The sequence below is a fragment of the Canis lupus genome, chromosome 5, assembly GCF_011100685.1.
Source record: "Canis lupus familiaris isolate Mischka breed German Shepherd chromosome 5, alternate assembly UU_Cfam_GSD_1.0, whole genome shotgun sequence".
Classification (NCBI taxonomy): domain Eukaryota; kingdom Metazoa; phylum Chordata; class Mammalia; order Carnivora; family Canidae; genus Canis; species Canis lupus.
This window is the reverse complement of record NC_049226.1, coordinates 85,949,456-86,093,634: the sequence shown is the minus strand read 5'-3', so window position 1 is coordinate 86,093,634 and position 144,179 is coordinate 85,949,456.

Below are 144,179 nucleotides of genomic sequence, written 5' to 3'. Positions count from 1 at the left end.
TGTTCCCCAAACTTATCTGTAGATTCAAGACAGTTCCAATTAAAAGAATAGAAGGATTTTGTTGGTTTGTTGGTAGAAGCTGAAAAGATTATTCTCAGCTTTATATAGAAATGCAAACATTCTGAGATCAGCCAAGACAGCCTTGAAGGGAAACAAATTCAAGGGCTTAAGTTATCGGATCCTAACATCTTCTGCAAAGGCACAGTTATTAAAGGAATATGGGCGGCGGTAGTGATACCAGCGCTGCACACCGGGCTGCTTTCCCCTCCATGGTGGCTTTTGGCTCCCTGGATCAGCTTAGCTCCGGGGCACCCGCCCTCCAGAAAGTGCCCCTGCTGCGGGCCTGCCTGGAGCCCACCCCTTCCCAAGGCCCACCTGCCCTGGGCCCCACCTCCGTGACCCCCCGCCTCAACCCCTTCAAAAAACTATCTCACTGGTTTAGGAACACATTCAAACAGTCCCTTGATTTCCAACACAATCTGTCAGAGGAACACAAAGCACAAAGGAGAATATTTCAAATAAATGGTACTAAAACATGACTGAGTGTATAAGTAAGTGTGGAGTTTCTGGGTCATCCCATAAGCTTAGCTTTGTAAGTGACTGCCCAAGAGTGGTACAGAGGGCCTCTATCAGAAATGTTAACGCCCCTCGTTGTTACCAGTATTTAGTTCAGCACACAGCCTTTCTGGGGGTGGACGGGGCTATCACATTTTGGGTTTGATACGCATCTCCTTGATGACTGACGGAGTTGATAACCTTCCCTAAGCTCCTTAGCCCTTTGAATCTCCATGTGTGTGAAATGCGTCCTAGAGTGCCGTTCCTACCTTACAATCAGATCATGTTTTCTCCTGATTGGTTGGTAAATGTTCTTTTATATATCCTGAATATAGGATCTGTAATGTGATTATCTTCCCTCCTTCTATTCGGTTGTTTGGTCACTCTCTTACAGGATCCTTTGCATAACTCAAGTTGTCAATTTTAATATAACCTATTACGCACATTTTTACTTCTTTAATGTTTAGCACTTTGACGCTCCTGTTTTTTTTTTTTTTTAAAGACGTTTTAAAATGTATTCATTTAAAAGAAAGAGAAGATGAACAATGGGGAGGGGCAGAAGGAGAGGGAGAAGTAGACACCTCTAGGCAGGGAGCCCAATGCAGGGCACAATCACAGGACCCTGGGATCTTGACCAGAGCCGAAGGCAGATGCTTAAGGAACTGACCTACCCAGGACCCCAGTGATGGTCCTGTTAGGGTGTTTTGTTTTGTTTTGTTTTGTTTTGTTTTGTTTTGTTTGTTTTTTTGTTTTTTTTTGTTTTGTTTTGATTGCCTGCTTCAAAGAAATAATGGTATTCTCTTATGTTTTCTCTAAAAGATTCATTATTCTCCCTTTCATATTGAGTTCTACAATATGTATGGAATTCATATTTGTTTATAATGTGAGGCTGAGGGTTCTCAATCTGCTCACCCCCCCTCAGCCCCAATATGGAGGTCAAAGGGAGACTGAAAAAAGAAAAAAGCAGATCTCCCCCGGTTGGCAGGTAGACGGTTTAGTAAGCAAAGGAACTTACATAGGAAGGAGGCTTGTTCTGAGTGACCACAGGCTAGAAGATCTCCTCATCTGCAGGCTGGAATCTTAAGAATTTGTACAAAGGCCCTAATAAGGTTTGGGTTACATATTCAGTCCAGATGACTTCAAGACTATGTCCTTGAAGCAGCTCTTTCTATGGAAATAGTTGTTGGAATATATATTCCAAGGACAGGGGAGAGGGTAAGGAGCCTCCTATGCCCCAGGCCTGCGCCCAAGTCTAGTGATGACACACACCAACGGATGAAGATTTTTCTTGCTCATGTAATTGTCCATTGGCCTGGCACCATTTCTGAAAAGGCCTTCCCACTGAACTTCAGTGTTATATTTAGAGAATGGTATAAGCAATCAGAAGAGAAGGGTTTTATCTGGATTTTCTCTGATTTTATCTGGATTTTCTCTGATTTTATCTGGATAGTTGATAAACATATGACTTTATCAGAAGAGTTTAAAGCTTCATTAAGCCATGATCTAAATGTCAGTGCGCTTTGATGCCTGTAAGTCATGCCTCGGCGCTACAGTAATGGTGTATGCGTGTTGGCAAAGCTGCTTTCAGTTAACGGTACATGTCTTTCAATTCTCTCAGGTTGTATGAGGATAAACAAGGTTTCTGTAGGTTGATGAAAAAGAAAGTTAATAACTTGATAAGGCTTAGTGCGACTTTTTTGATGCAGTTCCCAGACATTAAGGAAGATAAAGACTCCACTGACCAGGAAATAAAGTTGTTTCCAAGTCAAATGGTTTTCAGTACTCTTCTTTGACAAAATCATGGGTGACATAATGGAGGTTCCACTGACAGATCACTGAAAACGTATCGATGGTGGAAAATTATGAATTTTTTTAATCACAGCTTGGAAGGGTTTACAACACTGATTGATTTTACATGGAAAAATTCTTTTTATTCCCTTCTACTTGTCTATGTACATGGAGTACTCAGAAGTTATCTTTGTTTAAAAAAAAAAAGATGTAACTGGTGTTGGTCTCTTTCTCACTCTACCAATAAGAAATATTATTCTGTGAATAAATGCTCTAATTGTAAAAAAGCCCCTTTCATGTGATTAAGAATCCAATTCAGCAAATACATATATTATAAATTCATTGTAAATTATACTAATATTAATTACACTAATATTAATACTAATCCAAATATGTGTAAAAAGAGACTATCAGCTACCAGATGCTATAAAATATATCTTTATGCATAATAAATAAATATTTTTAAAATGAATTTTATTTTTTTAGATATATAGATTTTTTATTGAAGCTTGATTTGCCAATATATAGCATAACACCCAGTGCTCATCCCATCAAGTGCCCCCCTCATTGCCTGTCACCCAATCACTCCATCCTACCAACTACCTCCCCTTCTGCAACCCTTTGTTTGTTTCCCAGAGTTACGGATATCTCATGGTTTGCGTCCCTCCCTAATTTTCCCCACTCAGTTCCCCTCCTATCCCTTATAATTTCTTTCACTATTTTTTATATTCCCTGTATGAGCGATACCATAAATAGTTTGTCCTTCTCCGATTGAATTATTTCACTCAGCATAATACCCTCCAGTTCCATCCAGGTTGAAGCAAATGGTGGGTATCTGTCGTTTCTAATGGCTGAGGAATATTCCACTGTATACATAGACCACATCTTCTTTATCCATCATTTGTTGATGGACACCGAGGCTCCTTCCACAGTGTGGCTATTGTGGACATTGTTGCTAGAAACATCGGGGTGCAGGTGTCCTGGCATTTCCCTGCATCTGTATCTTTGGGGTAAATCCCCAGCAGTGCAATTGCTGGGTCATAGGGCAGCTCTATTTTTAACTCTTTGAGGAACCTCCACACAGTTTTCCAGAGTGGCTGCACCAGGTCACATTCCCACCAACAATGCAAGAGGGTTCCCTTTTCTCCACATCCTCTCCAAAATTTTTGGTTTCTTTTTCTGTTAATGTTCCCCATTCTCACTGGTGTAAGGTGGGATCTCACTGTGGTTTTGATTTGTATTTCCCCGATGGCCGGTGATGTCTTCCTCTGTGAGATTTCTCTTCATGTCTTTTGCCCATTTCATGACTGGATTGTTTGTTTCTTTGCTGTTGAGTTTGGTAAGTTCTTTATATAGATCTTGGATATGAGCCTTTTATCTGATAGGTCATTTGCAGATATCTTCTCCCATTCTGTAGGTTGTCTTTGAGTTTTGTTGACTGTTTCCTTTGCTGTGCAGAAGGTTTTTGTCCTGATTAAGTCCCAACTGTTTATTTTTGCTTTGTTTCCCTTGTCTTCATAAATGTGTTTTGCAAGAAGGTGCTGTGGCCAAGTTCAAAAAGGGTGTTGCCTGTGTTCTCCTCTAGGATTTTGATGGGTTCTTGTCTCACATTTAGATCTTTCATCCATTTGAGTTTATCTTTGTGTCTGGTGTAAGAGAGTGGTCCAGTTTCATTCTTCTGCATGTGGATGTCCAATTTTCCCAGCACCATTTATTGAAGAGACTGTCGTTTTTCCAGGGGATAGTCTTTCCTTCTTTGTCGAATATTAGTTGACCATAGAGTTGAGGGCCCATGTCTGGGTTCTCTATTCTGTTCCATTGATCTATGTGTCTGTTTTTGTGCCAGGATCGCACTGCATTGACGATCAGAACTTTGTAGTAGAGCTTGAAATCCGGCATTGTGATGCCCTGACTCTAGTTTTCTTTCTCAACATTCCCCTGGCTATTTGGGTTCTTTTCGGATTCCACACAATTCTTAAGATTATTTGTTCCAACTCATGAAGAAAGTCCATGGTATTTTGATAGGGATTGCATTAAATGTGTAAATCCCCCTGGACTGCATAGACATTTTCACAATATTAATTCTTCCAATCCATGAGCATGGAATATTTTTTCCATCTCTTTGTGTCTTCTTCATTTCTTTCAGAAGTGTTCTGTAGTTTTTAGGGTATAGATCCTTTACCTCTTTGGTTAGGTTTATTCCTAGGTATCTTATGCTTTTGGGTGCAATTGTAAATGGGATTGACTCCTTCATTTCTCTTTTTTCAGTCTCATTGTTAGTGTATAGAAATGCCACTGACTTCTGGGCACTGATTTTGTATCCTGCCACACTGCCAAATTGCTGTATGAGTTCTAGCAATCTTGGGGTAGAGTCTTTTGGGTTTTCTATGTACAGTAGCATGTCATCTGCAAAGAGGGAGAGTTTTACTTCTTCTTTTCCAATTTGAAAGTCTTTTATTTCTTTTAGTTGCCTGATTGCTGAGGCTAGGACTTCTAGCACTATGTTAAATAGCAGTGCTCAGAGTGGACATCCCTGTCGTGTTCCTGATCTTAGGGGAAAGGCTCCCAGTGTTTCCCCATTGGGAATGATATTGGCTGTGGGCTTTTCATAGATGGCTTTTAGGATACTGAGGAATGTTCCCTGTGTCCCTACTCTCTGAAGAGTTTTGGTCAGAATGGATGCTGTATTTTGTCAAATGCTTTCTCTGCATCTATTGAGGAAATCATATGGTTCTTGCTTTTTCTCTTGTTGATATGATCTATCACATTGACTGCTTTATGAGTGTTGAACCAGCCTTGCATCCCGGGGATACATCCCAGTTGGTCATGGTGAATAATCTTCTTAAAGTACTGTTGGATCCTATTGGCTAGTATCTTGTTGAGAATTCTTGCATCTGTGTTCATCAGGGATATTGGTCTATAATTCTCCTTTTTTGGGGTCTTTGGTTTTGGAATTAAGGTGATGCTGGCCTCATAGAACGAGTTTCAAAGTATTCCATCCCTTTCTATCAATCAGAACAATGTTACTAGAATAGGTATTTTTTCTTCTTTAAATGTTTGATAGAATTCCCCTGAGAAGCCATCTGGCCCTGGACTTTTGTGTCTTGGGAACTGTTTCATGACTGCTTCAGTTCCCTCCCTGGTTATTGGCCAGTTCAGGTTCTCTATTTCTTCCTGTTCCAGTTTTGATAGTTTGTGGTTTTTCAGAAATGCATCCATTTCTTCTAGATTGCCTAATTTATTGGCGTATAGCTGCTCATAATATGTTTTTAAAGTCGTTTGTATTTCCTTGGTATTGGTTGTGATCTCTCCTTTTTGATTCATGATTTTATTAATTTGAGTATTTTCACTTTTGTTTTTAATAAGGTTGACTAATGGTTAATCTATCTTATTAATTCTTTCAAAGAATCAACTCTTGGTTTTGTTGATCTGTTCTACAATTCTGGTCTCGATTTCATTGATTGTACTCAAATCTTTATTATCTCTCTTCTTCTGCTTGCTGTAGGTTTTACCTGCTGTTCTTTCTCTAGTTCCTTTAGGTGCGAGGTTAGCTTGTACATTCTTTTTCCAATTTTTCGAAGGAAACTTATATTGGGATGTATTTCCCTCGTGGGACCTGTTTTGCTGTATCCCCAAGATTTTAAGTGGTTGTATCTTCATTTTCATTAGTTTCCATGAATATTTTTAATTCTTCTCTAATTTCCTGGTTGACCGATTCATCTTTTAGCAGGATGCTCTTTAACCCCCACATGTTTGATTTTCTTTTCTTTTTCTTTTTTTTTTTTTCTTTTTTTTTTTTTTTGTGATTGAGTTTTAGTTTCAAAGCCTTGTGGTCTGAAAATACACAGGGGACAATCCCAATCTTTTGGTATCCATTGAGACCTGATTTGTGACCTAGTATGTGATCTATTCTGGAGAAAGTTCTATGTACTCTTGAGAAGAACATGTATTCAGTTGTGTTGAATGCAAAGTTCTGTATATATCTGTGAAATCTATTTGGCCCGGGGTATTATTCAAGGCCCTAGTTTCTTTGGTGTTGTTGTGCTGAGAATACCTGTCATTTGCAGAAAGTGCTGTGTTGAGCTCTCCTACTATTAGTGTATTATTATCTAAGTATGTCTTTACTTTGGTTATTAGTAGATTGATGTATTTGGCAGCTCCCACATTAGTGGCATAAATATTCATGATTGTTAGGTCCTCTTGTTGGATAGATCCTTAAAGTATGATATAGTGTCCCTCTTCATCTGTTACTACAGTCTTTGGGATAAACTTTAATTTATCTGATATGAGGATTGCTACCCCAGCTTTCTTTTGAGGACCATTTGAATGGTAAATGGTTCTCCAACCTTTCATTTTCAGGCTGGAGGTGTCCTGAGGTCTCAAATGAGTCTCTTGTAGACAGCAAATAAATGGGTCTTGCTTTTTTATCCAGTCTGAAACCCTGCGTCTTTTGATGGGATCATTAAGCCCATTCACGTTCAGAGTTATTATTGAAAGATATGAATTTAGCGTCATCATAATACCTGTTCAGTCTCTGTTTTTGTGGATTATTTCTTTCAGCATCCCCTTTCTTTTACAGTTCCCCTTAATATTTCTTGCAGAGCTGGTTTGGTGGTCTCATATTCTTTCAGTTTCTGCCTATTTTAGAAGCTCTTTATCTCTCCTTCTATTCTGAATGAGAGCCTTGCTGGATAGAGTATTCTTGGCTGCATGTTCTTCTCATTTAGGACCCTGAATATATCCTGCCAGCCCTTTTTGGCCTGCCAGGTCTCTGTGGAGACGTCTGCTGCTAATCTGATATTTCTCCCCATATAAGTTAAGAATTTCTTGTCTCTCACTGCTTTAAGGGTTTTCTCTTTATCTTTGGAATTTGCAAGTCTCACTATTAAATGTCGAGGTGTTGAATGTTTTTTATTGATTTTTTTTTTTGAGGGGGGCCTCTATCTCCTGGATATGAATGCCTGTTTCCCTTCCCAAATTGGGGAAGTTCTCAGCTATGATTTGTTCAAATATGCTTTCTGGCTCTTTGTCCCTCTCAGCCTCTTCTGGAACCCCAATTATACATAGATTCTTCCTTCTTAAACTATTGTTTATTTCCCTTAACCTTTCCTCATGGGCTCTTGTTTTTCTCTTTTGTCCTCAGTTTCCTTCCTTGCCATCAACTTGTCTTCTGTGTCGCTCCCTCTCTCTTCCACCTCCTTAACCCTAGCAATTAGGACATCCAGTGTGGATTGTATCTCATTTAGTTGACTTTAAATTTTGGCCTGATTAGATCTAAATTCTGCACTCACGAAGTCTCTTGAATCCTCTATGCTTTTTTCCAGAGCCACCAGCAGCTTTATAATTGTGCTTCTGAATTGGCTTTCTGACATCAAATTGTAATCCATATTCTGTAATTCAGTGGCAGAGAGTATTGTTTCTATTTTTTTTTTTTTTGTGGTAAGTTCTTCCTTCTAGTCATTTTGCTCAGTGCAGAGTGGCTATATGAGTGGGCTAAGTCAAGAATATCAACCACGACCTAAGTAAATTCCACCCTAGATGATTCTGATGAGGTAGGAGACCAGAAGTTGAAAACAAAGATCAGAAGGAACTAAAACACCCTTTTTGAACTCGGCCACAGTAACTTCTTGCAAGATACATCCACGAAGGCAAAAGAAACAAAAGCAAAAATGAACTATTGGGACTTCATCATGATAAGAAGCTTTTGCACAGCAAAGGATACAGTCAACAAAACTCAAAGACAACCTACAGAATGGGAGAAGATATTTGCAAATGACCTATCAGATAAAGGGCTAGTTTCCAAGATCTATAAAGAACTTATTAAACTCAACAGCAGAGATCCCTGGGTGGCGCAGCAGTTTGGCACCTGCCTTTGGCCCAGGGAGCAATCCTGGAGACCCGGGATTGAATCCCACATCAGGCTCCCAGTGCATGGAGCCTGCTTCTCCCTCTGCCTGTGTCTCTGCCTCTCTCTCTCTCTCTCTCTCTCTCTCTCTGTGACTATCATAAATAAATAAAAAAATAAAAAAATTAAACTCAACAGCAAAGAAACAAACAATCCAATCATGAAATGGGCAAAAGACATGAAGAGAAATCTCACAGAGGAAGACATAGACATGGCCATCACGCACATGAGAAAATGCTCCACAACACTGGCCATCAGGGAAATACAAATCAAAACCACAATGAGATCCCACCTCATACCAGTGAGAATGGGGAAAATTAACAAGGCAGGAAACCACAAATGTTGGAGAGGATGCGGAGAAAAGGGAACCCTTTTACACTGTTGGTGGGAATGTGACCTGGTGCAGCCACTCTGGAAACTGTGGGGAGGTTCCTCAAAGAGTTAAAAATAGAGCTGCCCTACGACCCAGCAATTGTACTGCTGAGGATTTACCCCAAAGATACAGATGCAATGAAACACCAGGACACCTGCACCCTGATGTTTCTAGCAGCAATGTCCTCAATAGCCAAACTGTGGAAGGAGCCTCGGTGTCCATCGAAAGATGAATGAATAAAGAAGCTGTGGTCTATGTACACAGTGGAATATTCCTCAGTCATTAGAGATGACAAGTACCCACCATTTGCTTCGACGTGGATGGAACTGGAGGGTATTATGCTGGGTGAAATAAGTCAATCAGAGAAGGACAAACATTATATGGTCTCATTCATTTGGGGAATATAAATAATAGTGAAAGGGAATAGAGGCGAAGGGAGAAGAAATGGGTAGGAAATATCGGAGAGGGAAACAGAACATGAAGACTCCTAACTCTGGGAAACGAACTAGGGGTGGTGGAAGGGGAAGAGGGCGGGAGGTGGGGGTGAATGGGTGACAGGCACTGAAGGGGGCACTTGGCGGGATGAGCACTGGGTGATATGCTGTATGTTGGCAAATTGAACACCAGTAAAAATAAATTTATTATTAAAAAAAAAAAACAGACTGAACTAAAACAAAAGGGCCATTAAAGTGAAAGAGAAATTTTAAAACAAAGTAGTAAAAAATAAAAGGCCAAGAATCCCCCGTCCTCTACCCTCTGCCCCTCCTCTCTCACCCACCCCTCCCCTCCCCGCCCTCCCCCCACCATCCACGGGGAGCCCCTTCCCTCTGGGGTCCTGCTGTTCTCTCCTGACACCTCAGGCGGGATTGGAGGTGCTCAGGGTGTTGTGAAAGACCATAAAGGAGGGATCCCTGGGTGGCTCAGCAGGTGTGCGTCAGCCTTTGGCCCAGGGCGTGGTCCTGGAGACCCAGAATTGAGTCCCAGTCGGGCTCCCTGCATGGAGCCTGCTTCTCCCTTTGTCTGGGTCTCTGCCTCTCTTTTTCTCTGTGTCTCTCATGAAGAGATAAATAAAATCTTTTTTTAAAAAAAAGAGAGAGAGGGATGACTGTATACGACTTTTGTCCCCATTTCTGACAGAGAGCCCCGAGGCACTTGGGAGCCCCTAAGTGTGGACAGTAATAGGGCCTCTTGTTAGTTCATGAGGTGGCTCGTGGCCCTTCCTCCCTGAAGGATGAATCTTGGCCTGGGGCAAACAACCCTGCGATTAGAGGGTTGGAACATTCGGCCCCATGGTGCCTCTTCCTTTCCAGTGATTTCACCAACCTTGCCTACGTACAGAAGCCTTCATAAAATTCCAAAAGGACAGACTGGGAAGTTCCAGGTTGGTCAACGCCTGGATGTGGGAAGAGCGGTGGCAGTGGAGAGGGAATAAAAGCTTCAAACCCTTTCCCCAGACCTTGCCTTGCACACCTCTTCCATCTGGTCTTCCTGACCTATATCCTTTGATAATAAGCCAGTAATGTAGTAGGAAAAATGTTTCTCTGAGTTCTGTGACCAACTGTAGCAGATTAATGGAACCTGAGGAGAGGGGTGGTGGGAGCCTCTGATCTGTAGCCAGTAGCAAAGAAACACAGGTGACACTATGTTTGCAACTGGCATCCAGAGTGAGGTGGGAGGTGGGTAGAGTGGTGGGCGGGTTGCGTGAGACTAGGCCCTTTACCTGTGGGACCTGACGCTATGTCCTGGTCGGTATGGTCAGAATTGAGTTGAATTTTAGGACACCCAGCTGCTGTCTGAGAATGGCTTGTTGGGAGTGTGGGAAACCCTCCTCCATACATTGGAACTGGGCCCATGAATCCAAAAGAGAAGCTCTCAGCTTGCTCTAAGACTTGCATTTCCTTTGAATATAAGAATGACCCATGTGTCCTGTTCTCAAATGTTGTCCATTTAAAATATGCCACGAATTAGAATATTTCCAACTATCTACACTTGGCGTTAAATGTCATACGCTTATTTAAATATTTGAGAGAGTTGAGGTTTGAAATAGTCCTTTTGGGAACTCATGAACAAAATAGTCTGGAGAGTGCTGGCCAAGCATATGGGCGCAGTGGCAGAGAAACTGTCAGCGCTTGAGGGCTCGGAACCCCTGCTTGCAGCCACAGTCCTCCCAGGGTTCTTCTGTTATTTCCAGGGTGAAGTTAATCCAAGGACGAGATATGCGTGGTAAGACCTACCTTGCTTCTGTAGCCTCATTTCCTCCATGGTATTTTCCACACTCGTGTAGATTGATCCATGAAAACAGAAAGGTTTGGCACTTTTCTACAAGGGCTCTGCAAATTTCCCAGAGGCCTTATTATTTCTGCCTCCACTCCAGATGGACAGGCAGAAATTCCTCCTTGAAACTTACCTCATCAAGGGGTGGTAGAAAGGGAGGTGGGTGGGGAGTGGGGGTGACTGGGTGATGGGCACTGAGGGGGGCACTTGATGGGATGAGCACTGGGTGTTTTTCTATATGTTCGCAAATTGAACACCAATAAAAAATTTAAAAAATAAAAAAAAAAAAAAGAAACTCACTTCAGTATCATCCCATTCTCTGGAAACATCCATGGGCGATCACATAAGACTGTGTTTTTGTCAGTGTTAGAGCCCTTATTGTTTGTTTTCACTGATGTCAAAGTCCATGGATTCCTTCAAAGCATGGTGTTTGCTTGTTTGTTGTTTGTTTTGTCTTTAAACTTTGGAACACCGCCTGTTATACAGTAAACCAGTGATTGGGAGAATGAGTGGATTTAAGAATGAACATTGAATCTGCTGTTCTTTTTCAATAGAGGCAAACTGACTCATTGGAAATAACCGAGGAAGATATATCTGGATTACCTGAAATCCCTAACTCTATAATACCTGAAGGGTAAATCTCTACTTTATTTTTAAAATGTTGAAATTATCTACAAAGTACTACGTACATGGAACACCTGAGAGACGTGTTAATTCTAACATTAAAATATGACAGTTCTGCAACTGCTGCTTCCTTACACGGATGTCGGCACAACGTCGGCAAACCAGCTGACTCTGTTCACATATTGCAGGACGCTGTCCCTTCTGAGTATCAGGAGTTGCAACATTGTGAGGTCTTAAATATCCTGTCTAGTTAGAGAACCTATAGTGGAATAATTCAGGGTGCTCCTGATGATTCAAAATATTGAGAGAGTAAGCAGTAATCCAGAGCAATTCTAAAGGCCAGGCAAAGCTAAAAAACTGGAAAATACTGCTCTGCAGCTACATTTGAGGACCGACCGGCTGGCCGAATGAAAGGCTGGTAGATGGGTGAAAGATTTGGATGCCCGGCTTCCAAGCTGGAAGGCCAGGCTTACTGACTTGCTCAATCACTCCCTGGCTCAGAGGTCCACTGGCTGGTTGACTAGCTGCCTGGCCGACTGACTAGTTACCTTGCAGGCTGGCTGGTTGACTACCTACGTGACGGCCAGCGGACCAGCTAAGGGTCTGATTACAGGGATGACCAGCCGCATGGGTGCCTGATATGCAGGCTCAGAGGCCGGTTGGCTGACACTCTGACTGACAGCGTGCCTGGCTATATTAATAACTGGTGCACAAGAAAGCACATATTCTGGAGGTGTTTTCGGCTGCACACTCACACTCACGCAGACTACAAGACGATGCAGCAATCCTGACCGTATTTGTGTTGTCCGGGACTGCATAAAATTCACAGTTCAGAGGACGTATTGCACCTGAGATATTGAAAGTTCGGATGTTTAATATTCTATGAGAGACCATTAGGGAAGACTTAGGGATCTGGTCTATGGATAATTTTATGTGCTGGAGTGAAAATAAAAATCATATCTAGGGTGTTTGCTGCAGTCTGGAGGAGCCCGGCCTTAGGTGATGGGGGTGCAGATGATCACCAGTTAGCTGTTTCCCCAGGTTCAGTAGTTTCTCTTTCTGGTCTCATGTTAGTGAACTGGATAATTCATTTCCTGTGATGATGTGGGCTTATATAATCAGAGCTCACTATGTCTCTCAGATAGTGAATCTTGTAAAAAATAAATAAGAAATAAATAAATAAGGGATTAAAGACAATCCAACAAGCTGCATCGTTCCCTTAGGAAACTGCGTCTTGCTATCCCATGTCTGATAGGACTATATCTTATTCCACCTCGCCCGCTTACCACCTGATGCCTCTGGTCCAAACTGTTTCTAAAGAGTTAGAAGATGGATTTAACAAGATACACTATACCATGTTCTTACTGGGGAATTCCTCAGCTCTACAGACCAGGTTGATGTTCTTTCTGAAGGCCCTCTTTTTTGCCCTAGAAACCCGTCTGATAGAATATAGAGACAGTAAAAATAGAGAAGAGCTGAGAGAGAAAGAGAGGAGAGAGGAAATGAGTAGAGAAGAGAGGAGAGAAAGAAAGAAGGAACGCTCAGTGATTCAACTGCAAATCTATTCAGACATAATCAAATCTATCATTTGACTTCCAATAGGTGATTCAATTTGCAATAAATATCTCTGTACCCTGGGCTACTTTTCTTAGTTTTGTAACTTGTAATCAAAAGAGTTGTGACTAATATAGAAATCCAGTCTCATTAAATTAATGTTGAGGCGGGATCCCTGGGTGGCGCAGCGGTTTGGCGCCTGCCTTTGGCCCAGGGCGCGATCCTGGAGACCCGGGATCGAATCCCACGTCAGGCTCCCAGTGCATGGAGCCTGCTTCTCCCTCTGCCTGTGTCTCTGCCTCTCTCTCTCTCTCTGTGACTATCATAAATAAATAAAAATAAAAATTAAAAAAAAAAAATTAATGTTGAGGCATTGATTCATTGTTTTAATAAATATTAAACGCCCACAAAAACAAATAAACACCTACAGAATACAGATAATACAATGGCGTATACATTGTTTTAATGGAAGGCTATATAAAGAAAAGATAAATATGACTATTATGAAGTGGAATTACAAATTCATAACAATTTATGAAAAGAAAATCACTATCATAAAACTAAATATCACTTAATAGACCCTATCAGAAATACAAGTGATATGCTCAAGGGCCTTGACAAGTTTGCACAAGTGGTAAATAAAAAAGTTTGTACTGAAAATCTTTTCAAAAAGACAATTTCTCTTTATTTTTTTGTCTATGTCAACAAAGTCACATTTCTCCTTGGAATAAATTAAATATCTAAAGATTAATCAATAGGAGCACCTGGGTGGTTTAGTGATTGAGTGTCTGTCTTTGGCTCAGGCAATGATCCTGGGTTCCTGGGATCGAGTCCCACATCAGGATCCCTGCGTGGAGCCTGCTTCTCCCTCTGCCTATGTCTCTGCTTCTCTCTCTCTGTGTCTCTCATGAATAAACAAATAAAATCTTAAAAAAAATAAAGGTTGGCAACATAACCAAAAGAGTCACTGATTTTGCATGGATACTTCTACTGCCTGCTCTTTTCTCTTAGAATATCTTTCTCCACATGTATTTCAGGTTATTGTATCTCCTTTATCAGTGTTTCTGGATCCTTTACTTATTTATATCTTTTAGAATTTATCACAATTTGCCACAATAATTGTTGGGTATTTGTTTCTGTGTGTGTCCCATTAATTATGAGATCCTCTTGGATGAAAGAGATGCATTTTGCATCTTGCATTTCTCATATATTAGTCCAAAATTCAATTTATATCTCATGGTCTTTAACTGACAATTATATCTTAATTAAATAAGATGTATTAGTTCAGATGCCAGACATGAGCCCCACTCCTTCAATAACCTCTTTCTTTCATGATTATGGACAAAAACAAATTTAGCTAATCATAAATACCTATGTAATTCATAATGGACATAGTCCTTTTGCTTTTCTTAATCTCTTATTTTACTTGTTTGTTAATAATTTAAAAACTCTCTAAGAATCAACTTTAAAAGCTTTTATCTTTCTTTCTGTGTGGACAACTAACATTCCATAAATATTTAATTATCAAATGATCTTCTATAGTCCTTAAATTATTCAAACTCATGGAAGATGTAGAAAATCATGTAGATTCATATTTTGTGATGATTCCAAAAGAAATCATCAGCATTAATTTTAACAAAGTTATAACTAAGTCATTTATAACATGAAGAGTGAACTGGCCAACTCTTTGACTATCTATATTTCAGTTTTCCAGCACTTTTTAAAAAGTTTTATTTATTTATTACTGAGAGATACAGAGAGAGGCAGAGACACAGGCAGAGGGAGAAGCAAGCTCCCTGTGGGGACCCCAAAGCGGGACTCGATCCCGGGACCCCAGCATCACCACCTGAGCCAAAGACAGATGCTCAACCACTGGAGCCACACAGGTGCTCCAGTTTTCCAGCACATGAAATGAGGATGGACTACATGCAGCTTTAGGTCCTCGCGGCTATGACTTACTGTTGCCTAAAACTACCATGGCACATACATTCTGCCCACCATGCACAGATATTTCCTTCATGTTAAATATTAGTTTGCAAATAATTTCTAGAATCTATTCCACAAAGAATTCCGAGACTGCCCATCCATCAAAGGTAGCAGTAAACCTAGTTCTTCCTTTTGGTTTTCTTTGTTTTGTCTCTCTTATCATTCCTTAACAGAGTTGAATAGTTCTAGCCTAAGCCATCATGATGGAGCATTCAAGAGGATGGATTCTGACCTTGATGCCTAGATTTGGATCCTAGACCTATTAGTTGTGAGATAGATAGGTGCAAACATATTATATAGCCTCTCTGAGATTCAGTTTTCTAATTTATAAAATTGGCATAATAAACAGAATCCATAGGTTTATGGTAGGAGAGATAAAATAGGTGCACATATTTAGGTATGGATAAAGCACTTGAAACAACTCCTAGTACTGGTAACTACTGTATAATTGTTTGCTGTAGAATTATAATTATAGTTACTCTTATTTTATCTTTAATGACTAGAAACTGGAGCTGGAGGAAAGGTACTACATTTCAGGGAGGTAGAAATAAAGGAAAATAATAAAGCAGATAAATAATAAATAAAAGGAGGATCCAAGGTATAAAGGGGAAGCCCTTTTGAGAGGCTGCATTTAAACATTGTTTTAGAACAGTTGCTCCATATTGAGGAAAGAAAAAATATTTGAGCTGGCTTCATCTCTCATTATTCAAAAATAAATCCATGTGTCACTAACTCTTTTGTACTTCTGAGTTTATTTATTTGGACACCAAAGGAGTCCTATACTCAGCATCATAATGCAGTCCTGGGACAGGAAGAAAGTGGTGTGGTACCCATACAAAAAAGTAAAATACTATGTTACTTGTACAAAGAAAGAAAGAAAGAAAGAAAGAAAGAAAGAAAGAAAGAAAGAGATAATTAGAATATTCAAAGAAGAAGAGAGAAAAGACCAAATAAATATTTGATGTAATAAAGACTGAGAGCTTCCCCCAAATTAACCAGTCACCAAATCACAGCTCCAGGAAGCCCAGAGATTAGAAATCAGAATAAACAATCACAACTTATCATAGGGCATATCATATTGAAAATGCAGAAAAACAAAGACAATTAGAAAATCTTGAATGAAGCCAGAACACTAGTCAGAAGACCTCCTACCTCTAAAGAAGCAAGGGAAAGAATTATAGTAGATTTCTCATTTAAAAGCATATGAGCAAGAAGAGAATTTAATGAAGTATTAGAAGTATTGACAGAAATAAGAAGAATAACTTGGAATTTTATAACCAGTGAAGTCCTTTAAAAGTTACAGAAAGATAAATCCTATCTCAGATCAAGCAGGCAGAAAATCAACAAGGACAGAGTTGACCTGAACGTTACTATCAATCAACTTTATCTAACTGACATTTGTAGAAGAATTCATCAAACAAAAGCAGAAAAAAAAATTTCTCAAGTGTACATGAAACATTCAATCAAGATAGTACATATTGTGAGCCATAAAATTGAATTTATTAAATTTAAAATAATAGAAATTATACAAAGTATCTTCTTGGACTACAATTGAATTAAATCATAAATCAATAACAGAAAACTAAGTGAGACCATGTAAATATCTGTAAATCAACAACACACTTATAACAATGCATGATGCATATAATGATAATATTTATAAATAATACATGAATCAAAGAAGGAGTCTCATGAGAAATGTAAAGCTATTTTGAATTAGATGTTAATACAAGTCATCAAAATTTGTGGGATACAGGGAAAGCAATGCTAGAGGAAAATTAATATGCAGGATTTATACATTGGGAAAAATATATAGGTTTTTATATACAAAACTGATACATAAAAAAGTTATGTATTAGAAATTTTAAAAATATAAAAACCAACAATCTATCTGTCTACCATATGAAACCTAAAGAAGAAATATTCTTCTGAAACAAACAATAATATGAATTTGAAAAAAAACTTAATTTTTTTTTCTTTTTATGATTTTATTTATTTATTAATGAGAGACACGAGAGAGAGAGAGAGAGAGAGAGAGGCAGAGACACAGGCAGAGGGAGAAGCAAGCTCCACACAGGGAGCCCAACGTGGGACTCAATCTGGGGTCTCCAGGGTCACGCCCTGGGCTGAAGGCAGGAGCTTAACCAGTAAGCCACACAGGCATCCCAGAAAAAAACTTAAAAATTTATAAAAAGCAAACTATAGAAAAAGTCAACAAAACTCTAGATTAGTTATTTGAAAATACTGTTAAAATTCAGAAACCTCTAGCCAGGCTAAGTAAGAAAAAAGAGAGGAGACACAAATGATCAGTATCAGAATTTTAAGAGATGTCATCATTACTGATCCTATAGAAATTAAAAAGTTAATAATGAAAAAAAATAAAAATTTAAAAAATTAAAAGTTAATAAAGAGCTCCTTGTCTAGAAATTTGCAATTAAAAAGAAATAGACCAAATTCTTGAGAGATGCAAACTATCAAAACCCACACAAATGCAAATAGTTTTTAAATCTGTCTATTAATAAAGATTCTTTAATAACTAATAAAACTTTTTTTTTTCTTTTTTTTTAAGAGAGAATGCATGAACTGGAGGGGGAGGGGCAAATGGAAAAGGGAGAGAATCTTAAGGAGGCTCCATGCCCAGTGCAATATAGGTCTCCAAGTCAGGATCCTGAGATCATGACTTGAGCTGAGATAAAAAATCAGATGCTTAACCAACTGAGCCACCCAGATGCCCAATTACTAGTAAATTTTTAAAAGAGAAATCATTACACCCACATTGTTTCACAGGTGAATCCTACCATGCTTTCAAATAAGATGGTACCAATTCTCTACAATCTCTTCCAGAAACAAAGCAAAAGCAAACTTCCATAGTCATTCTATGGTTTAGCTAATATAATTTAAGTAGATACCCTGTTCATAAGATATAGGATATAATTCTCCTTTCCTTAAGTGTGGCTATGTATACTACTTTCCCCCCAAAGAATATAACATAGAAAGGGAGAAACAACTTGCTAGATACTTCCTTAAGCCAAAAGACCCAGATTAGCATGAACAATGATGAGTCATATTGATTGTATGTACCCTTTCTATGTGCTAATGAAAATGGCATTTTCTCCTGTCTGTGAACTTTTCTCCCACAAATCTGTACCCCCTACAGAACCTGTACTCCAGTCCAATCATGAGAAAACCATCAGACGAAAGAGCCAATTGAAAGAGATTCTAGAAATATCTCTCCAGTAATCTTCAAAATTCTCATGGTCTTGAAAAATGAGAAAAACATGAGAAACTATCAAAACCAAGACAAACCTACAAGATATGATTACTAAATGTCATGTGGCACCCTGGAAGAGATTTTGAAAATAGAAAAAAAACATCAAGGAAGACTGCAGAAATCTAAATAAAGCATAGACTTAAAGCTAACAACAATATCAACATCCCCTTGTTAATTATAATAAATATACCATAATAAGGTAAGGTTTTAAAAACTGGGTGCGGGTTATTGAGGAATTCTCAGTACTATTATTCCAATAGCTTTGTAGATCTTACACTGTTGTAATTGTGTATCTACCTACCTATCTACCTACTGTCTAGAGGAAGAGTTACTAAGGTGAATGTGTGAGGTGAGGTTTAGGGGGATGGGGTTGGACATTGCAAGAAATGTGTTTGGAAGCACTTTAAAGCAAATGTCTTAGGAACTGGGGGTGGGGGTGGAAATGGTAAGCCTTGTGAGGGAAGCCAAAGAAGAAAGTATGTGGCCAATGCTGAGTCTGGTGGTGCAGGCAAAGGTCATTTAATTAAGAGTCTTATAAACTATTTAAGGGGCTTGGACTTTATCCTTATAGAGTAATGGAAAATCTTTGATGAGTTGAAGAAGATAAGCAACTTGATCAGATTTTTATGCTGGAAGGATGATGCTGGCTATCAAACTTGAAGCAGGCAAGACCAGGGTGTAATATAGTTGAAGCTAAATATGATGGAGTCCAAGATAGGTCTAATGGCGGTGGGGACTCAAAAGAATGGATATGGAAGGAAATTATATGTGGTATTGATAAAATATTGAATATGAAAAATGAGAGACTTGTAATATCAAGACTGGTATCCTCCCCTCCTAAGCAACCAGATTTAAACCAAGCTTTTAGATTTCAAAGCCACTGTTCTGTTGGTCCTTCTGCTACGCCACCTATGATGAATATATTAATCCATGTTGCATCTTATAACCATTGCAAGGTAAGGTTTAAATATATGCTGGAGTAGGTGCTGAGGAGCAAGAGGCTATTTCTAATTCCCAGAATACAATATTTCTCTGTTCCATAGTACCAAGGAGACTTGAGGGCTATTTGGCTCATACACACAAATTTTCCAAAAGGAACTCTGCCACATTTAAGGAATACATTCTGAGTGCCAGGAGAGACATTTTATTTTTTAATTTTTTAAAATATTTTATTTATTTATTCATGAGAGACAGAGAGAGAGAGAGAGAGAGAGAGAGAGAGGCAGAGACACAGGCAGAGGGAGAAGCAGGCTCCATGCTGGGAGCCGGACGTGGGACTCGATCCCGGGTCTCCAGGATCAGGCCCTGGGCTGACAGCAGCACTAAACCACTGAGCCACCTGGGCTGCCCGAAAGACATTTTAAAGCATGCTCCCATTTAATATCCCTGGTAAACTCATTATGTGTGTGTGTGTGTGTGTGTGAGTGTGTACACACATACGGTGTATGCTCATATATGTGGGGATACGTGTGTGCATATATATGTGCACATCTACACACATTCTCATTTTTAGACAAAGAAAACAAGGGTGTGACATAGGATAAATAAATTTGCGAGGAACTGCAGTTATTCATTGTCATAGAGTTTTTATTTAAGATTATTTTTGCCTAACCTTGAATCTTGTTCTTTTACAAAACATCACATTGCCTTCCAGTAATAAAAGCACTTGCTGTTATTTTAAGAACAGTAAATTCAAAGGAAAAGGATTGACCCGTAGAAAAAAATACCTTTGAAATTTCCAATGATATATATTTATGAGGAGACTTGAATAAGGCCTAGTGAATAAAGTCTTTTTCCCTTGTCTTAAATGATAGTTGCCCAAGACTGGTTCCTTCAAAGGGCTTGAGCCATTTCTATCTGAGTGGTTCTTGGCGGAAGGAATGAAAGAACTTTATGATGACATGGTTCAAGAGTCACTGCATAAATGAGGCAGCGTGGATGATCCCATTATCTGGTCATGGATCCCTGGCTGCAAGGAGTTTTTGCTAAAGGTGAATCCGCAATGCATCCGCACAGGGAGGACCTTCTAAAAGTCAAGGCCTGATTCTAATATAAGATGATGGGGTGTGTGCGGTGACACAGGACGGATTGGAGTGCTCTGTGGTAGGAATTTATCACTTCGGATATGGCTTCTCTTTGCTCTCATACAAAGGTGACAAAGGAATGCCATAAAGCAGACAGGAGAGAGACGTCCAAGTAATATTAGGAAGAATACGGAGATATTCAAGGGGCAAGAAACATCCCAGGCCAGGTCTCTGGGCTCAGGGCAGCAAAGCAGAACACCACATGGCTAAAGTAAGCCTCGGGATTCACAGTCCATTCTCCAAAATGTCTTGTGCCAGACGTAGACCACAGATTTAATTATTCTCCTGATGCAAATATATTCGTATTTAGGATAAATTTATTTATTTTTATCACTAATATGTGGTTTATACCATTTGACATGTCTCATATTTTTTGGATGAATTCAGTAAGGTCTGGCGTGAGAAATATTGACCCCGAAATAAAATAATAAAAATTATGAAATAAATGATAAAGCTAATAAAAATAGTAGCTAAACTTTGATCGGGACACATGATGATGATCCGCGTATTATGCTAAATGTTTCGTGTGAGTTATATTGCTCAAACATTATAAGTCCCTGGGCTGCCTGGGTGGCTCAGTTGGTTAAGTATCACAGCTCAATCAGTCTCATTCCAGAGTCAATAATTAAAGTAAAAAAAAAAATTTAAAAGTAACTAATATCCATTGATAGCCTTCTATATGCCAAGGGCTATGTCTTATGTCTTCTACTTAGGTGGTCTATAATACTCCACTAATTCTTATACATTTGGATCATTGTCCTTTGTTTACAGAGTAGCAAAAACATGCTTTTGAGGAATAATTTTAAAATTATATAACACATAAGCAGTAAGTGGGAAAAAATTTCTATAAAATTATTTCAAAGTCTATGACCTTTTCACTATGTCAGAATAAGTAAGAAAGTGATTGGTCCTCCAGATGCCTGATGAAAATATGTTTATGCTACTTTTTTTTGTCCAATTTGCTTGTATTTTCAAATGGAAAAAAGACCTATCTTTCTTTAATATCATATTTGTACCCATAAAAATAGGTACAATGTCTTGCATATTATAGACAATTAAATGAGTGAATGGGCATGTAACAGAGAGATGGACATAAGTCAGTGATTCAGAAGGTTCCACGTACTATGCAGAATCATGATCTTGTTTCACGATAAGCAACTAGAGAGGGTCAGATTAATTTTAACCCTCCTGCTGCTTCGGTGTTGCTAAGCTTCAGAAGGTGAAAGTCCTAGAATCGGTGGCAAACACCTGCGAGAACTCATATTAGTTGTTCAAATGAGAGACCTACTTTGTTTGTGGCATTTGTTGTTCTTTATTATATGTATTTCTCGGTCATGATAAAAAATGCTTCTGAATTTTTACGAAATAAAGTCATGAAGATATAGCCTGAGTTCAATTTGTGATTTAGTTTGCTGGAAGTCTATGGTTCTTCCGGGAACCTGCTATTTGGAAAACGTCTGTTTGTTGTTATTAGAATATTTTCAATTTAAAATTGTGTTACTGGGACGTCTGGGTGGCTCAGCGGTTGAGTGTCTGCCTTTGACTCAGGGTGTGATCCCAGGGTCTTGGGATCAAGTCCCACCCGCCTGGAGCCTGCTGCTCCCTCTGCCGGTGTCTCTGCCTCTCTCTCTCTCTCTGTGTCTCTCATGAATAAATAAAATCTTTAAAATAAATAAATAAATAAATAAATAAATAAATAAATAAATAATTGTGTTATGTTCTAATGTCCTTAAATAGGTATTTTTAATATAAATATAGATATATAAGCTTTAAAAAAGCATAATATCTGGGCACACAATTTGATTTCCTTTCTTAAGAAGTATTATTAGAGCTGTTAGGGGCTCAGACAGCACTGACAGAGCTTGATGGCTGAGGATGTGCCTTGCTATTGCTTTGCTTGGATTCAGATTTGACTTCGTCTATTCTAAACATCGTAGACATTGTCTATTGGGCGATTTATTTGTCTCACAAATTCCTTCTCTATATTCCTTTGTCTCACAGCTTCCTTCTCTAGAAAATGGATTTTATTGTAGCTTGTAACCCAAAGATTAAATTTGCTGCTACCTGTAAAGGACTTTAAAGAGCATCCTGTTCATAGTAAGTGCTCACTAAATGTTAGTTGTTTGTTACCCCTGTTAGAAATAGCCAACCCTCAAGTTTTGTTTGTTTGTTTATTTGTTTTTGGTGTTTGTTTTTTGCCACAGTAATTCACCAAATATGTATTCTACACTAGTTTAGATCTAACCGGAATTTAAATATTTAAACCTTGTACTAGCTTGGTTATTTTGTTTAAGTCCCTTTTGTTGGATTTGAGTTGCACAAGGCTGGATTAATCATATTTTCAGTCTATAGTAAACTATTACCGTCACACCATTATTAAGCATATCTTCCTATTTATTTTTCCCTTTCAAATCCAATCACCCTTCCTTTATATACCTCTAATAAAAAACTGCTTTCTGTAAATTTAAAATGTTTTATTTCAGAATATCTTAAAATTTACAGAAACATTACAAAAAATACTACAATTTAAAATGTTTTATTTCAGAATATCTTAAAATTTACAGAAACATTACAAAAAATACGACAGAGTTCATATATATCCTTCATCTAGTTTCTCCTATCATGAAAAATCTTAAATAGCCATATGACCACTATTAAAATTAAATAAATAAAATTGAGACACTACTGTTAAAGTAACTACAGACTTTGTACAGATTTTACCAGTTTTTCCATTAATGTCCCTTTTTTTCTGTTTTGAAAATCCAATCCAGGAGTCCAATATGTTCCTCTTATTAGAGAATGGTATTTAGAAACCAATATCTAAGCACCTGGTGTGTTATTGGTCCTGGGATGTCATTGATTCTAGACCTCCTCAGCCAAATGAGATGGGTCACGTATGCATGTGTAATCACATGCATTTACGTTCTCTGTAATCTATTTAGATACATGTGAAACTTGCAAAACAGTGTTTCTTTTTACATACATATACACACATTTTTCTATAAATATTTCTCATAGTTATCTTTCACTTAAAACTGGGTTGTCAATCAATGTATGTGGCTGTATGCAAGTAGAATGGATCAATTCTGTATTCAGATGCAATATATGTAAATATAACATATTTCAAAATACCAGTGCTTAGTATTTAATAAGATACACAAACAATTTATATATGAATTCTACTAATGATAGAATTCTTGATTGCTCCCAACTCCTACTCCATGCCTAAGTAGGAAAATGGTTTATAACAGAGATGGCATCACATAAGTTTTTATAGATATTTAGAAAGAACTGTCTCATGGTACAGAGAGATCTTTAAGTTGAAAGCCCACCGCATACGATTTATAGAAACAACTCCCCTGGAATATCCTCATATATGAATCCTTAGGATCATCCATGCTAATGTCTTGTAGGGATGGTACCTCCAGGATTGTGATTTTTTTAACCTAGAGAATATACATAATAATAATAATAATAATAATAATAATATAATAATAATAATAATAATGGCCATTGCTCGTTGAAATGGCTGCACTGGTTTACAATCCAAACAGCATCCAGAGGCCTTTTCATTCCCTCACTTTCTCAAGCATTATTCAGCTCTCTGTCCCACCAAAATGATAATGCAAGGTGATCTCCCTCTGTTCCCTAAGTTTTTCTTTTGTGGATTGTACTTTTTGTCACATATCTGTCATGCATTTGTATTCCCTACGTGACTTTGCCATTCATATAATGTACCCATTTTTCTCCATTTCCCATCACTTCCTTGTTTTGCAGCAAAACCTTGTAGAATGCAAGGTAGTATTCACTTTCAGTTTTAAATTTTGCAAGTATTTGTCACAACTTGACATATGTCTGTTATATTTGTCTATGTTTTCATGTTCTGAAAATAAATTTTTAAATCTGATGGGTCTCAACTTGGCAATTTTTCTTATAATTTGATTTCTAGGAACTGATATAATAAATCCTCCTTATCCCAATGAACACTGATAGTCTATATCTCCTATAGTATCTCTATAGTCACAAATTTCATATTTATGTAAATACGAGGAAGTTTAACAAAATTTTCATACTTATGTAAATATTTATGTAAATATGCTTACATATTTATGTAAGCCCTTTAAGGTGTATTTCTGCATTTTGTGAAGTAGTTACATTATTTTCCATATAATGATAGCTCTCTCAATGTATTCAGAAACTAATCAGTTCCTTCCTAGGCGAGTTTTGATGTCCTATATCCATTATGAGCTAAGTTCTCATACATGGAAGGTTCTTGGTTCTAGGTCCCATTTCATTTTTTGTCTCTTTCAGCAAAAGTAACTATTAATATCACTTTTAGATGATATTTTAAATCACATAGAGCAAACCTACGTTCTTTCAAAGCTTTAATGATTGTCTTTTAACTGTCATGAGTCTTTTTTCCCTACATAAATTTTCTAAAAAATACAATGAAAATTTTGTTAGATTTCCTCATATTTATAAATGTATTTGAGAGAGAATTGGCAACTTTGTAATCTATTCAATAATCTTCTTTATTAATATGCTATGTTGCTTTTTTTCATTAAGGTAGTTTTTTGCGGGTTGCCTGGTGGCTCAGTTTGTTGAACATCTGCCTTTGGCTCAGGTCATGATCCCAGGGTCCTGGAATTGAGCCCCGTACCAGGCTCCCTGCTCTCAGGAAGGCTGCTTTTCCCTCTCTTTCTCGCTTGTGCTCTCTCTTGCTATCTCTTTATCAAATATTTAAATAAAATATCAAAACTTTAAAAAAAAATTTGTGAATAGTTTTTTTTTTTTTGCTTTTGCCTGTTTTTTTATTCAATCCTTCCAGTTATCTCAATCTCACAAAGTTCTCAACAACACGATCATGACCTCTCTTAACTGTATTCCCTAAATAGTATATATCATAATCCCAAATTCATGAGCATTATGACCTAATCATAATTGGTTCAAAAAATAATATATTCATTCAGAAGACTAGAGTTCAAGTTATAATTCTTTCCTTAACTAGCTGTGACTTTAGAAAAGGCATCGTACATATCTATGTCTCAATTTTCTTTATACAATAAATTGAGACATTTGATGGTTTACTGCAATATTCTGATTAAAATATCTACATAAGCATATAGTAGAGTCTCACCAATGCTTAATAATAAATAATCATATTAATAATATGTAATAGTATTAGTGTCCTTAGTATCCAACCAGGCTAAGCTCTTCATCTACAAGAACATTGACATACATGGTATCAGACATATCATGTCATTTTGTGTCCATTGTGATATCAGTGTTATTTTTGATTATTTTAAATGGGTGCTCACGAGGTCTAAATGATGATATATTTATAATAGTGTTTTTAGGGAGTTCTTATATGCCAGATCCATGGCAAGTGCGTTACCTTAAAAATAGCAATCAAAATGAACATCCTATGTATTAAATGAAAATATTGCTGCTGTGTTATAGATGATTAAACTTTGCAACAGCAATTTTTCATTAAAGTTCCTGACTTCACAAAGCTTGATCTGAGATTTAAACTCAGCTCTGCCTAAATCCAGAGCTTCCATGCTTTGCAATACTAGCAGAACTATTAAACGAGCATTTTACTTCGGCTATAATTATTGTGGAATGAAAGGGCATTTACACAGAGTTTTTACCAATTAGTGGAAAAGAAGGGACAGGCAGCAGAACATTATAAAGAAAAATTTCTTACTGTCTGAGCGTTCCATTTAATTGAAGATTTTTCTCTTTTTCTTTGTTCTGGTTAAGACTCTCTCAGCTTGCCATTACCATTCTTTTCAGAAACTAAGGGGAAGCAGGCTCTAGAGTGGAATTTGTTTATGGAGAGGCCTTCTACAGTGCTGTCAGCACAGCCGCATGGATTGGAGAACTTACTGTGTGAGTGGGAATTTAACGCTGACACCTTGGGACCCATTGCCCAACCGTGGGTTTTGTCAGGAAAACATATGCAGCCGCTGGGAAAATGCATGTACTTTAGCAAGAACTTTTTAGAGTCATAGTTTGAAACTTTCACGGGTCTAAAAGTGTCTTATTGCCTTCGCCTATATTCCATGGACAGCAGTCATAATTCATTCATACTCACTGCAGAACTCATTCAAGATTTGTGTTACGTTTGGTCATAAACATTCTGACATGCTTTTTATTAGATCTAATATAAATTACTCACTGAAGATTACACTTGGGTTGCAAAATGGTAAGCATATTTTGGTCAAGATGCCCATTCATTTATCCTTTTGGTTTGCAGGCCCAGTATTTAGTACATAATTTTCTCCTGCCTGCTCAGAATAATTTGCCAATGAATTTTATATCATGTCACATGACTACATGTACCTTGAAGACAGAGACCAGGGCGGGTCATATGTGCAGAACGACCAGAGAGAGTTCACTGAAAGCTCAATGGAGAAGTGGAAAGCCAACGGATGCAGGTAGCCTAAGTTTAGTTTTGGCTCAGCAGTTATTAAATGTGTTATGACACAGAAGTCAACTTCTTCTCTCTGTACCTTAGTCATTTCCCCAGTGGTAGGTGGGTAGAGACACTAACTGAGGCCATACTTCCCTAACAAAATATCCAAAAAAAAAAAAAAAAAAAAAAAAGAAAAGAAAAGAAAATCCAGACCCTAACCCAGTACCTCTTATCCTCTCACCAAGATGTGTGTTCCCAACAGTGTTGTGTTTTCCTGGTTAGGGTGGCCTCTTATTTCCTAATTCTACTGACTTAACAGTTTTGTGTCTTGAGGCTCTCCGTTATCCCCACTTTAGTATGGATATAAATGTAGAACTCATACCCTTTCCATGAGTTCCACAATAAAACAGCAAGAGAAATATTAACCACAAAGAAAATGTCAAGAAAGGAAACAAACACAAACATAACTTTTGCACTGCTCAGCTGTAAAGCTTTTGGAGAAGATATCAAAATCACATCCTCAAAACCCAGTAACACCCAATTAAAATTAGAATAAGGTATTTTCCTAATAATATTTTAGTATTAGCATATTAAATCATATTTCTGTTTTTAGAAATCTGTAGAAAACATATGGTACCAATTATCAAGAAATTCATCTACTTAATTTCCATTTCTCCTCTAATCTCTCTACCCACTTCAATCATTTCCCTGCATTTCCTTGTCCATCCCTCACGTGTATATCTTTATGTTGTTCTGTTCCTCTCCTCCTTTCTTCCCTAATATGAATCACATCTAAGCAAGCACACATTTTATTCACTTATTTATCACTTATTCACTTATATTGTTTTTCTATCTATACCCACATTTCTAGTACAATATAAACCAAAAGAATTTGCTTCCTGTCTTTACTTTTCACTGATGGATACCAACACCTGCAATAGTTCCTTACTTAGAATAATCACTTTGTTCAGTGAATGAAGAATCCCGCCCACTGTTGGGAAATCGTTAATTCTTTTATGGCAAGCAACTCAGGACACATCATCACACTCTACTAAGTGTGGTGGATTGAAACAACTCCTTTTTTTTTTTCCTCTTTCCTCTCTTTTAATTAATTAATCATTAATTAATTAATTAATTTTGGGGTTTTCTTTTTTCTTAAACAAAAGTCACCATTCTTGAAATACTGTTTGGTCTTAGATAATTTTATTTACCTGATATCTTTCAGTTTTTTGAAATTTTTGGTTATTACATGTGTGTCTACCTTGGTCTGTGATTTCCTTTTCAGCATACAGACACTAATGGTATATGTGAATGGTTTTTATTTACACATGAGCACAGTTTCTGCCAAAGCCCTTACCTTACATGAGTGGCCAACTTCTAACCAACACACTGGTTGAGAGTTGGTTTTGCTAGTCTTGCCTTGTGTTGTTTCTTTGGTCTCCATGAGGTGATAGAACTCTTAAAAGGTAACAGCAGATGTTTCTGAGTCATAATATGAAGTAAAAGTCACATGTATTTCTCACCTGTGCTGGAAGAGTGACTTTAGCAAGAAGGTCTATCCTGCACACCAGGTGTCCATCATGCTTCTGTTATACACTGGTGCATTTTCAAAAACTATTCTCTCTCACCTTCTTACATCTTTGAATTATTTTTTAATATAATGTGTCCATACATACGTTGGCATTAATAGATATGTTGTCTGGCATTTTTATAATATCTAGTTCCAAGGATTCTGCAGTATAGTGCTTCAGAGCATCAGTTTTAAAATTATAGAAAACTATGTTCAAATTATATTTCTGAAAACTTACTTTCAATTTTGTGTCAAAACCAGTGTGAATTGGGGCTGTGACTTACCTGTTTACCAGTTCCCTTGCACATAATATAGGGTGAATGATGCTGCCTGTATCACAGGAGCTTCTTGAGAAGTTTGAGTGAGATGACGCACAGAGTTCCTAGCAAATCACCTACCAGCTAAATCTCATTAAGTAGAAGCTATCATTTTTATAAACATGAAGTGTCCCTTTGCATACTTATTTGCATACCAAAGTATAAACTTCCATTGAATTTTATCAGTCATCTCAAATAGGGAGTTTACCTCTTTGCAGCATACATGTGTGTGCACGCACATATATACCTGACATGAATAGCATCAAATGACCTAGTGACTTATTCTTAACTCCCAATATGGAGAAACCAGAAACTTAAAAACCTATGCATAAACTTTTGCAAATAAAAAGCATGAAAATGATTTTGCCAGTTTTTAATTTAATTTAATTTAATTTAATTTAATTTAATTTAATTTAATTTTTATTTTTTTTTGCCGGTTCTTATGATGAAATCAATGACAGTGTGGTAAAGCACTAAAATTGAAGGACAGGATGGAGTGGACTATGATGAATGTTTCTAGTTCTTGGCAACGTAGAGATCTGAAGTTCCACCATAGTGGCATCACTCTGATGGATATGTGATTCTTACGGTATTTTCTTCTCTGGTTTAACTCCTATCCTTTTGTTGTCTTCTCTGTTCACAGGCTTTCCTCACTATTTCAGTCTATTTCAAACTCTCAATATACTGCAGTGATTAGTGGCACAAATTCTGACGCAGATGATCTAGGTTCTAATCCTTGATCAGCTATCTATTGTGTATACTAGGGTCCATTACTAATTTCTCTCTTTGCCTTAGTTTCTTTATTTATAAACTGAATAGATCATTTAGGATGTGTGCTAACGAAAAAAATGAGTGAACATACACGCAGACCTCTTAGAAGGGGACCAGCTATGCACAGAATGATGAATAATATAAACTATTAATATGGTATATTTTAATATCTGGCATGGCAAGCTTGACTTCACCAATATCATACTATTTAAAAAATATTGAGTATTCAATTTTGTTTCTTATTCCACAAAAAATGTAGACTATTTATTAAAGTGCTTCTAAATCTCATTAACCACACTATACTTTTAACTGGAATTATATTGAATCTATATATCAATTTGTGAAGAATCAAGTTTTTATTGGTATTAATTACCCCTGAATCTAGCAAGGAATATAGTATATCTTTCAATTTATTAAAATATTTTAATGTCCCTAAACAAATTTCACATATATTTTACATATCCTCTACATAATTCTTGTTATTTTTAATCTATATATTACTTTTTTCAGATGAAGTCTGCTATGATTTATTTTTTAATTTTTATTTATTTATTTATTTTTAGCGATTTTATTTATTTATTTCTGAGAGACACACAGAGAGAGGCAGAGACATAGGCAGAGGGAGAAGCAGGCTTCCTGCAGGGAGCCCGTATCGGGTGAACGTAAAGATGTATAACTAAGAAGATCGAATCACCTGATGAGATTGAGTGGATGATTTTGTTATGTCCTATGTTGTGTATATGCTACTGCTTCTATACACGGTCATGAACCGAAGTATTTTATGTTGGATACTAAACTATAGTTACGTGCAGCATGGCCAAGTCGTATAAGTCCGGGCCATAGCATCCAAAAGATCAAGGGTGGGTAGTTTAATACTAGTTCATATTCTGTATTAATGTTCAAGAACAGGACTTATTCTTTCTTGAAATTAAAGACAACAAAAAAGCAGTAGCCACCTCTTTATGAAACACCTGCCATCCAGAGTTCATAAACAATCAAGGTTCCTTACTTTCTCGTAACAATCCCTGCAATTCTCCCCTCCCACCATCCCCCCTGCGCTCCTAAATTCCCCCGACAAATATTTATTTTTATCCCATTTTTCACATCTTCAAAGTTACAACTTTCTCTCAGCCCAGAACCTTGCAGTCGGAGTGCTCTGGCTAAGGCGGGGCAGTAGCTGAAGACATTTTTGAGAGTCTGAAGTTTTCTGCCCCGTCTGATGCCTGGTCAATGGTTTCCTAATAATATTTTGGGTTTTACCAAGATTTCAAATCTGGCTATACTTCAGAATGATCTGTATTGGCTTTGGGAGCCACCGAAACCCTTCAGTAATTTATTTCTGGTGGAAGGACATTTTGAACTGAAGTTGTTTTTCTTTCTTTCTTTCTTTCTTTCTTTTTTTAACATCTTAAAATCATTGACTTTCAGTTATCTGAGGGACTTCAAATTACCCCTTCAATCATGTAATTTGACAAATCACAAAACTGAGGTCAGGCAGTTGAGTGAATTTTCCGAGGTCACAGAGCAAGTTATTGGAAATCATTGTTACATATATCAGGACATTCTTCTGCCTTGTTAGCTAAAATCTAACGAGTACAATTTAATCTTTCTGTGATCCTTAGGGCTTTCGCCAGACCTGCAATCATCATGAACATGATGATTAGCATATAGGAAAATGAGCTGAGAGGTGGGTTAGTGCTTGGAATTTTGTCTCTGTCTTTTAATATTTAAGAAGAGGATTAGTTCCCCCACAACTATCTTCTTGCCGTATTATATTTTTTCCTAAATATAAATTTTAAAAATGGAGGCTTTTTTATACCAAAGAAAGCTCACACAGGCGTGTTTGGAATTTGAACTCCTGTTGCTTTTTAATTCAACTTCATAGACTTTACAGTTACCGTTTGTAGCACTAACCCATAGTGATCTGTTCAGTCCCTTTCGCTCCTTCCGATCCCCTTTTACAAACTTTCCCAAATAATGAGCTTTTTCTTCCAAGACTATCCCTGCCTCAAGCAGTGGTTGTGGTCAGGCTTCTAAAAAAGTTCACTAGACCTAAAATCTAACTCTTTACTCTAACGTGGGGCCTCTGCTAGTCAGAGAACCTTGTATGATGAAGAATGAGGTGTGCGTCTAATTCTCCAATATAATCTTTCTAGACAGTATAGAAGAAGGAAGGGCCAAGCATACGCATATAAAATATTTTTTCAAGATAAGTTGGTATTTTCAGCTACATGTAGAAGTAAAAAATATAGTGTATGTTACATATTTATCTGTGTAGACAGTGCTAATCACAAAGAAATGGTCCACGTTTGAAAGAGACAGAAAGATACTTTTCATCAATGTTGTAAGACATGAAACATAATGGTTTCTGTGCCTGAACTTTTAAAGCATTTGCAAAAAATAAAGATAACTTATCTTTTCCATCACTGAATACAGAAAAAAAGATATATTATGTGTTCACATATGCAGAGATTTCATTGCTAAGTCTCAGATAGGTTTGCCAGATGTCGGGTCACACCGACTCAAGTAAGTAGGCATTCGGCACCTACACCCATCAACTCAACTTTTGCTCTCTGAGATTCCCACTTCTTTTTAGATTTTAATTAATCCCCACCTCCCTGATCCTTCAGGGTTAGTGAGTGCTATAATTGTAATTATATGTATGAACACTGCTCGGTGCAGGGGCCTGTGTTCTGTGCTACATGAGAAGCAAGGGGCCCCTAAAAAAGTTCCCATCCCTAAGGCCATGTGAGAATTGCTTGGGTCAAAACTCAGGATGAAGAGGACGAAAGCACGCTTTTCCCTTCTCACGGTACGCAGCTTCTCATTTTTTTTTGTCTTCTTTGCCTTTGTGCACCTTACAAACGCACCGCTTATAGAGTTGCTTCCGTAAGGCAAATTGAGAGTCAGTTTTAGCTCTGATAACTAGCTGAGGTATACAATAGAATTTCACAGCATTTGCACCATCTACATTTTTGCCTATTGGCAATTAATGGATATTTGCCAGCTTGAGCATTGTAGAGGGGACAAACCGGTATATTAATGTCCACACTTTGTACTTACCCTTTTAATCTGTCGATTGAGGGTCCTTGAATCAAATATTATAATGGTCACATAAAGGACACTTTAGAGTAAATTAGATCCTACATGGGCATGAACAGAGTTATATCTCATCTGCCTTTTAGAATCGGACATAAATGAAGCTTGGTACAGTTATCGGTGCAGAAAGATTACTTTAAAAATCCCAACCATAAGTGGACAGGAGATAGTCCACAGCGATTGATTACCTGGGAGTCAAGACTAGAAAAATCCACACTGCAAGTAATGGTCTATTTTTCTTTTACATCATCCATTTATAAATCACACCATTCTAATCGGTGAGGAACAACGAGCAATTGTGCCCGGTGTATAGTGGCAGGGGGATGAGCAGGTCTGTGAATGAATAATCAGTGATGTGACCGAAAACCACAGGGCATGACAAAGATGGGGGGCTAGATCTCAAAGGACTGATTGCAGTGGTGTTCCTGTGGTCGGAGAGTGCTAACGCCGGCCCGTTTCTTGACAAATTAGAAGCTTGAGTGTGAAAAGGCACGGACAGCGTCAACTACTATATAAATACAGTGTGTGCTTATTCTTTAATCCAGAGAATGGAAAGGGGACGGAGAGAAACAAGATAACTCATGTACAAAATTTGGATCCCACCATTTGATGAGGATGCTCTTTGGAGTGACGAACTGGGAACAGTAATGCTCAGGAAAGGGACGGCTCCGAGTTATCCCAGGTAAATCAACCGAGTCTCAGAACACAATGTCCTCCATGATCCACCATGAGTGAGTCCTCCCCTGAACCCCCTCTTCTACCTGCCTGGACTGGTCATGCCCCCAGCCTTCTCCAAAAGACTTTAGTCTTAGTCTCTGCTGAACTTTGGGATCTTTCTAGATTCAGGAAATCAGATTTTCTGCTTCTCCCATACCCAAAACAATTCTTTGTCTTTGCTTCATGTTTATTGACTTTTTCTTTCTATGAAAAGATCCACGTATACTGAAGCCCCATGAGCAATTCTGTGTAAGACCCAGTCACCACAATAGTATTTCCTTATTGTAGATGCTCAAATATGTCTATTGAATGGAGAATGAACACAGGTCTACGGTGCATCCGTTCAACAGCTACCTGGTGAGTACTCCCTGGCTGCTGGCACAGTTGGGAGCGCTACAGGCGCGGGAGGATGAGAAAACGTAGGGTGAGTCGCAGAGACGTGAGCCGGCTCCAGTGTGACCCTAAGGGTGGCCCACATTGCTTCTGCAGAGAATCCTTACGTGGATCATATCGTTTTCCTTTTTAACTTCCGCCCTCCTCTCTGACATGCTGCTGAAAGGACATGGCTTTTGACTATAGAACACAGAACGAGCTAAAACGAAGACAGGGATCTGATATTCGTTTACTGACACCTGCAGATAGAGGCAACTGTGCTCTAAAAGGGTAAGGGAGTTTCTCAGAATTACACAACTACTTTTTGGTGTTCGTTGTACAATCTTCAATTCACATCAGGTCCTGATACACTGAGGCTCTGCTCTTCTCATTGTTTTTTTTGTTTGTTTGTTTGTTTGTTTGTTTGTTTGTTTTTGTTTTGTGTGGTTATTTTTTTGTTGTTGTTTTGTTTTGTTTTCTGGAACCTGAGTTCTAATTTCTGATTGTATAGGTTTGCATCTGCAACCAGATATCCCTGGTTTTCTTTAGCTGCCAGACTTACAGAAGCCGTGCAGTGGGTAGCCCTGCTGCGTCAAAAAGCTCAATGTTCTATGGGCTCGGTGGCTTCCTGGGACTCGCTGACACTAAAGGGCTGCCTGGCCTCTGATTCAGGGACGCATCTCAAGTCCTGCTTATGAAAAAGAAGCACAGAATTAATTGTGGGCTGGTAGAGGCATCGCTACCCTCCTCTTGTGTCTAACCAGAGACACAGCAGAGACCATCTAATGTGGGGACTAAACGGCGTGAGCTTTGAAACTATTTCTACAACTGGTTGTGTGGCCTTGAGTAAACCTATTTTCTATCCTGAGTCTCAAAGTTGAGATCTGTAAAATGGGAAGTGGGCTGGTACACACTGGTAGTCATAGTGGGACTTGGGTTGGAATCAAATGAGATACTCATCACATGGGAACACCCAATGTACATGCGCTGCTATCATTATTCTTTTCATAGATGCATATATACGAAAATAACCTCTATAACTATATATATATAGAGAGAGAGAGAGCAGGAGCATGTGTGAGCGTGAGCTGGGGGTGGGGGGTCAGGCACGTGGCAGAGGGAGTGAAAGTCTTAAGCAAACTCCATGCTGAATGCGCAGCCAGACATGGGGTCAGTGTCTCGATCCTGAGACTATGGCTGAGCCAAAGCCAGAGTTGGACACTTAACCAGCTGTGCCACCAGGTGCCCCTCGTATTTTTAAGACCTAAACACGCACACTCATCCACCTCTTGTGCTTCCGGTAACTTCCCACTCATTTCTGGGAAACAAAAAACGATCTCTACATGTGTGTAAATCCCATTGAACTGATTCCAGGCCCTGCCTCTGTCCCTCACCGTGGCAGCAGTGTTTCTTCCTTCATAGCACATGTCCCCCCACTGTACCTGGCGACAGCATTTCTATCAAACACCCCTTGCACGTAGCAACTCATGAGACGACTATTGCCCACACCAATACTCCGTATGGTCATTCTTTGGCATAATGATAGCTGTGGAAACAGAAGTCACTCATCTGTTTAGCACAGTTTATTTAGCATAGCTGCTTTTATCACAGTAACTGCCAAATAAATCCTCATTGATCAATGAATAAATTGTTCCTGTTTCCCAGGACACGCTTTCACAGGTTGGGACGCTGCCTTGAAGTTTTAGAGGTGGAACATATCAGCATGATGTATAAACATGTGACCTCGAGTCAGCCTACCTGGGTTCTGTTTAGTTCTGCTACTTATTTTATGGAAATACCAGGAGGACATCCAGCTTCTGGGGCTTCCAAATAACTACGATAAGGTAAATAATAGATGGGGGCTAGTTAATCGTTATAATATACATCCTCAGCTCTTGTGATGGGAATCCAGATTCACGTAACATGATAGGTGAGTGTACAAAACACGGGGGCGGTCCTGGGATAAAATAAGAGAATAGGGGAGAGTGAAATGCCACAATTTTTCCATCCTGAGTATTTCTATTTCACTAATGCTATATTCAAGTGTTAAGCTGTTTTTAAAAAAATGATTATGATTGGACTCTGAAAGATCAAACATCTTAGGCAAGGCTATGTATGGAGTGGGTAGATACGCAGTCCTGTAGGTATGGAGTTCAACATGGGATGTCGCCAGCTAGATACAGCTATTTTTTTTCCCCTAAACATGGATTATTTCCCTCTAACTCTTCCATCCACATACCACAACTAAAAAGAGCATCGACAGAAATTCTATCAAGAATATCTTAAACCAGATTTCGGAGTTAAAAACAAAGATAATGAGGGGGGAGTGAGTAGGATGAAAAGGTGATCAGAATCGGCCAAGTAGAAGCATTTTAAAATGCAGCTTCCTGCAAATTGGCAAAGGGCAGAGACACAAAAGGAGAGGTGGTTCCTCAGAGGTCGGAGGCTTCCTCTCGCCTGGAGTGGGATTTGCGGTCACTAGTTATGAGCCAGCAGCACCATCTAGAGGCAAAGAGCAACCCGCGACAGGAGAGAAACCATAGCCTGTCTACTTAATTAAGCGACGACAAAACCATTGCTTCATCTCTCTCTCTCTCTCTCTCTCTATATATATATATATATATATAGCCCCTTACAGAAGGCCTGCAAAGGAATTGCTTCCCATTCCCATCAAAAGATGAACTGCAGAGTTCATTACTGGAACATTCAAGGCTTACTTCAGAAGCTAAAACTTCCCTCCACAACTTCCCTACTGAGAGAAAAGTCTCTGACTTTCAAATTAGTTATTCATTCCACACATTTTGCAGGATACCCGCCATGCCTCAGGCTTTGTGCGGGCACCAGGGGACACCGACAAGGATGCATTACTGACGGCCCTCTGTACCCCTAGCCCGCGTATCCACCTAACCACAAGGATAAATCTTCTCTGTCTTATCCTTTAAAACGGTTTCTGGAAGTGAGAGTAGAGATATTTTAAGCAGTCAATATATATTCAAAAATACTTGTTCGTGTAAGACCTTCAGAATGTTTTATGTGTGAAATCATAGATTCAAATAAATTTGAGTGGTAGGGATCCTACAGTCTTGGGGTAGTCATACCAAACTTTGGTGCCCGTGAGAATTACCTGGTAGACTTTTTTTATTATTAATTATAATCCAGACTCTTAAGCTCCAAGCCCCAGACATTCTAATAAATGAACATGTGGTCTGGCCCGGGATGATGCCTTGCATTTCAATAAGTTTATCTGGCTTTCATGATGGAAGGCTTGCAGAGGAAAATGCTCTGGTTTGACTTGCAGGGAAGCTGAGACAGCACTACAAACTGGAGTGTCTTCCCTCATCTTTTCCTAATTTCTTAACTGCCTTTATTTATTGGGTAGACTAGAGAACATTCTTACCTGCTTTTATTTATTGGGTAGAATGAGACTAGGACCACACCAATCCTATGTCCAGTAGCGCCAACCAAGGTTTTCCCAACAATTCCTTCTCCTTACATGATAGCTTAATTGTCACAACGGGTCTGGCATACTAATTGGATGATTTTAAGAATCATTCTGTTGAAATATTACCTTAAGTTATGAGTATCCACATTTTGATCTAGGGTTATTGACATAAAAACATACTGTATGAGAATATTGCACAGTAGGCCCCGTTGGATATATTGGGAACCCATATATTAGCAAACTCACAGCTGTGAGGCTATGTGGGTGGCAGGGGAGCTGAAAATTAGAAACTTGAGTGGATTTCAATACCTATTTCCACACCAAACATAGGCAAAATTAGAGCTGAAAAAAAAATTCTTCTAAGTTGAAGGCAATTTAGCTTTCACTCTTTCTCATTTCAGCCGCCCCTGTTTTGAAAGATGTCCAACTGTAAATCTCAGGATTTAAAGAACTGAGCTTTTCAAAAGAAACTGTAAGAAATCTGTGATAATAAATATCTTTCACGCATCTCCTCTTCTCTGTTACTGCTTGCATTGTATGGAAAAAGTCCCCATTATATCTCAGTGGAACAATAAACTAGCTTAGGAACGATGACCTTCTCCGTCCTCCAAATTCCCACATTTAAGTTCCGTATCTCCATCAGGGTGATCGTTCTACACTGTTGATATGATTGCACCACTTGTGTAAAATCTTTCAAGGTGGCACTGATTTAAGAAACAGACCCCAAGGGCATCTGGGTGGCTCAGGCGGTTAAGTGTCTGCCTTGGGCTTAGGTTATGATTCAGGTCCTGGATAGCGCTTTGCTTAGGCTCTCTGCCAGTGGGAGTCTGCTTTTCTCCTTCTCTCTGCTGCCATCTGCCTGCTTGTGCTCTTTCTCTCTCTGTCAAATAAATAAATAAATCTTTAGCCTTTCCCTTAAGATCTTTTCCTAAGATCAGGAACAAGACAGGATGTCCACTCTCACCACTGCTATTCTATTCTGGAGTCCTAGCCTCAGCAATCAGACAACAAAAAGACATTAAAGGCATTCAAATTGGCAAAGAAGAAGTAAACTCTCCCTCTTCGCCGAGACATGATACTCTACAAAGAAAACCCAAAAGCCTCCACCCAAGATTGCTAGAACTCATACAGCAATTTGGTGGTAGCGTGGCAGGATACAAAATCAACGCCCAGAGTCAGTGGCATTTCTATCACAACAATGAGACTGAAGAAAGAGAAATTAAGGAGTCAATCCCATTTACAATTGCACCCAAAAGCATAAGATACCTAGGAATAAACCTAACCAAAGAGGTAAAGGATCTATACCCTAAAAACTATAGAACACTTCTGAAAGGAATTGAGGAAGACACAAAGAGATGGAAAAATATTCCATGCTCATGGATTGGCAGAATTAAGATTGTGAAAATGTCAATGTTACCCAGGGCAGTTTACACGTTTAATGCAATCCCTATCAAAATACCATGGACTTTCTTCAGAGAGTTCTAGAACAAATTATTTAAGATTTGGTGGAATCAGAAAAGAACCCGAATAGCCAGGGGAATTTTAAAAAAGAAAACCATATCTGGGGGATCCCAATGCCAGATTTCAGGGGACTACAAAGCTGTGGTCATCAAGACAGTGTGGTACTGGCACAAAACAGACACATAGATCAATGGAACAGAATAGAGAATCCCGAAGTGGACCCTGCACTTTATGGTCAACTAATATTCAATGAAGGAGGAAAGACTATCCCCTGAAGGAAGACAGTCTCTCAGTAAATGGTGTGGGAAAATGGACATCCACATGCAGAAGAGATGAAACTAGACCACTCTCTTGCACCAGACACAAAGATAAACTCAAAATGGATGAAAGATCTAAATGTGAGAGAAGATTCCATCAAAATCTAGAGGAGAAACCAGGCAACACCCTTTTTGAACTCGGCCACAGTAACTTCTTGCAAGATACATCCACGAAGGCAAAAGAAACAAAGCAAAAATGAAACTATTGGGACTTCATCAAGATAAGAAGCTTTTGCACAGCAAAGGATACATGCAACAAAACTCAAAGACAACCTACAGAATGGAGAAGATATGATATTTGCAAATGACGTATCAGATAAAAGGCTGGTTTCCAAGATCATAAGACTTATAAACTCAACAACAAAAAGAAACAAACAATCCAATCATGAAATGGGCAAAAGACATGAAGAGAAATCTCACAGACGAAGACATAGACGTGGCCAACATGCACATGAGAAAGCTCTGCATCACTGGCCATCAGGGAAATACAAATCAAAACCACAATGAGATACCCACCTCACACCAGTGAGAATGGGGAAAATTAACACGGCAGGAAACCACAAATGTTGGAGAGGATGTGGAGAAAAGGGAACCCTCTTACACTGTTGGTGGGAATGTGACCTGGTGCAGCCACTCTGGAAACTGTGTGGAGGTTCCTCAAAGAGTTAAAAATAGACCTGCCCTATGACCCAGCAATTGCACTGCTGGGATTTACCCCAAGATACAGATGCAGTGAAACGCGGACACTGCACCCCGATGTTTTTTAGCAGCAATGGCCACAATAGCCAAAATGTGGAAGGAGCCTCGGTGTCATCGACAGATGATGGATAAAGAAGATGTGGTTTATGTATAAAATGGTATTCCTCCGCTATTAGAAACTGACAAATACCCACCATTTGCCTTCACGGGATGGAACTGGAGGGGTATTATATGCTGAGTGAAGTAAGTCAGTCGGAGAAGGACAAACATATATGTTCTCATTCATTTGGAGGAATCTAAATAATAGTGAAAGGGAATAGAAGGGAAGGAGAAGAAATGGGTAGGAAATATCAGAAAGGAGACAGAACATGAGACGCCTAACCTTGGGAAATGAACTAAGGGTGATGGAAGGGGAGGAGGGTGGTGTGACGGGCACTGAGGGGGGCACTTGACGGGATGAGCACTGGATGTTATTCTGTATGTTGGCAAATTGAACACCAATAAAAATAAAGTATTATTAAAAAAAATTAAAAAAATAAAAAAAAAAGGAAAGAAAGGAAAAAGAAGAAGAAAAAGATTCCAAAAATGGTAGCATTTTTTGTGAGTTGGCTTCCTGCATAGTTCATGGATCTCATCTCCAAACACAAGCCAGGCACTCTGAGGTTCCGATTCTTTTTTATTTTTTTAAAGCTTCATTTATTTATTTGAGAGAGAGTGAGAGAAGAACCAGCTGGGCAGGTGCAGAGGGAGAGGGACAAGCAGACTCTGCACTGAGCACAGAGCTGACGTGGGGCTCCATCTAAGAACCTCGATCTAAGAGCCAGTGACCCAACCTAAAATCAAAGTCCTCTCCTTAATCAACTAAGACACCCAGATGCCCCTGAAGTTCTCAATTGTAAAAACTCACTTGACATTTCTGTGGCTTTACACCACACCTTTTATCCCATTAAACTGTGATTTGTGATAATCAGCAGGATATTCAGCTCAGCAATCACCCCCTGCCTGCAGATCACGTCGTCCCCACGTATCCATGCTGGTTAGGGGACCCTTCTCTTGGGTTTTTCAGGAACCTATTCATATGACCATCAGAGCAGCAGAGCATACATGAAGAGACGAGATGTGGGGCTTAACTATAAAGCCCTTAACAACACAGGATTTATGAGATTTCTACCTGCCACGTCATCAGTATTCATCAAGTTCATCCATTGAGTTCATCAAAGGTAGGGAAATAATTAACCTTAATTGCCTGATTTAATTATCGAAAGTTCTTGTTAAATAAATGCTACTATTTAGCCTCTTACCTAAACACTAATAATCCTGAAACAATTGAGATGATTTTCTATAGGGTCAACTTATTATCAAATATTTGATCTGGACTATTTTAATGGTCATAAATGAAGTTCTGGAGATACAGATTTAAAAGGGGAAAATATAACTCAGGGAAAATTGAAATCACAATGGGTACAGATGTTCCAAAGGATATTAAAAAAATACATAGAATTAGTAGTACGCTATTTAATTACTTATTTTGAAAAATTAAAATACAATTAATATAATTTTAAAATTTTGTTGGCATAATTCGGACTACAAAATACATTTCAGCTGGGTATCCAGATTCACTTATTTGAGACAGTTTGATGCTACTGTGTAGCCCAAAATGAGTCAGAATATACGTTATTGTCATTTCAGAACATTATGAGAGACAGAGCCAGTATGTCACCCATTAAAATGTCCTGTTCAAACGTGCCTCAGTAGAACGTCACGTCGGCCTTTGTACTGAAGGACAGAAACCCTGTCACCCAACACAAATGATGCACAGGAACCAACCTTGGGCTTCGAAGATCTCCCCTCTGTGGTTTGAAAAGAATGCAATGCGATAATCCCCTCGCATAAGTTTTAAAAGAAATAGGACTTCAATTTGCAAACATGTATATTTTATACTCTTCTCATTCTGGTGGGCTGTGAATCTGAAACGTATCCTAATGACATGTTCTGATCTTTCTCTGTCTTCCCTTACTTCAGTACAAAAATTATTATCAGATTTTCCGTCTTTATCCTCTTCCCTGGCCTTTAGGCTACCCTTCTTCGGAAGTGCCCTCTTTAGAGCTTCCTGGCCAGTGACTACTGCTTTATAGAAAAGCAAGTTGGCCATATGTATTTAGACATAAATAGTTTATTTTGTGTCTCCTCGCAAATTTTTACTGTAGTGACAAGGAGACGGAAAAATCTATAGTAACAGAGAGGCTTAGAGTATAGTGGCAACTCATTTTAATTTTATAATTGAAAATAACAAAAAGATAATGGTAAATTAAGGACCATACATCTCAGGATAGAAACATAAAGTCATTAGCAATGTTGTCTATGAAAAGTTTGTTATAAAATAGCCAATGCTAAATGGGAGAAAAGCAGACAAGAGATGTGGTAATATATTAATTTTAAAATAGCAGATATAGAATATACAAACATCAAAAAGAAAAATAATTCATAGAAAAAAGAAATGTTACCAATTGTCCATGGTTACCATTGATCGTTTGCAATGAGTGACTTTAATTTTCTTCTAGAATTTTCCACAAATTTTCTATCCTGAACATTTGTTATCCTTATAATGATCAAAAGGAAATGAAGACATGCTATAATGAAATTAAGATACAAAGCAATAGGGCTTTGGAATTGTGTATGATCAGAAGTCCGATAACATTGGCCCACCCCAATGAGATTTTTGACCTTAGAACAAGGAAATGGTCTTTTTTCTTTCTCTTTTCTTTTTCTTTCTTTCTTTCTTTCTTTCTTTCTTTCTTTCTTTCTTTCTTCTTTCTTCTATGAATAAAAAAGAAACCATTTGTATCTGGTTAGATAAAGTCTCTTAAAAACGTGTCTTTTCTGGGAGATGTGGGTCCCAGGAGACTATAAAGTAGTAATCTCACTTGAATTATTCACAGATACTAAGTAACATTTAAGCAAATTAGGCTATTACCTCAACTTCCAAATTAGAGACAAACATTCTTTTCAAGTCAATAGAAAGTTCTATTTGTCTGAGATAATATGGTTAACTCAATACACATCATCAGTTACTTCTCTTGGTGGTGTTTTATAACTGAGCCTAATAATCCCAGCCCTCATGCTTCATACCTAATGTCCACTGCACAGCCAATCCGTGTGGGCATTCAGATTAATTTTCTATCCTATTTATTTTTGTCTGTTTGTTTGGTTTTACTTTTATTTTGTTTAGAAGTACATTCTTCTAGAGAGCTTTCCTGCCCCCTCCCACCAAATCCACTATAAGCTTAAAAATTCTAGCAAATTAAATTTGTGCTAGCAAGGAGACAAAACAAATAAATGGCTTGAAAACATCACAATCAAGTATGATAATAGCAAAGTGTTATACTTTTAATAAATGATTAAGAATGGTTGTAATGCAAAGATTTATTTCACAGAACAAAAGCACTTAAGCAGGAGTTTATATTGCTGCTATGCTTCAGCGATGATAACATTGGGACTTCAACCTGCATAGCTACAATGATTAATTAACGGCCTTGTTCAGGATGAGTGAGCACCATTATTGTTCTTAAATAGGAAAAGGCAGATAACCATTACTGATTATTCCTCAATTCCCAGTCTTACTTGTTAAAGACGAAAGAATGCTAAAGCAGGTTGTGTGCGGTTTCAAAGCTACTATGAGAAGCAGAAAATAATAGAATTTCCATACCATGTGTATAGGTGAAAGTTGGATTAGTTCAAAGATTGGAGTTAGCAATTGGATTTAGCCTGAAAGATCTGAATGCAAAATTTATTCCTACGAATAAGATTTTAACACCTCTAAAAAAAAAAAAAGGTAATTTAGATCTCCACTATATGGTCAAGCTGTATTTCTCTGTTCAGGGCAACTACTTCTCATCAAAATAAGAATAAGAAGAAAAAGAAAGAACCTACTGCTCAAAAACCAGAAACTTGGTCAATCTAATGAAAACAGTTTCCATAAGCATGGACTTTTCATTTACCCATTATTCTTATTGTGTTTTGTTGTTTTCTGAGGTATAAATGAATGGTATTGGGTCTTTTGTTCTTTCTTTTTAAAAGATCTTATCCCTTCACTCATATTTCTGATACAGGTTTATTTGGGCAAGTGGTGCACGGATTGAGAGAGAGTTGCCTTCTGCGTCTTGGAAACGCGTCTACCAAATCTCTGGAAATTGTCCTACCGATTTGAAGAGGAAGAAGTAAACAGCTTTCAGAATGTTTCTGGGAATGTTTCTGGGAATCCAGAATACCCTCTGGGATCCTGTGGCTGGCAGGCCCGCCAGTTACACCAGTGCAGCTGATGGCTCCTGGAACACCTCTGGACTGGCATGTCCTGACTCTAGAGCTTTACAGGAATGTGTCTTTGTTGCACCCACCAGACAGGATGAAGAACATTACAATATGTGGGACCATCTGAATTCCAACGGGTGCTGCATTGGTGGTTGACACAATAATTACTGAAGAGACTCCAATAAGCTGCATTTGATCGCTTTTACTAAACACACACACACACACACACACACACACATTTGATTTTTTTCAGTATTTAAAGTATTCCATTATACTTTTGCTATCTTTAAAAGTTTTATTTATTTATTTACTTATTTATTACAGAGAGAGAGTGCACAGGCATGTGTGCAGAGGGACAGGGAGAAAATCTCAAGTAGATTCCTTGATGAATATGGAGCCCTGCAGAGGGCTCAACTCTATGACTCTGAGATCACGATCTGAGCTGAAATCAAGAGTCGGACGCTTACCTGACTGGGTCACCCAGGTGCCCCAATAAACTTTTGGTATTTTAAAAGAGTAGATTCACATATTTTTTCCAGGTTCACAAAGCTCATCCAACCATTTTGCGGAAGAGAAAATGGACCTTGGGAGAAATTAATTATCTCTCTCACAGCCAGTAATGAAAAGACAAGAGTTAGACTTAGGTCACCTTCTCAAAGTGCTTGAATGTGCTTTTCTTCTATAATGTACAATATGACCAAAGAGGGGATGCTCTTATTTGTTCCAAAGTCACACTATATCCAGTTCTAAAGAGCATCAGAAACTATTTATAAACTATGAATATTAATAGGAATGTGGATTATAAAAATAGCAAAGACTTCAAACTATTTAAGTCAAGAAAGTTTTAGAGAAACAGTTACTTCGAATATGTTCATTCAATGGAATTTTATGTGTTACAAGTCAAGGGGTGGACCTGCATACACCACGGTATAAAAGGTTTTCTATCAGGGTGAACGTAAAGATGTATTAACTAAGAAGATCGAATCACCTGATGAGATTGAGTGGATGATTTTGTTTATGTCCTATGTTGTGTGTATATGCTACTGCTTCTATACACGGTCATGAACCGAAGTATTTTATGTTGGATACTAAACTATAGTTACGTGCAGCATGGCCAAGTCGTATAAGTCCGGGCCATAGCATCCAAAAGATCAAGGGTGGGTAGTTTAATACTAGTTCATATTCTGTATTAATGTTCAAGAACAGGCACTTATTCTTTTCTTGAAATTAAAGACAAACAAAAAGCAGTAGCCACCTCTTTATGAAACACCTGCCATCCAGAGTTCATAAACAATCAAGGTTCCTTACTTCTTCGTAACAATCCCTGCAATTCTCCCCTCCCACCATCCCCCCCTGCGCTCCTAAATTCCCCCGACAAATATTTAATTTTTATCCCATTTTTCACATCTTCAAAGTTACAACTTTCTCTCAGCCCAGAACCTTGCAGTCGGAGTGCTCTGGCTAAGGCGGGGCAGTAGCTGAAGACATTTTTGAGAGTCTGAATGTTTTCTGCCCCGTCTGATGCCTGGTCAATGGTTTCCTAATAATATTTTGGGTTTTACCAATGATTCTCAAATCTGGCTATACTTCAGAATGATCTGTATTGGCTTTTGGGAGCCACCGAAACCCTTCAGTAATTTAATTTTCTGGCTGGAAGGACATTTTGAACTGAAGTTGCTTTTTCTTTCTTTCTTTCTTTCTTTCTTTTTTTAACATCTTAAAAATCATTGACTTTCAGTTATCTGAGGGACTTCAAATTACCCCTTCAATCATGTAATTTGACAAATCACAAAACTGAGGTTCAGAGCAGTTGAGTGAATTTTCCGAGGTCACAGAGCAAGTTATTGGAAATCATTGTTACATATATCAGGACATTCTTCTGCCTTGTTAGCTAAAATCTAACGAGTACAATTTAATCTTTCTGTGATCCTTAGGGCTTTCGCCAGACCTGCAATCATCATGAACATGATGATTAGCATATAGGAAAATGAGCTGAGAGGTGGGTTAGTGCTTGGAATTTTGTCTCTGTCTTTTAATATTTAAGAAGAGGATTAGTTCCCCCACAACTACTCTTCTTGCCGTATTATACTTTTTTCCTAAATATAAATTTTAAAAATGGAGGCTTTTTTATACCAAAGAAAGCTCACAACAGGCCGTGTTATGGGAATTTGAACTCCTGTTGCTTTTTAATTCAACTTCATAGACTTTACAGTTACCGTTTGTAGCACTAACCCATAGTGATCTGTTCAGTCCCTTTCGCTCCTTCAGATCCCCTTTTACAAACTTTTCCCAAATAATGAGCTTTTTCTTCCAAGACTATCCCTGCCTCAAGCAGTGGTTGTGGTCAGGCTTCTAAAAAAGTTCACTAGACCTAAAATCTAACTCTTTACTCTAACGTGGGGCCTCTGCTAGTCAGAGAACCTTGTGATGATGAAGAATGAGGTGTGCGTCTAATTCTCCAATATAATCTTTCTAGACAGTATAGAAGAAGGAAGGGCCAAGCATACGCATATAAAATATTTTTTCAAGATAAGTTGGTATTTTCAGCTACATGTAGAAGTAAAAATATAGTGTATGTTACATATTTATCTGTGTAGACAGCTGCTAATCACAAAAGAAATGGTCCACGTTTGAAAGAGACAGAAAGATACTTTTCATCAATGTTGTAAGACATGAAACATAATGGTTTCTGTGCCTGAACTTTTAAAGCATTTGCAAAAAATAAAGATAACTTATCTTTTCCATCACTGAATACAGAAAAAAAGATATATTATGTGTTCACATATGCAGAGATTTCATCTGCTAAGTCTCAGATAGGTTTGCCAGATGTCGGGCTCACACCGACTCAAGTAAGTAGGCATTCGGCACCTACACCCATCAACTCAACTTTTGCTCTCTGAGATTCCCACTTCTTTTTAGATTTTAATTAATCCCCACCTCCCTGATCCTTCAGGGTTAGATGAGTGCTATAATTGTAATTATTATGTATGAACACCTGCTCGGTGCAGGGGCCTGTGTTCTGTGCTACATGAGACGCAAGGGGCCCCTAAAAAAGTTCCCATCCCTAAGGCCATGTGAGAATTGCTTGGGTCAAACTCAGGATGAAGAGTACGAAAGCACGCTTCTTCCCTTCTCACGGTACGCAGCTTCTCATTTTTTTTTTGTCTTCTTTGCCTTTGTGCACCTCTACAAACGCACCGCTTATAGAGTTGCTTCCGTAAGGCAACATTGAGAGTCAGTTTTAGCTCTGATAACTAGTCCTGAGGTATACAATAGAATTTCACAGCATTTGCACCATCTACATTTTTGCCTATTGGCAATTAATGGATATTTGCCAGCTTGAGCATTGTAGAGGGGACAAACCCGGTATATTAATGTCCACACTTTGTACTTACCCTTTTAATCTGTCGATTGAGGGTCCTTGAATCAAATATTATAATGGTCACATAAAGGACACTTTAGAGTAAATTAGATCCTTACATGGGCATGAACAGAGTTATATCTCATCTGCCTTTTAGAATCGGACATAAATGAAGCTTGGTACAGTTATCGGTGCAGAAAGTTACTTTAAAAATCCCAACCATAAGTGGACAGGAGATAGTCCACAGCAGATTGATTACCTGGGAGTCAAGACTAGAAAAATCCACCTGCAAGTAATGGTCTATTTTTCTTTTACATCATCCATTTATAAATCACACCATTCTAATCGGTGGAGAACAACGAGCAATTGTGCCCGGTGTATAGTGGCAGGGGGATGAGCAGGTCTGTGAATGAATAATCAGTGATGTGACCGAAACCCACAGGGCATGACACAGATGGGGCGGCTAGATCTCAAAGGACTGATTGCAGTGGTGTTCCTGTGGTCGGAGAGTGCTAACGCCGGCCCGTTTCTTGACAAATTAGAAGCTTGAGTGTGAAAAGGCACGGACAGCGTCAACTACTATATAAATACAGTGTGTGCTTTATTCTTTAATCCAGAGAATGGAAAGGGGACGGAGAGAAACAAGATAACTCATGTACAAAATTTGGATCCCACCATTTGATGAGGATGCTCTTTGGAGTGACGAACTCTGGGAACAGTAATGCTCAGGAAAGGGACGGCTCCGAGTTATCCCAGGTAAATCAACCGAGTCTCAGAACACAATCTGTCCTCCCATGATCCACCATGAGTGAGTCCTCCCCTGAACCCACTCTTCTACCTGCCTGGACTGGTCATGCCCCCAGCCTTCTCCAAAAGACTTTAGTCTTAGTCTCTTGCTGAACTTTGGGATCTTTCTAGATTCAGGAAATCAGATTTTCTGCTTCTCCCATACCCAAAAACAATTCTTTGTCTTTGCTTCATGTTTATTGACTTTTTCTTTCTATGAAAAGATCCACGTATACTGAAGCCCCATGAGCAATTCTGTGTAAGACCCAGTCACCACAATAGTATTTTCCTTATTGTAGATGCTCAATATATGTCTATTGAATGGATGAATGAACACAGGTCTACGGTGCATCCGTTCAACAGCTACCTGGTGAGTACTCCCTGGCTGCTGGCACAGTTGGGAGCGCTACAGGCGCGGGAGGGGATGAGAAACGTAGGGTGAGTCCGCAGAGACGTGAGCCTGGCTCCAGTGTACCCTAAGGGTGGCCCACATTGCTTCTGCAGAGAATCCTTACGTGGATCATATCGTTTTCCTTTTTAACTTCCGCCCTCCTCTCTGACATGCTGCTGAAAGGACATGGCTTTTGACTATAGAAACACAGAACGAGCTAAAACGAAGACAGGGATCTGATATTCTGTTTACTGACACCTGCAGATAGAGGCAACTGTGCCTCTAAAAGGGTAAGGGAGTTTCTCAGAATTACACAACTACTTTTTGGTGTTCGTTGTACAATCTTCAACCTTTCACATCAGGTCCTGATACACTGAGGCTCCTGCTCTTCTCATTGTTTTTTTTTGTTTGTTTGTTTGTTTGTTTGTTTGTTTGTTTTTTGTTTTTTGTGTGTTATTTTTTTGTTGTTGTTTTGTTTTGTTTTCTGGAACCTGAGTTCTAATTTCTGATTGTATAGGTTTGCATCTGCAACCAGATATCCCCTGGTTTTCTTTAGCTGCCAGACTTACAGAAGCCGTGCATGTGGGTAGCCCTGCTGCGTCAAAAAGCTCAATGTTCCTATGGGCTCGGTGGCTTCCTGGGACTCGCTGACACTAAAGGGCTGCCTGGCCTCTGATTCAGGGACGCATCTCAAGTCCTGCTTATGAAACTGAAGCACAGAATTAATTGTGGGCTGGTAGAGGCATCGCTACCCTCCTCTTTGGTTCTAACCAGAGACAAGCAGAGAGACCATCTAATGTGGGGACTAACGGCGTGAGCTTTGAAACTATTTCTACAACTGGTTGTGTGGCCTTGAGTAAACCTATTTTCTATCTCTGAGTCTCAAAGTTGAGATCTGTAAAATGGGAAGTGGCTGGTACACACTGGTAGTCATAGTGGGACTTGTGTTGGAATCAAATGAGATACTCATCACATGGGAACACCCAATGTACATGCGCTGCTATCATTATTCTTTTCATAGATGCATATATACGAAAAATATACCTCTATATACATATATATATCTAGAGAGAGAGAGAGCAGGAGCATGTGTGAGCGTGAGCTGGGGGTGGGGGGTCAGGCACGTGGCAGAGGGAGTGAAAGTCTTAAGCAAACTCCATGCTGAATGCGCAGCCAGACATGGGGTCAGTGTCTCGATCCTGAGACTATGGCCTGAGCCAAAGCCAAGAGTTGGACACTTAACCAGCTGTGCCACCCAGGTGCCCCTCGTATTTTTAAGACCTAAACACGCACACTCATCCACCTCTTGTGCTTCCGGTAACTTCCCACTCATTCTTGGGAAACAAAAAACGATCTCTACTATGTGTGTAAATCCCATTGAACTGATTCCAGGCCCTGCCTCTGTCCCTCACCGTGGCAGCAGTGTTTCTTCCTATCATAGCACATGTCCCCCCACTGTACCTGGCGACGCATTTCTATCAAACCCCACCTTGCACGTAGCAACTCATGAGACTCGACTATTGCCCACACCAATACTCCGTATGGTCATTCTCTTTTGGCATAATGATAGCTGCTGGAAACAGAAGTCACTCATCTGTTTAGCACAGTTTATTTAGCATAGCTGCTTTTTATCACAGTAACTGCCAAATAAATCCTCATTGATCAATGAATAAATTGTTCCTGTTTCCCAGGACACGCTTTCACAGGTTGGGACGCTGCCTTGAAGTTTTAGAGGTGGAACATATCAGCATGATGTATAAACATGTGACCTCGAGTCAGCCTACCTGGGTTCTGTTTTTAGTTCTGCTACTTATTTTATGGAAATACCAGGAGGACATCCAGCTTCTGGGGCTTCCAAATAACTACGATAAGGTAAAATAATAGATGGGGGCTAGTTAATCGTTTATAGTATATCCATCCTCAGCTCTGTGATGGGAATCCCAGATTCAGCTAAGCATGGAAGAGTGTCATGACAAAACACGGGGTCGGTCCTGGGAATAAATAAGAGAATAGGGGAGCCGTGCATATGCCACATATTTTTCCATCCTGAGTATTTCTATTTCACTAATGCTATATTTCAAGTGTTAAGCTGTTTTTTTTAAAAAAATGATTATGATTGGACTCTGAAAGATCAAACATCTTAGGCAAGGCTATGTATGGAGTGGGTAGATACGCAGTCCTGTAGGTATGGAGTTCAACATGGGATGTCGCCAGCTAGATACAGCTATTTTTTTTTCCCCTAAACATGGATTATTTCCCTCTAACTCTTCCATTCCACATACCACAACTAAAAAGAGCATCGACAGAAATTCTATCAAGAATATCTTAAACCAGATTTCGGAGTTTAAAAACAAAGATAATGAGGGGAGGAGTAGGATGAAAAGGTGATCAGAATCGGCCAAGTAGAAGCATTTTAAAATGCAGCTTCCTGCAAATTGGCAAAGGGCAGAGACACAAAAGTAGAGGTGGTTCCTCAGAGGTCGGAGGCTTCCCTCTGCCTTGGAGTGGATTTGCGGTCACTAGTTATGAGCCAGCAGCACCATCTAGAGGCAAAGAGCAATCCCGCACAGGAGAGAAACCATAGCCTGTCTACTTAATTTAAGCGACGACAAAACCATTGCTTCATCTCTCTCTCTCTCTCTCTCTCTATATATATATATATATATATATAGCCCCTTACAGAAGGCCTGCAAAGGAATTGCTTCCCATTCCCATCAAAAGATGACTGCAGAGTTCATTACTGGGAACATTCAAGGCTTCACTTCAGAAGCTAAAACTTCCCTCCACAACTTCCCTACTGAGAGAAAAGTCTCTGACTTTCAAATTAGTTAATTCATTCCACACATTTTGCAGGATACCCGCCATGCCTCAGGCTTTGTGCCGGGCACCAGGGGACACCGACAAGGATGCATTACTGACTGGCCCTCTGTACCCCTAGCCCGCGTATCTACACCTAACCACAAGGATAAATCTTCTCCTGTCTTATCCTTTTAAACGGTTTCTGGGAAGTGAGAGTAGAGATATTTTAAAGCAGTCATTATATTTCAAAAATACTTGTTCTGTGTAAGACCTTCAGAATGTTTTATGTGAAATCATAGATTCAAATAAATTTAGAGTGGTAGGGATCCTACAGTCTTGGGGTAGTCATTACCAAACTTTGGTGCCCGTGAGAATTACCTGGTAGACTTTTTTTATTATTATTATTATAATCCAGACTCTTAAGCTCCAAGCCCCAGACATTCTAATAATATGAACATGTGGTCTGGCCCGGGATGATGCCTTGCATTTCAATAAGTTTATCTGGCTTTCATGATGGAAGGCTTGCAGAGGAAAATGCTCTGGTTTTGACTTGCAGGGAAGCTGATGACAGCACTACAAACTGGAGGTGTCTTCCCTCATCTTTTCCTAATTTCTTTAACTGCCTTTATTTATTGGGTAGACTAGAGAACATTCTTTACCTGCTTTTATTTATTGGGTAGACTAGAGACTAGGACCACACCAATCCTATAGTCCAGTAGCGCCAACCAAGGTTTTCCCTAACAATTCCTTCTCCTTACATGATAGCTCTAATTGTCACAACTGGGTCTGGCATACTTAATTAGGATGATTTTAAGAATCATTCTGTTGAAATATATACCTTTAAGTTATGAGTATCCACATTTTGATCTAGGTTTTATTGACATAAAAACATACTGTATGAGAATATTTGCACAGTAGGCCCCTTGTTGGATTATATTGGGAACCCATTATATTAGCAAACTCACAGCTGTGAGGCTATGTGGGTGCAGGGGAGCTGAAAATTAGAAACTTGAGTGGATTTCAATACCTATTTCCACACCAAACATAGGCAAATTAGAGCTGAAAAAAAATTCTTCTAAGTTGAAGGCAATTTAGCTTTCACTCTTTCTCATTTCAGCAGCCCCTGTTTTGAAAGATGTCCAACTGTAAATCTTCAGGATTTAAAGAACTGAGCTTTTCAAAAGAAACTTGTAAGAAATCTGTGATAATAAATATCTTTCACGCATCTCCTCTTCTCTGTTACTGCTTGCATTGTCATGGAAAAAGTCCCCATTATATCTCAGTGGAACAATAAACTAGCTTAGGAACGATGACCTTCTCCGTCCTCCAAATTCCCACATTTAAGTTCCGTATCTCCATCAGGGTGATCGTTCTACACTGTTGATATGATTGCACCACTTGTGTAAAATCTTTCAAGGTGCTGCACTGATTTAAGAAACAGACCCCAAGGGGCATCTGGGTGGCTCAGGCGGTTAAGTGTCTGCCTTGGGCTTAGGTTATGATCTCAGGGTCCTGGATAGAGCTTTGCTTAGAGCTCTCTGCTCAGCTGGGAGTCTGCTTTTCTCCTTCTCTCTGCCTGCCACTCTGCCTGCTTGTGCTCTTTCTCTCTCTGTCAAATAAATAAATAAAATCTTTGAGCCTTTCCCTTAAGATCTTTTCCTAAGATCAGGAACAAGACAGGGATGTCCACTCTCACCACTGCTATTCTATTCTGGAAGTCCTAGCCTCAGCAATCAGACAACAAAAAGACATTAAAGGCATTCAAATTGGCAAAGAAGAAGTCAAACTCTCCCTCTTCGCCGATGACATGATACTCTACAAAGAAAACCCAAAAGCCTCCACCCCAAGATTGCTAGAACTCATACAGCAATTTGGTAGCGTGGCAGGATACAAAATCAACGCCCAGAAGTCAGTGGCATTTCTATTCACTAACAATGAGACTGAAGAAAGAGAAATTAAGGAGTCAATCCCATTTACAATTGCACCCAAAAGCATAAGATACCTAGGAATAAACCTAACCAAAGAGGTAAAGGATCTATACCCTAAAAACTATAGAACACTTCTGAAAGGAATTGAGGAAGACACAAAGAGATGGAAAAATATTCCATGCTCATGGATTGGCAGAATTAAGATTGTGAAAATGTCAATGTTACCCAGGGCAGTTTACACGTTTAATGCAATCCCTATCAAAATACCATGGACTTTCTTCAGAGAGTTAGAACAAATTATTTTAAGATTTGTGTGGAATCAGAAAAGACCCCGAATAGCCAGGGGAATTTTAAAAAAGAAAACCATATCTGGGGGCATCCCAATGCCAGATTTCAGGTTGTACTACAAAGCTGTGGTCATCAAGACAGTGTGGTACTGGCACAAAAACAGACACATAGATCAATGGAACAGAATAGAGAATCCAGAAGTGGACCCTGAACTTTATGGTCAACTAATATTCAATGAAGGAGGAAAGACTATCCCCTGAAGGAAGACAGTCTCTTCAGTAAATGGTGCTGGGAAAATTGGACATCCACATGCAGAAGAGTGAAACTAGACCACTCTCTTGCACCAGACACAAAGATAAACTCAAAATGGATGAAAGATCTAAATGTGAGAGAAGATTCCATCAAAATCCTAGAGGAGAACACAGGCAACACCCTTTTTGAACTCGGCCACAGTAACTTCTTGCAAGATACATCCACGAAGGCAAAAGAAACAAAAGCAAAAATGAACTATTGGGACTTCATCAAGATAAGAAGCTTTTGCACAGCAAAGGATACAGTCAACAAAACTCAAAGACAACCTACAGAATGGAGAAGATATGATATTTGCAAATGACGTATCAGATAAAAGGCTGGTTTCCAAGATCTATAAAGAACTTATTAAACTCAACAACAAAGAAACAAACAATCCAATCATGAAATGGGCAAAAGACATGAAGAGAAATCTCACAGACGAAGACATAGACGTGGCCAACATGCACATGAGAAAATGCTCTGCATCACTGGCCATCAGGGAAATACAAATCAAAACCACAATGAGATACCACCTCACACCAGTGAGAATGGGGAAAATTAACAAGGCAGGAAACCACAAATGTTGGAGAGGATGTGGAGAAAAGGGAACCCTCTTACACTGTTGGTGGGAATGTGACCTGGTGCAGCCACTCTGGAAAACTGTGTGGAGGTTCCTCAAAGAGTTAAAAATAGACCTGCCCTATGACCCAGCAATTGCACTGCTGGGGATTTACCCCAAAGATACAGATGCAGTGAAACGCCGGGACACCTGCACCCCGATGTTTTTAGCAGCAATGGCCACAATAGCCAAAATGTGGAAGGAGCCTCGGTGTCCATCGACAGATGATGGATAAAGAAGATGTGGTTTATGTATACAATGGAATATTCCTCAGCCATTAGAAACGACAAATACCCACCATTTGCTTCGACGGGATGGAACTGGAGGGTATGATGCTGAGTGAAGTAAGTCAATCGGAGAAGGACAAACATTATATGGTCTCATTCATTTGGGGAATCTAAATAATAGTGAAAGGGAATAGAAGGGAAGGGAGAAGAAATGGGTAGGAAATATCAGAAAGGGAGACAGAACATGAAGACTCCTAACCTTGGGAAATGAACTAAGGGTGATGGAAGGGGAGGAGGGTGGTGTGACGGGCACTGAGGGGGGCACTTGACGGGATGAGCACTGGATGTTATTCTGTATGTTGGCAAATTGAACACCAATAAAAAATAAATGTATTATTATTAAAATAAAAATTAAAAAAATAAAAAAAAAAGGAAAGAAAGGAAAGAAGAAAGAAAGAAAAAGATTCCAAAATGGTAGCATTATTTTGTGAGTTGGCTTCATGCCTAGTTCATGGATCTCATCTCCAACACAAAGGCCAGGCACTCTGAGGTTCCCGATTCTTTTTTTTATTTTTTTAAAGCTTCATTTATTTATTTGAGAGAGAGTGAGAGAGAAAGCTGGGGCAGGTGCAGAGGGAGAGGGACAAGCAGACTCTGCACTGAGCACAGAGCCTGACGTGGGGCTCCATCTAAGAACCTCGATCTAAGAGCCAGATGACCCAACCTAAAATCAAAAGTCCTCTCCTTAATCAACTAAGCCACCCAGATGCCCCTGAAGTTCTCAATTGTAACAACTCCTTGACATTTCTGTGGCTTTACACCACACATTTTATCCCATTAAACTGTGATTTGTGATAATCAGCAGGATAATTCAGCTCAGCCATCACCTGCCCTGCAGATCACTGTCTGTCCCCACGTATCCATGCTGTGTTAGGTGACCCTTCTCTTGGGTTTTTCAGGAACCTATTCATTGTACCATCAGAGCAGCAGAGCATACATGAAGAGACGAGATGTGGGGCTTAACTATAAAGCCCTTAACAACCACAGGATTTATGATTTCTACCTGCAACTGTCATCAGTATTCATCAAAGTTCATCCATTGAGTTCATCAAAGGTAGGGAATATAATTAACCTTATATTGCCTGATTTTAATCTCAGAAAGTTCTTGTTAAATAAATGCTACTATTTAGCTCTCTTTACCTAAACACTAATAATCCTGAAACAATTGAGATGATTTTCTATAGGGTCAAACTTATTAATCAAATAATTTGATCTGTGACTATTTTAATGGTCATAAATGAAGTTCTGGAGATACAGATTTAAAGGGGAAAATATAACTCAGGGAAATATTGAAATCACAATGGGTACAAGATGTTCCAAAGGTATATTAAAAATATCATAGAATTAGTAGTACGCTATTTAATTACTTTTATTTTGAAAATTAAAATACAATTAATATAATTTTAAATTTTGTTGGCATAATTCGGACTACAAAATACATTTCAGCTGGGTATCCAGATTCACTTATTTGAGACAGTTTGATTGCTCTGTGTAGCCAAAATGAGTCAGAATATCGTTATTGTCATTTCAGAACATTATGAGAGACAGAGCCAGTATGTCACCCATTAAAACTGTCCTGTTTCAAACGTGCCTCAGTAGAACGCACGGTCGGCCTTTGTACTGAAGGACAGGAAACCCTGTCACCCAACACCAATATGATCACAGGATACCAACCTTGGGCTTCGAAGTATCTCCCCTCTGTTGGTTTGAAAAGAATGCAATGCTGATAATCCCCTCGCTAAAGTTCTTAAAAAGAAATAGGACTTCAATTTGCAAACATAGTATATTTTATACTCTTCTCATTCTGGTGGGCTGTGAATCTGAAACGTATCCTAACTGACATGTTCTGATCTTTCTCTTGTCTTCCCTTACTTCAGTACTAAACTTATTATCAGATTTTCCGTCTTTATCCTCTTCCCCTGGCCTTTCTTAGGCTACCCCTTCTCTCGGAAGTGCCCTTTCTCTTAGAGCTTCCTGGCCAGTGACTACTGCTTTATAGAAAAGCAAGTTGGCCATATGTATTTAGACATTAAATATGTTTCTGTGTCTCCTCGCATATTCTTTCTACTGTAGTGACAAGGATACGGAAAAATCTATAAGTAACAGAGAGGCTTAGAGTATAGTGGCAACTCATTTTAATTTATAAATTGAAAATAACAAAAAGATACTGGTAAATTAAAGGAACATACATCCTCAGGATAGAAAACTATAAAGTCATTAGAATGTTGTCTATGAAAAGTTTGTTATAAAATAGCCAAATGCTAAATGGGAGAAAAGCAGACAAGAGATGTGGTAATATATTAATTTTAAAATAGCAGAATATAGAAATATACAAACATCAAAAAAGAAAAATAATTCATAGAAAAAAAGAAATGTTACAATTGTCACATGGTTACCTATGGATCGTTTGACAATGAGTGATTTTACTTTTCTTCTAGAATTTTCCACAAATTTTCTATCCTGAACATTTGTTATCCTTATAATGATCAAAAGGAAATGAAGACAATGCTATAATGAAATTAAGATACAAAGCAATAGGGCTTTGGAATTGTGTATGATCAGAAAGTCAGATAACATTGCAATTGGATTTTGTGACCTAGAACAAGGAAGGATTTTAAGATGCTATTTATTTTTATTTTTTAAAGATTTTATTTATTCATGAGTGACAGAGAAAGAGAGAGAGAGGCAGAGACACAGGCAGAGGGAGAAGCAGGCTCCATGCAGGGAGCCCAATGCGGGACTCGATCCAGGGACCCTGGGGTCACGACCTGAGCCGAAGGCAGACACTCACCCGCTGAACCACCCAGGAATCCCTTAAGGTGCTATTTAATACCTATGCAAATAGGTATTAAATTTAATTAAATTAAATTTAAATACCTATGCAACATATCTGTATCTATCTCCAAGCCATCCTCCCCACACCTGCCTTTCTGAACCCTTCATGAGCCACTGACCAGGCCATTTCTTAAACCATTATTTTTTTTCTTTGATGGATGGATGAATGTGCTTATTAATTATTCTCTGGGCACATGTAGGATACGTCATATCCTACAGGAAAATATCTGAACTCTGGAGCCAGGCACCAGAATTAATATATCTTTGACATTTATTAAGGTGTCTTTACACAACTTGTTTCATCTTACTGAGCTGGAAGTCTGTCAAGTAAAAATCGGGGTAATGTATTATATCTCCAAGTGTTAGAAAGAACATAGGTTAACAAATATTAAAAAGTGGGGGCACTAGGGTAGCTCAGTTGGTTAAGTGGCCAACTGTTGATTTTGGCTCAGGTCATGATCTGAGGATCCTGGGATGGAGCCACGTGAGGGGCTCTGCAGCCCAGCAGGGAGGCTACTTGAGTTTCCTGCCTCTTCTCCCACTCGCACCCTCTCTCTGTCTCTCTAAAATAAACAAATCTTAAAAAAAAAAAAAAAAAGGTGAAAACGGGAAAAGTGACTCGCATGAAGGAGATCTTCCATCAATTGATAAAAGTTATATCCCCTTGCTCATTGGGCCCAGTATAGGTAGAGTCTCGTGTATATTTTTCACAAACGGGTAGAGAACAGGTGTAAAGTAGGAACAGCTCCAACATATTGCAGATTCTGGTTCTTGAGGGATTTTGGACATTATTCTTGTTCCTTTATTTTACTGAATGTACCTAGAGTCAAACTAAGAAAAGAGATGACCATTAAGAAAAGCTGAGGATGGAGTGATGGAGTTGCAAAGTACTTTGTCAGAATAGATGCAGAGAACCTGAGATACTATTAGGGTAATCCTTTATTTTGATCCTCATAGAAATCTGATAAGGAAAGCAAGAAGGACTTAAATTCCCACTTTAACATACGAAACTCTATTCTATTTGCTTTACTAGGGGCTCACAAACCAGCCATGGTGGTGGTAATGCTCAATCCGTAGTGGCAATAATTGTAGCAGCAACGATGATAGCAATAGCAGTGATGATAACCAGAGATCACTGTTTACTATTTGTTTACCTCTGTTCCAAGGGTTTAATATCTGTTGACTCATTTAAAACAACTAAGGTGTTACTATTATTACTATTATTATTCCTATTGTGCCAATGACTCACCTAAACACAGAAAGCTTGAGTGAAGTACTCGAGGCTGCCTACCTAATAAATCATGGCACCACGATTCAAATCAGGTGTTTTGATCCTAAAACTTCTGCTGTGTTGCCTCTCCAGACACGACAGTATTAGAAGAAACTTCCATCTAAGACACAATGAAATGTCAAGATGAAATAAAACTGCAAGAGAAATGGCTTCATGGATAGGAATGGAGCCAGACTACATGGGTTTGAGATCCAGGGTCACTTACTGTTGACCATGAACAAGTGGGACTGTTTGCCGGACTTTAGTCTCTTCCTCGGGGACATGGAGATGACAGTAGTATCTACAGTGTAAGGATGATCGGAAGATGGGATGATATGATCCACATTAGGAGCTGACATATATTTACATGATCAATGTATTTCATCAAATCCTATCATGGTAAGTTTAACGCGTATCATTAATTGGAGGCCAAGAGTAATGTGGCTATTGTGTTACTCTGTATTGTTTTCATTCTTATCACAGCCTACAGGTAGTAGTAAGTGCAAAGTAAATGGGTGTTAAAATTTTTTTGACTGGAGAAGAGACTACTCTAGAAGTCGTGGCAGATTTTATTGTTCTTGTCCAAGAACACTCAGTTAAGGCTGTAAGGAAAAGCATGAAGAAAAGCAACCAGGTGATGGCCTCTGGAGAAGAGAGGTCAGGGAGGTCCTCCCCGTGTAGCAGGGCAGGGAGGGAAGCCCGGGACCCTGTGGCACGCTCCGATGGTGCTCCCCTGTAGCAACTGGTGCACTTGATTGTACTTGTTCCTTCATCATCTCCCTCATTAGGCACGTCATGGAGTTATTCGTTAAATTATTGCCTGGAAGCAAGCAGATCCTTCATAAAAATTTACCAAATAGATAAAAGAAAGGCATGCCAGTGGATTAGCACAACCTAGAATGGGGGGTTGATATTGAGACTTTTTTTTTTTTTTTTAATCGACTCTCTTGCAACAGGAGCTACGAGAGCACATGGAAGGGCGGCCCAGCTCAGCACCTGATGAGTCATCAGAGACTTTCCAGGGATGGTGACTCTGAGTTGAGTTTTGAAAGAAAGAGGAGGTGCGGAAGATATTGCAGGTAGAGAAGAAAAATAGAACTTTGTGGAGGTTGGAGGCTCGAGAGTTCTGGTGTCAGCCTGCACGTGTCTGGCTTTAAGGTGGAGTCCAGCACAGAAGGGCACCCAGGGCAGGGGAGCGGCTGGGGGGCACTGCGGGCACAGGCCAGACCACGGAGACCCAGAGATTCTGAACTAAACTAGAGATGGCTTGCCTCCCACTGGGGGATGCTTGTCTTAAAAAAACCCACCTCCGAGCCCTACTGTCACAAGACAAATAGCCAGGAAGTTGCCTTTTTGTTGTTGTTGTTGTTGTTACAAATTGAGGAGGTTATTCTGATTCATGGGCCATTTTAGAAGCACTGCCTGATGAGATTTTTTTTAATGCAATGGCTAATATTAGCTTGTGATACGCCCTTTGGATATTTTGAAAATATGTCCCTCTGTGCACACACCCACAATTAAGCCTTTCATCAATCTAATGAAATTAGGCGCATTTAAAAATATTTTCTAAATACTATACACTAGGTTCCTTTTACAGTTTTCTTTCCATTTATAGAATTCCTCCCATACAGATGATTCTTTTTCTTACCAAGTTTCCCATAAGGAAAAGCTTGACTTTTTTTTTTTTCCTTTTTTTTTTTTCCTCTCTCTCTCAGGCCTTTGACTTATCTAAGCTTTTAAGTTTCAATCGAACTGGGCTCAAATGCTATCTCTGCAAATAGCCTGACCTTGCCAATCACTCTTCCTCCTTTTGGATAACATGTGGCACCTTCTCACACCTCCTCACATTCTGCCTTTGACAATCTCACCAGGGGTTTCCCTTGGACTTTGTTCCTCAACCCAGAAAGTTCCTCATCCTGCGCTTCTTGCATTTCCCAGGGTGAAAAGCACTCTATGCTACCTGACTATATTAAGAATGAAATGATCCCTACTTGAAGAGACACATCAATGGCCTGACATTAAAATGAATACAGATGGTGGAGGTGAGGCTTCAAAGATATCACCCAATTGGCACACCTACTTGACAATGTAGGTTACTGAATCAAAACAAGGTTAAAGCCCACATTGCTATTCGAGGAGCTGTAACTGTTTTTTTTACGGTCATGTTAATGTGCACCCCTTATTTAAACAATCCGATTTCCATTTGGGGGCACCTATGGAGGTTTGTACATCCGTATTTTGTTCTAAGGGAAATTACATTTGTGTAGATCTTAGGATACGGAGGAAGGTGGAAAAGGAATGGAATTAATATTTACTAATATCTACCTCTGTAAAATGTAGCGTTATGATTCACTGGAATATAAGGCCCATGAAACAGAGATACTACCTGTTTTGTTCACTGTGTTGTCTCTACTTCCTGGATCATGCCTGAGAAAGGCCTTTAATAGATATACGTGGCAAAAATAATCGAAAAAAATAAATGAAAATCAGGTATTTAAATTACCTATTAAAATGCTTGGTTTACAGAAGGTCTTCAAATGGCAGCCGTTGCTTTTGCTATAATGAAAACTACTTTAATACCAAAATGCTACGACAATAATCACTACTTCTGCTTTAACGACTTCTACTCACAGCTATTATTATTATTTTTTTATTTGGGAAATAAATAAAAAGTAGTCCACGGAACTTAAGTGAATTGTAGTAAGGAGGAAAAAAGGATATATGTGAGAATGATCCGGCATGTTAGATCAAAATCATAAAGAGCAATTTATATCAAGATAAAACTACATGGACTTTGTACTGTAAAGCCCTGAGTATCTTCTGTGTGTGTCTCCTACATGGCGATGACACACAGACGCATGCAAAAGAAAGATGACCCTTGCAGCAGTAGGAAGTCTGCTGGAAGAAAAGAAGGGAGGGGCAGGCCAAGGATGAAATAGGTCAAGGGAGAGAAGATGAGGATTGGAAAAACGTGGAGGGGGAAAAATTTTACCTTGGATTTGAATTTCTGGAGTTTTTAAAAGTTAATAAAAGAGATGATTAATTATGCATAATCATTGGCAAAACATAAACAGAAAGAGAATAAGGTAATATTCTTCAATGGAAGCTCTATCTCGCCAGTTTATGCTGAATTCCAGTTCTAGAAGGCCACGCCTGAGCGAGGCGAGCATGCATTTTGTGTTAAAAAAAAAAAAATCCATCAGAATTTCCTAAGGCAAAATAGCCTCCGCTGTACACATAAGATTTAAAAATCCCATCGCCATGACCCCACACGAAGAAACAGCAACAGGTTCCGTTTGACATTCAGATGCATAAAGCAGGTCGAGACTCTTAACGCTTGAAACCATTTTGCAGGAGGACAGCTTTCCAAATTTCTGCTCCACTTATGGAACCAGTTCTACACCATCCTGAGGAGTAGAAACATATAATGAATGTCTCCTTGAATATCTTCGGGGCCAGAAAACTGACAATGTCACAGAGCTGCTGCCAATTACTGCATCGACTATCTTTGGGTATAATAATGGCTCTATTGGGCTGAAACATGACTCCTTTAGAAATTCAGCTGTTTCTATCTCTTCTCTCCTATAAGAGCCCACTCTCCTTATTCTCTTTCTCGAAAATAAACAGGCCCAGTTCTTTCTACGATGTTTAAAGGGCAGTGATTTCTGGAGTCTTCCCCAAACATACTTTTGCCCTTCTCTATTTGTATTCCAGGTTGCCCATATGCTGGTACATAAGTGTAATGTCAGCCCTTGGAAAGTTCCATCCCTGTCCCTCTATAAGTCCTTTGGCACACAGAATTTGAGTTGCTCTTCGTAAAATAAAATATCCTCCTACTAAAACCCCAAATAGCCACGTAACACATCTTAGCAAAAGGACCAAAGTCTCTCACCAGCGTGAAGAGACCTCTTGATGCTCCTCTACCTTTCTCTGCAGCCCCATTTTGCAGGGCTGGTCCCACTGTTTGTTACATTATAACTTCAATGGTCACGTCTGTGCCTCACATGCTCAAGCTCTTTTCCAACCCAGCACCTCTGCACCCACTATTCCCTCCACCCCCTTCCTTCTTTTCAATTCGTATGTTGGAAATTCTCTCCCTTTTTAAAAAAAGATTTGTTGATTGATCACTTTTAGATAGAACAGAACACAAGCACGGGGAGGGGCGGAGGGAGAGAGAGAGAGAATGCACAAGCATACTGAGCCCAGAGCCTGACACAGGGCTCCATCCCAGGGCCCTGAGATGGACCTCAGCCAAAATCAAGAGGTGACCGCTTAAAACTGAGCCATCCAGGTGCTCCTCTCTCTTCTTTTAAGCGTCGTCTTGACAACAACTACCCTGAAAGCATGAACAGGTTGTTGCTATATTGTTGTACAGAGCCTCCTGTTCATTCTTAGTACTCAAAGGTGCTTATAGCACTATTAAAAGTACTCTGAGGACTTAAATAAATGTGTGTCTTTCTTTGCTTCCTATCCCTTTCACCTACTGGACAGTTAGCTCTATAATGTTAGAAATAAATGTATTGTGCTCCCCAGAACATCATCGAGAAGAAACACAATTCCACACAGATAGTAGACAGTCAGACACATTTCCTGAATTAAACATGTCAAAGTTAATATTTTCCTCATAAAGCCATATGCAGATCACTGCAAATGAGGCAGAGTGGCATAACGTGGAACACTTCAGGGTCGGGGGCGAAATGCTATCAGCCACCAACAGTTGTGTGCTTTGGGGAGAAGTTATTTAAACTTTACATTTTCAGTCCTCTCTTATGTAGAACAGAGTTAATAGCGACGAGTCTCTCCTAGCCAGAGTGTGGCAATTAAAAGGATCAGCTGTAAATCTCTATGCCCAGTGCACAGCACAGACTATGTTGTGGTTAGCTGTGGTGGTTTACCCGGCATGAGTCCTACGTGGACGGATAAACACTGAGAGCTTACTACGTGGTTGTTGGGGTAAATGGATCCCAATCACAGTGTATGGATGCCCAAGGGAAAGTCTGAACCGAAAGTCCAAATATGTGCATTTTACTTTCTTGTCCATCAAGAAGCGTCTCCACCGTGCAATAGCACCGATGAGTACCTTTGAGCCTCAGTTTCCTTAAACACAACAAAAACAATTTAGAGCAGAATCTCTCAAGCATCTCCTTCAGCACTGAAATGTTACGGGTCAAATATGCTTTGTAGACAAGACCTTAAAATCTGTAATATTATTTGAGGCACGTTTGGAGTATCTCCTAGTCTCACAGTAGCCCTAAGGCTCTGTTTATGCAAGCAAATTGAAGAGGAGACAGGAGGTTATTATAGAGCAGAATCTGGGAAAAGGGGACTCATTTGACCTGAACTGTCTTCATCAATACCCCTCCCGTGGTGATGGCTCAACTCCTCATTTGACAGTGTAGACAGAGCCTGAGGAAGGTTTGAGGGCAAATACAGATTGAGAGAGTGAAACTTGCAAAACTACATGCTCCCTGCACACTGTTTGATGATGGGGGATTGCATGCTGGCTGAGAGCATCGCATTTTGATGTAATGTGGTTTAATTTGCTTGACTCTACTTAGCCGGCAGTATCTGCCAATGGCTTTGATTACACAGTCAAAATGGAAGTTTTCATGAAGAACATCCAATTTATGTGTGGAGCGCATGGCAACGTGAAGCGCCTCTGAGTTCCATTTTGTTTTTCTATGTCGTGACGAATCAAAATGGGAAATAATTTTAAGAATTAACAAACCAGAGCTGCGGAACTGAAATTCAAGGACCACTTTCTGAAATAAGGTCTTACATAGAGGGGTTTTACCATAGTTCCCAAAGATGCTCTAATGTCATTCCCTTTTCTCAAAACGCTCAAGCTCTCTTGGCCTCCTAAATTCTTCAGTTATGCTATCCTCCTAACCATTCTCTTTTACATTGGCTCCTCTCTCTGCTTAGACCACTCACTATCACCTCCTTTTTTTTTTTTTTTAAATCTGGTCAATTTTTATTTGACTTTTAGGTTTTATCTAAATTATAATTCTATAAAATGGAATTTCTTTTTCCATTTTTAAGGGTCTGCTCCAGCTACCCCCTTAAAATCCCATTTCAACTTGGAATTATTTCCCTCCAAAATACCACAATTACAGTTTAAAATTAGGTATTTGCTCAAAAATATATCTTTAATTTCTGTCTCCTCCCATTAGACTAAAGATGTGCAAACACAGAATTATTTCTACTTTGTTCAGAGCTGGATTCCCAGCAAAGCACAGAGCAGGCACTTAGATACCTATGATTCCTGAAGTACTGGGTGTTATGTTATAGGCATAGGCAAGGCGCAAAGCAACTTAATCAATAAAAACATTCTTTGAAAACATGACCTGAGAAGTTGCTTCTCTGAACCTATTTTATTGTTGTTTTCCTATCTGAAGACAATGTTGAATGGAACAAGTCCTCTTGTTGTATCATACAGAATCTGAAAAGTATTGTTTTCTGATTTCTGAAGAACTATTTTATTCTGAAATGGATCACCTTCCTTCATTATTGCCCATTTACACCCTGTTTGCATCTCTAATTAACTAACATTAAAATAGTCCATTTGTCCATTTTCTTCTACATCTCAAAATGTATTGATAGTCTATTAGAACACAAACTACGCTGAAAATCCAGAAATGTGTTTCCTAAGCTTGATGCTATCCCCAAAGGATAAATGACATCAGGTCAATCCCTGGACATCTTCAGTGTTTACGTAAGATGTGCTCTTGTCGTATGTATAATGGGGAGAAGCGATAACAGAGACAGTTTTTTTGTTGTTGTTGTTCTGAATTCCCCAGGTTTCAAATTGTTTTGCAGCTAGAGCAACTGGGCAAGAGGGAGCAGGAACACATGTGGTGAGTTCTTGCTAATGGTGACAGGGCCTTGGGAGGTGTCAGAGGTAAAGGACCTATTGCTAGTGAGAGGTTGCTCCTGGCAGAGTCAGGACTCCGGGGGAAATGGCTGAGGTTGAATCTCAATATGGACAATATTTGAATCTGATACATCCCAGGGCAAGTGGGAGTGGTGATGTTTTCTAACTTCTGCACACCTGTTTCTTCGTGCGATTCAAATATTTGATTGGTTGGTCTGTCAGTTTGATGTTTATTTAATCAGGTGTACTTAGGTATCTTAGAAGAGGCAGGTAAATCATACCCTAAACTAATATGACAGCAAAGACAAATTATATATCCCTGAATATTCAAAGCTCTTTTTCTGATGAGACAAGTTATATGAGAAAATGTAAATTTGTTTATTTTTTTTAGAGATATCAAAATGGCAGTTTATGCAAATTAAGTGAATGAGATTCCCAAATGTAAAACCATGGGATTTTATGATTCTAACTACATTTTAATCAAGAGAAGAGATCCTTCAAACAAAAACCCCTTAGTTAATTTAGGTGTGATAAGAAACACAAAAATATGCCAATATTCACTGTAAATTCCACCCTAATATTTACATCCATGGAATAATTTGCTGCTATAACAAATAAAGAAACAGAGTGAGTCAGGATTAATATCACTTCTTTCACTGTTGCTTTTCCTGGAATCCAAGAAACTAACAGAGGAGAAGGAGCTGCCCCAGCAGGCACCCAGAATTTACATTCATTTATAGAAGAATTAGTTTAATAAATAAGAAAATCCTTATCTCACCTCGCAGAGTTGTCTTGAAACTCTCCTGATGGTAGAAAAAAATTTTTTTTTTTTTGAGTTGAGAAGGTTTCTTATTGAGAAAATAGAGGATTGCAAAAGGCTCATGCCTCTTACTGTATTTCAGTGTCCAACAATTTCAAGTGGGACTGAAATGCAAGTCTTGGTGAGTAAATTAGAACAACAGTATACCGATGAGAAATGAGAGAAATGGTCATTGCACACAGACCTGAGAGGCGCAAGAAAATATGATGGCGATTGTTGTGCTAATGTTTGCCGGAGGTGTCCTACAGGCCCGAGCAAAGTGAATTTCATCTCTTGAAGTCTATGCTTTAATTGACACAAAATGCAAGTCCCTGGAATGAGACTTGGCTGCTACCTTAAGGGCTGTGGGTGCTTTATCTTAATGTTTTATTGATGGAACTCTGCGGCGCCCATCACTGGGACGGCATCAGGAGACTCATTAGTGAAACTTGCTCTCAGTTCCAAAGATCCTTTACCGATCCTCTTTGCTGGTTTAAAAAGCAGTAAAGAGAAAGAAAATGGTTTGAACAGTGGCTAAAGGGTTGTTTTCTGCAGGAAGTCATGAACTGCTTTTGGCATTCCCCTTTTGTAACTAGTATTTTATTTCATTTTCTACTTTTACCTGTGGTTCCTCAAGAAGGAACTCTTCTACAAATTGAATCTCTTTGCCTTGACATATTTTTTTTTTCCTTTTAAACTGTGGCCAATAATGCACACTGACTCAAATACACCGAAGACATAACTTTCTGAATAATCTACTTTGTCATATTAGTTAAGGCAGTATTCAAACTGAAAAAAAAAAATAGGATTTTGCTAACAAAGTGTATGTACGTATATGTCCCTAATGTTTGTGGGCAATCTTTACCCCATAAACAGATAATTTTTGAAAAGGATAATTCATTGCTTACCTAAATTTTCTTTGATCATATTCTTCCTATACAGCCCTAGATTGGAAAATAAAAATCCTTTCATCAAGTAATCTCCAGAATTTTGCTTCTGAAAATATCATGTGATAACACTATAATTAACAACACTAGCTTTATTTTTATTTTTTAAATGAATCTATTTTTAAAAGTAACATCACAATATGCAAAACATATAGATAGCTATAGGATTATACATATCTGTGGATTAAAGTTTGAGAATTATCAACATGATCTCTATGCAGGTTACGTCCGCTTCACAGAGTAGCACTTTCTCAAAAGAAATATGAACTCATGTATACTCATTATTATTCAGTATTCAGGCATTTATTAGCAAAAGGAAGTGGAAAACATGAGTAGATAATTTATTTAAAGTATGCAAGGCCTATTGGGCCCTCTGTATGTAAGCCTCCTGTATACGGTTGTGTTCCCCAGATTCAGTCTCTTGTCACTGAATAATGTGGATAAACATTGCACATATTCACTATATGGTTTTATTCTGTTAACATAAAAGTTAGCGACTAAGGTTGATCATTCTGACCATTCGGATTCCTTATTTCAAAACTAATGAAGCCTTTGGGCAATGTAGTTATTAGTCTGTCTTTCGTTATCTTTGTCTGTGTCTATAAAGTAGAAATGATAGCATTGTCTATTTCATAGTGTAGGGGGAAGAACTGCTAGAAAAATCATAGTTTCAGCTCTGTGATTGACACATAGTAAGTATTAAATATATGGTGGTTATGATGGTTATTATTAATATAGATACTATTTATTATCAATGCTCACACATCCTCTCTGAAGACATTGACTACATTTATTATTTATTTCATGATCCATCAAAACTGGTTAGCTTTTTTTGGTTGTTATGTATGGTTTTTTTTTTTTAAGATTTTATTTATTTTATTTATTCATGAGAGACACACATATAGAGAGAGGCAGAGACACAGGCAGAGGGAGAAGCAGGCTCCATGCAGGGAGCCCGATGTGGGACTTGATCCCAGGTCTCCAGGATCAGGCCTTGGGCTGAAGGTGGTGCTAAACCACTGAGCCACCCGGGCTGCCCTTATGTATCTGTTTGTATCTGGAATCTGTTATTTCAATTATGGTGCATAACTCCTATGTTTACTAAACTCCATTTCCTTATGAATCCTGATTTCAGGTAGAACAATTTCTGATACTCTGTCCCTGGACTGCAGGATTTTTTTTTTTTTTTTTTTTTTAAGATTTTACTTTTGAGACTTCTGGGTGGCTCAGAGGTAGACGGTCTGCTTTGGGCTCAGGTCATAATTCCAGGACCCTGGGATTGAGTCCCAGCTCCCTGCTGGGAGCCTTGCTTTGCCCTCTGCCTGTGTCTCTGCCTCTTTCTCTCTGTGTCTCTCATGAATAAATAAATAAAATCTAAAAAAAAAAAAAAAAAAAAAAAAGAAGTCCAGGACCAGCTGGTTTCAAGCACTTAAAAAAGAGTTAGTACTCTTGTCAAACTATTATAAAAAATAGAAAAAGGAAGGAAAACTTCCAAATTCATTCATTCTTCATCAAAATCAAATGAAGATACTACAAAAAAAAAAAAGTGAGAGAGACAGAAAGGCCAATATTCCTGATGAACACAGATGTAAATATCCTCAACAAAATAGTTGTAAACTGAATTCAACAACACATTAAAACATCATTCTCTACAATCAAGTGGGATTTATTTCAGGGATGGCTTAATATTTGCAAATCAATCAGGACACATCCATTAATAAGAGTAAGGATAAAAAAATATGATCATCTCCGTAGTTGCAGAAAAAGCATTTGACAAGGTAAAATATCCATTCATGATAAAAACTCTCAACAAAGTAGGTTGAGAGGGACCATATCTCCACATAATAAAGGCCATGAAAATAAAGGCTATGAAAAACCCATAGCAAACATCATGCTCAATGGTGAAACACTAAGAATTTTTCCTCTAAGATTAGGGATAACAATGTCCTCTCTCACCACTTCTACTCAACATAGTACTGAAGTCCTAGCCAGAGCAATCAGACAAGAAAGAAAAGTAACACAAATTTGTAACGAAGAAGTAAAACTTCTGCTATTTACATATGACATGATACTATAAGTGGAAAACCCTAAAGAATCCACCAAAAAACTATCAGAACTAATAAATACATTCAGTAAAGTCACAGGATAGAAAATTAATATGCAGATATCTGTTTTATTTCCTTATGGTAATAATGAACAGCAGAAAGAGAGATCTAAAAGAATATCTCATTTATAATTGCACCAAAAATAATAAAATATGTAGGAATAAGCTTAACTAAAGAGGCGAAATATCTATACTCCAAACATAAAACACTGATGAAAGAAATTGAAGATGATACAAACAAATGGAAAGATATAGATACATAGATATAGATATGGATATAGATATAGTGATAGATAGTGTCTTATATGTCCAGGCTGGCTGAAGGAAGTATCCGACCTCGTCCCTCAGAAGAATCCCTGCCTACCTGAGGCCCTTCCTAAACTCTTTCAGCCTCCACTGTAAGCTCCATAAGACCCCATCAGTTCCCCCAAGAGCACAAAGTCCACCTTAGTGCTCTCCTCATCATAGGCAGGAGGCCAACGGAAGTCCTTATACCTCCAAACCAGATCCTCCTTCCAGCTTTATCCTCTACCTGATGGTGCAAAAAGTAAATAAAACGCTGTCACTCTCAGAAAAATATAAGTATACATATATACATGCATACATATCCCCCTCAGCTCCCAGTGGAAAATGTCAGTCAAAGGGTACAAACTTCTAGTTATGAGGTAAATAAATTCGGGGGATCCAATATACAGCATGGTGATTATAGCTAATACAACTGTATTATATATTTGAAAATTTCTAATAGAATAGACTTTAAATGTTCTCACCACAAAAATGAAATGGTTATTATGAGACTTGATGGAGGTGTTAGCTAATGTTATGGTGGTAATCATTTTGCTATATATAAGCACAGCAAATTAACACAATTTATACCTTAAACTTAACAGTATTATATGTCAATTATATATCAATAAGCTGGGTGAGAAAGGAATTAGTAAAGTTGCCATCTATAATTTGCCAGTAACAGAACTGATCCAATGAAAGCCATAAATCGTAGAATATTGCATTTTGGAGTTTATAAAAGCGTGAGCATCGACCTTAGGTCAGCATTGACTTCTGGCTCATAATTTACATGTGTTATCAAATATGTTCTCCAACTGCCAAACCCTACAAATATATATTATCCCCAAGTTAATTAATTATACATAACCAGCCATTAGAAACGACAAATACCCACCATTTGCTTCGACGTGGATGGAACTGGAGGGTATGATGCTGAGTGAAGTAAGTCATTCAGAGAAGGACAATCATTATATGGTTTCACTCAAATGGGGAATATAAAAAACAGTGAAAGGTGTTATGGGGGAAAGGAGGGGAAAAGAGCGGGAAAAATCAGGGAGGGTGACAAAACATGAGAGACTCCTAACTCTAGGAAATGAACAAGGGGTAGTGGAAGGGGAGGTGGGTGGGGGGACGGGGTGACTGGGTGATGGGCACTGAGGAGGGAAGAGCACTGGGGGTTATACTATATGTTGGCAAATCAAACTCCAGTAAAAGAATATATGAAAAAAAAGGAAATAAAATTATACATAACGTGTCACTGGTAAAATTAAGATTTATGCACAAGTATTCTGATTTTAAAGAAACACTTTAAAAAAATCTCACTACAGTCTTGTAAGTGAATGACCGAATAGAAACAAGCAGTATAAAAAGTCCCAGTACTACCTTAAGTATGAAGGAAAAGAGAACCCAACAGCCACCTAAGGCCTATTTTTTTCCCAAGTAAAATATTTCTAACAGAGCTATGCAAATCTATCTGTGACTCAGTGATACATCATAGAAAAGACAATTCTATCTGTTTGATGTACTTTCTTTTGACCTTCCTACCCAGAGAGATAACTCTCTCAATTAAAAACAAACAAACAAGCAAAAAGGAAGGGGGCGGGCGCTGGTGGCCTAAGTAGTTCTAATCTAATAAGTAAAGTAAATATTTCACATTCTGAGATTTTTGGTAAAGCAACTAGCATTGTGTTAGAGCATTAACAATGCCAGGAAAAAAACAAAAAAACAAAAAACAATGCCAGGCATGGGGAATACAGAACGTTTTAATAGGACTTAGAAAAGAGGGTTTAAAAGAAGCATATTAGCCAAGATTTTCATCCCCCTCCTTTAATAAGAATATGTCAGGACTGATTATTTTCTGTATTTATGGATATGTCTAATCTGGAAATTTCATAAAAATGATCTCATGCAGTATGTGGTGTTTTGTTTCTGGCTTCTTGCACTTAGCATCATCTTGTCACGTTTCCTCCAAGCTGTAGCCTGTGTCAGATTTCGTTTCATTTTATGGGTGAATAATATTCCATTGTAGGGATACAGCAAATTTAGTTTATCCATTCATTTACCAATGGCCATTGGGTTGTTCCCACTTTTTAGCCATTATGAATAACGCTGCAGTCACAGACTGTAAGGACTAAGCAACAGAAATCTATTCTCTCACCATTCTGGAGACTAGCAGTCCAAGACCAACGTGCCATCAAGGCTGGTTAATGGTTGGCAGAGACTGGAGAAAGGGGGAAATAAGTGGCTACAAATGGAAATAGCATTTCCCTTTAGCATGATGAAAATATTCTGCAAGTTGATCATTGTGGTGGTTTCACAATCTTGTGAATGTACTAAAAATGACTAGATTTTATACTTTAAAAGGGTGAATTTTGTGGTATGTGAACCATATATCTATATGAAATTTTCTAATGATGGCAATTTGTTTGACGTATGAAGGCAGTGAATTTGAAAAAGCTCTCAGTGGCCAAGCCCGGAATGAGTTAAGTAACAAAATAATGATAATAATGGATTAAAATCTATAGAATGAATAAATATCCCTGAGCCCACTGATATAAGAAAATAACTGAATGGATAAATGAGGGAGAAGAGACAGCTCTAGAATTCCAATTAATCGATGTAGACGGAATGTCAGAAATAAAAAAATCACCACTAGATAAACACCGTAGTAGTTAATAGTTTCAGGCAACCATCAAATAATTCTTAAATAGTGGGAAAGTGTGGTGAGGGACAGATTATTTGTGTAGTCTCAAAATATCTCCCTATAAGACACTTATTAATTATAAAATAAAATATAGTAATGCTAAAGGGGAGAACTTTGACAGACGCCACCTTCACCAAGTGACTGAAGTTAATGTACCAGTAATGAGTGCAGTGATTGGCTCAGCCCGAGGAGCATGCAACTGATGATCTCGGGGTTGTGGGTTTGAGCCCCACTTTGGGTGTAGAGATTACTTCAAAATAAAATCTTCTTTAAAAAAAGTGCAATGATATGTTGGTGGAGAAGGGCACAATAGTACTTCTGTGGCTTGCTTACCAAAAATAAATATCTTCAATCCATTTGGGAGAAAACATCAGGCAAATCCAAACTGAGGGACATTTCACAAAATAACTGGCCAGTGCTCTTCCTAAGTGTCATGGTCATAAAAGAATAAAAAATGATTAAGGAACTGTCACATATGGCAGAAGACTAGAAAGTGTGATAATTAGATGTAATGTGGGACCTTAGGTCAGATCCTGGACCAGAAAATGGGCATTGACAGGATGTTGGCAAAATCTGAATATTGTCTGCACATTAGTTCATAGTATTGTATCGCTGTTAATTTCCTTGTTTTGATCATTGTACTCTGGCTCCATAAAATGTCAATTAGGAGAAGCCAAGTGAAAGGTATTTGGGAACTCTTTCAAGTTCTCTGTAAGTCCAAAACCAGTTTCAAATAAAACTTGAAAAAAAAAAAAGAGCTGATTATCATAATTCTACATATATTACATTAATTATAAAATTAATGTTCATTGGTTCACGTATGATTCCAGCACCCTCACTTAATCAGCATGAAGTATTAATGAGCTTCAAAGATAAAGAGGGTCTTTAGTCATTGAGAGATACTTCTAGGCTCCTGGTCTTGTTTCATCCAGACTGTTGTGCTCTCACAATCCTATGATCAGATGCATAAAGCACAGTAAGCTGGTTGGAAAGAGGCTACTCCTGTCAGAGGATATACTATCAATAGAATAATGGTCCCCCAAGAATGGCCATTTCCTAACCCCCACTATATAAAAATGATTTATTTGCTTTATATGGCAAAAGAGGCTTTTCAGATGACATTAAGGTAACAGGTCTTGAGATGGGAGCTTTATCCTAATCATACAAGTCCTTAAAATTGAAAAATGACATAAGAAGAGAGATATGAGCAAGACTAGACTCACTGTTGGTGGCTTTGAAGATAGAGGAAGGGGTCATGAGCTAAGGAAAGTGATGAACAGCCCGTCTTTTATAAGCAACAAGAAGAGCAGGGATCCGGTTCCTTTGACCCTGAGGAGCTGAATTATGCCCACCACTCAATGATTAGAAGAGAGATTCATTCTCCCCCTAGAGTCTTCAGAATAGACCAATGCTTGCTGACGCCGGGACTTTAGCTTGATGACTTTAGCTTGATCACTTCAGCTTTACACAATTGTATGTAACATACTAACTCTACGTTGTTTGAAGCCGTAAAGTTGGGGTAATTTCTTATGAGGCAATAGAAAACTAGCATAGTATGTCACATATCTCATTTGTCTTTTGCAGAGTGGACCTTACAGTGTTTCCTGAATATCCTATGATAAAGAATTTTAATAAAGTTCTACGATAAAAGTGTCATCATGAAGCATCGTCTCTATATATGAGCTAGTCGAACTGATAGGATTGAAGTGGAGTGTTGAGGACTGGGCTAGGATTTTCATTCATCCATTCTTTGTGTGTGTGTGTGTGTGTGTGTGTGTGTGTGTGTGTGTGTGTTCTGTGCAGCTGATGGATCAACTATTAAGATATTCTTAAACAAAGAAACAGGTTTACAAGGAAAGCTAATTATATCGAAATAAAATTATCCGTGTTTTAATCATGACACAAATATGTGCTTCTTCATTAACACATTAAATACCACCTTTTAATTAGTGCAATTTTTAAAGAGTATTTACAAACAAAACTTCAGGATTTTTGAAACACTATAAAAATGTTTGTGGTAGCCACGAGTGACAAAGTGAATTAATGACTCTGTAGTTTGTTTCCTACGTTCAACGTGATATGCCAAGTTAGGTGTTTTGTTCTGTTTTTCCTTTATGAATTCACAGAGTCCCTGAATTCTACTAAAAATACATAGATACAAATTCCTTCCCTCTGTCAATGGACTGACTAGACTTTAGGTCAACAGTAAAAAGTGACCTATTAGAGATGAGTCAAAGGATGTGTATGTTTTAGAGATTGTGAGCAAAAATAAATAAATAAATAAATAAAAATAAAAATAAAAAATAAAGACTGTGAGCAATTTACCTCTGAGTCACGTGAACCAGTCACATTCCTACAAGCAGTAAGAATGTCCTTTTTCCTCAGCTCTTATAAGAGCAATAGACTCCTCTGTCAGACAAAATGGTAAGTTAGACAAAATGGGGCCTTCTTGTTTTATCTTTTATTTATGCTCGCTACATTGAATTTTACAAATTCTAAATATCTCATTTTCTTTCAACATCTAATATTAATCACATAGAAAATGCTCTAAATCAATACCAACATAGTAGACGCTGTGTACTGTGACACGGATATAATTGCATTCACGATGCTCACAAATTAAAGGGAAATTAAGCACACAAAGAGGTCACTGATAAGACCACAGATAAACCAGAGGTGCACTCAGTTTGGTGGGTGAGGGAGTCAGGGTTGAAGTTGGCTGGGTGGAACAAGCCAGAAATAATCAGAGCTGTTTGGGTGAGATTAAGAACTTGTTCAGGGAAGAGAGGACAGCAGAGCTGGTTCCTAAAACCTAGATGGCCTCGGGATTGAGGTTTTTAAGGATTCTTGACTTCATGCTATTGGCATTTGGGCCTGGTAAGCCTCTGCCATGGCAGGCTGTCCTGGGCATCACAGAATGTTGAATAACGTCCTCGGCCTATAACTAGCAGATGCCAGGGGTGACCTCCCAAACCATGACAAATAAAATGCGTCCAGGTATTTAAAAAAATGGATGGCCCTGGGGAGCACCCTCACCCCCGATTGAGAACCAGTGCTCTGAGATCACACTATGCAAGGTGCACTAGCGAGATCAACAGAATCGGTGTCACCTGGAAACTTGTTACAAATACATAGCCTCAGGCCCCACTTCACAATTATTGAATCAAACCTGCATTTTAACAAGATTTTTTGCTAATCTGAATGCACATTGATTTTGAGAAGCATTCCTAAGGGCATTCGAGGCCTCCCAGAGATAGAAATAACATGCGCATTGGCAAGAAGGCACAGCAGAGAGGACCTCAAGCCATCAAAGGGTAGAACAAGAAGAAAGGCCAAGGCTGGAGAATCCGGCAGGAGCCAGAAAACAGCTCACCTGGATAAGCTCAGAAAATCATCATCTCTTGGGAAGGAAAATCAGCGAGCAGTTCTAATCAGGGAATCTGATCAGATCTGCCTCAAAAAAAAAATAATAATAATAATGTTACATTTTTGCAGCTCTGTTGTCACCGTAATTGAATGATTAGGATAAGGAGTGATTTGTGAATTTATTTCATATCACACTTCAAATTAGCAAGTATTAGCTCTCTGGCTAATCTGAAAATCTGACCTCTCCCTCCGATCACAGAGGACAATGCTGTACAGGCAATTGTCAGGGGAAAATGTGGAGGAGCATTGGAGATTTCCGTAAAAAGGAAGTCATGTATAATGGCTGGAAAGGCACCAGGTTAAGATTAAATCTTTATATCATGTTTAGATGGGTTTCCTGCTGTTCTAGAAATTAATTTGAGTTAATCATGATCTTTCCACCCTTTGTCATCCTTTTTTTCCACAACCGAATTAGTCCCTAGCACAGCAGCCTTACGAACTGGGAGGCCTGCTTTTCGAGTTTGGCCTGGGGATAGGAAGTCAAAAGCCGGCAGAAGACGGATGCTTTGCAGAAGTGACAAATTTAGTTTCCTGGAGAAAGTTGCTGACTGCAATGTTCCAATTGGAGCGGCTTATCTGCCCCTCCAGATGTTGAAATAATGACAGATGCTTAGAGAAAGCTTGACAAGAGACAGAAAAGAACCTGCTGAAGAGTCCAGCCTGTTTGTATGCAGGAAAATGACAGTGACACTTATTCAGATCTGTATTCCGATGAGGTGTACATGCGCATCTCTGTAGCCAAGCCATGGTATCACTGCAGGCGAATCCACGTAGCAAATTAGACGATTTTGTCTTCTTGGAGATGCAGGCAGCACAGAATTAGGGCTCTTTTCTTCGCAGGATTAATAAATCATTATACACTTTATTAAATATGAAACGACCTCCGGGCATCTGTGTTGAGTGACAGGACAGCACTTTATAATGACTGGATGCGCAGGACTCTATCTCCTACAACTGTGGCAGATGGGCGAGTTTCTCAATGTTTGCAACATTTCTGACGTTTAAGGTTGAAAATCATCAACTTAAAAAATTAACTTCCTATAATCTAAGTGAGATATACAACTTAATACTTAGTAAACAAGTACAAGAACAAATCTGTTTGGTAAGCTGGAATTTCATTCAGTTGCACCGAAACTTGGAAGATCTTGATCTTGATGATGAAGAATGAACAGGTGATAGATCAAAGAACAAATAAAAACATTATATGGTCTCATTCATTTGGGGAATATAAATAATAGTGAAAGGGAATAGAAGGGAAGGGAGAAGAAATGGGTAGGAAATATCAGAAAGGGAGACAGAACATAAAGACTCCTAACTCTGGGAAACGAACTAAGGGTGGTGGAAGGGGAGGAGGTCGGGGGGTGGGGGTGACTGGGTGACGGGCACTGAGGGGGGCACTTGACGGGATGAGCACTGGGCGTTATTCTGTATGTTGGCAAATCGAACACCAATAAAAAATAAATTTATTATTAAAAAATAAAAGATGAGAAAAATCATTAAATTTTAAAAAAAGATAAGATTAAGGTTTGTTGGACTTATTTAAAATGCACATAATTATATAGTAATTGAAATGTCACTTACGACTTCAAGGGTGTACATATGTGTAGAAAAAAAAACAAAATTTTGATGCTTTATGAGTGTGTTCTCTTCTCTGTATTGTTATATCTTTGTGGGTTTTTTTTTTTTTTTTCTGATTTTCTTTAGAAGAGGTCATCAACCTCCTGTGAGAATCTTGTTCTTACCAGAGGAAAACTACCCAGTTGTGAAATATGGTTTGCAAGATGAGAGGAACGTTTCTCCAAACATTTCACCATCCCTAAGAGATTTCTGTGCATCTTACTTGGACTGCGGAAAGAACATTTTTTTACAGTATCCTCTGCAGTAACTTTTCATTCATGGCTGAAAAGCACTTATTATGAAGTTCTTTCCACACTGAGTTGAAATCTAACTCCCGACTGTGCACTCTGAGCCACACTCCTCCAGTCAATCACTGTGTGCTCAAGCCAGCCTGAAAGTCGTATGCCAGCTCCATGCACGGGCATATCAGACAGGGGGCACGGGGACCTCAAAAAGAGTGAATAAGGATAGAATGGTGAGGGCTTAGGCTTTATATCTAGATTTGGGTTCAACCCCAAAACTCTAACTTCCCAATGGTGTCTTGGAATGTGACACTTCTCAGCTTGCTTTAAGTGCATCTCAATGAGCTACAGACCGAGAGCGTGTTCACATTACGCATGTTCACACACACACACCTCTGGTTTGAATGATTAACATAAACAAGCTAAAATCCCAGAACTTTTATGAGGGTGTAGCAAAGGAGCTCTTTGGCCACTGGTAATATTTGACCTCAACGCCTAATTTGCCATTCAGGAAAGATACAATCATTTGAATCTTCTGAAGAGCCACAGTGAAGTGAGTAGCATAGATGGAAAAAGAAAGTTCAGCTCTTTAAACTTCTTGGTGGGAACACCAGAAAATACGCTCATGTGTTCTCTTTGGTGCCCACTATGTGCATCCCCGTGGAGGGAATGAGCTACAGGTTATACAAACTGATGCAATAAAAAATAGGGTTCCTTAGGAATACTTCTGTTGTGTGATCTTTATTCCAAAATAACTTGGGCAGTTAATGAATCGCATTTCCAATCTGTGGAACATATAACAATATGCGTGTTTTATTTTTTATTTTTTTGAAAGTTATGTATTTAAGTATTTTATTTATTCATGAAAGACACACAGAGAGAGAGAGAGAGAGAGAGAGAGGCAGAGACACAGGCAGAGGGAGGAGCAGGCTCCATGCCGGGAGCCCGACGTGGGACTTGGATTGTAGAGTCCTTGGCCAAAATGCGGGTTTCCTTTTTTTAATAGTAAAACGTACATAAGATAAAATTTACCTACCCTCTTAGCCATGTTTAAGTGTGCAACATTGTTAACTACAGCACATTGCTGTGCAACAAGTCTCCTAGAACTTTCTCATGTGGCAAAACTGAAACTCTATACTCGTTGAACATTGACTTTCCATTTCTCCCTTCCCCAGCCCGTAGAAATCACGATTCTATTTTTTGTTTCAAAGGGTTTGACTATTTAGATATCTAAGTGGGATCGTGTAGCATTTATCTTTTTGCAGTTATTTCACTTAAAATAGTTTCATCAATGTCGTAGCATATACCAGGATTTTCTTCCTTTTTTAAGGCTGAGTAATATCCCATTATGTATATATTACACGTATCTATCTGTGCATCTGAGATGGGCAAGTTGCTTTCACCGCTTGGCTACTGTGAATAATGGCAATGATAAAGGGTCTGCATATATCCCTGGGAGGTCATGATTTCGGTTCTTTGGAATACATATCCAAAAGTGGGATTGCTAGATCATTTGGTAATCCTATTCTAATTACTTTTTGAGGAAGCCTATCCTGTTTTCCGTAGAGCTGCACCATTTCATATTCTCACTGACGATGCACAAGGGCTTCCTATGCTCACTGGCTACTTGTACATCTTTTTTGGAGAAATGTCTATTAAAGTTATTTGCTCATTTTTTAATCAGGTTATTTTTGTTGTTGGTATATTTTGGATATTAACCCTTTATCAGATATATGGTTTGTAAATATTTTTCCCATTCATAGGTTGCCTTAGATTTTTATAATATTTTGTATTTTATGAATTATCATAACTGTTATCTTGAGCTTTTATATCTTGCGCAAAGTAATCAAAATCTAGTATCAATGTATTTTAATGGTTTAATATTAAATTGAATGCAAATATTCCCTAATATTCCCTTTTACCTGTAACCACAGATACACAAATCCATTCTCTTTCTCTCTCTCTGTCTCTCTCTCACTGCCTTTTAGCCTCTTCTTCCCTGTTTGTTTCCTGTGTTGAATTCTGTACAAATTTTCCAATTTTTCATGAAGTGAAACTTTGTAGAAAGACACCTGATGATGTTAATGAAATTATATAACAATTGTATTTAAGAAATAGTATAACACTATTAAAATTTTATTTGCAACAATTGGAAATGTACTGGGATACAGTACAAGGATTTTTTAAAAAAATATTTATTTATTTATTCATGAGAGACACAGAGAGAGGCTGAGATACAGGTAGAGGGAGAAGCAGGGTCCCTGTGGAGAGCCCTATGTGGAACTTGGTCCCAGGGCCGAAGGCAGATGCTCAACCACTCAGCCACCCTGGCACCCCCAATGTAGGGGTTTTTAAGTCCCACACTACATTATAACATCAGATTCCTTACTTATACACCGCATTGTCTGATATGAAAATGTGGTCACATGGATGTATTTGTGTTTCTCTAGAAAGCAATAGCAGTCTGGGATTAAAATTTTGGACCATTTTTATTGATAGGCCAAGGATAGAATATTTGGGACACTATAATTCACAGAAATTCCAGGCTTTATAAAAATATACAAAAGTAGAAAATAAAACCCAAAGAACTATCTGAACTCATTAGCAGCCATTATGATAAATAATTAACTGTTTCAATAACTATTATATATGCTTTCCTTGCATTATATTGTTTAATCTGCACCACAATCCAATACAATTGACAATAATATTTTCATTTTGTAAATGAGAGTTCAAATGCTGATGAAACATGCCCATGGTTACAAATATGGTGAGAGGAAGCAGGCAGATTTAAACCCAGGGAGTTTGACAGATTCTGTGTAATTCCTCCTTATATTCTTTAGTGGACTGAATATGTTATTTGTTGAATCAATAAATATAAAGGTTTTTATTGTAAAAAAATCTGAGATTAAAAATATTTAATTAACCTGTCCTTGGATATTTATGGCTTATGCCTATTTTGCAAATATTTAACATCTAGAAGCAGATAATGCCTTTTGACTGGGAAAGAAGGTTTCATTTTCATTAGAAAGCTAGTTTGGATAATTTGTCTCTTTTTATAATGAGGTGAATGACCAGATTCACCAAACTGTGTTTCATGAGACCTAATTAAAATCAGGTGAGAGTGCAAGCATGACTCACCAAGTTGTTTTTAATAAAATGGAAATTAAATGGGACTAATTATAGAGAGTGATAGCCTTCATTAGGTTCCTTGGAGATTGCAAAATACTATGGTTAACTTTCCTGCATATCCAAGAAAAGATAAAATTTGGAGTTCATCTTTTGTCACTAAAATGTAGTAGTAAACAAAATCTGAATTCTTTACACATCTCTTTTACTCACTACCTGTGGGACCTCAGAAGAGTAAGATTAAGCAATTTTCTCTGTGTACAAAGCACAGCATTTGGATGAAAATATGTTTGTAGCCAAAGAGTTCTATGTCATGTTCCTCATCCTTTAAAAGCTCCCTGACTTGAAAGTACTCATAAGCTAGTTGGGAAAAAAAAATTGATAAATAATTCTGAAATAGTCACCACAATACATCATACCTTCCCAGAGAAACTGATGTTGGGGAATGTGGATGTATGCTAAGGAAAATTTACCATAAAGGCCTGGGAAATAGTAAGGATCAAGATTGTTTTCTGGTTTAGCTCAATGACAACTGTCCTGAATGTAATGTGGGAAGTCCCCACCCCCCAAAAAAAAATCACCCATACTTGCATGTTGTTATCTCTCTACCTCCCGTGAGCAGAACCAGCTAGGATGAGGTCAGGACATTTTTCATCTACTGTCAGGGTCCCATTTCATATCCAGAAAGGACAAACTCAAGAGGCACAGATATGCTGTAGGAATGTGAGATAGTTATGCTGCTTTATTTGATCTCAATTCCCTTATATATAAATTTAAAGGGTTGATGTAATTGCATATTATTTAACGGTAAAAATGAAATGCATTATTTACATTTGGTACAATGTGAATGAACCCAAAGGTCCTATGTCAAGTAACAGAAAAGAGACACAAAAGACAGCATGTTCTATGATTCTACTTATATAAAATGTCCAGAATAAGGAAATCTATAGACACAGAAGGTAGAATAATAGTTATGTTGGCTGAGAATGGGAACAAATACTTTCTGCAAATATAAAGAACTTCTAGGATGATTGAAATGTTCTAAAACTGAATTATGGTGATGATTGCACAACTCTTTAAATTTACCAAAATTATTGAATTAGACCATTAAGATAGATGGATTTTATGATATGTAAACTGAAACTCAATAAAGCTGTTATTAAAAAATAGAAAATTTGACCAGGTTGGATAAATTCTCAAAAAAAGCCTTTCCCAGGTCTCAAAAGCCTCTGATTCTGTAATTCCAAGTATAATTTTCTTAATTTTTTTCTATTCAATTTTTTGTTTAAATTTTACATTAAACGGAGATCATCCTTTTTGTACTGATCTGGCTCCCACAGAGATGTTTATTTCACTGTCCTGAACAATGTGCCAACTCTTTGCATGGCACTTTTTATTCTATTTAGCTCTAAAAATGCTCATTGTAGCCACCTCCCTATGTACCACACAGTTTACTCTGATCAAAAAAATTTCCTCTGAGTGGAAGAACTAGAGATACTAATATTGACCCCACTCAGGCTTTCCCCTCTCCTCTAAATTGATCAAATTCTTAAGATTTTGGCAGATTTACCCTTTCTGAAATAACCTGTGGGAGTCTACATCTTTTTTTAAAAAAAAACTTGATAATTGAAGTATAATTATTTAGATCTTCTGAAGGAAAGGAGTGAGTCCTCTTTCACAATAATCAGCTTCTTCAAGGTGACAGTGAGCAACATGAATCATCAGTGTGCTGGAGTAGAAGTTGTTTGCCTGTTCAAAAAAGAACATATACATCTTCTTCATCATCTTCTTAATCAGAATATTAGTACTTCTGTAGAATCAGACTTACAAGGAAAAAAAGATGGAGAGTTAATGGTCAGATTTTATAGTAGAGCATCCTTGGGAACATGCCTGCCTATGCTTCTTTCATTGATCTAATGATGCTTGAAATCCCATGGATCCACACTTAGTGATAAGACATAAAACTGGACATAAGCTTGGCAGAGAAGATATAGACTGTGAGTCCCTTCTTCTCCTCCTTCTTTCCTTCTTCACATCTTTTCTTTTCTCTTGACAGACTATAAACTCCATGAAGTAAGGGATGGGGTAGGATTTTTCTTTCCGTTCCTGGCAGTTCTCAAAGAGCCTGGCTCGAGAGTAGATATTGGCAAGTTAGAAAGTCAATAGTTTACATGACTGTGCAGAGTACATATGTCACAGCAGTTACTCCCCAGACATGACGCTTGAGGGAAGCATATTTAGTCCCTGTTATCATGTCCTACAGGGAAGGAGGCAAATATCCCACATTTATGCAGGTGAAGGTCACAAAAGGGAATGAACAGAAAATGTACTTTTCTCAGTTACCATTTATAGCAGTATTCCTCATCCCTCTTGCATATCAGAATCTGTGTGGAACTTATAGAAAAAAAAAAAAAAACAACTGGAATCACTGGAATGCATTCAGGCCTTTGCTATTCTTTCTAACCTTCCAGGAAATCCCAGTTTATAGCTAGTGCTGAGAGTCGATCTACAAGCTCATGGTAATCCAGTCTGAACGTGGGCACAGACATCTCTGCTGTCCTACAAGTTCTGGTAGCCTCTTAACCTGCTGGCTTTGTCTGCTCAGCTGGGTTTCTGACCTTTTTTGCACTCAAATTTCATCCCACCTCCTACAAACTTTTCTCACAGTCCTTGTATAAAGTTTTCATAAATGAACATTCAATGTAGCATATAACGCGCTATCTAGTCTTCAAAGGTAGAAAGAAGTACCTCAGACTTTCCCCTGTTAACACTGAATTCCTCCACAAGTCTGTCGATTCTATTGTCTATAGGGTTGATCTTTGGACAATGTGTGTGTTATAGGCACTGACCCCTCACTTCTCAGTTGAAAATTCCCCTATAGCCTCAACTCCCCACAACCTACTGGTAGCCTAAGGTGACCAGATGGTTAACAGTTGGTTAACACATTTTTTGATGTTATATGTACTATATACTGAATTCTTCTAATAAAGTAAACTAAGGAAAATGCTATTAAGAAAATCATAATATAAAATACATTTATGGTACTATACCGTATTTTTTTAAAGCTGTGAATCTGTGTACAAATAGATCCAAGTGGTTCAAACCTGTGTTTTTCAAGGGTCAACTGTATTTATTTTAAAAGTCACTTTTCCCCATCTCACCAGCTATGGTAAAATTTCATAATCCATGATTTGGTGACTGCATTGGTATCCTAAATATTCTACCCTCTCCGATTTATTCTACTTGGTGCTCTGAGAGCAAAGTTATCTTCCTATAATACACCTCAGGTTATCCTCTGTTGTATAAAACTACTGAGTAAAGAAAACAAAACGAAAACAAGCTTCTTTCAAAATAGCCTGTTGTAAAAATTTTAGGCTCCTTCAGGTTGGAAACACAATTTCTTATATAATTTTACTCTAACACCTGTTTCTAGTATCTTGTCTCCCCACCCCATTCTGTGCTGCTCGGCTCACCCCATAGGTCATTTGTGTTAATCATTCTGATTTTTAGACCTCCCATGATCTGTATATGGCATGCTTCTGAACTCAAATACCTTTCTCCCCTGCATCCCTAAAACTCCCTGCCACCTACCTCTTCAGGAGCAAGCTTGTTTTCCTGCAAAATGCAAATTCCATGGTGAACCCTTACCCACACTCTGCTTCTCAGATTTGAAGCATGCTGTTAGTTCAGCAGAGGAAACAAAAGTTGGTCCAGCCCTTCCAATCCTGGTTATGTGATCAAAAATAAATTTGCATTAAGCAATGGATTTCATATAAAGCTTACCATTGTACCCACCCCTCTAAAAGTACCAGAAGTCTGTTGAAATCATTGATTACTTACAAGTGAATATTGGAAAAAGTGAGGATACAGAGAATGGTGACTTTCTATAGACAAAAATTCCAGAAATCAGGTTGGAACTGGGCTGTTAGAACTGGTCAGTTTAAATTCATCATTGTATTTTTCAGCATCCTAAGTACAGCTTACAAATAGTTTATTCTACCATAATATATAAGAAATTTTTTAAATGAATATTCAGTGTGATTTGTGGAAAGACAGCTCAGAGGTGTGTATCTTCAGTGGAACCATTCTTATGAAATATTATTGCTCCTCAAATATATATACCATTCTGTCTTTTTAACATACTTCTCTTCAACACTTTTCCAATAATTGTGACTGGAGAATATATACTATGTAATTGCTATAGACGATTTAATACTGTAGGTAGAAGTGGAACTTTTTTTGGCACCTGATTTATAACTTAAGAAGCCACTAAAACTTTTAACAACCAGGAAGCCCACACATTATGAGCAACGTGGAAAGTCTCGAGGATACATGGTAGGACATTGTATCCTCACATAATAAAGCAGGTTATTAGATTTCCTAAAATAAGTATTCCCAAAAGAATGGCCATATATTGCTAACTTCATGAGTCACCCCAGCAAAGATCCACTTCTATTTAGAGAGTGAATCTCTTGGATTAGAAGATTTGCATTTAAATGGTCTATTTCCCCCCTTGCAGCTACAGGTTTCTGTATAGGATAATACTGCTCTTTCTTCCTGCAGCAGACAGAGAGGGCCCTGATAAATCCCACAATAGTGATCATGAGATGATCCATGAGTTTATCAAAGGACATTTAAGCTATTTTAACGGACGCATTTGAAGTAGGTTTTCCTCTATCTCCTTTTGGGAGTTTCAAAATATATTTAGGATAATTAGCTATTTCCCTACAGGCCATCTTTATGAATTCGAGAAAAATGCCATCCATTTTTCTTAGTAAATTAAAGAAAAACATATTTGAAAACTGAATACTAATTTCAATAGAAAAAATAGGCAATACTTTAATGCTCATAAAAGTCTCTTCCTAATACTATTTGCCTCTTAGTCCAGAGTCTTTGAGAAATTAAGCAAAAGAACACCTAAAGGAAATATAATCTACAATCTCAGTGTTGAAAATTCACATTTAAAACTAGGCATTCTCTCAGATTATGTGGTGTAACATCCTAATTTTAGAAATCACTTGCAAAAAGGGAAAATGATGACTAGAATAATTCAAAGGATGAGGCAAAGTTTGTGGCATTTTTCAGATATTTTATCTGTATCAAATGCTTTCAAGGCCCTTCTGAGACTTAGTCTGATGTACTTTCATTACGACAAAAGGCACATGTAATGAAATGTCTGTATGATGTGGAGGAGAGAGAGGAGGAAGAGCTTTGTTCAAATATCCTATCTCCATGGGGTATGTGTGTTGTGTGTGTGCATACACGTGTGTAGCATAAACCACCTAAACCACCCCCAAAGACACAAAAGTAGGCCTGAGCAAATGGAATTGAAATCAAGATGTATTGAGACATACTAAGAGCACTTAGGATGTCCCAACACATCACAATTTTAGTTCTCATTAATTTAACCTGTTCATTTATTCTGATTCCAATATAAATACGAATAAGATTTATATCCTTAGAACTATGCAAGATGATACTAAACACAACTCAGAAAAAAATGTAAAAATTTCTAAGAAAACCTTGTGTAGAAATAATTGGAATAATAAGTGCAAGGCGGGGGGGGGGTACGCATATCCTATCACATAGTAAACATTCTTCCTAGCTCCTTCCTCAAAGAAAGAATAACCCAAGGAAACAATGTAGTTTTTCTACAAAACTTATGGCTACATAAATAGACAAAACATTGAAACAGAGTCAATAAGAGTCAATAAGAATCCATAACTACATATGAAATAGAGTGTAAGTTAAATATTTCAAAGCAATGATGCAAAGTTCCCCTTTTTAAAATAGATGGTGTTAGAGAAACTGCATAGCAATTAGGAATGTGATTATATTTGATCTCTTTGTCACACCACACACAAGAATGAATTCTAGATAAATCAGACACGGGGAACAAGGAATAAGAACTTCCTTAAGTATTAGAAAAATTATGATTCCTCATTAACCTGGGAAAAAATAAAGAGAGTGATTAACCCTAATGTATATATAACATTCAAATACTAAAGAAACAACAGCCCAGAAGTCATACAGAAAAATGAGCAAATGATACAAATATTAATGAAAAGTATTAAAATGGGCATTAAGTATATAAACATGTAAGACTTCTTATAAGAGAAATGCAAATAAAAACAACATTCAGATATTACACCTCACCCACTAGATTGGCCAAACTCCAAAAACTTGATCGAGCACCACCTTGCCTAGGCTGTGAAGAAGCCAGCACTGCCTTGCATGTGGTCTGCATGCAAAAATGTAGAAACTACAACTTATGGACAGATTTTGCCAACATCTAGCAAGACTCTTTGTGCATTTATCCTTTGGCCAAATAAGCTAACTTCTAGGAATTTATCCTGATGATTCATCCCCAATAATAAAAAATACAATCACAAAAAAATCATTCCTTTGTATTGTATGAAAATTGCATTATATGAAAATGAAACATTTTGGAACTGACCTAAATGCCCAAACATTAGAGATTTTGTTGAATAAGCTATTTTGTGTATTCACCATGAGTACAATGTTGCTTTGAAAATAAGGATGTCTATGAATATGAAGAGAGTTCCAAAATACGTTACTAAATTAAGAAAGCAAAGTATACACATATATACTGCACGCTGCCTTTTGTTTATGAAAGAATGAAGGAAAAATGTGTCAAGAAAGGATGAAGGAAAACAAGTCAGTCTATAGGAAAGAAAAAATTGACAGTAAGGTTTTATATTTTAGTGTGCCACATTTTTTAGTGTTGTGGACCTAGAAACTCTGAAACTCCTCATATGTGATAAACATTTTAGCAAACAGATACGTGTTACTATTGTTGGCACCTAGGGCCCTTATTGAGGAAGGAAGTAGACACCAATTTATGGAATTGTGATGATGTCTGTGTGCGTGTTTGTATTATATTATGCACGCATATTTGTTTCTTCTAGCTCTAGTTATTTACTGAAACCATCTAGAAGAAGCAATTCTAGAAGTCATGAGAATGTCTGGCATACAGACCTTGGCTTCACAGTATCGCTCACTCCCAAAAGGAATCAATTCTGGACCAATCACAGCCAAATCTGGACCATTTCATCATCCCAGTGGATAAAGCCAGTGATGGATTCTAACCCTTTTCACAAAATGAGAATGTGTGATTTCACGTTGACAATAAATCGATGGAAGATAAATAAATATGCACATGAAAAAAGTAGGGGGGTGTCAACGTCCTTATAGCGCCATGTTTCTTAGAGGTGAAGTGACTGGTGGGGTTGGAACATAACTAATTTGCAATCCTCAGTTAAATTGTTCCTGGCAAATGCCCTGAAGAGTGAAGGTTGACAGCAGTACTGCATCATCCCAACACGTCTCCACACAGACTGCCTACTGTGTGCAAGGGGGGCTATAGTAGTGTGCAGTGGAGAAACTAGAAATACCCAGACCGGGAGATAATAATAAACATCACTCAGAGGGACAATCAGATACCATGTTCCTCCTGGCATATGTGATGCATGGAAAAATGTTTCTGCCTTATCTGTGCCATAATCTAGCCATGGATACACAGCTTGCCTCTAATTCCTAGAAGCACTAAAAAGCTCCAAAATAAAAAATAAGCTATGAGATAACAGGTCTTTTTTTTTTTTTTTTCAAAATGCCCATGCCATGAAAGATGAAGTGATCCTGAGAGACAACTCCAAATTAAGTAAGATCCAAAGACATAAGACTACTGTATGCAAAGCCTACCCCTCAATTAGATCTTGTATTGAAGAGAAAATTGCTATATTAAAGTAATATTGGAACAATAGCTTTATAACCAACAAGTAGAAAGCATAGGAATCATTGTGCCAAGAAGGAGACTGACGTGGTAAGTCTTGCACGGCGTCAGAATCGAACGCAGTGTGTGTGGCTGACCTACCAGGCAATACTCACACAATGTCCAAAACTGAGAACGTGACTCCCATTAATTAAATGCTCACTGGGAACCATGCTAGATGCTGTATTCCTATTATTGCACATAATTTTTATGACTGAGTTAAGAAGCAGATATTAAGGGAAAACTGATGCTGAGCAAAGAGAAATAACTTTTCTAAGTAGCCAAGATTCTTCGAAAAACAAGTTGCTTTAGCTATTTAAAAGAACTTTTGATTTCTACATTTAAACTGATGACTACTTTTCTGCGAATAGTAAAATCTTAAAACCCAACATTCTCAAGTGGTATAGATTTCTTTCAGTAAATAGATCAACAGTTTTGTATTTTATTCACTTGAAAATATCTTTGTTGCTTTTTTTTTTATATTTTGCTGAGATGTATGTTACCACAGAGAGAAAAAAGAAATTGTTTCATGTAAAATGCATACTTACACATCAGGAATTCTCTTGACTCTTAAAGAAAAACATATAAATAAGAGAAATTAAGATATGAACAATTGTGTAGAACAAATAATTTTTTAAGGACAAATTTGTAGTTTATAGTTCAAATAGAGAAAATTTATACAATGCATGTTTTAAATATGAATAAACCATACACCTTTTTTAAAGGAATTTTATTTATTCATGAGAGACAGAGAGAGAGAGAGAGAGAGAGGCAGAGACACAGGCAGAGGGAGAAGCAGGCTCCATGCAGGGAGCCCGACGTGGGACTCGATCCCGGGACCCCAGGGTCAAGCCCTGGGCCGAAGGTGGACGCTCAACCATGGAGCCACCCAGGGGCCCTTAATTCTTTTTTTAATACACCCTTATTTCACTGGAAAAGTCAGCGTTCTACCATATTTAGAAAATTAAAAACATAGGTTTAATTCCCAATAGAATATCTGATTTGAAAAATAAAATAATTCCAGTTTATGTGATTCAACTCATTTTTTTTAAAATGAGTTTCCTTTGACTTTGCTGTCAACCTCTAGGTGAAATGTTTCAAAAGTTTGCATAGTGATTTTTTCCCATTAAAATGCAAATCAGTTTCCTTAGTGACAAATATTAAATTAAAACCCTAATATAAAGTGAAGACATGCCTTAATGGCTGCAAATTTAAATCCAATCCTATGTTAAGATCTGAGTTACGGAGTTCTATCAGAAGTAGAGTTTGAAGAAGTGGTTTATCTCCACTATTTCATGCCTGATAATGTGATGTTAACTGTTCAAAGTAGTATTTCTAACAAGGAACAGATTTTAATTGTTTACACTAACAGATCGTTAGCAAATAAACAGATTCAAAATAATTGCTTGATTTTATTTTGAAATTTAACATATTGGCTCTTAACTTTGAAAACAGCATCAAAGAATTTGTCACTGAAATCTCATATAGTTGTGATTAAAAGAAATCCAAGATCTTGATGAATGAAGAATAATAACTTGACTATGATATCTTGCCCCTGAAGGATTTTGACATATTTTATGGTGTTTTTTAAAAGCTCAATAAATGCAATATGGTCTTCTGTCTGGACTGGATCCTGGGATGGAAAATGACACTAGTGGAAAGCTAGTGAAATTCAAATAAAGTCTGGAATGTGATGGTAACATACCAATGTTGTATAGGCCAGAACTCTTGGGATTGAAAGTCTGTAGGCTCAGCTCCAGTTACTAGGTAAATGGAGCCATTATGATTTTGGCTCACATGAGATTTGGAATAGTAGAAACTTCTTTCTCCCTCGCCGCCTCTCTCTGCCTCTCTCTCCTCTACATACCTCTGTGGGGCTCTAATTTTCACACTAAAACAAAGTCCTTATATATTTCTCTAAGGCGCCCACTGTCAGCCCTGATTTCAATACCCATCTACTTAACGTTCCAAGGCTGGACAATCATATCTCCCTCCTCTAATATCTACGTATCAAAAGTGCTAAAGCACTAAAATCTATGTTGGTTCTTTTTTTTTTTTTTTTCTATGTTGGTTCTTTACTCATTCTTGAAATGGTTACAAGGACTGTTCATTTGAACCAATCTCATGTGATCAAATCAGAAGCAAGTGTACCACACTTGTAGTGTAGCCATTGTTTGGGGAAACAAAAAATGATGCAACCGAGTCACTGATACTTGACATCTCAAAAGGAGAGGCTATTTGTGCTCCATGACCCCAAACCATCCCATATATTCATCAAATTATTCTAAATCATTGCAAATTTGCCTTCCTCATAAGATCATTGGTGACTTTAGTTACAAAATAATGCCTTTCTCATCTTCCTATCATCATGGTTATTTGATATTAAACACAAAATATTTGAAGGAGACATAAAAAATAAATCAGTAAGACAATGCAAAAATTAATTTGTATGGAATATATTTTTGTGGATTTTCTTGAGCACATAAGCAAAATTAATATTATTTAACGGAGGAATTCGATTTTAGCCTATGACTGTTTTTATTTATTCGTTTACTTGAAGTATAATTGGCATGTGACACATCAGTTTCAGGTGTACAATACAATGACTCAACATTTGTATATACTGCAAAATGATCACCACGTTAAGTGTAGTTAGCCTCCACCCCTGTACAGTTACAATTCTTTGTTTTCATCATGACTTTTATGTCTTTTAAACATCTTTTTAAACATCTTTTTTTAAAAACAGTTTTTAAACAGACTTTTAAACATCTACTCTTACTAATTTTCTTTTTTTTTACTCTTACTAATTTTCAAAAATATAACATAGTATTAACTGTGGTCACCATGCTGTGCATTATGTCCCATGGCTTATTTATTTTACGAAGATGGTCATTTTCAGCTTAGCCCCTAGATGCTAGCTTTTCCATCTTTTTGAAAATGATTTCACAGATACAAGTACAGGACTAGAGCAACTGAGCTCTTTGGCAGTTACCTAGGATAGCACCAGAGGCAAATTGTCCCTTTCTAGCGTTTTCTGTCTTTCTAAAACTTACATGTTAGACGGTAGAGGAGGCTAAGTATCCTCTACACTGAGAAGTCACTTAGAGACCGAGAAGTGACACAAGCCACCCACACCATTTACAGATAGCTTTACTCAGGACAACACACTGAGGGGGGATCAAGAGCACTGACAAGTGAGACACAGCTGTTCTCGACCCCCGTTCTCTGACGAGCAGGCCACAGCCCCAACTCTTACAGAATGAGGCGCCTGGCGATGGTGACAGAGTGGTTATCTGTGAACCAGAGGCTCTCTACTAGTTATTTAGGGTTAGGGTTAGGGTTAGGGTTAAGGTTAGGGTTAGGGCACAGGCATGAACACCATGGAGGCTCAAAGACACAGTTACTGCTGTCAGCACTCCTGCAACACACGTACATAAAACTACAAACACACAGCCTTGGTCTCACCAACATAAGTGTTTTCCTGGGGCTGAGCTGGTCTCTCAGGACAGACACTGATTGATGGATCGGCTCTGCTATTTAAATAAAGGCCAGCTGGGTCTGTGCTCTAGTCCTATCTGTTATGGTTTTTTGTTTGTTTGTTTTTATTTTTAGAGAGTAGCTCACCTTCACCTTTGTCACCATTTCCTCCTCCTAAACCATTGATTTTCCTCACGGTTCCCTTTTCAGAGCACATCAAGGGTCTGCCCTAGAGTTCTAGTTTCTGAACACAAATTTCTTTAAGTTAGGCCTGAAAAAAAAAAAAAAAAGAATTGGGAAAAGACTGTATGATTTCTTCTCATTACTATAATCAGTGTGTTGAAAATCATCCATGTTTATATTTGTCACAAACAAGATTGATAATTTCATCAGAGAGGTATCCATCAAGTTCTAACTTCTGGTTCCATTTCCTAAGAGAAATCATCAGGTGATACTTTAGGTGTAGGACTCAGTGGCTTCTTTGTTTTTTTGTTTGTTTGTTTGTTCTTGCCATGTAGCTCTACCGTCATGGATTTAATTCAGTGGGCCATTTTTTACGATATAATTAAGGCTGTGATTTATAGGGAGGGCAAATAGGTTGATAGCTTATGGGGTAACCCATATATAAAATCTGGGTAATAGGATTACTGTATGTGGAACATGGTAAACTTAACAAAAAAGTATTTTTCCCTGAACAACTCTGTAGTTGGAATCACAGGAAAGAAGGAAACTAGAGTAAGAGAAAAAGAGACCAAAAATATAGAGAAAATTGGATAGAAATATAAACAGATTCACAAAAACAATAAAAACTAATATTTATTCAATGCAAGCTATGTTGCATTCAATAGACTAATGATTTTAATTGTACCATCTCATTTAATACTCAAGACAACCCTATGAAATTATTATGATCATCATTATATAGATGAGGAAATTGAGGATCAGAAATAAGTAACTTGCTCCATTTTGTAGATCTGGGCAGTTAGAGAAGCTGATTCGAACCTGGTGGTCCAGTCTAGAACCTATCCATATCTTAAAGCTGCTGCTTTGGGAGTAGCATGCACTTGTTTCTGGGGTCATTGGGAGCTTTATGGAGTCCTTGAAATGATAGCACAATGATTAACATCTTAGGTCTCCAGGAACCTACTCTGTGCTTTCTTCTCCTAATTCCTTCACGTCTTAGGTTGCTGTAGCAGAATGTCATAAACTAGGTGGCTTAAACAACAAAAATTTATTTCTCTTCGTTCTGAAGCCTACGAGACTGAGATTGGGGTATAGTCTGTTGGAATCTGATGATGGATGTTTTCCTGGCTTACAGACAGTTGTCTTCTGACTGGGTCCTCACATGGCAGAGAGACAACTCTGGTTTCTTCCTCTTATAAGGACACTAACCCCATCAGAGAGGCCCTGCCTCCAAATACCATCACATGGAGGGTTAGAGTTTCAACAGAAGGGGAATTCAAACATTCAGTCCATAATACCTTACTTCCACAAGAGTCTGACAACCAAGTTGATCACTTCTAAGCAAATCTACGTTTGAAAGAGACCAACACATACAGTGTTGATTCCAATAACATCACTTTTCTTGTAAATTCTGTAGGTCATTTTTGTCAACGATACTGTGTGAGGTCGAGATGGAGAGGGTAGGTTGTTATTTTGTTCCATTTTGTTGTAAATTCAGTCTTTTTCCCCCCTTAGGCAGTTGTGCTATAAAAACATTTCGTGCTCCTGCTGGTTAGACCCTGCACAATGCCTGCCCCTGCCTGAGGGACCAAATGAATGAATAAATGAACAATAGCAGGCAGGATACGAATCATGACACGTGCATGTATATATAGTCGCCTACTTCATGCTTCTATCATAAGCCCATGGTAGCTACTAAATAGCAATGTACTAATCATGGAATAACTTATTTTGTCTTAATATCTCCATATCTAGAATCCAGAAACAAACAAGATTCCATAGTTAGGAAACAAATAATACGAGAGTGAAACGGTGTTCGAGAGCATATACCCACGATTGAGGATGATCAGTGGGATGTACCTGACGGCTTAAAAGAATGTGTGTCAGTTTATTGAAAGTTATCTACAAAAATTCCATTTCTCCCAAGTTTGACAACCAAAAGAGGGTGAACTATAAATAGTGTGTTAATGACTTTGGTGATAGAGTCCACAACAGATCAGCATGCAAAATTCTGAGAATCCAATTGATGCCTATAAGGAGAACCTTTATTGTCAGTTGGGTGATCAAAATGTTTCATTTAAACACTTGTGAAAACTGACACGCGAAGAGCAAAATATCAGTGGCTGTTAGCAATAATGATTTTTAAATCAGGATCATTAGGCAACCCGATTTCTGAAAGGATTAGGGATAAATGTGGTTACAATCACACATCAGTCCAGAACGGTGTTTAGAGTGAAGAAGAAAAAAAAAGGGATATTGACTGACAATTGAAGAGTTCAGGCTCAAAAATATTGACTTCAAACTCTTAAGTAGATGCACCATTGACTAGGATCCAAATTCTCAGCTCATTCCTTCTCCTGGAGAAGTTGAACTCAGCTGAGCTCATTTTGAATTCACAGGAGCTTCAAGGGAGTTCAGATTCGCACAACAGGGGGCAAAGCAAGATCAGATTGTGGCCTTTTAATGCTCTCTGTGTTCAGTGCCTCAGAAGTCAGTGGGTATGCTCAGTGTGGAGAAGCTCAATAGGAGTAATGAATAAGGAGAGTGCATCTGTATCTTTCTCTCTCTCTCTCTCTCTCTCTCTCTCTCTTTTTTTTTTCCATTTTGCAGACTGAACTCCCACATAATGAATGAGCTAATTTATCATTTGGAGTTCATTATTAGAAAGCATGGTGTAAGCAGATTATTAATGTTTGCAACGTTTTCAACTCCAAAAAGTGCTCATTTTATCACCTTGTCTAGAGATAGGTAAACCAGGGTATAAAACCAGATTTCTCCAGTTTCTACTTTTGAGGCAGTGTGCAACGTACCAGCTCTGACTTCTAGACCTACTTCCTAAGTTTTGAGTATCACCGTATTAGCATACTTCCAGTGCCTGCCTTTGTTACCTGTGTGAAAAGAAAGCTCAAATAAAGCTCAAAATGAAGCTATATCCCCCCCCCAACTATTACTTTATTTATATCACTGTGCTTAACAAATGCTAAATTCTTTCCGTTTGGATTCTTTCCATCAAACTTCTCTAATATTGACAAAACTAAATGTAATGATTCCTTTAAAATTAGAGGGATCCAGTAACTTGAAATGCAAACCATTAGATTATTTTTCTAATGCACTAACTTTAAGACAAATAGCCATGAAGTGACTGTATTGTAAAGATTTTCAAAAAAACTAAAATGGAGATGTCTTAGAATGTATCCAGTTTGATGTCACTGAAATTTGTCAGTGAGTACATGAGGGAGTGGGGGTTTATTTTAAATGTTTTTATTTATTTATTCATGGAAGACACAGCAAGAGAGAGAGAGAGAGAGAGAGGGAGAAGCAGGCTCCCTGCAAGGAGCCTGATGTGGGACTCAATCCAGGATCCCGGGATCAGGCCGCTGAGCCACCCGGGCGTCCCAGAAGTGGGTGTTTTAGGAAATATTCCACAGACTAATGAGATATCACATGTGATAATCTTTTCTCAAAGAAATATTTGGGAAACATTCAAACTCATTTTCTGACCATAATATTTTGAGAACCTATAATCTAAAGACTGTCAGTTAATTTACATGAAAAAATGCCCCCTTGGTTCGTTGAGGGGGCAATGATGCTATCTTAGTGTTGGTCATATAGAAAGCAAATCTGGAGAAACTATGAGAGTGTTGACACTATTTTGTAAGGTTCAAAACCAGGACAGTTGGTCATGAGAAAGGAAATTTAGTCAAAGAAAGATGTAAAGCTCCACAGTGCCAAGTTTTATGTACTGGCCACCTCCTCACAGACAACTTCTGGGAGACAGAACAGTTCTCTCAGTAGGTATGTTCATGGGCCTTGCACAAGTTGGGAAGAGCTAAAAACCAACTGTCCCTCCAAGGGGTCCATGAAAGAGAGAAAGGGACAGGAATTTGCTTGTATGGTCCTATCCCATCTGCCACTAACCAGCAGCCAAAGTGGATCCAACAAGGAATGCACTCCACAGCACTTACGAATTGTTTCAGGTGCCCTTTGGTGGCCACTCATGAAGACCTGTGGATTTATAGTTAAGTCTAAAAGCAACAAAGGCAATTTTGCATGGATAGAACTTGGCACATGAGGCCCAGAGTTTCAGTGTGTACTTACCTACCTCAGGAAGCTCAGGAAAACGGTCATTCACAAGTTAACACCCTTCCTCGGTTTCAGTGTTTCAGAAATCTTTCATGCTGCCCCTATGCAAAAAAAAAAAAAAAAAATGCATATTATTGCATAGGTAGGGTCCAACAGTATAATTAGTATTTACATACTAAGAACTCAGTGATTATTTAAGAAAACACATCTAAATCAGAGGAAAATATAACAATATAATTTCATCCTTAAGGAACCAAAATTTATGACTAATAGGAGGTAAGCTGCACATTTTTCAAGCTTTGGAATTAAGCTGTATACCATCGTTCTGATTATCTATTCCACATTGATTTTGATGGCATTTTTGCAAAAATACAATGTCATCAAAGATATATATATATATCCCATATATTCTCCTTCACTAGGAAATATTCCTACCCATGCCCCCAGGACCCATTTTCTTAGCTTTCCCCTTGGGGACTTTCCTAATTCTGCAGGGCATTACCAACTTAAAAAAAAAAAAAAGAAAAGGAAGGTGAAATAATCTAGATTTTTAAAATGTAAACTATCCCAGATTTATAGATTAGAGGATATCTAACAAATGCCAAGTACTGCTTCAAAGTGTAAAATGTCCTTCCAAACCTCTGTGCAGTTCTGTAGTGCTCCAGGCACCTTGGTACATGATTTGGAAATCCTGAGTGCCAGCAAAGGCAAAGAACACACGTAGCAAGTTATGAAGCCGGGGATTGGATAATGGAACGTGAGGCAGGTCAAAAACCCAATGTTCTATCAGAACTATTTCTACTTTTTATGATCGAAATCCTCAGAATTATCAAGTAAATAAGTAGCCAACTGTATAGCATTGTAGGATATAGACTCCTTAGAGAAAAGAGCTCTAGAATCTTCCTCTTTCAATAAAATCTTACTTTAAACAAGTAAGAAAGATGTTTCTTAACTATAGAAAGAGGTTTCAAAGCCTGAGTTTGCTCATGTATAAAATGAGATTAGTAGGAGACTCTCCTTCATGAATTTTCTGGGAGTATTAAATGAGCTATTTATTTAAAGCACTTTGCACAGGACCTGTGTCATAGGACCTGTGCCCAGTGACTTTTGCGCCGCTGCTGCAGTGGCTGGTATCCTGATGATGCAAGAAGTCCATTTCCCCTCCAACCACTAATACCACCACTTGTTAGACTCCCTTGAATTTGTGATATCCTCACCTTCACTCTGTTCCTGAGAACAGAGGCAGAAATATTCCAGGTAAGAGGAGAAGAACAAATTCTAGAAGATTTAGAAAGGTCGACCACCACATCTGGAGCAACTTGGACACAGTGTTGTTGAAAACCATGCATGGCTGCCTGGAAGCCCATGCTGTTTCAATCATGCTTTGTCCGTTACTCAGAGCAGACAAGATCCAACTCCAAACACATATGGTCCAGTCAACCTCAAACTGCAGTTGAAAAACTACAGATAATTCAGCATTTTCATGACTCTTCTCTATTAGGTTTGTCCCAATTGTTTACCTCTGTACTTACACATGTGTTTCAGGAGTTGGTTGTGTTCTTGATCCCATGTGTTAGATTATCACTCACCCTTGGACTTTTGTATGTTGCTCCTTCTCTTTGTGCATGAGGTATCTTATGTCAGTGTTTAGACCTCAGATTATTGACTGGGACTTTTTTTTTTTGTCTAGTACCTCAGTCAAAGACCATCCCTACTCTGCATCAGGACTGTTTGTTTGAAGGATATGCCAACATGCCGCGATGTCATTAAAATGCACCATGATGGGCTAACGGTGTTGGATAGAGTCATAAAATCTCATTTGGAAACAACCCCATGGGTCAAAAGTCCAAAGTTTAATTCACTCAAAAAGGCCTGCCAAGTGCATCCACAAATGCTCAGTAAAGGGAAAAGGGAATGGATGTTAAACAATTAAAATAAATCCCGTGCAGGGATTGATTAGTTGAAAGATGTGACACTCAGAATATTTTACACTGAGAAGTTGCTTTAAAGTCATCAATAAGTCAATAATTATCTCATCTCACTCTTCTAAAATAGAGAATTTGGACCTTAAAAAATGACTGGTGTATGTATGTGTGATGCAGGAGAGAATGAGAGAAGGAAAGAGGTGGGGTTAGAAGTGGGGGAGAAACACACAAACAGAGAGGGAGAGGGAATCTAAGAATATCCCTCTCTCTCAGCTGATTGAAAATGTTTACAGTTGACTGTTCACTATTCATAATTCAAAAAGGAGCTGACTCAAGACCAGAAGCAGCCATGCAGAAGCTTGCTGCTAATGTAGTCAGATAATCTAGATACAGATTTACTTTTGGGAAAGAGTACAATCTCATTGCTCCTTTAATCCTGGAATCAAGTGAAAATTTCCTGATTTCTTCTTTGGGAGTGAAATTTGACTTCCTCTAGTCCTAATCTGTCCCCAGTGGCCTAATTCCCAGGAGGCCCATCCACAAAAACAAAATGAATTGTAAGCAGGTTTGCCATATTTATGCACTTGCTTTATTTCTCTAATATATTACCCATTCCGTTCTTCTTGAATTATGGTGGCTTATATATTTGTCTTTCCCACTGGACTTGTAAGTCTCTTTTGGCCAGAAGTCATTAATTTATTTTGTCTTCTTGATTTAAGGAGATTATAACCTCAAAAAATATTATTATGTTTGTTTAATGCGTAACAGTTAACAAAGTGCTTACATGTACATTAAGTGGTTGACATTCTCCATTTGATAAATAAAGTCAATGGACTATGTGCCATTATTTCTGTTTTATTGATGGCATAACCATGACTTATGGAAAGCTTTCATAAATATAATGAAAGGGCTGTGAATTCAACTCAACTTTCCAGAACCCAGTCCAGTGTACATTTTCTTATACCATGCTTATCTCCACAACACGCATGGTCTCAGCACCATCACATCATCTATGTTCTTAGATATATTTAAATGTATGTGATAGAAATTTAAAAGAATCCTTATGGTATTTCTCAGGGAAAAAAAGGTAAATCTAACATTTTGAAGAAGAGTCCATGTCCTTCAGACGCGAATCCCTCAAGTGACAAAGAAGATACTGGAAGAGTATGAAACTGCCCTAGCTTTTCTAGTGCTCACTTTTCCTGGGCCTAATTATACATGAAATATGCAAATCACAACTTTCTGAATGTACACAGATTCCACAAACAAACACAAGTGCATTTTCAAGAGCGACTTTAATTTTCCTTCTTTTCATCCTAATTGACAACATTCATAGAAGGAACACAGTTTGAGCAGTAAAAAAAGTCAGGAAAATTAAATACAGAAACAGTCTGAACTGTATAATATGTCTCCTCTTTCATTAAAAGAATGAAATATTGTCAGTGCCCTTTATAGTTTTAATTAAGTATGTCAGTATAATACTTAATTGAGAGAAATATGCAAATGATCGTTGCTTTATAAGGCCAAAGCTAAATAAACACGGCACACTGCAAGCACCCATCTCATTATATGTCTATGCAGAAGTCTTGTGCAGATTAAGTTATATTATGGGTGATTCTTTTTACCTCCAAGTCATTCCCAACATTTTCATGCTGAAGGATATGAATGAGAAATATTAGCCATTTTGCAATTTTCTTTCAATACCATCACGCAATACTCTTCTCGGAGTGAATTGATATGAGTGATTCCAGGGGCTGGCATATTCCAACTTTGTGAACTGGCTTCTATGGATGGTGACTACGAGGAATAGATAAGGTTGCTTTACCATCACTTCCTGAGTACCAATCTAAATACGATTGACTCAAGCTTGCAAAATCGAATGTACCACGTCTTTCTAGACACTAAGAATAAGAAGACACACAAGATACCGGAAGACTGAGAACTAGGATGAAACTTGTTAAACTACTCCTAAGGCTTACAGGGTCTAAACCTTCACAGTCAGGTGCATGTTGCAAACTCCAGTACCTGCCTCTACTGCTCCCTCTCCAATTCCCGGAAGTTCACCCAAGCCACACCACTGTCCCTTCAGTGTTCATATTCCTCTGCCTTTACCCTGTGTACGTGCAGTGGTCTTTAACTAAGGATGCCCAGTTCCTTCTCTGCCTCTTGGCATTTTGCTAATCTTTTCCATTTAGTTTAAATGGCCTGACTTCTACAGTCTTCTCTGTTTCCCTCAGAGATAAATTGTGCCTCCTTCTTTCTGACTTCTTTAGCCCTATCTACTTATGGGTGGTATAACAGTTATTATAATACTTTGCCATTAATTTGCTTTGTAATGCCATCCTCAACCCCTCCACATCCACTTCAAAACTGGGATTTCTTTGCCACGCTGAACTTACTGTTATTCATCTTTTTATGGTCCAATCCCCCCGTCCCATGGGAATTTAATAGGCATTTAACAAATGTTAGCAATTTAAAGTTCCTTTATGTGACACCTTTATTGCTAAGTGTCTGAGACATATTATTGATAAAGATTATAGTCGGTATTGTTTTGGAGAAATATTCAAATATTCATTGGGCAATATATTCAACAGAATTAAAGTGATATTGTATGCATGCAAAGGACTAAAGAAATATGTTTTGACCTTGAATTTTTAAAAATCATTGATGATAATTTAAAACATTCCCAATCATTCTGCCCATACTTACCCAACTATTTCCTCATTATAGGAAAACATCCTGAGATGCGGTGTCCTATGTGAACCTGATGAAGGGGGTTCTATTTAACCTCTTATAAAGATAAATCCCTCTGTTAATAGTTAATGTGAGTCATTATTTTTTAATTATTTCTTTTTTCATGCTATTATATAATAGGAATACCTATTCCATTATTTTCAGGCTGAGGAAGAAATACTGATTTCTGCAACAGAACCAATGTCTTGAACCTAGTAGGAACTCTCTCATTGGTGCGTCTTGGCACATGAACTCCTTCAGCCTGACTTGCTTTCCCCTTACTGCTTCACCTGTGTAGCTCCATCTTGCCTATCAAGGCATGGTAACCATCACTCTTATACAAGTCTTCTTGGACTGTCCCCAGATACTTTAGAAATACCCCTAATCTATGCCCCAATAATATGCTCTCCACTCCTTGTTTTCATTCATTAATCTTTCCTTTCAACAAATATTTACTGAGAATGACTTTTATGTTTGGAACTGAGAGTACAATGGTGAGCGATAGAACCCCTGATGACTTTCCTGTTGGAGTTGAGTCTGGTTTAGGAATTCCTCTCACATAAAACATTTCAGACAGCATTAACTGTGTTTGTCTCCTCTGTTAGGATCTGAAATCTACTCTGGAACAGAAGCTTTATCTTTTATTGCATCCTGAGCACCTAGGGCTTGGGAAAGGGGATGCTTAGTAAATCTTTGACTGGATGGATACTCATTCTATGTTTATTTAATCTCATCCTCACTCCATCAACCAGTAAATATTTGGTAAATGCTTCAATTCTCAGGGATCCAGATAGAGTTAGAAATACATTAATATACCTCTGCAATGCAATATTTTGGGTAAAACCAGAACTTACTAAATGTTCTTTATTTAGTTGAGGGCTGCTAAGAATTTGTCTGTCTACTGCAATACATAAAAATGAGAGTAATAACTGGAGAGGCTGTTATGTGGCACTGTTCGTGAGTTCTGGGTCTCTCCCATTGAATATTCAATCACAATTCAGCTCTGGTGATTCAGCACCAGGAAAGCCAGGCCTTCTGTTCAATGTTGGGGCATGGACATTAAGATGAACAATATTAGATCAGTAAGTATGTATGTAAGTGCTGCTTCCAGTAACTTGGTTCATGCTACTAATTCATAATTTCTCTCTTGTCCCGACAACTTATAATTAGATCAAAAGCCATTCAGTCAATATTTGGAACTTATTGAAGATGTTTCCCAATAAGTCCTTAAAGGGTAAGGGTGATACTATGCTTGTTTTGGAAGTGGAAGGGACGTCCATTCTAACGGTCAATGAGAATTCAGCAAGCAGTGGTTGCATTCTTGCTGGCACATGCAATGAAAGCCTCCTGTAGGGAAAGCAATCTTTGCGGTCCATTAATCCATTTACTTCCAACTAGACACCAAGGACTTCACACCAAGGAGAAGAGGCGATACAGAGAGAAATACAGGACACCCAAAAAGCAATCCTTATAGAAATTAAGGTACAAAAGCTGATGCAATTATAAGTGCATGTGTTTTAATTTGCCAAGAAATTCATGAATTATAATCATCTCTTGCTTACTGTCTATAGTCTATCTTCTTTTCAGAATAGCATCTTGGAATAATTTATACCTGACACTATGATTAATAAAAAGACTTTCCAGTTCTTAGGGGCCTAAAAATAAGTAATGTTGTATGACCTAAAGTAAGTCAAGGATGCATTTGCCACCATTTTATCTACAGAGGTATCTAACCTTAAACAGTCTCAGTAGACACATGACTGGTAGCAGACAATATGACCTTGTAGACCTTATTCCGATTCCCTAAACTTGTTACTCCTTGGTACCTTCACTTAAAAGCCTGGGAAAGATTAATATGCACAGCCTCATCTCTCTGCAGCCAGAGAGTGGTGACATATTTCTTTAATATTACGATTAACAGTATGTATTCTGAAAGCAAATTCTTGAGTTTAAGTCCTATCTCTCCCATTCATGAGCTACACAACTTTGGGCAAGGAATGACCTCAGTTCCTTTCTCTTTCTGTTGAATGGAGAACCAGAGTATCTACCTCATATAGTTATAGCAAGGTTGGTGTTTAAATGCATTATTATATAAAGCATGCTTACAATAGGTCCTAGCATATAGTAAGTACCATATGTATGTAAGCTATACTTATTACTTTCATTGTTGTTGTTAATCCTGGCAAAGGGAATAGAATTGCAAACCTGCTGTGACATTAAGAAAGCTTTTTTTTTTTTTTTTACTTTCCTAATAAAATCAAAAGTTGTAGCTGATATGATACTACCTCAAGTGAATCTAATGCCAGCAGTGAATCTATAAATGATATTTGCAGCTGGAATAGATGGGATGGACATTATGGAGATATAAGTGTTGGGGGAAAGTTCAAAAGATTTGGAAAGAAGCCAAATCTGAATCCAAACCAACAGCCACCTACCTCCCATTAGATGTTTAAACTGCTGTCATCAAGTTTTATGCTGGCTGAAATCTTAAGCATTCTTCACTGATACACTGGTGGAACTGTTCTGACAGCTAAGTTCTTATTACCGCCAGGATTATGTAAAATATTCTCTGCTTATCAAAGTGATCAAAGAAATGGACCAGATATTATGAAGTGTTTTCAAACGTAACTCCCTAGATCTTTCTGGGTCAGAAGACACTGTCCCGGAGGGAGGGGAAAGATAGCAGAAGAGTAGGGGTCCTCAACTCAACTGGCCCCACAAACTTACCTAGATAACTTTCAAAACATCCTGAACATCTACGAATTCAACCTGAGATTTAGAGAGAAAACAGCTGGAATGTACAGAGAGAAAAGTTTTCACATCTAACAAACTATCATTTTTAAGTTTTTTTTTTCTTTTTGACTTTAATATTTCTACAATTACATGTCTTAGATATACTTTTCACTTCTGGATTCCCTTCAATCTATTCAATTTAATTTTAGGAGATATACAAGATATGGGTATTTGTTTTGTATTTTTTGTTGGTTTCTTTGTTTTCTCTGCCTCATTTTGTTCTACAATGGAGGAAGTTAATACCTTCTAAATATGGCCAGCGGCACCCAGAATCAGGTGGAACACCATCCTGGTTCACTCTGTGAGATTATATTCTCTCTTCCTTCGCATTCTGCCCCCCTCTTTTATCTTGTTTATGTTTTGATGGTCAATGTTGGGGCTTCTATACGCATTGCTGGTTTATATAAATTTGGGACTGAGCATCATCTAACATACAGAACTTAATGCACTCAGAACCAAGAGGATCACCTTCTAGGACCGCTCAGGTAGACTACATTCTCCCTCCACTACAACTTCTTCACCAACAACTCCATTTTTCCCTCTATCCTTTACTTCTTTTTTTTTCTTTTTCTTTTTTCTTTTTCTTCATTTTTGGTTTTTGGCTTTTTATTTTTACTACTTTGTTTTAAAATCTGATTTTCACTTTAGTGGTCCTTTTGTTTCATTTTGTTCTGTTCTTCTTTTTCTTTTATTTTCTGGTCTCTGACCTCTTCAGAATCATCTAGGATGTATTTTACTTAGGTCCTGGTTGATATTTTTCATTCAGCCCACTCATACAGCCACTCTGCAGTGGACAGAATGACTAGAAGGAAGAATTCACCACAAAGGAAAGAACTGGGAACCATACTCTCTGCCAGAGTTACAGATTTAGCATTTCAATATGATGTCAGAAATTCAGTTTAGAAGCACAATTATAAAGCTACCGGTGGCTCTGGAAAAAAGCATAAAGACTCTAGAGACTTTTATTACTGCAGAATTGAGACCTAATCGGGCTGAGATTAAAAATAGATTAAATGCGATGCAGTCCAAACTGGATTCTCTAACTGCTAGGGTTAAGGAGGTGGAAGAGACAGTGAGCACACAGAAGACAAGTTGATGGTAAGAAAGGAAGCTAAGAAAAGAGAGAGAGAGAGAGAGAGAGAGAGAGAGAGAAACGATAAAGATCTCGCGATGAAAGGCTTAGGTAAATAAACGATAGCTTGAGAAGGACGAATATACATCTAATTGGTATTCCAGAGGAAGAGAGAGAGAGAGAGAGAGAGACACGAAGTATGCTTGAGCAAATCATAGCTGATAACTACCCAAATCTAGGAAGAAAACAGGAATTCAGGTCCAACAGATAGAGAGGACCTCGAAAAAAATCAGTGAGAACCATTCAACACCTCAACATTTAATAGTGAAACTTGCAAATTCCAAAGATAAAGAGAAAATCCTTAAAGCAGCAAGAGGTAAGAGATCCCTAACTTATATGGGGAGAAATATCAGATTAACAGCAGACTCCCCACAGAGACCTGACAGGCCAGGAAGGGCTGGCAGGATATATTCAGGGTCCTAAATGAGAACATGCAGCCAAGAATACGCGATCCAGTAAGGATCTCATTCAGAATAGAAGGAGAGATAAAGAGCTTCCAGTATAGGCAGAAACTGAAAGAATAAGTGACCACCAAACCAGCTCTGCAAGAAATATTAAAGGGCACCCTGTAAAAGAAAGAGGAAGTCCAAAGAAATAATCCACAAAAACAAGGACTGCACAGGTAATACGATAACACTGAATTCATATTTCTCAATAGTCTACTCTCACCACTGCTGTTCAACACAGTACTAGATGTCCTAGCCTCAGCAATCAGGCAACAAAAAGAAATTAAAGACTTTCAAGTTTGCAAAGAAGAAGCCAAACTCTCCCTCTTCACAGAAGGACATGAGACTGTATGTAGAAAACCCAAAAAACTCTACCCCAAGATTACTAGAACTCATACAGCAATTTGGCAGTGTGGCAGGATACAAAATCAATGTCCAGAAGTCAGTGGCATTTCTATACACTAACAATGAATCTGAAGAAGGAGAAATTAAGGAGTCAATCCCATTTACAGTTGCACCCCAAAGCATAAGATACCTAGGAATAAAACCTAACCAAGGAGGTAAAGGATCTATACCCTAAACTACAGAACACTTCTGAAAGAAATTGAGGAAGACATGAAGAGATGAAAAAGCATTCCATGCTCATGGATTGGAAGAATAAATATTGTGAAAATATCAATGTTACCCAGGGCAATTTATACATTTAATGCAATCCCTATCAAAATACCATGGACTTTTTTCAGAGAGTTGGAACAAATAATCTTAAGATTTGTGTGAAATCAGAAAAGACCCCAAATACCCAGGGGAATATTGAGAAAGAAAACCAGAGTCAGGGCATCCCAATGCCAGATTTCAGGTCATACTACAAAGCTGTGGTCATCAAGACAGTGTGGTCCTGGCACAAAAACAGACACATAGATCAATGGAACAGAATAGAGAACCCGAGAAATGGGCCCTTAACTCTATCGCCAACTAATATTCGACAAAACAGGAAAGACTATCCCCTGGAAAAAGGACAGTCTCTTCAATAAATGGTGCTGGGAAAATTGGACAGCACGTGCAGAAGAATGAAACTAGACCATTCTCTTACAACAGACACAAAGATAAACTCAAAATGGATGAAAGATCTGAATGTGAGACAAGATTCCATCCAAATCCTAGAGGAGAACACAGGCAACACTGTTTTTGAACTCGGCCACAGCAACTTCTTGCAAGATACATCTATGAAGGCAAGAGAAACAAAAGCAAAAATGAATTATTGGGACTTAATCAGGATAAAAAGCGTCTGCAGAGCAAAGGAAACAGCCAACAAAACTAAAAGACAACCTACAGATGGGAGAAGAGATTTGCAAAGTGACGTATCAGCTAAAGGGCTAGTGTCCAAGATCTATAAAGAACTTATTAAACTCAACAGCAAAGAAACAAACAATCCAATCATGAAATGGGCAGAAGACATGAACAGAAATCTCACAGAGGAAGACCTAGACATGCCCAACCCGCACATGAGAAAATGCTCCGCATCACTGGCCATCAGGGAAATACAAATCAAATCCACCATGAGATCCCACCTCACACCAGTGAGAATGGGGAAAATTAACAGGACAGGAAACAATACATGTTGGAGAGGATGTGGAGCAAGGGAGAAACCTCCTGCACTGTTGGTGGGGATGTGACCTGGTGCCTCCACTCTGGAAAACTGTGTGGAGGTTCCTCAAAGAGTTAAAAATAAAGCTGCCCTACGACCCAGCAATTGCACTGCTGGGGATTTACCCCAAAGATACAGATGCAGGGAAACGCCAGGACACCTGCACCCCAATGTTTCTAGCAGCAACGTCCACAATAGCCACACTGTGGAAGGAGCCTCGGTGTCCATCAACAAATGATGGATAAAGAAAATGTGGTCTATGTATACAGTGGAATATTCCTCAGCCATTAGAAATGACCAATACCCACCATTTGCTCCAATGTAGATGGAACTGGAGGGTATTATGCTGAGTGAAGTTAATCAGATAAGGACAATCATCATATGGTTCCACTCATACGGGGAATATAAGAATTAGTGAAAGGGGTTATAAGGGAAAGGAGGGAAACTGAGTGGGAAAAATTAGGGAGTGAGACAAACCACAGAGACTCCTAACTCTGGGAAATGAACAAGGGGTGGTAGAAAGGGAGGTGGGCGGGGGGTGGGGGTGACTGGGTGACGGGCACTGAGGGGGGCACTTGATGGGTGTTATGCTATGTGTCGGCAAATCGAGCTTCAATAAAAACAAATAAAAAAAAAAGTAGACTCTGTCCCATAGGTAACGGTATGTATTAGTGCTCAGTTTACCTATGACATTATGTTAATTTCCACATCGTGATATTGAGAGAACAACTTTATTTTGAAACCACTGAAGACCTGGCAGCTTTAGAGACAGATCTTCTTCATATGGACTATTTTTTGTGAGCTATGACATTTAAATTTCGCTGTGGCTATGTATATGTCTGGTCCTTGTGCTAGCCAGCCTTCAGGATGGCCCCACTCATGTCTGCCTCTCAGGGTTCACGTCTTCATATAGTTTCCTCCCACGTGGTACCAGAATTGGACTCTGTGACCAATATCATGTGTGCGACAAGATTTACAAATAACTGCAATTTCTGTCTTGGACTTTCTCTTGCTAGCCAGCTCTCTCAGATCCCTCAGTCTGGACGCAGCAGGTGGTCATGTCAAGAGAACACTCAGGTTCCCTAGGCAGAGGCCCACATGGCAAGGGACAGAAGTCTCTGGGCAAAAGCCAGTGAGGAAGTGAGACTTGACAGCAATCACATGAATGAGCTCAGCAGTGTAATTCTTTAGCCTCTGTTACGCCCTGAGATGACCGTGTTGCAGCCAACAGCTCACCTGAAATCCCCTGAGAGCTTCTAGACCAAACCACCCAGCTAAACCACTCCTACATTCTGACCCTCATTATGGCCTCATGAGAGGTAAGTGATTATCGGTTGTTTTAAGCTACTTCTTAGGGTTTTGTTCTGATTTTGTTTGTTTGTTTGTTTTACTACTACATGGATAGCATTTGCTAGAATAAAAAGTTTAAAGAAATCAATCTTAAATAATATGTCACAAGAATGTGTCCAAGGTCTATAATACCCCAGGTGTGTTCTGTGAAATCTAAGTAATACTTTGCTCTGGAAAAGAGGTATGGGTGTGTATATAAATACACATATACATCTTTATAAGTGTGCGTTCACTCATAAATGTGCATGTACATGCAATACAGTAGTCCATGGAACTTGAGCAACAAATACTTCAACACTTTATAGGAAGAAAGAGAGGCCATGTAACTGGAGATAGACAGGTGGCATGACCCAGTGAGTCTCCAATGATATTACAAAGAGGTATTAAGAATTTTTCTTTTCCTAACTTTAATTCCAGAAGAGATCAATCAATCTGGCCTCATCGAGATGTTAGAAAATAAAATATACAATGGATGTACACAGAACCCGTTAGTGCATTTTCAGCACCCTATAGGTGTGTGTCTCCTTCTTTAAAAAAAAAAAAAAAAAAAAAAAACAAGAAAAACAAACCAAACAAATCTGAATTAAGCTACTTTCCTTATATTTATATAAGGAATCCTTATAGTATATAAGGATTCCTTATATTTATATAAGCACATCATTGCTTAACCAATGAAAAGAATATCTACTCTATTAAAAAGATACCTTTACAATCACGCATTATATATACTCTGCAGCCATACTATCAAGGCGATTTCCTTTCATTCATCTATATTGAATGCTAGGGACCTACTCAAGTAAAACATAGTTGTAGTTTAATCTAACAGTGATGAATTACTGGAGTGAATTCATGCAAACAGGGAAATTGAAATTAAATTCATCACACCAAGGAAAACACTTCCTACCCATGTAAATTAGCAGCTTTTCCGCTAAAATCAATTTGTTTTGGTAAATTATGCAAAAATCCTCAAAGGGCTTAGGTAAGTAATTTATTATACTCCTGGCTGTTTCATAATGTTAGGAAATAAAATGTATTCACACAATATTAGATGGCATAAGCTGAGAGCTTTAGTGACAATTTTTGTTTATTACAATTAATCTAACTCGACTGCACTGTCAGAGCCCCCACGTTATATGGGATATATAATTTTTGTGCCGGTGCTTAGAAGATGCTGCATTAAAAAAAGATCTCTCTCTTTTTTTTTTTTTTTTAGAGGACTGATTATTTCCTGAAACACTTTATGGCAAAGGTCAGTAACTTCAATGAAAAGTGCCTTGAGTGCTGTACATGCGGTAGTTCTGAGATAGAAAGTCCCCTTCCTAATCCAGCGCAAGAATACAGTTTTGTATGATGCTGTTGTGGAATTTTTGGTGGAATGTAAAGAGAATATGTTTGTTTCGTAGAAGATGTTCAAGTATCACCAAATCTAACATGCGCCCGTAGTGACACGCAACATCCAAGAACTCTCTTTCCGTAGAGAGGGAGAAGTGTTTGTTATCTTTAACAATCTTTGGCCTTTTTTCCAATAGTTCAGGTCACCCAAATCATTCCAATTCACATATATTTTCTACCCTCTAACCTACTATATATGAGATCAGTTTTGGAAACATAATTTCTTATCTAAACCACTGATATAGTCCATCTAATGGTCTCCTCTCTCTCATTTTATTCCCCCAAATCCCTTTCTCACTGGATACCTAAGGGAAATAAGTCAAAGAAAGGCAGATACCATTTGATTTCACTTGTATGTGGAATCTAAAAAAACAGAAAAAAAAAAAAACAAATAAAAAACCAACAAAACTAAACAGAAACAGAGTAAATACAGAAAACAAACTGGTGGTTGCCAGAGGGGAAGGGGGTGGGAGCTTAAGCAAGATAGGTGAAGGAGATTAAGAGGTACAGACCTCCAGTTATAAAGTCAATAAGTCACGAGGATGAAAAGTATAGCATAGGGAATATAGTCAGTAATTTTGTGATGACCTGTGTGGTGATGGATGGTAGACTTATCATGGTGAGCATTTCAGAATGCATATAATTGTCGAATTGTTATGTTGTACACCTGAAACTAGTATAACGTTGTATGACAAAATTTTTTTTAAATGAGAAGAAAACTTTAAAATAATCGGAAGTGGTATAGCACTCCACTGCATGAGATCATTTAGTGGTTTATTCTGACCACAGTGTGAATACTCACCTCCCAGGCTCTCCCATCAGTCCTATTACATGGTTACATTAAGCCACTTGCCAAGTCCTAATCTTTCTTCTACATCCCTGTCACGACAAATTCCTTGCCTATTCTAAAACATATCATTATTTTTTTTTTTTCAAAATGCATCATTGGTGCAACCTCATTCACTGAAACGTGCTCTTCTGTTCACATGGTACCTCTCTTTTTAGATCAACAAAACTAAGAAAATTTACTCTGTCTTAATATTGTTAAGGCATCTAAAATTATAAACATTTGTTTGTTTTTCGGTTCTTTCTCCCTAATATGTAGCCTCCACGAAGCTCAGCCTAGACATGTCCGGCTCACCAGTAATTCTATGCGTGTGCTTATGCTTGTATGCACACACATGCATTTCAAATAATATAAACTCTTTTATACTAGCTGCTTATCTCCTCATGTGGGCTTCTGATGTGCTTTGCTTTTTCATCACAAACCTTGGAACCTCCACAAGCCTTGTGGAAACCTTTGAGGTTTCCACACTTTATCACATCTGATTATTTGCTCTCTTGCCCGCATAATTTAAGAACCGAAAATCTACTTATTATTTATCTCTCAGAGAGATTACATATCATATCATCATGAATATATAATGAAAAAGTGCTGCACATCTTGAAAGTTACCTCGGGAACCATATTAGCTTATAAACAGATGAGAATCATTTGACTAATATTATCAGCGCTTTTGATAATAAATGAAGTATAATATATTTCTGTGTACATTTGAGGAATCAAGTAGGTTTAGAAACAAATGGCTGCTTTGAATGGCCCAGTGGTTTCAAATTTCCTTGGCGTCCATCCTCTCTATGATCCTTATAAAGATACAGGGATTGAGTTAGGCCAAGAGTCCTTTACCCCTACCCTACGCAAAATCAGGGATATGAGCCTAAGTGAAAAGCTCAACCCACGGCTAAATTAAGAGGTTCTTTTATTTCAAGGAACGTGTTGCTACATTGTCATGTAACACAAATACCTATCTCCTGTTAATTGGAGTAAGTGAAACATATATCTAATTGTTTATACGGTATTGATATTATGCGTAGGATGAATAATATTATATTTATTATGTACCAGTGGGTTGTATACTTAACAAGATTGAAATGTTACTGTGACGAAGCTTCACATTCAAGGAATTTGGATTCAAAGTCCAGCACTCAATGATTTTATTGTTGATTTTGATGGGGGGTTTTGTTGTTGATTTGTTTGTATGTGTTTTATGGTTGAATTTCCGAAGTAGTTAATAATTTTCTTCTTTGCCATGTATTTGCTACTATGGTTATTTTAAGAATGTTTACAATCTAAACATTCTTTCTTTTAGAATCAGTACTTCAGAAATATTAAATATAATAACATATATTCAGCGAAGGAATTTATTTTCAAAAACGGTTTTGAAATTGATTATTCCATATAAAATTTCATTTTAAATATTTAAAGAAATATTAATTTCAATTTTGAGGTGTATTTTATTTTATTATTATTTTTTTAAGATTTTATTTATTTATTCATGACAGACACACAGAGAGAGAGAGAGAGGCAGAGACACAGGCAAAGGGAGAAGCAGGCTCCATGCAGGGAGCCCAAAGTGGGACTCGATCCCAGACCAAGGATTACACCCTGAGCCAAAGGCAGATGCTCAACCACTAAGCCACCCAGGCGTCCCATGTATTTTAAAATAATATCATTTTCAGGCTTCACACTTTGTGAAGTTCATTGAGAATAAGTAATGCGTCTGAAGTGTGTAATGAGAAAATAAAAGCCCTGGTATTACCCAAAAGACTATGATACTGAGAGTTAAGTTCTATTAAGTGGTATGGGAACTTTTCTAAAAACCAAACCTATGGTTTTATTCCACACTTCTGGCTTTCTCAGCTTCTCTCATTAATCTTGCAGTAAATGATGCTAATATAGGAGTTGCGGGGTGCATCGGAGTCTGCTTATTCTCTGTTTGTGGTCTCCAGTGGGTGTGAGGTTGTAGCAATTAAGGCAGTGTGTATGCTGTTCTGAGGCACCACAAAGATAGATTAATTAGGTTGCAAATGGTCCCAATGACATTGCCAACAGAGACTTTGATGGGCTTGGTCCAAGGTGATTGAGTCTGAGAATATTGATGGATAGAGGATCTCAAAAGAAGAGAATTGGCTGTGGGAAGTAAATGGGGAGCATGTGGTGCCTGGTACAATGAACAAGCCATGGCCATCATTGCCAGAGACTAAAAATGAATCCATCCTTTGAAAGCACTATTTACCAAAACTAATATAAGATAAAGGGGATAACATCAGCACCAAAGATTTTGAATTTCAACTTCTAATCTTCACAAAGAAAACTCCAGTCCCAAATTAAATTTATACTGCTATCAATGGAACCAATAGTACTTACTAATCTTACCCAAACATTTTCCTAATATAGAGAAAGAGGATGAAATTTATTACACATATTTTGATAACTCACTGATGAATTTTACCAAACATTTAAGGAAGAAAGAGAATGAAGGGCTTTCCAGTCAACAGGTGTAGAAAAGACATTTGAAAAATATTCAACAATCACAGCAAAGCTTTCAGTACTCAGGGAATAGAACATAATGGACTGGAATATAGAGAAACCTCATTAAATGTATAGAGGGGAACTATGAGTGTGACCAGCATCATAGTTAATGGTGATTTTTTTTTTATCACTTTGCTTTTACTAGCAGGAGAAAGTGCCATCCAACAGGGCAATCAATAGTCATATGTGGCTACTGAGTATTTAAAATGTGGCCACCTCAGGGTGCCTACGTAACTCAGTTTGGTTAAGGGTCCAACTCTTCATTTCATCTCAGGTCATGATCTCAGGGTTGTGAGATCAAGCCCTGTGTCAGGCTCCACACTGGCCATGGAGCCTGCTTAAAATTCTCTCTCTCTCCCTCTGTCCCTCACTCCCCGCCACTGGTTGTGCACACTTTCTCTCTCTAAAATCAACTAATTTTTTTTTTTTAATGTGGCTAGCTCAAACCAAGATATACTATCAGTGTAAAATACCCAGTGGATCTCAATATCGTATTTGGAAAAGGAAATGTAAAATATTTCATTAATGATTTATCTTTACTTAAAGTAGAAAAAATCATATTTTGATAGATTTTGTTCATCAAATTCGCTGTTAAATGTCATCTTTTCACTTGTTTAATGTGGCTACTATAAACAAGAAATTGAAATTACGTATATGATCCACATTATTGTCTCACATATTTCTTTTGGACAGCACTGTTCTAAGTTTCACTAGTCCATCTAATCTGATGAAGCTCTGAAATGAGATATGAACCAAAGGCATTCTCAATATTGAAACGTAAAGATGTAATCTTATGTGATTTCTCTTTTTTCTTATATTGTAACTGGCACAGGTTGGATCCTACATTTATAAACAGTCACAAAAGTCTATGGACCACTCTTTAACTAAAGTATAAAATTTCCTTCAAAATTATTTTAAGGCCAAAACTTTCTCTCTAGCACTACCTTTTATGTAATGACCTTTAGCATTTTGTGACCTCACAGAGGGGTTCTCTTTTTTCCTCACACTTCTTTTCTACCTGCCTACTTTTGTTCCAACTATTTGGTTTATCTGAAATATCTTTTCCCCTTTTATTTATTTATTTTTAGTACTTCTTCAAACACCAGCTTGACCCATCTGTCAGAACTGAACACTCACACTTCTGATCCTACCTGTCCTATTCCCAATTTTGAACCCATCTTTCTAAAACAGGCCTAATTTTCTCTTTATTTCAATATTACAGTGAGGTGTCGTATATCTGATCCTGTGCTAAGGGACTCTGTGATCACTAGGACCATGAGATTTCCTGCTTGCCTCATCCGTAGCTCCTACCCTGGTTTGCACATGGTAGCTGTTCAGGGCTTGTTTGCAAAATTCCTTTTCACTTTTATGTGCATGTGTATGTATTTATTAATTTATAAGAGCAATTTGTGAAGATGTGATATATTCTTGGGTTTATTTAGAGTGCCTCTTTGGATCTGGAGTCGCCTCATTAGCAATCCACCAGGGTACTAATTGCATGCGACACCATAGATGTATTGTGTCCTATTTTCTAAATCCCTGGATGGAAATAGAGACAAGGGTTGAATCTAAAACAAACACAGAATATATAGACCTCTCCTTCCTGCGCTACGACCACTAGTCAGAGCAGGTGGAAAATTTTCTTACCTCAAAAAAAGTATTTCTGCCATTGCCTTTGAGAATCCACCAGATGGGATCTTTTTCCTCTGCAGCTTAAAGCTTTTGTTCTTAATCTAAGAAGTACCCCCTGATTCCTACTTGAATGCTGTTAGCTAAACATACCTTTTGAAGAACAAATTCTGATAAGAAATAAAGGTTGGACAACTGAGTGGAGAGATGTGATCACAGAAGACAAGTAGCTGCTAAGTTTGCCTAGTGTCCTCTGTGGGGCTCTTAATTACCCGGTCCCCACAAGTACCACATCCTTGAGGACTCACTCCACCCACAGCCCCCTTCTCAAATATCTTCCCACAGCAGACATTGCTTATTTTAAATAGATGTCTTCTGCATGTGCAAAATATAATCAGGTGATGTTTCATAAAGACTTGAAAACCCGATTGAGATAAAGTACAGAATCATTTGGGCAAACTATACTCCCATCTCCACCCTCTCAGTGTCAACTTTATTGTCAAACAATAATTGTCAAACAGAATTAACCACAATTAAATAACAATTAATTAACAATTAATATTGTCAAACAGAATTAACCACTCCAGTCTGTTCATGCCACAGATGGTGTAGCTCTCCTATAAAAGTATTGTTTTTGTGGTATCAATCCATACTTAGCCAGGGTTTTAATTGTGAACAAGTTACCTAAACACCTATCCCAGTCTTTTTTCCACCACCCGAAGACCTGGAAGTTTCTTCTTTTTCACATTTGTGTGGACAAAGTTCTTCAATCATTTCATACCCTAGCTCTCCTCCTTCCCATTCTTTCTCTGATTTCCTAATCCTCTCTGCTTCCTGCAATCACAATTCAAAACTAGTCTTACATTGTAAGTGACCAATATCAGTGGAACTGCCTCTTTGTTCAGTGACACGTTGCTCTGTCATTCAACGTAAATGGACATGAGCCTAAATGAAGAGTTGCTGGTGATTTTTCAGAGGCAAAGAGGAGTGAGATTGAATTGAAGTGCTCTGTGGCAAGACAAAGTCCCCTAACCAATTTATTTTTCAATGGACTTATGAAATATATTTGAGGGAGAAAACACTGTGTTAAACAGTTATGTTATTTAAAAGATTTCTACAGCCTTTAGTATGTTAATGAAAACTGTGAACATCTCTGTTAAGGATATGGTTTACCACTTTTCCATCTTTGACTATAAACATTTTTATAAACACATGAGTGTAAGCATGTAACACGTACACACAACACATTTGTGACTATCCAATGACTACTGCCAGTGCTCCATGGAACACAGTTTGGGAAATGCTGTTTTAGAGAAAGGAAAGAGAAAGTCCCTTTTCAGCTCATAAGAAAGCTATTGTTTAATAAGACAGATGAAAAATACTCCAGGAATATATCATCAAAGATTGAGTGTCATCACAATAAGTATGGGCATTGGCGGGTCTTCAAGAATTTGAAGTGTTTCTACATTGAAGATGAGAGAAAAAATGGGAGCCCCAAAGGCATGGAGACGGGGGACAGATAAAGGGAGATTACAGGATATAATAAGAAAATGGCCAGAAGTTCAGTTCACAGAAGGGGTTCTCAACTGTGGACGGCTGAGCTCTCCTCTTGCCAAGGCGTACAGCAAATGCCAATGGCGCATTTGGTTGTCACGCTGGAGATGAGGATGAACATATCATTGGCATCCAGTGGGAAGCACCTTGGGAAGCTGCCAAACATCCTACAGTGCACCGGACAGCCTGCTCTTGCTGCGCTGCTACCACCACCACAAGAACTTATCTCTCCCCAAATGTCACTAATGCCACCCTTAAGACACCTTGCACTAGAGTACAACGTGCGCGAAAGCCATGTCAGCCTCAAGAATATGGCCAAGGTCCTATGAAACATTTACAAGTCCAAAATACAACATGTCTTTCAGTTCACAAAGGGAACCAGGACATTTTTTCCTGTAGGCAGAATATTGAGAGTTAAGTCTAAACTACCTAACTTATACACGAGTGGAAGCAGGGGTAGACGGAGAGAGAAAATAAAATAGTGGGGATACAATTCAGGTGAGTCGTAGTGAGTTGCAAGTATGAAAGATAGCAATCATCAACCATCTTACCACCCTCATCAAACCATAAGGAGTATCTGGGTGTAGAGCTTCCCAGAATTATAAAAGTAACATATGACACTATGTCACTTATTGTCATGTTATAGTGTTTATGATGAATTTAATTTATATAAGGCGCTGCGCTACTTGTGCTAGTTTTAAACCTTGATAAATACTTGTATGATTAATTAAAAAGTGAGATATATATATATATATACATATCTCGAAATGCTCCCTCTATGAGTATATGTCTCCTTACCCAGTTGCCTTTACTCAGTAGGTTGGCATCAGACATCAGAGGCCTCCATAGTTCAGGAGGGGCCTCCGTATTTCCTCTTGACTGTCTCTTGGCTTGCAGTTCTCTCCTTCCTGGGAAGATACTAACTTTGTGTCCTTGGTTTGGCCAGAGGAGGAACTGCATGATAGCACCCTGCCCACAAGATGGCAGTGGCCAGACGGTGTTTTGATGATAGAGGTTATTGGTGCCTGGGTTTAAAAAAAAAAAAACTTGTTTGGTAATTCAATTTGTGTCTGTCTATCAGAAGAGGATAAGGGGATTTCAGAGGCAGACGGCAAGGGGGAAAGAGCATTAGTGGTACAATTTCTTTATAAGAAAGAAAAAAAGAGCTGTTTCTCTGTGTGCCACAAACCTGCTCATCTTTTTTCTCAAAGTGAAAATATTTTCACATAATTGCAGCACGATATTTAATAGCTGCGAGTCTCTTAGCAAAGCCTTGTCCGTACAGGGCGATCCCCATCACTCTCTTCCCATGTATAAATATTTGAAAGTGGGATTTTTATTTGTGTTTTTGTTTTCCACTTTGCTGGCAAAGTGTTCCAATTTAATTTAAAATTTTATATACCATGGAGGCATTATTTTGCTGCAAAACAATAAATATTTTTATTCATCTCTAGTAGCAGGTAAGTGGTGATAACTATTTGGCCAACATTTGGATAACTATTGACCTCAAAATTCTCTTCTTTTATTGGAGTCATATGATATATCCCATTTCTTTAGATAAATACCTTGCCTCTGTGTCAGCCATCTATACCGCCAGCCTCATTTAGTCTGAAAGGAATCTAAACTGGGCTCTGTCCTTATCCCCAAATTTGCTGACAGATTGTTTTGTTATCTGGAAAAATTATCCAAAAATATAATTTTTTATATAAGAAACTATATAGTGCAGTGCCTTATACAAACGTGAGTAGCACATGATAAAGTGTGAACTATTTTTTTATAGAATAGATGAATGAAAAGAGAAAGCAATTGTTATGGTGAAGTGGTCACCGTAAATAAAGGATCAAATCAATGTATACAGAAAATCAGAACTCTTTTAAGTTCATAATGGATATAAATAAAACTCTGCATTATTGAAAGTGTGGAGATTTATACAGCTACGCTATTGCCTCCCCAAAACATGTTCTCAGGACAGATGACTTTGTTGGGAAATAAAGCACTATTTTGTTGCTTTTGTGTTTTATAAATATACTTTGGATTTCCTGTTTTGAGATAGGGTACTTTATTCCCTTAGTATGCTTGCTTTCTTTTCTATTTTTTTCTTTCTTTCTTTCTTTCTTTCTTTCTTTCTTTCTTTCTTTCTTTCTTTCTTTTCTTTTCTTTCTTTTTTTCTTTCTTCTTTGATTTCTTTCTTTCTTCTTTTCGATTCTTTCTTTCTTTCTTTCTTTCTTTCTTTCTTTTTCTTTGTTTCTTCTTTCTTTCCTCCTGTCTTTTCCTTTTTTCTCTTCTTTCTATTTCTCTCCGCCTGGTCCCTACCTTCTGTGTGTGTGTGTGTGTGTGTGTATGTGTGTTTGGAGAGGATAGGATCCCATACTGTCGCTCAAGCCTCTGGGACAGCATGAACAAAGTCTTTAAAACTATATGCAGCTTGCTTTCTTGTCCACAAGATGAAATAATAGTAAGAGTTTGGAGCTATGAAGGAATGAAGAAATAATGTAAATTGAGATTGGAAGAGCAGAAGCTAACTAACTCGCTAAATAAATGCTTAATAAATAATAGTGGAGGCACACTAATCCACAAGCACAGTAGGTATAAAGCCTGCTATGCATTTAAAGGCACAGCAAAGTGCAAGAGAGGCCAAGCATCTCCGCTCCAAAGGAAAGGCAAGTACCCCGCTAAATGTGAGATTGTCCCCTTCCTTAAGATGAGCTCAGCCTGTACGTCCTTGTGAGGAACGTTAACTTGAATAAACTCAATAATTAGAGTAACTGGCAAGGCTGCAGTTCAATTTAGTGGGAGGTTTGAAAGGAAAAGAGATATAAGGTGGGGTGAGGCCCCCATTGCCCTCGTTGACCCTGCTTCCTGCAATCTGAGACCTCAGCCCTGCACCTCCAGCCAAAGCTGCCAACTCTCTGAGCACCATTCACAGTGCAGATTGGCTCCCAGGGGAATAAAGGGGGAAAGGATTCAGGGAGTCTGATCTTTCCTTGGAGAGTGGTTGGGGGAAAGTGAGGACGTACACGTCTTTTCAAAATTAACAAGACATATTTCAATTGTTTATTTGTGTATGAGGAAGATAGCCTCGGAGTCTGGACAACCAGCAAAGGTGAAAACAGAGAAGAGAAGGGGTAAAAGGGGGAGGGAAGATAAAATTGACACAAAGAAAAGTAAAGAGAACCTGCAGATGATGTGGAAATGGTTAATATTGTAAACTGATTGGCTGCAGCCACAGGCAGCCTTGAGAAGGCCGGCTCGGGCTCTCCGAGTAAAAAACTGTCATTATTTATGCCTTCTCCAAAAAGCTTTGAGAATACAATTGTGATGTATATTTAGGTACATGACTCTGTGTCTTGTCTGACACTGCCCTTCCCTTAATACCTCCACGTTACCTAAGCCATCATTTTGTTTCAGGATATGGGGACTAATTTACTGGAGTCCGTCCTCTTATAAGGACATCTGCTGGGGACCCTCCTTCTCATGGGGGCCCATTTCATTAAATGTCTTCGGTTGAGCCTGCAGAAAATAGCCAACTTAGCTGGAGACATGACTTCTCATTCTCTGTGTTTGCATATTCCCTGGAATTTCTCGAACTCAACTATAAAGCAATTTGCATATAACTGATTCATCTACTGGGCTACTTTTGGAAACTCTGGAAGCCAAAGGGAAGTCACTGGAGGACATCATCCACACCTCATTTTGTTACAGGTTCCTCATGAGAGACACATCCACTTACCCAGGGAGTTAAATGTAAAGTAGAAGTCGCCAACCTTAAAGACTGCAGTGTGGGTCATAGCCCAGCTGAGAGCAGCAGAAAGACCAAGACAGAAGTTGAGGCTCTGGTACGCTTGCAGGTGCAAGAAATGAAGACCAGACCCTGTGCTTCTCCCTGTATGTTAATGCACAGATTCTTGAAGTGTGGGGCATTTACCACTGTATTAAGAAAGATGATTTTTATATTGTGAGAGGCTAGGCATTTTTTTAAGTGTGCCCTTTACGCTTTTCTATCAGTCCATCCATCAGAGTAGAGGTCTTGGGGGTGTCTGGGTTGCTCAGTCGGTTAACTGCCTTCAGCTCAGGTCATGCAGGGTCCTGGGATTGAGCCCCACATTGGGCTCCCTGCTTGACAGAATCTGCTTCTCCCTCTCCCTCTGCCTGCCACTGCCCCTGCTTGTGTGCTTGCTCTCTCTCTCTCTCTGTCAAATAAAATTTAAAAAATAAATAAATAAATAAAAAACAAATAAAATCTTAAAAAAAAAAGAAAAGAGGTCTTGGTGGTCACCTGACTATCTTAAACATCTCCCATATATGCACCATCTAGAAGCCTAGTAAAGAAATAACAAGCTCTAAGCTCAAAATCTCAGACAAGCAATGGCATCTACCTGCTATTTAATAATATTGGTTATATCATATTTATTTCATTTTTATTATATTTATTTATTTTGAGAAGTGAGGGGAGGACAGAGGGAAAAAGAGTGAGAAAAATCTTAAGCAGGGTCTATGCCCCGCATGGGAGCCCCACAGGGCTTGATCTCAAAACCCTGAGATCATGACCTGAGTCAAAATAAAGAGTCAGATGCTCAACCTGAGCCACTGAGGTGCCTGATAGTTTATTTTTAAATAGGGGTTAATTGTTGATCATTTGTCACAGTAATATAAAAATGGATTTTTGAGTTGCTTAAGTTAGATATCAGCCAATATGAGGGAAACATTAAATAATTAACAGTACAGACAGCACATGAATCTGGGAGGTTTATGAACAACTGAATATTGATTCTGATGCTGGGTCAGGGAAGCTATTCTCTGTACTGACTTTGTATTAGAATCCCATAGGGAACTTTAAATATACAGTTGTTAGAATAACATCCCAGACCATTTAAATTACAATCTCCAGGGGCTGGAGCCTGGGCATTGATTTTTTTTTTTTAAGCCCTTCAAGTGTTTTTAATGTGCAGACAGTGTTGAAAGCCACTGGTGGAGGATGCAGATTCTAAGGAATGAGGATATATGCTCTGTGCTCCCTAGCCCAGCACAGATACACAGATAACCAGAAATAGATGCCATGGAATAGTCACGTAAATGTTTTCATTTAAATAAAAAGCTTTCTTTTAAAAGAAAAACAAAATGTAATTCAAAATAAACTATTCTCCCTCACACTGAAGATTCAAACGCCTGGGCTTCTTTACACATTCTACTGGGACTAAACTCAGGTTCAGCCATTAGCTCAGTCCGTCACCTTGGGCAAGCCACTTGACTTCGCTGTGCACCAATTTCCATTTTTATAAAATAAAGGGAAAAATGGTGTTTGACATGGATGATCCCTGAAGACCCTTCCAGCTTGAAATCTTTATGGTTCTTTATTTTAAATGGAAATGACCAGACAATTAGTATTTCCTCCTTGCATCTGCATTAATGATGTTAACTAGAGATAGAATCATAGATGTGGTATATGAGGTTTTACTTCACTTTTTTTTATGTAGATAGATTTTGAAAACTAATTTTTTTTCCCTCTCCCTGAGCTGACAGTTCAGCCAGCAAGCAACCTTTTAAAAGCCTTACTCAGAGCAAGGAAAGCAGCCTGAGTATGCACGGAGAAGACATGTTTGACCTAGTAATGAGAACTGTGTAAAATCACATTGATTTTCTTTTTTGACCTCCCTTTCCATTTAACCATTTGTCAATACTGGGGAAAGAAAGCTGTAGCATGTAATTTTTCAGCAACGGGAGAAAAGACAACTTTTCTAGGAAAAGGAAGTTGGAATACGATTTTGACATGGCCTCAGAGCTTTAAGTGGAGTGACTTTTTCTAAGGTTTACGCTGAATCTAAATTTGTGGCATCAGACAATTATTTCGCATTCAGGTCTTCCTGAATAAATGTTTGACTGGTCCTACTCCTCTTCTGCCTCCAGGTCCAGCCTAAACTCTATTCTCTTTTTTTCTTTTACCTAATCCCAAAATGTCTTTCAAAACAGTTTAGGATTTACTTCTGTAAAGTCTGCTATAATATTTCCAAAAACATCTTCACCCCCTTGACAGGATTCAGTGCCTTATCATCAATGTTTAGCACATGTATCTACCAAAACCCTAGTACCTACATCAATGTCTCATGATTATTCGGTTTATTTGCCCCACTTCTGAGATTGCAAGGTCTTCAAGGTCATGGGCATGTTGGATTCACTTCCTCCTGCAGGGGCTGACACAGGTTTGGGAAATGGCAAAGAACATTTAGTGCTTACAAAGTATATTACTCCAAGATGAAAACATCCTTAAACAATCTGAGCTCAAAAGAGATTTTATTTATAGAATTAAAAGAATATGACTACATGATCATTCAATGATAATTTCTTCTCAATTCCATATTCAATTCCTAAAGGTGAGATTTGCATTCTCTAAACCCAGAATTGGAAGCAATGGCTAAAAGGTGACATATTATGGGCCAACAAGATCAACTGGGTGTGCCTAGCTACAGTATTGAATTAAAGGGGATTTTGAAAGTATATTAATGCTAACCAAGAGTTTCTGGATCATTAGCAATATGCACCAGGGCATTGTTAAGAAGATCACCAATAAACAGGCTTTGTGTTTGCAAGAGTTCACTGAATTAATGAAATATAAACTTCATTAATTTATATTTAGATAAATATAGGATTTAGATAGCTGAGACGTATGAATACTAGGTTGGGCAAGCATTTTAGAAGTAGTCCAATAGGTTGTCTTTTAGTTTTGTTGACTGTATTCTTTGCTGTGCAAAAGCTTCTTGTCTTGATGAAGTCCCAATAGTTCATTTTTGCTTTTGTTTCTTTTGCCTTCGTGGATGTATCTTGCAAGAAGTTACTGTGGCCGGTTTCCAAAAAGGCGTTTGTTGCCTGTGTTCTCCTCTGGGATTTTGATGGACTCTTGTCTCCCATTTAGATCTTTCATCCATTTTGAGTTATCTCGAAATGTGTATGGTACAAGAGAGTGGACTAGTTTCATTCTTCTGCCTGTGGATGTGCAATTTTCCAGGCCACCATTTATTGAAGAGACTGTCTTTCTTCCAGTGGATAGTCTTTCCTTCTTTATCGAATATTAGTTGACCATAAAGTTCAGGGTCCACTTCTGGGTTCTCTATTCTGTTCCATTGATCTATGTGTCTGTTTTTGTGCCAGTACCACACTGTCTTGATGACCACAGCTTTGTAGTACAACCTGAAATCTGGCATTGGGATGCCCCCAGATATGGTTTTCTTTTTTAAAATTCCCCTGGCTATTCGGGGTCTTTTCTGATTCCACACAAATCTTAAAATAATTTGTTCTAACTCTCTGAAGAAAGTCCACGGTATTTTGATAGGGATTGCATTAAACGTGTACATTGCCCTGGGTAACATTGACATTTTCACAATCTTAATTCTGCCAATCCATGAGCATGGAATATTTTTCCATCTCTTTGTGTCTTCCTCAATTTCTTTCAGAAGTGTTCTATAGTTTTTAGGGTATAGATCCTTTACCTCTTTGGTTAGGCAACCTCCAGAATGGGAGAAGATATTTGCAAATGACGTATCAGATAAAGGGCTAGTTTCCAAGATCTATAAAGAACTTATTAAACTCAACACCAAAGAAACAAACAATCCAATCATGAAATGGGCAAAAGACATGAACAGAAATCTCACAGACGAAGACATAGACATGGCCAACATGCACATGAGAAAATGCTCTGCATCACTTGCCATCAGGGAAATACAGATCAAAACCACAATGAGATCCCACCTCACACATGTGAGAATGGGGAAAATTAACAAGGGAGGAAACCACAAATGTTGGAGAGGATGCGGAGAAAAGGGAACCCTCTTACACTGTTGGTGGGAATGTGAACTGGTGCAGCCACTCTGGAAAACTGTGTGGAGGTTCCTCAAAGAGTTAAAAATAGACCTGCCCTACGACCCAGCAATTGCACTGCTGGGGATTTACCCCAAAGATACAGATGCAATGAAACGCCGGGGCACCTGCACCCCGATGTTTCTAGCAGCAATGGCCACAATAGCCAAACTGTGGAAGGAGCATCGGTGTCCATCGACAGATGATGGGTAAAGAAGATGTGGTCTATGTATACAATGGAATATTCCTCAGCCATTAGAAACGACAAATACCCACCATTTGCTTCAACGTGGATGGAACTGGAGGGTATTATGCTGAGTGAAGTAAGTCAATCAGAGAAGGACAAATAGTGTATGTTCTCATTCATTTGGGGAATGTAAATAATAGTGAAAGGGAATATAAGGGAAGGGAGAAGAAATGTGTGGGAAATATCAGAAAGGGAGACAGAACATAAAGACTCCTAACCCTGGGAAACGAACTAGGGGTGGTAGAAGGGGAGGAGGGCGGGGGGTGGGAGTCAATGGGTGACGGGCACTGGGGGTTATTCTGTATGTTGGTAAATTGAACACCAATAAAAATAAATTCAAAAAAAATTAAAATAAGAAGTAGTCCAATAACGTAAAAAACATTCCAATAGTCTGAGTTACTGTTTGGGCCAAGTGCAATTTATGTACAGCAACGTTCTGCTATTTGAACCAATTTTTCCCAAATCTACTTTGCCATTATGTGATGTGTGTGTGCGTGTGTGTGTGTCTTTGTGCATGCACGCATGTGTGTTCGTTCCAGCTAACAGGGTTAGAAGGCAAGGTGAAGTACGCCCTAGAGAGATTCCGCAGTACGGCATGACCTCTTAGAAAGCTAGCATAATATTTTGATATAAACAGAGATATCAGCTACAGCCTCCCTTTCGATTTAAGGGGTCAGTCAACTTGAGATTAAGATTCTCAGTGATATGATAATCATCTCTTTACCTGTCTCTTCTTTGGGGTAAGAGCTGTTCAAGAGCAGAAACTGTAAACCAAATTCATCTTTGTCTATTGTATATACAGACCATAAAATAAATGTATGCTTGTGAGTGTGTGTGTGTAAAGTGAGGCATGTATATTATGATTTCCTAAATCCATGTAAGTGAATATGGAATATTATTTGTATTCCACTAACATAAAAAGTCTCTCTTTTACATATTTACTTCTAGATGGAGTTGAGTGTACTTCAGAGTTTTGGAGACAATCTTTTCAATTTGAACCGGAACTTAATCTAATCGTCCATAATTTTTCTCAGCTGGGGATTGCTTTACTTAAAGCTAAAACACTGTGCAGGGCAGAAAAGCCTGGTTTGGATGCATCTAGGAATGGAAAATGCAGAAAGTGCAGGATGCATTACAAATGGTGGTTTCTAAAAATATATCAATAAAGAGTAGAAATTAAAGAAATATTACACTCCCCTAATATATGTGTGTACACGTTACAGATATATGACAGATCAATGAATAGATTTTTTTAAAGATTTTATTTATTCATTCACCAGAGACACACAGAGAGAGTCAGAGACGGAGAGGGAGAACCAGGCTCCCCACGGGGAGCCTGATGCAGGACTCAATCCTGGAGCCCAGGGGTCACGCCCTGAGCCAAAGGCAGACGCTCAACCACTGGGCTGCCCAAGTGTCCCAGTCAATAGGTTTTTTTTTTTTTTTTTTTTTGTAAAGCAGACTCTCCTCCTCACCTGCCTCCCTTTAGAAAGTACCCACAACCTCATCTTGTTAGATATATACAGAGTCACTAATCCTAAGTCTACAGCTCCAATGATGCTTAGTTACTGGCTGAATACACCCATCTACCTAGCACCAGACCAAGAAAGGTGACATTAGAAATAATCCTGTTTGTTAAACTTCAGCATGAACCACTCACTATCCTCAGTCCTAACAGTACACAGTTTACCTACTTATGTATTTCACATAAATGGAATAATACAATATTACTCATCTGCACCCAACATTTTTCGTTTAGAATTCTGTTTCTGAGATTCCTTCATGTTGTTGCATGTTGCAGTGGGCACTGTGACACCACCCACATCCAGAAACCCCTCTACGAGTAGAGGACTTACCACCCCAGCAGCTGGAAATTATGCCAGCAGACAGCCCTTAGCGGTCGGCAGTCTTTTAAAATTGATTTAACTGGTGCTGGATGGTTCAGTAGGCGTCTGACTCTGGATTCTGGCTCAGGTCCTGGTCTCAGGGTGGTGAGATCACCCCTGTCGGGCTTCCCGCTTGGAGAGTCTGCTTCTCCTCCTCTCCCCCTCCCCCTGTTCATGTTCTCTCTCTCTAGAATACATAAATAAGTCTTTAAAAAATAAAATAAAATTCATTTAACTGAAGAAAGGAATCTCACCTAAGGACTTGGCCACTCTCCACGGTAACCAATATCCAAAGACTGATCCCTATAGGGGTACGTAAGGTCAGCCCTCTTGTCCTAATTCCCGAGGTCTCTGATGGACCATTATTTCTTTACAACTCTTTGCAGTGTTGGTCTAATAACTTTTGGGGGATTGGCTCAATCCTGCTTCCTCCTTTTACTTTGCCCTAGGGCTGATCTAAGCAGAACCTCTAATACCAATCTGTAAATATGGAATTGTCTTTTATTCATCTTCATTGCTCTAGAGTATTCACTGTGTGCATAAAACATGATTCATGTGTTTATTCTACTGTGGATGGGTATATGAATAGTTTCCAATTCTGGTAACTATAAATAGTGCTACTGTGAACATTCTAGTATATATGTTTAGGTAAACATATTCATGAATTTTTTAGAAGTGGGATCGCTGGGCTTTTGACTCTGCATTTTTTCAGTTCTTTAATATATCTGTATTAAGTAAATACTAGTATTAAACTTTTAAATGACAGGCTTTTCTCCACTCAAAGGAATAAGGAAGACAACTTTTAAATTGGATATGAGTTATATCGGGTTGAAATATATATCTGTGTATATATACACATATACTTTAGGTATATTTTTATACTTTATATTTATATGTAATATATAAATATGTATTATATTATAGATATATAAATTGTATACTTTTATATACTATTATATACCTATTATATATTTTTTCCTTTTTTTTTTGAATAAAGGCTTTCCATATGTAGCTCAGAGAATATTTATCCAGAATATAGGGTGGGAGGGACGCCAGGGTGGCTCAACAGTTGAGTGTATGCCTTCAGCTCAGGGTGTGATCCTGGGGTCCGGGATCAAGTCCCACATGGGACTCCCTGCATGGAGCCTGCTTCTCCCTCTGCCTCTCTCTTTCTCTGTGTGTCTCTCATGAATAAATAAATAAATAAAATCTTAAAAAAAAAACAATATAGGATGGGAAAGAATGAATGTCTTTTAATTTGGAGATAAAAGCAATACCAGTCAGGGAAGAATGGGATTAAAAAGACACACAGGTTTGTAGAGCTAAATTTTAGAGTATATCTAAAACATGACCTATCTCTTGAAAACTATGAGGAAAATGAATTAAAAGAAGAAGTATATAAAAGAAGATGTTGAGTACATAGGAAGTTCTGTGATTTCAGGATATCTCAAGCCATGGTGACATACACAACACTTGGCAAGGTGATATGAAGAACATCTTTGCATTGAATTCATAATGAGTATCTTGAGTTAGGAGAGTGGTGAAAACACATCCTTGTTATATACTCCATGAAAAGAGTACAACATATTTACTAGTGTGATTAAACAAACAAGCAAAGAAACAAAAGGAGAAAACTAAACCCTACAAAAATTCTACTGGGTCGTATTCTATGCTATGTTGCTGATTTAAAAAAAAAAAAAAGATATTTATTTATTTATTTATTTATTTATTTATTTATTTATTTATTTAAGTGGGGTGCAGAGGGAGAGGGGGAGAGATAATCTCAAGCAGATTCCCTGCTGAGTGCAGAGATGCACAGACATCGGGCTCATCTCCTGGACCCTAAGATCACTACCTGAGCCCAAATCAAGAGTTGGACACTTAAGCGACTGAGCCACACAGGGTCATCACGTTGCTGATTTTTAAATAATATGTTTCTAGAGTTGAATTATCAATTTTGTATTACGGATAATATTGCGTTATACTTGTTTTCCTGTAGATGTCCTTCGGAATAGCAGAAAAGAATTAGCATTGTTCCTGTCATTAAAATACCAGGTATCTGGTGCATTTTTCTAAGAATTAATTAATAAAGATTAGCCTCTACAATTGTTTTTTAAAAAGCTCCCACCTACATTAACTTGTTTTACCGAAGATATGACTTGCATCTTCTATAGAGAGTTTAAGTTATTATTAAGTTAGTTGTCAGAGTCCACTTGGTTACATTCTTCTGTAATTCTCTCTGCGCACTCCTGGAAATCCTTGCTTTTTTTTGTTTGATTTTAATGCTTAAAGAAAAGAGAATAGGCATTTTATTCTTTTAAAATAAGAATAGAGGTCTACAAGAAAAATAACCATTAAAAAACACTGACAATTCTAGTGTTTCAAGTAAAATGGTGTACGTATTTTGAGGGTTCTAGATTCTTTCTATTTGATTTTTCATTGCAAATGTTTTAGGCATCAGCCAGGACCCATAAGTCTGAACTAGACAACCAGTGCCTGGATGATTTGAGTAGGCATGCTAGAAGACAGAACCGATTTCCCTTACCTGTCCTTTCAAAAGAACCTCTGGATTTATTTTAATGATGGAAAAATATAGTGTTAAATAGTCAGCCTCTTCTTTCTGTCCATATAGAAGATAATCCTTTTGAACACAGTCCACGATGGAAAACATTTGAGTATTTATGAAGGTATATTTTTGGATATCTCAATAGACTGTAAATCCTTAATCCTGTCAGGGTTAAATTATGCCCTCCAAAAGGCTTTATGTTGACATCCTAACCCCCAGGGACTCATGCTGTGACCTTATATACAGATAGAGTCTTTATAGAAGTTATTAAAATAAGATCATTAGGATGGGCCCTAATTAAGTATGACTGGCTTCCTTATAAAATGGGATTAATTTGGAGACAGACATATATACAAGTAGAATGTCAGATGACCATAAAGACAAGCCAAAAAGAGAGGCCTGGAACAACATCTTTCCTAATAGGCCTCAAAAGGAATCAGCTCTGCCAACACTTTGATCTCAAACCTCTGCCTTCAAACTGTGAGACAAATTTGTGTTGTACCCAATGTGTGTGATTTGTCATGGTATCTATAGTGAACTAATACACTAATTTATTCAAAATTTTTACCTGTCAATCACAGATAGTAATAGATAGTTTATATGTGTTTATTAAGTGAATAAGTAAATATAAGTGAACACACAAATGAATGAACTAATTTTTAAAAACTTGTATCATAAAGTTGATACATAAGGGGAACTAGCAAGCTTGAAACATTAGAAATAATTTCTAAAAACATTAACATTTGGTGATTTCCTGAGATTAATTTATTTTATAAAAGAGGAGGGGAAATAACATTTGTTGAATTTAGAATACGTTCCATGTAATATTCTGAGCTCTACAGATACGTTTTTCAATTAATTTGAATGTCGACCATTCAAAGAAGGTATTATCTTTCCCCTTTTACAGAAGATATAACAAAAGTTATAGGTAATTTAAAATGTCACCAAGATCAAGTAAATGAAAGAGTCTGCATTTAATGAATTAAATAAATAAATAAATAAATAAATAAATAAATAAATAATAAATCTGGTCCAGCACCAACTCTATTTTTTTTTTCAATCTTTCCAACTTTCTTGGAATATAGAAGAAAGTTAACTATAAGGACAATTAAAGAGATAGCTGAAACTTTAAAATAACTACAGTAGAAATCTCATAGAAAGCCTCCAACACAAAGTGGACAATTCCTTTTCAACCATTTAAAATGTAAATAAAAGTAGAAAGAAGACAGGGTTTATGATGTACATGCCATATTCTAATGACCACTTTTGGTCATTTTATTAAGAAGAATTAGTTCTAGCTATTCCTGAATGTTCAACAGAATACAAAAATATCCTCCTTATTTCTTCATGATGCCTACAATAAGGTATTCATTTTTTTTAAAAGTATTTTTAAGGAAAAGCTTAGATCTTAAACAAAAGAGCATCATGCTTTGCTTTAAAGGACAGATTTCATATTCTGGTTTTAACATTAATACCATTATGACTTTGAAAATTTACTTGACCATTCCTTCATTTAATAAAATATAAGTGGAAGAGACTTACTTGCCTAAAAATATCCATGATTCCATTTAAAAACATTGGAAAGCACAATTGACTTTTAAAACACCTATGCAGGGATCCCTGGGTGGCGCAGCGGTTTGGCGCCTGCCTTTGGCCCAGGGCACGATCCTGGAGACCCGGGATCGAATCCCACATCGGGCTCCCGGTGCATGGAGCCTGCTTCTCCTTCTGCCTGTGTCTCTGCCTCTCTCTCTCTGTGTGTGTGTGACTATCATAAATAAATAAAAAAAAAATTAAAAAAAAATAAAAAAATAAAACACCTATGCAAAGGGGGAATTATGCTATTTGGAAGACGGTGGATACCAAGATATTCCAGATGTATAACATGTAAAGGAAACATTGTTTGGTAGTTTGCCAAAGATCCTTTGAAAAGTTTTGGCTATTCAGCTCTGTAATCGGAAAAATAGATAAGAGATAGATACATTTTTTGGAGCTTGAAAAACTAATTTAGACCTTGGATATAATGGAGGTAGGATGAAGATCCCAGATATTGAGGCAAATTGGAAAGAAAAGAATGTTCAGATAATAATATTATCCACTCTTAAAAACATCAAAGGCAAAGGCATCCTTGCATCTAGGAAGGGAAGACGTGGGGATCATAAATCTTCATGCACTAGGGGAAGAATAAGTGGAAAAAATGATGTTGTGTACATAAACTCATTTTTCTGTAATAAACTAGTTTGATAATACTGATAAAAATTGGAATGCTAATTAACTGAGTTCTGAAATTTTTGATATGTTGGAACAACCACATTCTAAAGGGTTCAAAATGAACACACTATTCCACTTATGTGAGGTTCTAGAGACACTTCAAAGCAATCAAATAAAATTTGGGAATTATCATCTGTCATATTTGAAAAAAAATGTGAACGTTAATTTGTCCTTTTTTGTTCTAATCTCATTTAACTTACTTAGCAATTTAGAATTACCAGAAAGAAAATGAACCATTATTAACTCAATAAACTATTATTAAATTAAACTCCTTATTAACTTTATTCTCAATAAAACAGGTAGCCCCAAGTAGCCAATTATTGTATTTGTCCTTTGTGTGCCTGTTTACTCCCAGACTACTTATTTTGCCTGAGCATCACTTCACTATGTGATTTACAGGTAAGCATACATTCAATGATTTGAAAATCAAAATGCAGAGAGTTCATTGAGTGAAAAACCACATTAGAGCAGACATTTTAATGGAAATAAATAAATGAGCCTGCACAGACCAAGGGAGCAAGGTACGTGTGACCCTTTACTGAATTGCTTGATAAAATGAGTAGAATGTGAACTTTGGAGCTTTCAGTTTTATTTCTTTGTTTTAAGATTCTATTCATTATAATTATTTTATTATTAATTTGGTGGCGGTGGTGGTGGTAGTGGTGGTGGTAGTGGTAGCGGTGTTGATGCTTTCTTGGGCTCTTATAAAAGATGTTGGAAAGAACATCCCAACTAATTATACCATTTGGTATTTGAAGAACCTGCAGCCCAAGAAGGAAGAGACTATAAACAGTCCTCTTAGGTAACAATCGGGCTATGTAGAATTCTGGGCTCTTCCCCTTCAGCAGAGACAGCCTATGGGTCCATCACAATTGCCAGTGGTGATTGATTGGTAGTGGCTGAATGGCATGCTATTCCAGGGAAGATTGTTATTATCTAGGCAAAGCAGGGAAATGCCATGACATATTAGTAATGTCTCCCATTTGTGCAGGAGAGGAGTCAGAGACATATGTAGTATATTTTCATTCCAAATGCCATGATTTTGCATTTCTTTCTAGGGAAAAATACATTTACCCAAAGATTTTTTAACTGTTTGGCTAAATTATATTAAGTTTTACATTTTCTCTTCCTGATACGTGCAGGCGGATAAAGCATTGGTTAAGTCAGCTAATTATATTAAGGTAAGATAAAATTTACAGAATTTTGCTCTAAGCTAAAACTTAATGACGAGGTTTGCTATTTACTGTCTGGATTACAAATGCAGTAAAATAAAGAACTTCCAAACTTTGAGAGTTTAAATTTCAGTTACTTGGACTTAGAATTAAATGTTATATCTCTCCAACAACAGATCTTAGTAAAGTAATGAGTATCCCATCACTTCTAATGAGTTGTTCCATTCAGAAGGGTTAAGGCAGGTACATTTTTGTTTATGAGGGACATAGTAGAGAAATATCAAACTTCTGCTGGGGAACTAGACCCAATGTCTCTAATGTCCTTTTCAGCTGTGAGGTTCTGTGAGGTAAGTGTATCTATCTGGGTGAAGAGACACTATATATATTTTTTATTTATTATTATTTATCCTAAATAATTATTTCTCTTTAGATCAGTAATCTTCACATGCTAAGGATTCATAAAATTGAATACTTTGTTTTCTATCATTCCATATATGTTGTAGACTTCCCATATCAAAACAACAACTGATCTATTCCGTCTTTAAACAACTAATTATTAAGTGCCTGTGATAGTGGTATGTGCCCACTGGAATGCCATGGCAAATAAAAGCAGACATCATCTTTGCTTTCACAGAGCTTGTTGTCTGTAGGTTAAGAAAGGCATTCATGAACCACAGGAATAAAAGGAATAGGTCGATATACACGTAATGAGTGTTGTTGGTGCCCTGACTAGCTCACTTTCCAGCTGGTGTAATCAAAGACATCCCCTCCTCTGTGTTTTGACTGTTTATAACTTCCTATAGCTGACTTCATCTCAGAGCATTGCTATTAGCCATACTGGAGTCAATTACCCGTAGATTTTAGCATAATACCCCTCTGGCTTACCTTGGTTAACAACTAAGGCTGATTGAAGGGGCATTACAAAAAGGCTGCCCCTTTCTACAGGTAGGATTACCTCTGTGGTAGAATTTGTTCTCCAGACTTTAGAAGAAATTGGTGCTTGTTTGTAGCTGGGTCTACATTTTGTGCTTGCTTGTTTTTCTCCTCCCCCTCCTCCTTCTTCTTCTTATATCCTGCCTCCCTCACTCCCATTGTCCCCCCAAAAAAACTATTTAAGAAAAAGTCCATACTGACTTCAGACTTCACTTCTAGGGAATGAAAGCTATGATAATACCTAATTGCAATTTTGATACCTTATGAAGGATGTGTAAGTGTTCCTTTCAGAACACATCAGAGATGAAGTCTGACTTGTAAAGTGCAAGGATGGCTCTCCTTGGGAGTTGAACATGTATCTGAAATGTAAATGATGCTTAAGAACAATGCAGATAATGGGATGGGAAGAGTTCCCCAGAGAGAAATATGTGTCATAGAACACAGGAAAGAAGTATCCTGGAACATTTGAGGGAGAGATAGGGCTGGTGAGGTTGGATCACAGAGGATGATAAAAGGTGAGGTGAAAGGTAAGAGAAGATGGAAGAGTAGGTAAGAACTGGACTCCTTAGGCAACAGTAGAATGTGGCTTTTTTTTAATAATTAATTAATTAATTAATTAATTAATTTATGATAGGCACACAGTGAGAGAGAGAGGCAGAGACACAGGGAGAGGGAGAAGCAGGCTCCATGCACTGGGATCCCGACTTGGGATTCGATCCTGGGTCTCCAGGATCGCGCCCTGGGCCAACGGCAGGCACTAAACCGCTGTGCCACCCAGGGATCCTCTAGAATGTGGATTTTAATTTAAGTCTAATGAGAAGGCATTGAAATTTTAAAGTAGAATAATGGGATCAGATGGAATTACAAGTACATTTAACACCCTTAGCAACATTTTTCTAGATATGTTTCCTCAAGACCAAAAAAAAAAAAAAAAAAACAAAAAAACAAAAAAAACACATATTTAATTAAAATCAAATTAAAAAAAAAAAAAAAGAGCAGAGGACCTAAACAGATATTTCTCCAAAGAAGACATACCAAAAAAGATGACCAACAGACACATGGAAAAATACTCAACATCACTCATCATCAGGAAAATGCAAATAAAAACCACATGAGATATCACCTTATACCTGTGAGAATGGTTAGAATAAAAAAAGACAAAAATAACAAATGTTGGAGAGGATGTGGAAAAAGGAGAAGTGTCATGTACTGTTGGAACATAAAGTGGCAGAGTGGAAAACAGTATCGAGGTTCCCCAAAAAAATCAAAAATAGAATGACCATATGATCCTGTAATTCCAATACTGGGTATTAACCCAAAGAAAATGGAAATACTAATTTGAAAATAGATATGCACCCCTATGTTTGTATTGCAGCATAATTTACAATAGCCAAGGTGTGGAAGCAACTTAAGTGACCATCAGTAGGAGTGGATAATGAAGATGTGGGATATACATCTCTATATATAATTGAATATTATCAGGTATAAACAAGAATGAGATCTTGCTATTTGTGAAACATGGATGGACCTAGAGGGTATCATGCTAAGTGAAATAAGTCAGACAGAGAAAGACAAGTATCATATGATTTTATTTATATGTAAAATGTAAACCAAATACACACACACACACACACACACACACACACACAAATGAACAAACAAGGCAGAAACAGACCTATAAATAAAGAGAACAAACTGGTAGGTACCAGAGGGGAGTAAGATGGGGAGATGGGCAAAAAGGGTCAAAGGAAATATGAGGTATAGGCTTCTAATTGAGGAATTAGTAAGTCACGGAATGAAAGGTACAGCATAGAGAATATAGTCAGTGATATTTGTAGGAGCATTCATTGTTCGGCGATGGAGGGTAACTACGCTTGTGGTGAACAGAACAGAACACGTAGTCTCATCACTATGCTGCGCACCTGAAACTATAACATTGTGTGTCAACTACAATTCATTTTTTTTAAAGGTATATTTATCAAGGCGGGGAGAAGCATACAACACATACGTATCTCTCCTTGGTTACTCCTTGATATACCTTAGTCTATCACACATTCAGTAGACCTAAATCTAATATAACCATCTGTTCTTTAGGCCTACTTATGCACAAAACTGAGATTTCTTTCTATGTTTATTCTATCTTAGAGCTGTGCTATGCTTTCTTTCTCCCAGCAAACCCACACATATTGCCTAATATCTCCATTCCCTATTTATTCTTCAGAATAAAAAACATTCTCCAAAACACTTGTTTTGGATATCCTTAGTTCCAGGATATTCAAAGAAGTGAAACTTGCTCATGAATTCTTGAGCAAAGTACTGGTGAAACCAATGGGAGGATAAAAGTTTTATCCAGATATAGGTAATTTCACCTATTTTAAGACACAAATAGAATCTAGAAATTATCATAGGTTATTTTAGTCATCATTAGATAAGTTGAAGACTTATGCAGAGGACACTTATTTTTTTTTCCAATCATTTTCTTCTTGATGACACATCTGTAGATGTACATCTATAAAAAAAGAATAGTCAAGAGACACCTAGGTGGTCAGTCGGTTAAACATCTAACTCTTGATTTTGGCTCAGGTCATGATCTCAGGGTTGTGGGATCAAGACCTGAATCAAGCTTCATGCTCAGTAAGGAGTTTTCTTGAGATTTTTTCCTTTGCCCTACCACCTCCTTGCCTCTAAAATAAATAAATAAATAAATAAATAAATAAATAAATAAATAAATAAATAAATAAATAAATAAAATTTTTTTTTAAAGAATAAGTCAATCATTGAGTGATACTTAAAATAATTAATGTGGTTAGTGAAACTAATATTCTACGGTTAAATAGAAGCTCAAAGCATGGTCATGTTTTAAAGGCAGTTTTAAAATATAGTTGTCTTCAAAATTAAATGGTCTACCAGACTAGTTTGTGTGGTGTGCACCCCAAGAGCAGATCCAAAGTGACCTATAGAATGTCCGTTGGCCAAACAACTGTACAATTGATGACAACATTGATTATTATTGAACTTTTATGATGGCCTATTCTTTTAATGAGGGCACTTATTGTTATGAGCACCGGGTGTTGTATGTAGGTGATGAATCACTAAATTCTACACTTGAAACTAACATTAACTCTATGTTACCTAACTGAAATTTAAATAAAAATTTGAATTTGAAAAAAAGGCCTATTTTAGGGATTTTTTTTGCTGGATACTGAGAATATAAATATGAATTACTTGCTCCAGTAACTCAGTCTAATGTATAATACGTTGACTATATCAGAGGATACTTATTGTGAAAAGAGAGATGGTCTCCACATCCTCTCCAACATTTGTGATTTCCTGCCTTGTTAATTTTCCCCAGTGTCACTGGTATGAGGTGGGATCTCATGGTGGTTTTGATTTGTATTTCCCTGATGGCCAGTGATGCGGAGCATTTCCTCATGTGTTTGTTGGCCATGTCTATGTCTTCCTCTGTGAGATTTCTGTTCATGTCTTCTGCCCATTTCATGATTGGATTTTTTGTTTCTTTGCTGTTGAATTTAATACGTTCTTTATAGATCTCGGACACTAGCCCTCTATCTGATATGTCATTTGCAAATATCTTCTCCCATTCTGTAGGCTGTCTTTTAGTTTTGTTGACTGTTTCTTTTGCTGTGCAGACACTTTTATCCTGATTAAGTCCCCATAGTTCATTTTTGCTTTTGTTTCTCTTGCCTTCATAGATGTATCTTGCAAGAAGTTGCTGTGGCCGAGTTCAAAAACAGTGTTGCCTGTGTTCTCCTCTAGGATTTGGATGGATTCTTGTCTCACATTTAGATCTTTCATCCATTTTAAGTTTATCATTGTGTCTGGTGTAAGAGAATGGTCTAGTTTCATTCTTCTGCACGTGCTGTCCAATTTTCCCAGCACCATTTATTGAAGAGACTGTCCTTTTTCCAGTGGATAGTCTTTCCTGTTTTGTCTAATATTAGTTGACCGTAGAGTTGAGAGCCCATGTCTGGGTTCTCTATTCTGTTCCATTGATCTATGTGTCTGTTTTTGCACCAGGACCACACTGTCTTGATGATCAGAACTTTGTAATACAGCTTGAAATGGGGCATTGTGATGCCCCTGGCTTTGGTTTTATTTTTCAGTATTACTCTGGCTATTCTGGATCTTTCTGATTCCCTATAAATCTTAAGATTATTTGTTCCAACTCTGTAAGAAAGTAAGAATACCATGGTATTTTGATAGGGATTGCATTGAACGTGTAAATTGCCCTGGGTAGCATAGACATTTTCATAATATGAATTCTTCCAATCCATGAGCATGGAATATTTTTCCATCTCTCTGTGTCTTCCTCAATTTCTTTCAGAAGTGTTCAGTAGTTTTTAGGGTATAGATCCTTTACCTCCTTGGTTAGGTTTATTCCTAGGTGTCTTATGCTTTTGGGTGCAACTGTAAATGAGATTGACTCCTTAATTTCTCTATCTTCAGTTTCATTGTTAACGTACAGAAATGCCACTGATTTCTGGGCATTGATTTTGTATCCTGCCACACTGCCAAATTGCTGTATGAGTTCTAGCAATCTTAGGGTGGAGTCTTTTGGGTTTTCTATGTACATTATCATGTCATCGGCGAAGATGGAGAGTTAGACTTCTTTTTTGCCAATTTGAAAGTCTTTTATTTCTTTTTGTTGTCTGATTGCTGAGGCTAGGACTTCCAATACTATGTTGAATAACAGTGGTGAGAGTGGACATCCCTGTCTTGTTCCTGATCTTAGGGGAAAGGCTCCCAGTGCCTCCCCATCGAGAATGATATTTGCTGTGGGCTTTTCGTAGATGGCTTTTAAGATGTTGAGGAAAGTTCCCTCTATCCCTACACTCTGAAGAGTTTTGATCAGGAATGGATGCTGTGTTTTGTCAAATGCTTTCTCTGCATCTAATGAGAGGATCATATGATTCTTGGTTTTTCTCTTGCTGATATGATGAATCACATTGATTGTTTTACGAGTGTTGAACCAGCCTTGTGTCCCGGGGATAAATCCTACTTGGTCATGGTGAATAATTTTCTTAATGTACTGTTGGATCCTATTGGCTAGTATCTTGTTGAGAATTTTTGCATTCATGTTCATCAGGGATATTGGTCTGTAATTCTCCTTTTTGGAGGGGTCTTTGTCTGGTTTTGGAATTAAGGTGATGCCAGCCTCATAGAACAAGTTTGGAAGTATTCCATCCCTTTCTATCCTTCAAAGCACCTTTAGTAGAATAGATATTGTTTTTTCTTTAAACGTTTGATAGAATTCCCCTGGAAAGCCATCTGGCCCTAGACCTTTGTGTCTTGGCAAGTGTTTGATGGCTGCTTCAATTTCCTCCCTGGTTATTGGCCAGTTAAGGTTTTCTATTTCTTCCTGTCCAGTTTTGGTTATTTGTGGTTTTCTAGAAATGTATCCATTTCTTCTAGATTGCCTAATTTGTTGGCATATAGCTGCTCATACTACGTTTCTAAAATTGTTTGTATTTCTTCGGTATTGATGGTGATCTCTCCTCTTTCATTCATGATTTTATTAATTTGAATCTTTTCTCTTTTCTTTTTAATAAAGCTGGCTAGGGGTTTATCTATTTTATTAATTCTTTCAAAGAACCAACTCCTGGTTTTGTTGATCTGTTCCACAGTTCTCTGGTCTCTATTTAATTGAGTTCTGCTCAAATCTTTATTATTTCTCTTCTTCAGCTTGGTGTTCTTTTTCCAGTTCCTTTACGTATGAGGTTAGCTTGTGTATTTGTTTTTTCCAGTTTTTTGAGGGAGGCTTACATTGAGATGTATTTCCTTCTGGGGACTGCTTTTGCTGTATCTCAAAGATTTTGAATGGTTGTATCTTCATTTTCATTGGTTTCCATGAATCCTTTTAATTCTTCTCCAATTTCCTGGTTGACCCCTCCATCTTTTAGCAGGATGCTCTTTAACCTCCATGTATTTGAGTGTCTTCCAATTTTTTTCTTGTGATTGAATTCTAGTTTCAAAGCACTCTGGTCTCAAGATATGAGGGGACAATCCCAATCTTTTGGTATCAGTCGAGATCTGATTTGTGACCCCGTATGTGGTCTATTCTGGAGAAATTTTGATGCGAACTTGAGAGGAATGTGTGTTCATTTGCATTTGGATGGAAAGTTCTGTAAATATCTGTGAAATCCATCTAGTCCAGTGTATCATTTAAGGCCCTTGTTTCTTTGATGATGTTGTGCTGAGAAGTTCTGTCATTTGCTGAAAGTGCCGTGTTGAACTCTCCTACTATTAGTGTATTATTATCTAAGTATGTCTTTACTTTGATTATTAATTGATTGATATACTTGGCAGCTCCCACATTAGGGGCATAAATATTCATGATTGTTAGGTCCTCTTGTTGGATAGATACTTTAAGTATGATATAGTGTCCCTCTTCATCTCTTACTACAGTCTTTGGGATAAACTTTAATTTATCTGGTATGAGGATTGCTACCCCAGCTTTCTTTTGAAGACCATTTGAATGGTAAATGGTTCTCTAACCTTTCATTTTCAGGCTGGAGGTGTCCTTAGGTACACCTAAGGAGGTGTATGTGAATCTCTTGTAGACAGCAAATAGATGGGTCTTGCTTTTTTATCCAGTCTGAAACCCTGCTTCTTTTGATGGGATCATTAAGCCCATTCACATTCAGAGTTACTATTGAAAGATATGAATTTAGTGTCATCGTATTACCTGCTCAGTCCCTGTTTTCGTGGATTATTTCTTTGAACTTCCTCTTTCTTTTACAGGTCCCCCTTAATATTTCTCGCAGAGATGGTTTGGTGGTCACTTATTCTTTCAGTTTCTGCCTATCTTGGAAGCTCTTCATCTCTCCTTCTATTCTGAATGAGAGTCTGCCTGGATAGAGTATTCTTGGATGCATGTTCTTCTCATTTAGGACCCTGAATATATCCTGCCAGCCCTTCCTGGCCTGTCAGGTCTCTGTGGGAGTCTGCTGTTAATCTGATATTTCCCCCCATATAAGTTAGGGATCTCTTATCTCTTGCTGCTTTAAGGATTTTCTCTTTATCTTTGGAATTTGCAAGTTTCACTATTAAATGTTGAGGTGTTGAATGGTTCTCGTTGATTTTTTTCGAGGTCCTCTCTATCTGTTGGACCTGAATTCCTGTTTCCTTCCTAGATTTGGGAAGTCATCAGCTATGATTTGATCAAACATACTTCGTGGTTTTCTCTCTCTCTCTCTCTCTCTCTCTTTTCTCGGCTTCCTTTCTTACCATCTTTATCAACTCATCTTCTTTGTCACTCAGTGCCTCTTCCACCTCCTTAACCCTAGCAGTTAGAGCATCCAGTTTGGACTGAATCTCATTTAATCTATTTTTAATCTCAGCCTGATTAGATCTCAATTCTGCAGTAACAAAGTCTCTAGAGTCCTTTATGCTTTTTTCCAGAACCACTGGTAGCTTTGTAATTGTGCTTCTAAACTGAATTTCTGACATCATATTGAAATGCTAAATCTGTAACTCTGGCAGAGAGTATGGTTCCTGGTTCTTTCTTTTGTGGTGAATTCGTCCTTCTAGTCATTTTTTCCAGTGCAGAGTGGTTGTATGAGTGGGCTGAATGAAAAATACCAACTGGGACCTAAGTAAAATACACCCTAGATGATTCTGAAGAGGTCGGAGACCAGAAAATAAAAGATAAAGAACAGAACAAAATGAAGCAAAAGGACCACTAAAGTGAAAATCAAATTTTAAAACAAAGTAGTAAAAATAAAAAGCCCACTTTTTATTTGAAGAGAAAAGCCCACTTTTTATTTGAAGAGAAACAAAAAAAGAAAGATAAAGAAAAGAGAGAAAGAAAAGGGGAATGGTAGCGGTGAGTAAGGTGTAATGGAGAAATAACGTAGTCTACCTGAGGAGTCCTAGAGGGTGATCCTCCTGGTTCTGAGTCTGTTTTGGTCCATATGTTAGAAGATACTCAGTCCTAAATTTATATAAAGCCCCAACATTGACCTCAAAAACATAAAGCATATAAAATAAGGTATCAGGAATGGAAAGGAATAAAGACTATACTCCCCCAGAATGAACCAACACAGTGTTCCACTTGGCTCTGGGTGCTGCTGGTCATGTTTTAGAAGGTACTAACTTCCACCATTGTAAAACAAAACGAGGCAGAAAAAACAAAAACACAAAACAAATACCCATATCTCATGTATCTATCAAAATTAAATTGAATACTTTGAAGGAAATCCAGAAGTGAAAAATATATCTAAGACATGTAATTGCAGAAATATGAAAGTCAAAAAGAAAAAACCTAAAAATGAAGAGCTGGTAAAATATTGTAGTTAAGGTGGGAAAAGAGAAAAAATATTAGACATTTTTAGTCTGATGTAAAAATGAGTTCTAATGGGGGGATAAAAGGACCGTCTAGTTCTATATGCTATTTTCCCTCAGTCCTGGAGCTTTCCAGTGCTGATTGGTCAAGAACTTGCTCTTCCCCTGTCCTTCCAGCTGGTCTCTGGGGGAGGGGCTGCTGTGTGGAGTCTCAGGTGTGTGCACCTGGGGGAGATGCCCCCCGCCCCCCCGCCAGGCTCAGTGAGAGCTGCTGACCCCATGAGGCCTGTGTTCCCTGGGGTCCCCCCTCCCAGGCGCACAGTGACACCAGGAGGAACAACACCACTGGTGGCGTTGCCCTGCTCTCCAGCCCTGGAGTCAGCTCCCCCAGTAACCACCGCAGCTCCCAGTCCGCACTGGCCTAGGTGCTCTGAGGGGGCGCTGACCTGCACAGCTTAGGGATGCCCCTTGGCAGGAGGGTCCCCGCTGTCCTGTGCCCTCCCCCCTCTTCCCCAGCAGGAGGGTCCCCACCGTCCTGTGCCCTCCCCGCCTCTGCCCATCCGGGGACACCGCAGGATGGAGGGCTGTGTCCCTGGCGCCCTGGGACCCGGGGCCTGTGCCGCTGGACCCCCACTCCCGGGGCTGCTCCCAAAGGGAACGGGCTCAGCCCCCGTCTGTTGCTCTAGTGTAAATCCCACTCCGGGGGACCCCCATCCACCAGCTTCTTTTTTTTTTTTTAATTTTAATTTTTTTTTAAATGCTTTAAATCGCTCCTCAAGTTTTATTTTTTTTTTAATTTTTTTAAAAATTTATTTATGATAGTCACACAGAGAGAGAGAGAGAGAGAGAGAGAGAGAGAGGCAGAGACACAGGCAGAGGGAGAAGCAGGCTCCATGCACCGGGAGCCTGATGTGGGATTCGATCCCGGGTCTCCAGGATCGCGCCCTGGGCCAAAGGCAGGCGCCAAACTGCTGCGCCACCCAGGGATCCCCACCAGCTTCTCCCAAGGCCCCCGGCAGGCACCCCAGCCTTTACCCATATCACCCGGGGTGGGTGCCCTCTCCTGGTGCCCCTACCCTTATAGTAACCCCGGGACTGGAGGCCTCCTGCCTGTCCTGGGTTGTGCCCGAGGTCCCTGTTGAGCCCCTTTCCCTCTGGGAAACCTCCAGCAGGGATTTTTTAAATTCCTACTTCTGGGGGCTGGGCTTTCCTGCCCCGGAGGTTTTTGTCCCCCCCCCACCTGCTCTAGCCTGTGGGTCCTGCCCCCCTCCCCCACTGGGTTCTGTTTTATTTTTTCCGCCTTCCTCCCTCCTTAGAAGCAACCCTTTGGGGAAAAAATAAAAATCATAAAAATTTAAAAAATAAAAAAAAGAAGCAACCCTTCTCTCTGTAGCTTTCCAGCTGTTCTCTCTTTAAATCTCAGGTGGAATTGGTAGGTATTCAGGATGGTTTGAAAGTGATCTAGGTAAGTTGGTGGGGCCGGGTCAGCTGAGGACCCCACTCCTCCGCCCTCTTGCCGCCTCTCCCTACTTAAAAGAATTTGTATATTAAAAATTATAACACTAGAAATATTTTGAGACAAAATTAAGGACCATTTTAGGATGCTTGTTATCCTGCAAACTCACTTTATAAAGGAATAGCTCTCTGAGCACTTGCACCATCAGTTAATGCGAATGGCCATACTTAAACATTCATTAAGTATTACTGTCTTGAAATAGTTTAATAAATATGATATTTCATTGTTTATTATAGGTTTTAAAATTGTTGCAACCCCTTCTACCAAGAAGTAACCATATTTCATCGGTCTGGTATTTATCCTCCTAATAGTTTTTACTATAAGTATAAATGATTTTATTTTGCATTGCTGGTATTAGAATGTCTAAAGAAGTAGGAAGTCAAATTTCTTCGTTTGCAAATAAGATCTATGTGTCTGTGACAGTTTCACAAAACCTAAACAAATCCTGTAGCATTCTTCAATTAAAAGATGGAATGTATGTCCCATTTCCTTAAATGTGGGTGGGCCTATCACTGCCTCAGCCCATAAATTCATCTAGATGAATTCCAAACCTAGCTCATAAAAAGTCATACAGATTTTTCCTTATTTTTGTAACACTTGCTCTTAGAAATTTAAGAAGCTAACAAATTGAAGTCCAACTACTCTGATGCTGCCATGCCAGAGGCAACAGACAGGTGATTTGCTTAAGAGTACCACCTGAGTCCATCCTTCAGCCATCAAAACTCAGGCATCATATATGGGAGAGAATAAGCCACCATGGGAATGGATCCACTATCCCTGCTGTTCCAACACCCTCAGGATTAAATCACCCCGAGTCATTTGTGGACACTTTGAAGTAAAGTTGAACTAGCTTTGTCTTTGCCAAATTTCTTTTTTTTTTTTTTCTTTACCAAATTTCTTACTCACAGGATCAAACTGAGTGTAATCAAATTGCTGCTGGGGTCATTTGTTCATGGAACAATGTCTTACTTCCATTTTTACACTGGGGCTTTCAAAGGATTTCCAAGTCAATGCCATTTAAGGCATCTTTCTTGGAAGAAATA